This window comes from Salvelinus alpinus, chromosome 36, assembly GCF_045679555.1.
Source record: "Salvelinus alpinus chromosome 36, SLU_Salpinus.1, whole genome shotgun sequence".
NCBI classification, from domain to species: domain Eukaryota; kingdom Metazoa; phylum Chordata; class Actinopteri; order Salmoniformes; family Salmonidae; genus Salvelinus; species Salvelinus alpinus.
In genome coordinates, this window is record NC_092121.1 from 10,286,758 (window position 1) to 10,408,653 (window position 121,896).

The following is a 121,896-nucleotide window of genomic DNA, read 5'->3' on the forward strand; positions in this document are numbered from 1 at the left end:
ACCACCTGTCAAACTTCATATTGCGGTTACAGGAGACCATGAGATAAACACACACACACACACACACACACACACACACACACACACACACACACACACACACACACACACACACACACACACACACACAAGCACCCGCGCACACACACACACACACACATGCACACACACACACGCGCACAAACGTGCCCTAGAGCAGAGCAGAGCTGGGCTTTGTTGTGTGTGTGTGTGTGGTGACCTTGACTTGTGATCTCCCCTGTGTGTTGAGGCTGTTCGGCTGAAGGGAGGAATTTAATCACCTCATACTCTTGTCTCTTAGACAGGTTCACTCTGACATTCAGGGGAAGGACAAGGGATATGCTATAGGAGGGTGTTTTTATAAGTAATAAGCAGGGGTTGGTACCAAAATTATTTTCCAATTGTTTCGTTCTGAACAGAACCAACAAAAAAAAAACATTCCATTCCACTGTTTCCAACCAGCAAAATACAGTTCTGAACCAGTTATATCATTCCTTTCTTTTAATTTTTTAACCTGTGAAATCAACAGTTTTTTACATATAGCTTATCATTAAATTATGATGGACAGACAAGTGTAGCCTATGGCACAAGATGTGACTGACATATAGTAGGCCTATACTATCCTTAACTAGAATTGAAAAGGCTAATCCATTCTTCTCTAGCTAATTAAAAATCTCTCTCCCTATCTTCTGAATCACGATTGTAAAGCCAGGACAGTAGCATGTGGTAACGTCAGTACGGTAGCCCGTGGTAACGTCAGTACGGTAGCCCGTGGTAACGTCAGTACGGAGGCCCGTGGGAACGTCAGTACGGAGGCTCGTGGTAACGTCAGTACGGTAACCCGTAGTAACGTCAGTACAGTAGCCCGTAGTAACGTCAGTACGGTAGCCAGTGGTAGCCAGTGGTAACGTCAGTACGGTAGCCTGTGCTTCGGAGAGGAGAGGGGCAAATAGCCTAAACACGCACACACACTGGCAAAGATTCTCAGCTGGCAGGCAGACACTGGAATAAGTTTTCTGAGTGACCACATGAGGGCTTTGCATAGGACCTTTGTTGAGTTTTTTTGTGGGACAGAAAGAAATGCCTAGAACATTATTAACCGGTTCCCATGCTTTTAAAATAACGGTTCTGTTCCGGAACAGTATGGATTACTTTCGTTCCATGTTCCGTTTCTGTTCCTTGGCAGGTAGCCTAGCGATTAAGAGTGTTGTGCCAGTAACCAAAAGGTTGTTCGTTCAAATCTGCTGTTTTGCCCTTGAGCAAGGCAGTTAACCCCCAACAACAACTGCTCCCCGGGCACTGATGACATAGATATCGATTAAGGCAGCCCCCCACACCTCTATGATTCAGATGATTTGGGTTAAATGCGGAAGACACATTTTGGTTGAATGCGTTCAGTTGTGCAACTGTCTAGGTATCTCCTTTCCCCTAATACATCACATATGCAACGTACAAGTAATACGTCACATAAGTGACTAACTATGTCTTTTTTAGTTGGAACTTAATTAATTATGCTGCAACGCAATCTCCAGATATTACACTGGCAAAACAAGTTGGAATTTGCCACCCATGTTTTGCCCAGCCACTTGTTGATGTGGATCTATTGAGATAAGTGTAGAAAAGGTCCACTTCACCCCTGGCTAGCCTGGCAACCCATGAGTACTCTCTCAGAGGGAGAGAGGTGAGCTGTAGTGGCTGAGAGGAGACGCACAGCAACAGGAATCAAAGGGCCAATCTGCTGCCTTTTCACCATCAACTACAGTACACTACAGATGTAGGATTTTTACTTGATCACACTATTGCCAGAGAACATTCCTGCAACGCAGGAAATGTAAAACTTGTATTTGAATTTTAAAAGGATTTTGAAGTTTGTAATTTCCATTTTGAAATTTAAGACTTGATTTTCCCTTACACAAAAATGTCCATGAATTATAATCCACAAAATAATTCACATTTCTTATTGCTGTAGGATTATTTTCCTGCTGTAGCAAACCAGCTCAAATTAATATCCTACATCTGTATGCCTGGAATCAACTTTCATTCTGTCCAGTTATCCCTCTCTCTAATGTGTTGTGGAATGGCTTGGTTTTTTCCACCTTCCAAGTTGAAGATGCTTATTAGTGGGCTGGGTAAAGTCAGCATTGATGTTGCAAATTGGTATATCGGTACTTAGTATGAAGCATGAAATATGGCTGGTGGACTGTCAATCCGGTGTCTGCTGGCAATCTAAAAAGCTGCTGGGCTAACTGTGATAGAGTTCCTCCGGGCTCCAGTTTCTGGAGCCGGTAACTCTAGAGCGCCACAGATTTGCCTGATGTGTAATTAACGGCAAGGGGACAGCGGATAGAGATGAAATATTGTTGAAATGGAGTCTATATGGGTCTATCAGGGTCAAGCTGAGATGTGTTGGGACTAGCAGGGCTTCAGACACACATTGGACCTGTGCTGTATAGTCTCTCTTCTCTCTGAGGAAAAAGGGGCTGAGCAAGGACAGCAGGGCTCCCAGCAGGCAAGCTGGGAATTTGTGTCATCAACCTGATTTTTGCACACAGGACGAGGAATGAGGGCAGGGGAAATTACATATCACAAAGCCGCAATGGCGTGATTTTTGTGATTTAAGGTGTACAGTGACAATGCATTGCTTAAATGATCATGACACCTGAGGACTGTCATGGTTATTCACAAGACTTATATGTTTGCTATTGTCAAAGGTAGTGTCTTCCCATTGTGGCAGATCTGTTGAAGAGATGAGTTAGTCACTGTGATAAGTTTAGCTTAATGAAACATACCAACCTCCTTGTTAGAGAAGGACTATCACTCTATTGCGTATGATGTGTGACACGTCTCCGTCTTGAGATGATGCTGGTTATTGGTAATAAATGCATGGTTCAGCATGGCTCTGATCTTTATTGCCAATAAAAAGACCACAACCACAATATGGTCATGATGTATTCCCCATGAAGGATGTTGTCGGGTTGAAAGAAATATGAGTTTCAGAACCCAAACAGAATCTTATCTGCCAGGCTTCCATAGTCCTGACTGAAGGGGTTCCAAGTTGGATTTCCATTAGATAACAGATGCTTGTGTCACTTAGTATGTGTAAGCTTTTCAGTTTTTATGGCATATCATAGCTCATGCAAATTGTAATCAGATTTTTGTGAATACCCATAAATATTGGAAAATGAATTACAAGCCCACAATGTTTCAGACATGAAATATGTATTGATGTAAAGTGATAAGGCCTGCTGTTAGTCAATGTGTTGCAGACAGCATTACAACCAAGACTGGAAGCGGAAGGTATTTTCTGTTGTTGCCAACATTAAACCCAAATGGGATGAATGTGGCATGAAATATGGCCCTGAGCGGGAAGAGCAAAATCGACTGGAACTAGTGCTTAAGTTTAATTGCAGACATTTATTGATTTAAATCCGCTCTACAGAATCCATACACAAAAGATTAAAAGTCAAGCATTTAAATGTCCCACAGCATGAGGAGGAGAAAGGAATGCTAAAACATGCAGGGTGGTAAACACAGTGAAATCCCACTGTTTCATAAAGCATTGCTTTCACTGTGTTCAGTAAGAGAGAAGCGAGCCCCACTTTATCAGAGTCTATAAGCCAATCAACATGTATGCTCATCTCACATCATGTCACCAATCGCTCCTTATGGTACAATAGTGATTTGCAATTAAATATTCCAGAAGTGCTGATTGAGAATTATGTGCTGATTGAGGAAAGGTGCTATCTAGAACCTTTAAGGGTTCTTCGGCTGTCCCCATATTATTACCCTTTGAATAACCCTTTTTGTCTCCATGTAGAACCCTTTTGGGTTCCATGTGGAACCCTTTCCACAGAGGGTTCTACATGGAACCCAAAAGGGTTCTTCCTGGAACCAAAAAGGGTTCTCCTATGGGGAGAGGCGAAGAACCCTTTTAGAACCCTTTTTTCTAAGAGTGTAGCTAGGTAACAAACATCTGTCATCTCTTCTCCTTTTCGAACCAATGAATAGCCAGGTTCAAATGTAACTGTAACTCAGCCGTTAAGAGAGAGAGTGAGAAATATAAAGGAACAAAAAGGATTAAATGTTAAAAAGGATAAAAGTCCAATATTTTACAGTTAATGTCCCTGATGTATATTAATGTAATACATAGGATTAAGATGCAAGAGACATGACATATGAATATTTATTTTACCCTCGTCTCTGCCAGCAAGGTTCTATGCATTCTTACTCACTCTCAATCTCTCTTTCCCTGTTCTTGGCTGACTATCTCTCGACACCTTTTAAGTGGCTGTACATTTCTGAGAGTATCCCACCAACACGAGAAGCTAAATTCCCCTCGCTGTGTCTGCTGTGTAGAGACTAGAGAGGGCTAGGCCCGGGCTGAGCATCAGTATGAATGATACATGAAAAGTTATACAGCTGCACCATTGAGAGCATCCTGACTGGTTGCATCACCGCCTGGTATGGCAACTGCTCGGCCTCCAACCGCAAGGCACTACAGAGGGTAGTGCGTACGGCCCAGTACATCACTGGGGCCAAGCTTCCTGCCATCCAGGACCTCTATACCAGGCGGTGTCAGAGGAAGGCCCTACAAATTGCCAAAGACTCCAGCCATCCTATTCATAGACTGATCTCTCTGCTACCTCACGGCAAGCGGTACCGGAGTGCAAAGTCTAGGTCCAAAAGGCTTCATTAACAGTTTCTACCCCCAAGCCATAACACTGCTGAACAGCCATTTGCTGCTACTCTCTGTTTATGATCTATGCATAGTCACTATACCTCTTCCTACATATTACCTCGACTAACTGGTGCCCCTGCACAATGAATCTGTACCGGTACCCCCTGTATATAGCCTCGTTACTGTTATTTTATTGTTGCTCTTTAAGTATTTGGTTTTTTTCTTTTTTACTTCAGTTTATTTTAGTAAATACTTAACACTTATTTGTCTTAAAACGCCATTGTTGGTTAAGAGCTTGTAAGTTTCCGAGCCGGTCATGGGTGCACCTCAGCCACGCTCAAGGTACTAAACGATATCATAACCGCCATCGATAAAAGACATTACTGTGCAGCCGTCTTCATCGACCTGGCCAAGGCTTTCGACTCTGTCAATCACCATATTCTTATCGGCAGACTCAGTAGCCTCGGTTTTTCTAATGACTGCCTTGCCTGGTTCACCAACTACTTTGCAGACAGAGTTCAGTGTGTCAAATCGGAGGGCATGTTGTCCGGTCCTCTGGCAGTCTCTATGGGGGTACCACAGGGTTCAATTCTCGGGCCGACTCTTTTCTCTGTATACATCAATGATGTTGCTCTTGCTGCGGGCGATTCCCTGATCCACCTCTACGCAGACGACACCATTCTATATACTTCCGGCCCTTCCTTGGACACTGTACTATCTAACCTCCAAACGAGCTTCAATGCCATACAACACTCCTTCCGTGGCCTCCAACTGCTCTTAAACGCTAGTAAAACCAAATGCATGCTTTTCAACCGTTCGCTGCCTGCACCCGCACGCCCGACTAGCATCACCACCCTGGACGGTTCCGACCTAGAATATGTGGACATCTATAAGTACCTAGGTGTCTGGCTAGACTGCAAACTCTCCTTCCAGACTCATATCAAACATCTCCAATCCAAAATCAAAGCAAGAATCGGCTTTCTATTCCGCAACAAAGCCTCCTTCACTCACGCCGCCAAACTTACCCTAGTAAAACTGACTATCCTACCGATCCTCGACTTCGGCGATGTCATCTACAAAATAGCTTCCAATACTCTACTCAGCAAACTGGATGCAGTTTATCACAGTGCCATTCGTTTTGTTACTAAAGCACCTTATACGACCCACCACTGCGACCTGTATGCCCTAGTCGGCTGGCCCTCGCTACATGTTCGTCGTCAGACCCACTGGCTCCAGGTCATCTACAAGGCTATGCTAGGTAAAGTGCCGCCTTATCTCAGTTCACTGGTCACGATGGCTACACCCACCCGCAACACGCGCTCCAGCAGGTGTATCTCACTGATCATCCCTAAAGCCAAAACCTCATTTGGACGCCTTTCCTTCCAGTTCTCTGCTGCCTGCGACTGGAACGAATTGCAAAAATCTCTGAAGTTGGAGACTTTTATCTCCCTCAACAACTTTAAAAATATGCTATCCGAGCAGCTAACCGATCGCTGCAGCTGTACATAGTCCATCTGTAAACTACCCACCCAATTTACCTACCTCACCCCCCATACTGCTTTTATTTATTTACTTTTCTGCTCTTTTGCACACCAGTATCTCTTCTTGCACATGATCATCTGATGATTTATCACTCCAGTGTTAATCTGCTAAATTGTAATTATTCGATTTATTGCCTACCTCATGCCTTTTGCACACATTGTATATAGATTCTCTTTTTTTTTTCTACCATGTTATTGACTTGTTTATTGTTTACTCCATGTGTAACTCTGTGTTGTCTGTTCACACTGCTATGCTTTATCTTGGCCAGGTCGCAGTTGCAAATGAGAACTTGTTCTCAACTAGCCTACCTGGTTAAATAAAGGTGAAAAAAAAAATGAAAAAAAATAAAATAAAAGTAAGTGTCACAAGAATTTTCAATCCCAATGATGATAACAATCACTATAGCTTTGACCAATTCACCCTAGGTTGTAAAGCTAGGGTTAATAAGAATTAAGCAAAGTCCCAGATTTCTGCAAAAGGTTGGTTCTTTATTCACGAGAACGTTCTAGTCAACCAAAATTTGAACAGTCTTTATAACCCCCTCTACGCACGCGCACACACACACACACACACACACACACACACACACACACACACACACACACACACACACACACACACACACACACACACACACACACACACACACACACACACACACACACACACACACACACACACACATCACTTTTCTACCAGCCTTGGCAGTTTCTCGCCGTTCTCTCCTCTCCTCCCTAGATTAGAGAGGCCTTGGAAGGGCCCTCCTGTTGTCAGCTTTTTCAGAGTTATTATGTGTAGTCTAACAGCCGCTGTTTTCTCAACAATACATTTCTCCCTCTTAACTTGTCCCACACATGTATTATTGGAATATAGTCTTATAATTCTAATATATTTCACATAGTCTTATACGTTTCAAGGTGGAATTCTTTAGTAATTTCTTTAAACATATAAATCCCCTTATCAGTAAGCATTTCACTGTTGTATTCGGCGCATGTGACAAATAAAATGTGATTTGATGTTGTCTGGTGGGTAGACTGTATGGCTTTACTGGATAACATCTGCTCAATGGTTGTGCTTAGGTATGACACAAAGCAACATGTTTATCTCCTTGGCTACAGTGCAGGGCCCCAGAACACCCATCTGTGAGAGAGAGCACAGAATTGTCATCAAATAATGAGCACAGCATATTTTACATTTACCAGACATTGTTATCCAGACCGACTGAAAGGAGCAATTAGGGTTAAATGTCTTGCTCAATGGTACATCGACAGATGTGGCTCAGGGAATCGAACAGGCAACCTTTCAGTTACTGGTACAAAGCTCTTAACCGCTAGGCTACCTGCCTACCCCTCTGTCCCACTGTTAACCCATAGCCTATGAGAACATTTGCTTTCGGCAACAACTTGATAAGGAAAGGCAATGGAGGTTTATCATCTGGGTTTTTATATTGGCCAACTGTCAAGTTTTAAGGTTCTGCTATAATTGGGTGAGAGCTAACACTACTCTCCGATTTAGTCAAACTGTGGCAATGTAAAGGCCAATATGCCTACAGTATGTGTAGGTGTTGGATACACCGAAACCGAAGCACCATAATGCCCTCAAAGCTCATCACTAAGCTAAGGACCCTGGGACTAAGGGACTAAACACCTCTCTCTGCAACTGGATCCTGGACTTCCGGACGGGCCGCCCCCAGGTGGTACGGGTAGGTAACACCATCCTGAACACGGGTGCCCATCATGGGTGCGTGCTCAGTCTCCTCTTGTACTCCTTGTTCACTCATGACTGCACGGCCAGGCACGACTCCAATACCATCATTAAGTTTGCCGATGACAAAACAGTTGTAGGCCTGATAACCGACAACGACGAGACAGCCTTTGGGGAGGAGGTCGGAGACCTGACCGTGTGGTGCAAGGACAACAACCTCTCTCAACGTGATCAAGACAAAGGAGATGATTGTGGACGACAGGAAAAGGAGGACTGAGCACGCCCTCATTCTCATCGACGGGGCTGTAGTGGAACAGGTTGAGAGCTTCAAGTTGCTTGGCGTCCACATCACCAACAAACAAACATGGTCCAAGCACACCAAGACAGTTGTGAAGAGGGCATGACAAAACCTATTCCCCCTGGCATGTGTCCTCAGATCCTCAAAAAGTTCTACAGCTGCACCATCGAGAGCATCCTGACGGGTTGCATCACTGCCTAGTATGGCAACTGCTCGGCCTCTGACCGCAAGACACTAGAGGGTAGTGCGTACGGCCCAGTACATTCTGCCATCCAGGACCTTCATACCAGGCAGTGTCAGAGGAAGGCCCTAAAAACTGTTGACTGAATTGACTCCAGCCACCCTAGTCATAGACTGTTCTCTCTGCTACTGCACAGCAAGCGGTACTGGAGTGCCAAGTCTAGGTCCAAGAGGTTTCTAAACATCTTCTACCCCCAAGCCATAAGACTCCTGAACATCTAATCAAATGGCTACCCATTTTTCTTAACTGCACTGTTGGTTAAGGGCTTGTAAGTAAGCATTTCACTGTAAGGTCTACATCTGCGTATTTGGCGCATGTGACAAATAAAATTTGATATTCTCTCCAAAGAGACTTGAGAGGTTCATGAGGCGAAACCGTATATTTCATTAATAATGTAAACAACCAGAGATAGAGATAGTTATGGTTGATGACAGGCTTTTTTATCAAGATAAACACATACTTACATGATGTGAATAAAGTATGAAGGATAATATACGCTACACAGATGACCTCTCAGTAACAAGTTACTGTTAATATGTTGTTGTTTACTTCTTACTTGGTAGGCTACTTGTGTAGAACTTGGGGCAACTTACATTTACATGCTGGTAGTCGTTTTTGTATTCAAAAGCATAGAGCATAAATACATAAACTACAGCAGAAGAAAAACATTTCCATTAAGATTTCCTTGTAATCTTTATGGTTTCCTTTTTGGCTTGAGTGACAACACAGTGTTTTCTATAACAGTTTGTATAAAGTGACATACATACAGTTGAAGTCGGAAGTTTACATACACCTTAGCCAAATACATTTAAACTCAGTTTTTCACAATTCATGACGTTTAATCCTAGTAAAAATTCCCTGTTTTAGGTCAGTTAGGATCGCCACTTTATTTTAAGAATGTGAAATGTCAGAATAATAGCAGAGAGAATGATTTATTTCAGCTTTTATTTATTTCATCACATTCCCAGTGGCTCAGAAGTTTACATACACTCAATTAGCATTTGGTTGCATTGCCTTTAAATTGTTTAACTTGGGTCAAACGTTTCAGGTAGCCTTCCACAAGCTTCCCACAATAAGTTGGGTGAATTTTGGCCCATTCCCCCTGACAGAGCTGGTGTAACTGAGTCAGGTCTGTAGGCCTCCTTGCTCGCACACGCTTTTTCAGTTCTACCCACAAATTTTCTATAGGATTGTGGTCAGGGCTTTGTGATGGCCACTCCAATACCTTGACTTTGTTGTCCTTATGCCATTTGCCACAACTTTCGAAGTATGCTTGGGGTCATTGTCCATTTGGAAGACCCATTTGCGACCAAGCTTTAACTTCCTGACTGATGTCTTGAGATGTTGCTTCACTATATCCACATACATTTCCTACCTCATGATGCCATCTATTTTGTGAAGTGCACCAGTCCCTCCTGCAGAAAAGCACCCCCACAACATGATGCTGCCACCCCTGTGCTTAACAGTTCTTCGGCTTGCAAGCCTCCTCCTTTTCCCTCCAAACATAACGATGGTCATTATGGCCAAACAGTTCTATTTTTGTTTCATCAGACCAGAGGACATTTCTCCAAAAAGTACGATCTTCGTCCCCATGTGCAGTTGTGAACTGTAGTCTGGCTTTTTTATGCCGGTTTTGGAGCAGTGGCTTCTTCCTTGCTGAGCGGCCTTTCAGATTATGTCGATATAGGACTCGTTTTACTGTGGATATAGATACATTTGTACCTGTTTCCTCCAGCATCTTCACAAGGTCCTTTGCTGTTGTTCTGGGATTGATTTGCACTTTTCACACCAAAGTACGTTCATCTCTAGGAGACAGAACGCGTTTCCTTCCTGAGCGGTATGACGGCTGCGTGGTCCCATGGTGTTTATACTTGCGTACTATTGTTTGTACAGATGAACGTGGTACCTTCAGGTGTTTGTAAATTGCTCCCAAGGATGAACCAGACTTGTGCAGGTCCACAATTTCCTTTCTGAGGTCTTGGCTGATTTCTTTTGATTTTCCCATGATGTCAAGCAAAGAGGCACTGAGTTTGAAGGTAGGCCTTGAAATACATCCACAGGTACACCTCCAATTGACTCAAATTATGTCAATTAGCCTATCAGAAGCTTCTAAAGCCATGACATCATTTTCGGGAATTTTCCAAGCTGTTTAAAGGCACAGTCAACTTAGTGTATTTAAACTTCTGACCCACTGGAATGTGATACAGTGAATTATAAGTTAAATAATCTGTCTCTAAACAATTGTTGGAAAAATTACTTGTGTCATGCATACAGTAGATGTCCTAACGGACTTGCCAAAACTATAGTTTGTTAACAAGACATTTGTGGAGTGGTTGAAAAACGAGTTATAATGACTCCAACCTAAGTGTATGTAAACTTCCAACTTCAACTGTATTTATAATCTGGATGCCGACATTGCTTTTTCTGATATTGCTCGTTCTGATATTTTTGATATGTTAAAACCTTTTGGATCATGCGTGTATTGTTATTGTATTGTTAGGTATTACTGCACTGTTGGAGTTAGAAACATAAGCATTTCACTGCATCTATGAAAACATCTGCTAATCTATGTATGCAACCAATAAACTTTGATTTGTTTTCAGTGAGAGGTTACTTTGACAGTATTAATATGTTCTGATTTATCACAACTTCCTGCGGGTCACTTCCTCTTGTTCCTCTTTGTTGTGCTGCAGAGAGCCAGCAGCTGCATCTTCATAAAAGTAATGAGAAAATGCCTCTTACTGACAAATGTATTGAAGTACCAATTTACTGGCCAAGCCTGCTGTAGGTTATGTTTAAGATGCAAATGTGTGAGGGGGAGTTAGCGTTTACGACTAGATCATTAACAAGGAGCACATTGAGCATTTGAATGTTGAGTGTCTCTGTTTATGGAGGCTGGATGACAAACTGAACATCTTCTTACAGTCAACGTCCTCCACCTCTGACAGAGAGCTCGATCTTCCCATGACAACATCAACATAATCTGGCTCAGACTGGTTTCAGGTAACAGCATTTAGTGACCTAGTATAGTCCTGTGGGCAGATAGAAACAGGTGGCAGTTATATATACACAAGCCTAAGATCAATGCCAAGCGTCAGCTGGAGTGGTGTTAAGCTCGCCGCCATTGAACTCTGGAGCAGTGGAAACTCGTTCTCTGGAGTGATGAATCCCACTTCCCCATCTGGGTTTGGCAGATGCCAAGAGAACGCTACCTGCCCAAATGCATAGTACCAACTGTCAAGTTTGGTGGAGGAGGAAATATGGTCTGGGGCTGTTTTCATGGTTCGGCCTATGCCCCTTAGTTCCAGTGAAGGGAAATGCACAACATTTTGATCATGTAGTGTATATAATCCACATAATCAACAAACATAAAAGCAGTTGGTTTCAGTTGCCCTGTGACCTAACATAGGTTAACAACAAAAAATGTTGGTTGCAGATAGAATATACTAAATGCTAAAAGCATAGGCTAACAATAGAGCAGTAAAACATCAAAAGTAAGGTTCAAACAGATCATCTGATAAATAAGTAGACTATGAAAGAAATCAAATATGCAGTGAACAAAATGTATATATATATATATGTATAAAATAAGCAAATAAGAACCCACTTTTGGTCAAAAACCAAGAAATGTCTTCAGGTTAATTGTTTGGTGTGTGCATGGTGTGTTGCCCATCTCGGATACCTTATGCCCGCCTGACCTGCCAGCTGATTTGGCGGCCATCTTGCATAGGCCCCCAGCCACTTTGATAGTTGAATTGATTTTATATTGGATAATTAACAACATTTAGTCCCAGATCTGTTTCTGCTGTCTTACCAGTTCCTATTCTCATTGTCACGATTTTAGCAAACAGTGATCTTATGATGGTGTGTTCTCTATCTCCTTTGGTGTATTCATAGTACTGAACCACATTTAGAAACACACAAAGTGTGCAGAATTCAATAACTGAATTGCTCCAGGTAATGGGAAATGGAATCACTTTATTCGGGGTTCCTGTGCCTCCAAAGATTTAACAATCTAGCCCAGGGGTTTTAGACAACCGGGGTCCAATCCGGCCCGTGGTGGTTTGAGTAAAAATATAAATATTTGGGGATTTTTTTGTTGTTATTGAGTGGTGGGACAAACTACTAATATACCAAATGGAAACAGTGTAGTAATGATAATGGACCTACATTCATACAGTTTCTTGACTGTTTCCAGCTCGCTAATAATCACCTAAATGAAAGCTAGACAGTCGGGGAGCATCGGAAATTCCAAAAATATGGATAGAGGAATTTTTGGGCAGATTTTGACAGCGAGGAAATATAACCAATTTTCAGTGCGGACATTCAAACCTCGTTGAAGACTGAATACGGCCCCTGGGGCATGAGTTGACACCGCTACTCTAACCAGTGTGGAATTCTGCTGCTCATATTTAGGGGGAATTCTCCAATTACAGTAGTCATGGGGGAATGGGAAAGACAGAAGTAAAAATATGATTTAGTAACACATTTATTCGTTTGACACGTAATAATAAAGCAACCGAGACAAGGAATTACAAATACATTAGCTCATTCTCCTAAGCCCTGAGAAATATTAGCACAGTCGGAGAATATTCATTTATAAATAAATAATGGTGGAGGAGTTTATGAGGAGGGCATCTGGCTTCATATTTGTATTAGCTGCTGCACTCCTGCAGCAATGTATCATGATAAAAAGGATTCATGGAGGCAATACGGCACAGCAGTTATTCTAAAATATGGTTTTCCATTCCTCTGGAACAACAATGGAGAAGGAGGGTAGAGGTATGAGCCTTGAGACCACGACCAGAGAACTTAGAAATGACATCATTCATTAGGCAATGGTTGATCAAATCAATGGCTGCTTCTTTCTATTCATTTTTCATTAGCCTCAATCCATATTTGCAGTGCAGTGACAGTGGTTGTCAAGGTACATACTGTAGATAAGGATTGTTCTCTTGCTCTACCCTTGCCTTGCATACTAACCTTTCAGTGAAACACTACTATTTTGGTATGTGCTAAATGTTGATTTGTTTACGAGGCAATATTAATGCATCAAGACAGTGCATTTGTTGTGAATCTCAAAGACAGACTTGTCTGCAAATTCACAAAGAAAAAACATCCTCATACAGGTAATATAATGGGCAAAAAAAGCCTCAAACGATGTGACAGAGTGGGAAAGTTGCCAAGCCAACAGCCACATTGGGTGTGCTGTTACGTTATTGTCAGAACATAAACTCTGTTGTCATAAACAAATCTCACACGGAGGCGCTGACCTCGCCTCGTCTCATTGGCAGGTCCAGGTAATTATTATCGCCGTGAGTGAGAGCATCTCACACGGCTGTCAAAGCCGTTGAAACCTGATGTCTGAGCAATTGAAAACCTACTGAGCATCCCATCTGTGGAGATCTGCATCCGCTGAGCTGTGTTATTGAGGGTTATCATACCTGGTTGATCGCTCAGCAGCACAGGCAGCATGCTCACTACCAACACAGCAGGAAGAGAAACATGGAACATCAATCCCACGTTGTGTGTACCCAGCAGCAGAATCAATACAATATACTCACTGTGTATGACTGTCTAAGTTGGTGGTGGTAGTGAACACCAGAAAGAACATCTGAAGTGCTACCTACCGCACCACTTGGTTGCTCCACTAGACTGGGGAGGCCTGGTAGGTATCCGGACAGATCTCCCTGATTGATCACCATACAGCAGACCTGTGTGCAGGAGTAGGTGAGGTGAGCCTTAGTAATACACTGACAAAATACAAACCTGGTCTCAAAACATTTTGTGTTATTCTGTACGTAAATCCAAGACCCTCCATATAGTTTGATATGTTACATTTCGTATAGTATCTATTCATTTGTGGATGTCCATCATCCATTTCGTATGATATGTTACACATTTGCAAAATGTACAATATGTTGTGAATTTGCAAAACACCATAGCAGCACCCACCTGTAGCACGCGCTCCAGCAGGTATATCTCTCTGGTCACCCCCAAAACCAATTCTTCCTTTGGCCGCCTCTCCTTCCAGTTCTCTGCTGCCAATGACTGGAACGAACTACAAAAATCTCTGAAACTGGAAACACTTATCTCCCTCACTAGCTTTAAGCACCAGCTGTCAGAGCAGCTCACAGATTACTGCACCTGTACATAGCCCATCTATAATTTACCCCAAACAACTACCTCTCCCCCTACTGTATTTATTTATTTTGCTCCTTTGCACCCCATTATTTCTATCTCTACTTTGCACATTCTTCCACTGCAAATCTACCATTCCAGTGTTTTACTTGCTATATTGTATTCACTTCGCCACCATGGCCTTTTTTTTGCCTTTACCTCCCTTATCTCACCTCATTTGCTCACATTGTATATAGACTTATTTTTCTACTGTATTGTTGACTGTATGTTTGTTTTACTCCATGTGTAACTCTGTGTTGTTGTATGTGTCGAACTGCTTTGCTTTATCTTGGCCAGGTCGCAATTGTAAATGAGAACTTGTTCTCAACTTGCCTACCTGGTTAAATAAATACAAAATTAAAAACATATGATACGTTACGAATTCCAATTTGTTGTGGCTAATATTAGCTAGCTGGCTAACATTAGCTATGCTAGGGGTTAGAGTTAAGGTTAGGGGTTAGGTAAACTTTTATACAGGAATATCTATCCTGATTGTCTAGTCACTTTTACCCCTACCCACATGTACATATTACCTAAACTATCTTGTACCCTTGCACATTGACTTGATACCGGTACCCCTTGTTATTTATTGAGTTACTATTTTTTATTTGTATTTGTTAATTTTCTTACTTTTTAACTTGGCATTGTTGGGAAAGGGCTCATTAGTAAGCATTTCCTGGAAGACTAGTCTACATCTGATGTATTCGACGCATGTGACAAATAACATTTGATTCGATTTTTTACACATAATTAATGCATACACACGGTTCATTACATTTGAATATATAAGATATGTGCTGGCTGAAATGTAACCGTACTCTTTGAGAAATGTAAATTGAAGTGACATTTGGGATTATTGCAAATTCCTCCAAAGATCATTCTATAATTATGGGGAACCGATTGTGTGTGAACAGATTATTTTCTTTGGCGAGGGTGTTATCTCAAAGAAAACAAACCTCTTGAAAGTAGAACACCATGGCATTGCTATTTGGCCTGTTCATGTGCCAGAAAATCTATATTAAAATCAGTCCCTGGTTTGGATGGTAAAGATAGCAATCAGTAACAAACAGTCTGTCTATGTCTCTACGCTGGGTTAATCTTTGTGTATTTGTTTCTTCAGATAACACCAGAAAGACTTGTGAAGGAAATTGTACCAGGGCGTTATCAAAATGATGTTACATGTTGTTTTTGCTAATGTGGTAGCTATTTTTCAGGTGGTATACAGCTTCTGAGACTAGACGTAGACGTAACATGGTAAACGAGAATCACACTAGACACTCAAGTTAGTATGATATGTTACGTTTGTTATAGTTACATAAGACAGAAGGTTACTTATGGCAAAAACAAAAGGATGGTGGTTGGGTGGGCGTATAACGCGAACGTCTAGCAACCCAAAGGTTGCATGTTCAAATTGCAACATGGACAACTTGAGCTAATTTGAAACTTTGCAATTAGTTACTACTTTTTAGATACTTTGCAGGTACTTAGCATGTTAGCTAACCCTTCTCCTAACCAAAACCGTAACACTTTAACCTAATCATAACCTTAACCCTAAATGTAATCCCTAGCCTAGCTAATGTTAGCCAACTCGCTAAAGTTGGCATTAGTCACCTAGCTAATGTTAGCCACAAAAAATTGGAATTCGTAACGTACAATAATTGCATTTCGTAACATATAATAATTGTAATTCGCAACATATCATATTGATTGTAATTTGTGACATATCATATGAAATAGATGATGGACATCTACAAATGAATTCATACCATAAGTAACATATCATCCTAATTTGAGAATCCCGGATTTTCGTTTACTCTGTTACGTCTACCCGAGTCCAGGTTGGAGGTTTAGATGAGGGCCTCACCATGCTGAGTGCCATTCAGTGGTCATGATTAGGGATATCATATGGCCTTCAGCCAGGGGTTCCAGACCACCACCTGGAATAGTTTTCCACCACACACACACACACACACACACACACACACACACACACACACACACACACACACACACACACACACACACACACACACACACACACACACACACACACACACACACACACACACACACACACACACACAAGCAAGGAGTATGTCAGCCATCAATCTGGGAGCTGTCAGCTGTAACCCGCTGGACCCCGTCTCAGAGAACCAGTCCCTCTCTCCATGGTGACGTTTTCAATGGCCAGTGTCTGTAGCTGTCTTGCTCTGAAAGTCAGCCTGTGAAGGGCTGATTGACTAGTGTTGGGGAAGAGAGGCTAACAAACAAGTAGTGTGAGAAAGTACGAGAGGAGACAGAGAGACTATCCTGACATTGATGTGACAGATTGATGTGGACTAACTCGCAATGACAAGCACTGTTATGGATAGTGGAGATGATGGCGGAAACAAAAAGACTCCTTAGAGAGAAATTACCAGTGTTCAAGACCGAAGAAAAAATGGATTGTACCCAGGGTGGCACATGCTTCCTAAAATCATACATTTTTATTGAAAACTACATTCCCTACAATAGATCATCTCTATAGATCATCTGCTTTTACAATGTTTTACTGTACTTCAGACCAGCTATGAGCAAGACACTTGGGAATCCAATAAAATTGTGGCATGATTGCTACTATTTCTCAGAGTTGTGTGCTGCCCCCCCCTCGACCACCCTACATCACCGAAGATGAGCCAGTAGTGTAGAAGAAAATGTTTATTTTTTATTTCTAACTTGGCTTACCTCTGGGCCCTTAGTAACTGTGCGCCCAGTGCGGTGGCCGTCTTTAATAATCTGTAGCTACAGACAGGTTCATGTTGCTGACCTTTAGCTGAGCTGCCACATGCATATTAAGCCCAGGTTCCTGCACTCCTTCACTACTGCCTCTCTGTCTACGTCTTCCCAGAGCTCTTACCGTGAATTCCAACCTGCTACTCCAGCCCTCAAGAATCAATTACTATCGATTTTCTTACAAAGTTCCCCGCACTCTCTAGGGCAGAGTCAAAATACGGGACAAAGGAGATAAAACCGCATGTGAATTACTAAAGTAACTCACCCTTTACTGTGGGAGACTGATATTATTGAGTGCGAAGAGGAGTACGTTGGTTCCACTCTGCTTCAAAGATAGAATGTGAGTAAATGGCATCCTCTGCTAAGTGTGGGGACATTTTAAATGGCTTGCCTTCTGGAGCTCTGCCAAGCCACAAATCCCTTTTTATGGCATGGTATGACATGGTGTACAGAAATGCAGGGAGATATGCCTGTGCAAAGACAACCAGGAAGGGCTCTTCTTATACTCATCTGGCTTCACTCTGGCATGGTTTTGGCAACCCACACGTTGTTTATTTCAAAATGCTAATGAAACTAGTGTGCCATTTCTCTTCCAGCAATCTCAGCTAGAGGGCAACAAGCACCCTGGGGAGGGCCTCCATTGATCAATATTCAACTCATTTTTCTGAGTTTCAACGTTCGTCCGCCCTTGGATAAAAAAAAACAGCACGACAGATTATTATTTTTTTCAACACAGTGATTCGATTACTGGGCTTTTATTTCGATGGGGTCTGGCACTGGTGGGAGTGGGACTCATTCACAGCACATATTGTTCAAACAACATTTCCATTCACACTTCTATTTTTCTCCCCTGGCGTCACCGTTAAAGAACATCCATCCTGATTCTCTCTCATGCCTACAGCTGGAATCTCAGACACTGACATCAGTTTAAATGCATCCTCACAACCTGGACTGGCTGACAATGGAAGTGCTGGTGGATGTGTTGTGGGGGGAAATTGTGTAATATCTCTACAGGTACTCCCAGTACATGAAAGGGACGTGGTTTTGTGTTCCAGGGGCATGTAGAGCTGCCAGACAGAGGAAAGGAACACAGCGGGGTGGTGGGAGGAGGTTGACAGATAATCTGGCCTGCTAGGCTCAGCCCTAATGGTCTGCAGATTACTTCAACAGAAGCTCTGGCCATGGACTGACATCATTAACTACAGGTTTATACTGGCTGAAAGGTATAGAGGGCTGGCATCTGACTGCCCTGTAGGGAGAAGTCTCAGTGAGCAGAGCTGGTAAGAAAAGAAGAAGGGGGCCAGCCTACATAACTCCAAAGTTTGAGTTAGCGAGGTAACTTTGGTCAACTCTGATAACCTGTCATATGAAAGTGGCTCACCTTTTAGCCAGACATTTCTATGGCAACGCATGCTTCAGAACTAACCTTCTCCAGGGCAGGCTAACTCACTTACCCTGAATGAGATGACTGAGCCGCATGTTGTGCACCAATGAAACCAGATTCCCTCACTCACCATCTCATTCATTTGAGAAAGATGAATTAAATATTATTATTAATTAAAAGTGTTTTGTAAAAATAAATCATTAAAATACCTATCACATTACACATTGAGTGTACATTTTAAAGATCATGCACAGTAAAACGATTCTATGATAAATTATTGGTCACACTTTATTTGGATAGTTCAGATTTTCCATCTGTACGTGCTCTACAGATGACCATAATATCTGTTGATAACCAACCCCTTGCTAAGGTTACAGTTAGGGTTATAAGGATTTGTGTAAAGGTTAAGGTTAGGGTAATAGTTAAGGTTAGGGTTAGTAGATACTTCGTTGAAATGTTACTGGACTATCCAAATAGGAGCGGGATTTTTTTTAATCGTGTGCATTGATTAGCACGCCAAAGCACATCAAAGACAGCATTAACAATACGTAAATAAAATAAACTTCTAGCCTATTTCACATCATAGCCTGCTGAATTTGCAAGATACTGTAACTTATCTTTCATGTTGATTTCGATAAAAATGGTTTGATGGTTTCAGCGTTGTCTCAATAAACAGTTTGGTCTTTGACCAGCCACTTGAGACATGCACGCGCAGTTACAAGCCTGCTAGAGTTAGCGGCAGGCAGACGAGCAATATTCACCGTCATAGTACGAATGAAGCCCGAGCTGGAATGTGAAGCTAACTGAAGCTGACTAGCTTTATAAAAGCCTGAGTAGATCTAGTTTCATTCGTAGTATACCCCTCGGGCGTTTAAATTTGTTGGATGACGTGAAAATAGGTCTTTAGCCACGCCAACGATATGGGTTTTACATCTAAAGAAAGATGCATATGCAGAAAAGAACCCCATAACTACTGTAAAATATGGTGGTGGATCTTTGATGTTATGAGGCTATTTTGCTTCCACTGGTCCTGGGGGTCTTGTTAAGGTCAACCGCATCATGAACTTCACCCAGTACCAAGACATTTTAGCCAAAAACCTGGTTGCCTCTGCCATGAGGCTGAAACTTGGCCGCAAGTGGATCTTCCAGCAAGACAATAACCCCAAGCACATATCAAAATCCACAAATGAATGGTTAATTATTAACCACAAAATCAACATTTTGCAATGGCCATCTCTCCGGACTTGAACCCCATTGAAAACCTGTGGTTTGAATTGAAGAGCGCGAACGAAGGATATGGAAAGATTCTGTATGGAGGAACGGTCTACGATCCCTCCCAATGTGTTTCCAATCTCAAAACATGTTTCAAAAAGGCTCAGTGCCATTATCCTTGGAAGGTGAGGTATTGAAAGGTATGGAAAATAGGGGTGCTAATAATTTTGACCATCTTTTTGAGAAAAAAATATATAATTTGTTAATTAATCTGTAACTGTAATAACTGTGTTATTGACTGTATGTTTGTTTATTCCATGTGTAACTGTGTTGTTGTATGTGTCGAATTGCTATGCTTTATCTTGGCCAGGTCGCAGTTGCAAATGAGAACTTGTTCTCAACTAGCCTACCTGGTTAAATAAAGGTGAAATACATGTATTTTTTATTTTTATAATAATCGCTTTCTCTGAGCAATTGTATTAATATAAAAGTCAATTTCAAAACATTTTGAGCATATAATATAGCTCAGTATGTATTATTTTATAGTATTTTTTGCCCATCTTAATCAAGGGTGCCAATAATTTAGGACCTGACTGGAGATTAACACACACACACACACACACACACACAGTGTAACAATGAACAGAAGAGATGAAGTCATCAAATTATGAACTTCTGAAATCTATTTCAGTAAAAAAAGTGTTTAACTAAGATGCCAAACATTCTCTGAGGAGAGAATATCTGTTAGAAAATATCCTCCCAAGACTCAATAAACATGTAATCGTTCTGCTAAAACACACGTGTTAATGTGTGATGAGATGAAAGCGGTACCATTTTCTGCAATGTGCAAATTGAGAAGACATGCAAAAAACACAGATAAAAACACATTTACAAGCCCCTCAAGCCCTGACACTTCCCTATTCGCTGCTTGCGATAATAAGCTTCAGAAATAGCTGCTCCAGACTTGGAACATAGCACCATCTTGTATCTATAAGAGCATGAGGCATTGACTTGTGATCTCTCACACTCACCACATCCATCCACCACCACCAACACCAACATAATCTTTAATGGAAGGGGGAGGATGGGTGATATGTATATAAAAAAACATCAAATGCTGTTCATGCTGACTGTTGGGTTCTGAGTAACAAAATGCATCGGCTCTGGATTGCTGCAGGAGTGTGGACAATCCTGCCGATCTGGTTGGAAATGTAACTCCTTGCAAACATCAGGCAGTCCTGTAAATATTTAGCAGTCAGCACCCTGCTAAAGGCTCAGGGTTTTCTGACTTAATGGAATCGCACTTTCAAATTAATTGCAGTACATGCATTTGATTTGTCCTAATGCAATGTAAGGTGGGGTCAGGGGTGGAGGAATGAACCAGTTATCACAATGAGAAAAAAAACAATTATGTAAATAATCCCACAATTAAGTAGTAGGCTAATTACATGACAGTCAGTAGAATTATATCAAATAAATTTGACTCGTTTTAGGATACTCAGTTGGACAACTGATGTCAAATCAACTGGCTTTACTGTGCAAAGCAAAAACATTCACAGGAGACAAGCTCCCTCTAGTGGGTCAGTGGACAACATTATTTCATAATACTGGAGATATGTAAAAGATTTGTATTAAAAGCGACCATGTACAATAGAACATATTGCTTTACATATTTTTTTTATTACATTTTACATGTTGTTCTTGCATTGGTAAACCAACATAATGTCTCTCTTTCAAAGAAATGCATTCTTTATAAAATAAAAAATATGAGAAAAAAAAATGCATATTAAAAGTGCATATACGTCATAAACAAAACATACAAATAAATTAACATAAAAGGTTTGATGCAGTCTCATGCACTTTCCCAAACTTATTTCATCATCAAATATTTCCCTGGACTCGTTTTGAACTACTTCCAGAAGACTCCTACTGTACAGATAACCACTAAGATAGCGTTATTGTAGTATTGTAGAAACGTGGGCTGCTGCCTGGTACTATTAGGTAATCAGTATCTAAAAGTCCAGTGTGTCAATCAAGGAGAGAAGAATGAATCAAATTCCATGACTGATTAATGACATGGTCTTTATACTATCTAATTAGCTACCACTATGTCAGATGTCCTAGACCAGGGCTCTCCAACCCTGTTCCTGGAGAGCTACCATCCTGTAGGTTTTCCCTCCAACCCTCATCTAGCACACCTGATTCTAATAATTAGCTGGTTGATAAGCTGAAATCGGGTTGCAACTGGGGTTGAAGCAGAAACCTACATGGAGGTTAGCTCTCCAGGAACAGGGTTGGAGAGCCCTGCCCTAGACACATATTTACTCTAGCAGTCTATGCCACAACAGGTGTCTTTATGGCAACTACAACAAGACCAAAAGTGTTCTTTAAAAAAATGGAAAACACTCCCATTGCTTAATAATGACATTCATCCATTAACTGACATGCCTTTCATACCTAAATCTAACAGTCAACCAGTTCATAGAAAAGTGAAATGAGAGCAGAGAGCACAGGCAACACATGAGATGACTGCGCTACAGAGGGAGTCGGTCTGTAGTTTCTGTAGTGTTAATAATGAAGTCCTTGCTGGTGAACAAGAGGGCAAGGAGAAGACAGATAACCTGCTCTTTAAAAAGAGAGCACCCTTTGAACACGTACTCCAGCATAGTGGAAAACAACATATATTGACACAATGAACATGAATGTAAAAGAAAAAAGGTAGCGACAATCCCTTAAAACAATCATAAGACTAAATCCATTTAGTGTAAACTTAAGTTAGAAAACAACAAGACAAATACAAAATGTTCAGCATCTTAAAGATTTTGGGTTACATCCGTTTCGCAATGTGGTAACATTCTCGCATGTAAAAAATAAAATAAAATAAAAAGTGTAATGAAAACCCTAAAACATACATGTGCAATTAAAGCAATGGAAGTCACTAACCATGCTCTCCATTGCTGGCATTTGGAAGATAGGATATATTGTACATTTACTCTCTGGTTCACATAGCAACAATCTATTGCATAGTTAAGGACATGCATGCGTTAGAGTTATCATGCAATACTGCTTTCCACAGTGTTGAAATGGTTGTTTCCATCGATTGACAACACAGTGGCACAACCATATACTTAAAAGCCAAAAAGGATAATATTGTTGCAGGCAGCTGATTTCACTAATAAAATATATATTCAAAGATGAGGATGGGCCATAAAATAAAGCTTTTCATCACCTAAACGTTGAGCATATTTTTTATGGCCATTTTGTGAAAGATGTGAGAGATGTGGTTAAATGTATTCATAATATGGCAACAGGGGAATGTAACCAAACAGGTTTGGAACCCGGGTCATCAGTGAGACTCAAGATCATGATAAACTAGAGATTAGGCCAAGACATTTAATTTTGGAAGTCAACACAAGCCTTCAGAAGGGTCAACTACAACGCAGGATCATGGAGTTAGCCAGCTAACTTGCAGAAATATTCCGATATCTTTCTACAAAATAAAAAGTTACATTTGAAATGGGTATGCTCTAATTGATTTAATTAACCATAAAATCAATAGTTATTTCTGGTTGCTTATCAAAGTTAGCTGGCTAACTCATGATTCTGCTTTGTAGTATACCCATCAGGTCAAGGCAAAGTAATTCAGTGAACTAGCGCTGCTATTCGTTCAAAAGCCCACCATTTCAACAGTGTTTGTAGCAGCAGCTCACTTAATGACAGCGTAGCCATGGGCAACAATAACAAGTAACAGGTTGTCAAACTGTTGCTGAACCCTTACAGAATCATTAATATGTTAATAGTTCATATGTAACAGTGGGGGTTTCACTTTCAGACAGACTGTAGCTATAGGCAGCAAAATGTCTGCAGTGGGGTTTAATATTAAACTTGGTGCAGTAGATTAGCAATATCAAATCTCAAGACCCTGGAGAAACTGGGTCTCTTACATTGTCAGCAAGCGAAATATGAAATATGACAAAATATGTTAAATGCCATTTCAGTAGAAGGTTATCTGAAGTTTTCAATATGTTACAACCAGACCAGCAAAAATGTTTACCCTGGTATTTTGAATCATAATTAAAGTTATCATATAAGGTAAGGCTGATGAACAGTCTTGAGAACGATTGCATGCACAGTTGAGAACTATTGCACTGAAAGGCTTGGGCATGGTAGATTACCAAATGGGTTACAGCAAGACACAGGGAGAGTTCAGTAACAGGTCAAAGCTACAGCTAGAAAAGCTTTGCAGATATGGGGCTGGCACCAGATCTGACTTAAATGACTCTTCAAACTATCATTCAACTAAGGAGAACATCCCTTGCAGGGCCTGACAGTTGTACAGTTATGTAGGTATGCTTCAAGTAAACAGCAAAGAATAGCAAAACGTTCAGTGCAGTGTGCGTTATTTAGATTGAATTGACTTAATCCGAAGAACGGACAAAGGCAAATATGCACAAATGTTCAACTTAAATGAGCGGTTATGAATTTTATCAGTACTAAACAGCAGCCTCTGGTTGCTATTCCATACATGGCAGAAATGTTCATCTCTCATGAGGTACCACAGGTTGAGAGGTGCTAACAGGACTGGTAACACAGATCAGGGGTAGGCAACTAGATTCAGCCGCGGATGGTTGGGGGGGGGGCGGAACATAATTAGAATAATTTGTACACTGCAAATTGACCACAACTAAGCCCAAAAAACAGATTGTATTTGAGAACAATCATTTCATATCTTGACTACATTGAGACACGATCAAGTCTCTTTTTTTTTTTTTGTCAAGAAAATACTTCCAAAACTAAACACATTTTTTTGACCAAAAACTTAATTCCCAAAATATATACATATATTTGTTTATACTAAAAACCTTGGGTAGTCCCACAACCCCCCCAAAAAAAATCACTTCCTGTCCGGTTTCGCGCCACAGGACGCCTGTTGCCGACCCCTGACATAGATAGTTTTTTTTATATTTCAAAACCTCAGCATTTTAAATATCTCAAACAGTGCCAGTATTGCCCTTTGAACAGCACCAGGTGTAGAAAAGGAGTAATATTTTAGACTACTCCACAAACTATCTTAAGACTAGTGTACACTTACAGCCTTAAATGTCAAGTCCTAGACCCGCTACTTTAGTTTCACGTGACCGTTTTAAACCAAGTAAAAGTAATACATAAAAAATTGACAGTAATAGACTTTTTGTTTACTAAGTTACTGTATAGCGTTGTTCTGGAGAAAAATATTCCATACTGTATTTACAAAGTGCTATCTTAAAACATTCCTATTCAGTTTTGCGTACAGTAGTAGACTAATAACATACTTTGCCGAAGGCAATGATTTGGTTCCATGACAGGATAGAAAGGCGCTTTTGATCATTTACATCTTGCTTATGAAAAGAAAAATACAAGTACATATATATATTATATACTCTCTCAATCTATATATATTTATATCTTAGGCACATGGAAAAAAAATTGCTGCGTACATAAAACAATGAGACTGCTATCGATATATGATGTCATTGAGGCTTCTGTGTTGGGCGTGCAGAAGATTGCATGCTGGCAGAAAGCTTTCTGGAGGACGCCTGCTTCTCAAGAGGCTTTTTCCCATTGGGGGGAGAATTAAGACTGGATTCAGAAGTGGAAGACTTGGATTTGCCTATAACAGGTAACAGAGAGCGTCTGACTGGGGTGGAGGGCTTGGAGGACTCCTTTACCTCAGTGACAACCTCGTTCACATGATGCTCTGAGGCATTGGCCGACCCATCCCCCTCCTGAACGCTCAACCTGGCTGTCCTTTCAGAGGCCTTCTTGGCCAGGATGCTGGTTTTACCCAGATCGGCCGACCGGCGGGACTCTCTCTGGCGCAGGGCGTTCTTGAAGAACGACAGGCCCTTGTCCTCTGACTTGCTGCTGTGCCTAGGGTCCCTGTAGGAAACGCTGGGGGAGCGCAGGCTGGTGACAGAGGAGCTGCTGATGGAACTCCGCAAAAACCTCCTCTCTGGACGGACCCCCTCCGCAGCAGTTTTGGTGGGGGTCCTGGCTGCAGCGTTGCTGCCCCAGCGTGGTCTATCAACCAGAGGGCTTACCAACCCCGAGTCCCGACTGCAGCTCCTCTCCAGCAGCTTCTTCCGACCAGAGGTTGTCTTCTCAAGGCCAGAGGCACTCTTCTTTACAGTGGGGGAGGGGGAAGCGGAGGACTGCGGCGTGGAGATGCGCTGCTTGCGCTGGGGGGTTCCAGCTGCCGAGTCAGGACCCTTGGAAGACAAAGACTCGTTCTTTTTGGACGGGGTCCTGGCGGGCGTAGCGGTGCCGCTGCTGGTGGTCTTGTCTTTAGAGTTGGTCACCTTGGGGCCCTTCACCACAGGGCTGGAAGACATTTGGGATGTAGAGGATTTGGGGGTGGAGGACGAACACTGGCGCTTCTTGGAGTTTTTCTCTGGCTCAGACTTGATGGAACTCTTTTTGGACCCGGCGCTCTCTAACTTCAGGGCAGATCCAGCGGTGCTGCTCTTGCGTTTCTGCTCTTTCGACAGGGGGGCTTGTGTATTTTTGTCCAGGGCTGTTATCTGGTTGTTGTTGTCCGTCAGGTCACTCTTGGAGCTCTTCTTATCGGCCGGCGTGGGGGCCCTGCAGTAGACTTCGTCTAGGATCCTCCTGCCATGGTCCTGGTCGGTGCTGTTCCCCTCCATCATGGCCAAGGGGGCCCTGCCACCAGGGTAGCGCTCGTGCCGGCTGTAGCTTCCGAAGCAAGACGTGGATACCTTGTCATCACAGGCCTCTCCCCTCTCTCCTATCCTCTCCAAAGGGGGAGAGGAACGTGAGTCCAGGGAGAAGCGTGAGGGGGAGTTAGACCTCATATGGAGCTTGGCAGACAGGGACCAGGAGGGCTTCATGCTGTTATCACTGAAGGCCAGAGGACTGGCAATGGATGACCTGGAAGACAAGCTCTGACGCTGGATGCTCCGAACAAAGGGACGGGTCGAAAATCCACCTAAATAGATACAAATAAATGAGTTTACACTAATGCACTAGACTCAATGAAAGGATAATTTAATGCCCCTTTTTCTCAACTGGGCATAGTAACAGATCCTGTAAGGTTAGAAATAATTAGCTTAATGAGGGAGAGAGGAGGGCAAAAGAGCTGAAGATGGAGAAAGAAGACAGAGAAACCCAGTTTATCTCACCGTCATCTTCGCTGCGGTCCCCTGTGGTGAACTCCACCGACTCGCCCAGGGAGGCCAGAGAGGTGCGTCTGGAGGAGGCCCCGGAAGCCAGGCTGGCCGGCCTGCTGCCTTGGAGACGGTTCACCCAGTGGTCACACAGAGATGAGCTGGTGGAGCCTGGCACAGATAGACACGACAATCAACCCCTCAGGTCTCTCAAAGATAACCAAGATGTTGATGCTACTGTCCAACTAAGAGTGTTAAGTGACAGTTTTAATGTCACTTAATGGCATTTCTCCTGTAGAACCACGTAGAACCATCTTAACGAAACATTAGTGTCAGGAAAATCCAACACTCCAAGTCACCACTGACCTGCTACGGAGCTGTTGGCGGACCAGGAGGGGATCGTGTTCCTCCTCTGGTAGAACAAGATGTAGGCCGTCTGCTGACACACATCATCATCAGCGACGGGCTGGACCTCACTGTCGTCAAAGCAGTACCACTGGCCGTCAACAGAGTTCTTACAGTAAGCTGGGAGGTTCGAAGAACAAGAGATTTAGGGTGATGATGAAGAAACTGTTAGAATGTAGTGTTATTTTCCTATCCATCTACCTCCAGTCGGTGACTACTACCTCCTTACTGCTAAACCACCGGTCTTACCTGTGTAGTGGCCTCCATGCATGTTTCCGTGGTGATTGCAGACGGCGTACAGGTCGTACAGGTAGTCGTCAGGGTTACGCCCCAGGCCGTAGGGTCGTCTCCATGGTGACCAGTGAGAGGGCAGGCTCCAGCTGCTCTGGGACCTCTTCACCATGTGAGGAGCCATGTCCATGCCAAGCAGAGGGAACCGCACCATGTTCTGCATCTTCACCCTCCTGTCAGCCTCCTACAGGACACAGCAGTAAACACAGTATCCAGTCAACTGAACTGGCGCTACACCCGCCTCTTAGACAGTGACTGAACATGGACAAGACAGAACAAGCAACACTGACTGAAGGCAAACCAAGAATAGGAACCAGTCGGGCCGCCCAAAGAATGAGAAACTACCGTTACTAAAACAAAACAGGAATGATTGGACACAATTCTCAGTGGGGGAATTGGAGGGGGTGCTGAATGCTATGTTGCTGCTGCAGTACCTGTCTGAACCTCTTGAGGTGCAGAATGAGCACATCAGGCAGGGTCCACAGGCTGAGCTTGATGTGGCCTTGCTGCAGCTGCTTGCAGTGGGGGCAGCGCCAGGCATCATCCGGGGCCAGCTGGAACAGAGACAGCCCACCCATGCGCGCACACACACACACACACACACACACATACATCAAGGAAAAGCTCCCCACCTCAGTGCTTTTAAATCAGTCTCACTCACAGAGGGAGTTCCGGAGTACTCTACTCCATGTTTTCCAGCCTCTGCTAACCACAGTGTATATTCAGAGTCTATCTGGTGTCCGTCCAGACAGAGAGAAGCCATTATAAAAATGCTGTATTTCAAACCTAGCATTAGGGGCAGAATATCCAGCACCCTCAGCATTTCTACCAAATGAAAGGCTATTGGATATTCAGCTGTGGAATAATAAACAAACCCTCTGGTAAGAAGAGAATGTTCCTTTTTCCAAGTCACTTTTCTTGTTTAAATACATACAACAGCATACAAATGCATCGACAGACATTGTGTGTGGCCTTGTGATACCAACACAATGTGTGTGCATGTGGCCTTGTGGTTTCAGCACAATGTGTGTGTGTGTGTGTGTGTGTGTGTGTGTGGTCTTGTGGTACCAGCACAATGTGTGTGTGTGTGTGTGTGTGTGTGTGTGTGTGTGTGTGTGTGTGTGTGTGTGTGTGTGTGTGTGTGTGTGTGTGTGTGTGTGTGTGTGTGTGTGTGGTCTTGTGGTACCAGCACAATGTGGGTGTGTACGTGTGTGGTCTTGTGATACCAACACAATGCGTGTGTGGCCTTGTGGTACCAACAATGTGTGTGTGTGTGTGTGGCCTTGTGGTACCAACACAATGTGTGTGTGGCCTTGTGGTACCAACACAATGTGTGTGTGGCCTTGTGGTACCAACACAATGTGTGTGTGGCCTTGTGGTACCAACACAATGTGTGTGTGGCACCAACACAATGTGTGTGTGGCCTTGTGGTACCAACACAATGTGTGTGTGGCCTTGTGGTACCAACACAATGTGTGTGCGCTCCAGTGTTACCTGCTCCTCTTTGGTGTAGAGCTGGAGGCACTGAGCGAGGGTGCAGGCCTGGGGCTGATGGTGTTGCTCTCTGTGCAGATATACACTCTCAGCATCAGGGATGTACTCTTCCTCAGTGAGCCCAAACAGACTGCATGGAAGGGGAATCACAGTCAGCCAATCAATCACTCAACACACTGCCTCCTATCCTAACAAGCAATACTAAATCTGACACGTCCCAATAAGTGGGTATTGCTTAGGTAGTCTAATACTTAAGGATTTCATTCCTTTATGTTATCCTGTCTCCAAATGTCTAAAGGCACCCGCATGCTTCCCAGCCGAAACAGTTCCTAAGAGTTTGTGCATATATTATGGTGGCATTATGTGATGTTTCTGTTCGTTTTGGAGTTCGGTAAGGGTTTTTTCGGCTGTTCGGGCACATTAGCCCGAACTGAGCCGAAGTCGGTAGGCGAAGTCTACACCCCTTCGCCGGTGATTGGTCAGCAGTAGGGATTCTTCAATAGAGCCTTTGTCATTCAACGAGAGACGGCTTGTTTTCATGCACATTTTTTTATTCAGAAATAAATACTGCACCAGACATCTTAGTTAAATGTAAAATTGCGCGACTATGAACTCCTCTGCAAAAAGGTAAAAATTAATGACACATTTCTTGAGTTATCTTCGATTCATTCTGACTATTTTGTGGAAGTTTATACTAGCTACGGCGTCTCAAAATGGACAAACAGTACTATTGCCGTTTTTTCATATTTATCAAGCAAAGTTATTTTAAGAGAGTATGCAAGCACACTCGTTCGGTTTGCCAAGCCGAGTTCGGCAAGGCGCCCGCCGAACTGAGCATGCAGACTTTTGCATTAAAAAAGCAAAAACAAACATCAAAGTGCCTCGTCTGCTATACTCTCTCGCCCCTGTCTTTAAACAATCTATTTTATTGAATATTTGGTAGCTTTAAGTGATGGGCATTTGAAATTATTTCCCTATTCGAAAATCCGGATAGTCAAAATGCATACATTTTAAAGAAAAACGTAACATGCAACAATTTAAAAGATTTTACAACATTATAGTTCATATAAGGAAATCAGTCAATTTAAATAAATTCATTAGGCCCTAATCTATAATTTCACATGACTGGGCAGGGGCACAGCCAAGGGTGGACCTAGGAGGGCATAGACCCACCCACTTGGGAGCCAGACCCAGCCAATCAGAATGAGTTTGTCCCCGACAAAAGGGCTTTACTAAAGACAAATACTCCTTAGTTTCATCAGCTGTCCAGGTGGCTGGTCTCAGATGATCCAGCAGGTGAAAAAGCCGTATGTGGAGGTCCCGTGCTGGCATGGTTACACGTGGTCTATGGTTGTGAGGCCAGTTGGTCATACTGCCAAATTCTCTAAAACAACGATGGATGCGGCTTATAGCGGAGAAATTAACATTAAACTCTCTGGCAACAGCTCTGGGGGACATTCCTGCAGTCAGTATGCCAATTGCACACTCCCTCAAAACTTGAGACATCTGTGGCATTGTCTTGTGTGACAAAACTGCAAAGTTTAGAGTGGTCTTTTATTTTCCCCGGCACAAGGTGCACCTGTGTAATGATCACACTGTGCACAACATTTGAGAGGAATAAGCTTTTTGTGCACATAGAACATTTCTGGGATCTTTCATTTGAGCTCATTAAACATGGGACCAACAATTGACATATATTTTTTTCCCAAAAGTTATGAGGTCCAAAATGTACCGCTTTGTAGGAATGACCCAGCTAATTTAGTTAGCCAGCGAGCGAGACTAATTATGCCAGCAGTGTCCCCCAAGTCCTTGTCTACAACAACTCCATTCAAATTAAACAACAGCCTACCTGTTGGTTGATCATTGTAGCCTACTTACAATTACCTAACTTAATTTCCTTAAATTGTAATTCCATTTTGCATTGATTAGAAATCTCCAACTTCACTTGGAGTTGGAGTTTGGGGTTTTAAATGGAGCGCACTCATAAAAACTCATTAAAAACTGTTGTTTTATTAAAATGTCTAATGTCATGGTCTATGCTTGTATGTAGCAATGTCACAGATAGATAGGCTATGCCTATTTTAATGAAAAGGCTGTCTAAAATGTAATTATCTATCTATGTATGTATATATAAAAAAAAAATTCAATGAATACCCTCGCAAGTAATCGAATACTAACATCCGTTTGGATATTCTAATAACCGTCCCCATCCCTAGTGGCTTTATAGGAATAATTTATGGTCCTGTATTTCCCTGCAGGATAAATCTCACCACAAACGGACAGAAACATGGCGTTTATCAAAGAGATGCAGAGCACCAGCAATATTGTTATGCAGCGTTCACTCACTAATCCTTGGTCTCTTTGTCCCACTCCACCACTATCTTGACGTGCGGCGGTCCCCCCTGGCCACAGGACTTGTACGCTCTGCCAAGGAAAGATTATGTTGAGGAAAAACGAGAATAAGCCAGTTTCACAACTTAAAACACATATCAAACAACAAGCTGTATTCCTCTTATCTTCAAAACACTAGAAATCTAAGTGAATTTGATTTACATTACCAGTGTGGCTGTCTTTTTGCCTGCTGTACACATATCTATCCAGCTTTTTAGTGTGTGTACTGTGTGACAAACTCCGATTCTATTCAACAAACTTCCATTCTATTCAATTGAATCAGAGTGTGAAGCAGTGTGTGAAGAAACAGATACCAAAACATGTAAAGGCACGCCATTTAACTGTTCTGGTGACATCAGAGCATCTGATCTGGCATTCAAGTGTGATTAGAGGATTACAAGGAGGCAGTGAACTGTAAACAACATTGTGAACTGGTGAGAGGAGGTGGTGTTTCAGTAGGAAGAAAACATTTTGAAAAAAGGGGAGATACTACCTGAACAGAAATTATATTTTTCTGGTGAGAAACATTTTGCTATGTGCCCTACTGAACATGACCCTGGTTGAGAGCTACAGTTGAATGATAATATAAAATATGCCATTTAGCAGACACTTTTATCCTAAACGACTTACCGTCATGCGTGCACACATTTTTTTACATACAGATGTGCTTTCTCATTTTGATCACTGTTGTCGCAGAGAATTTTCATGCACAACAGGAAATGCAAACTTATTGCATTCGAGGTTTAATGAAAAATGTATCAACCCCTACAAAAATGTCCATTAATTAAAATCCACATAATATAGAAAGTGGTCAAATGAAGATATCACATCTGTATTGGTGGTCCCGGGAATCGAACACACTATCATGGAGTTGCAAGCGCCATGCTCCACCAACTGAGCTACAGAGGACCAGGAATAACAAGGAGACTGACCTTTCCACTGTTGGGTGACAGAGAGGCTGCTCCTCTTGGGGCAGGAGGTACGTGATGCCAACCACACCAACCACTCGTAGGCTGAAGGGCCCCACCTGCAGATAATACCAGGACTTTAGTTACTCACTATCCCTATTCCCACCACCTGACTGCTACGTATAGACATGTTGCCACGGCCGTGCTTTTCAAACCAGACCAGCAGCATTCTATCCAATGAGGCAACTTAAATGTCGAACATGCCATTAAATGGGAATCAACTGTTTATTTATTTAGAGTCTAAGACATTGGAGGATAAAAAAATAATAATCAGAAAATCAAAAAAAAAATCAGAAGAAACAAGGTTTTGAAGTGTCTGTTCTAGATCTTTTAAAAAAAAACAGGAAATATACACTACCGTTCAAAAGTTTGGGGTCACTTAGAAATGTCCTTGTTTTTGAAAGAAACCACATTTTTGGTCCATTACAATAACATCAAATTGATCAGAAATACTGTGTAGACATTGTTAATGTTGTAAATGACTATTGTAGCTGGAAACGGCATATTTTTTTATGGAATATCTACATAGGCCCATTATCAGCAACCATCACTCCTGTGTTCCAATGGCACGTTGTGTTAGCTAACAGGAAAAAAGTGTTATGGACAGACAAATCTACGTTTGAGGTGTTCGGATAACAAAGAACATTCGTGACACGCAGAAAAGATGCTGGAGGAGTGCTTGACGCCATCTGTCAAGCATGGTGGAGGCAATGTGATGCTTTGGTGGTGGTAAAGTGGGAGATTTGTACAGGGTAAAAGGGATCTTGAAGAAGGAAGGCTATCACTCCATTTAGCAACGCCATGCCATACCCTGTGAACGGCGCTTAATTGGAGCCAATTTCCTCCTACAACAGGACAATGACCCAAAGCACAGCTCCAAACTATGCTAGAACTACGCACAATTGGCCTAGCGTCGTCCGGATTAGGGAGGGTTTGGCCGGTAGGGATATCCTTGTCTCATCGCGCACTAGCGACTCCTGTGGCGAGCCGGGTGCAGTGCGCGCTAACCAGGTCGCCAGGTGCACGGTATTTCCTCCGACACATTGGTGTGGCTGGCTTCCGGGTTGGACGCGCGCTGTGTTAAGAAGCAGTGCGGCTTGGTTGGGTTGTGTTTCGGAGGACGCGTGGCTTTTGACCTTCGTCTCTCCCGAGCCCGTACGGGAGTTGTAGCGATGAGACAAGATAGTAACTACTAACAATTGGATACTACAAAATTGGGGAGAAAAGGGGGTAAAAATTTAAAAAATGTAAATAAGTAAATAATAAATCATTATGACCTTGACTATATTTCCTATTCATTTTGCAACTAATTTTATGTATGTTTTCATGGAAAACAAGGAAAAGTGACCCTAAGTGACCAAAACTTTTGAACGGTAGTGTAGATATATTTTTTACACATACTTAACCCCTTTTTTGGGTAGGCACAAAAGTCCTTCATACTTCCATTCGTTTTTTAAAACCGGTACACGTTATCTTCAGACGAGTACCGGTTTGAGACACTTGTGGGGGTCATAGAGCAAAACGGAGTTTGTGGGAGTCTTAACTTTGCATAGAGTGGTCATAATAGTTTCTAGGTCAAACTGTTCAGATGCTACAGACGTTTTCGTGAGAAGAACAATTTTTGCGATGTCTCATGGTCTGACAAACACCGCTCTGGCGCCTTTAACCGCAGATGCGGAAGTGCGACACTGGAGGATGCAGTGGATTGAGAAGCATCCAATGCAAAAAAAACATCTCTGGCTTAAACTGACGGATTTTTATGGATTTTTTTGTTTTGTTATTTATCGACTCTAGGGGGTTAAATGCAGTAAAGGACAGTGCCTACTAGTGAAAGCCTGCACAGGTTGTAATTCAGACTCTTTTGCCATATCATAATTTTTTTAGTTGACCTGCATTCTGTGGGGTTGTGTTTCCATTCACTATCCTCCACCCACCTGAATGTAAACTCCTGGCCTGAGCAGGTGATGCATCTTCTCCAGGATCTCCTTCTGCAGGATATCCCAGGTCACAGTGCGATCCATGTACAGTACAAATGGAAGACCAAACCTGGAATAGCGGGAATGATATTCTCCTGTTAACAGACTCCAAGTATACCTTAATATAACATATCATATGACCTGCATGGTGTAACGGTTTCAGAGGACAGTGGAAAACACTGGGCTGTAGTACCCATAGAAATGCAACATTGCAGTCAATATTATTAATATTACATCTCTATAGTACCTCCTCCCTTGGTGACCGGTACAGGCTCGGTTACAGATCAGCAGGACCATCTTGTCGGCCCCTGTGTTCTTATTGGCCGACGGAGTGGCAGGATTCACAGCTCCTTGCATGAAAGACGAAGTCCTGCTCATCTCACTCCCAAACTTTAAGTTGTTCTGGTTCAGGTTGGCAAGCAGACTCCCTGGATTCCAAATCCCAATCGGTCATTGATACTCAGTCAATACTTCAATATACATTATATAAAATGCATGACAAGTACACTACCAAAGAAAAACGTTAATTGAGAAATGCCCAAAACGTATTGAATAATGTGATATCAACAGTAGATGAATAGTGAAGCGGTACCTCTCTTGGTTCGAATGTTCTCTAGTCTGAAGGTCTCAGGCGTCTCAAAGGCAAAAATGGAATCGCTCTCCTGAATGATATCGAGATCGTCGTCGTCATCACAGAAGGAGCGGTGGAAACCATCGTAGTACATCTCCGTCAAAACAAACTGAATCAGAGGCAAGCGGAGAAGGCCAAAACAAATCAATACACTGCTGCCATTTAGTCAACTCTGAAACCTTTTATTCAGATACGATGGTGAAACAGATTAGAGTTAGGCCATGCCCATTTCAGTGAATGAATTACAGAACATAAATAAACGACATCAATATTCTCTACAGTGTATAGGCCTACCTCTTCTGCAAATACAGAACAATGGTAAATATGGAAGGCTACACACTATGATTGAAAACCCCCTCCCTTTCTTCTGGAGTTCTTGCCCTATCCCTCAATCATGTCAACTTGTCTTATTCAGACCAGGATTTCACACACACTAGTGTTCTGCTTAATGTAATCCAATGACAGCACTGTATGAACGTTTCAGCCACATCAAACCCAAGGCATCAGTTCTGTTGTTCTTGGATAAAATGGGCTGTTCCAGTGATCCCTTCATCCTGATTAAAGAGGCTATGATGCACTAGCCTAATACTACTTACGACAACACTGTAAAGCAGCTATTAATACTGAAATGGGCACACCTGCTGGTACAATCAGTCTCGTACCCAGCTCTCGTACCCAGATGAATCATTAAAGGAAAAAGTAGGGTAGTCCTTTACTGTTCTTTTCAGATAACATTCCTTTGAAATCCTTAGTAGCTAGGTAGCACCAGAACATAAAGCAATCAAGTTAACTTCTGTGTGTATGTAACCTAGTAAGACAGAGCTGAGGCTGCTAGGGATAAGAGAGCAGGAAGGGAGCAGCACCTGGTCCAGGGGGATCTTGGTCTCACGTGACACAGCATCTCGGAGTCTGGACACGGTGCTGTTCAGGGGCACGGCCACTCCGATCCTCATACAGTGAGAGTACTTCCCCTGGTAGACCACTGTCACATACAGAGGCCTGGGAAGAGAGAGGAAACATGGGAATGACAGGGATCAAATATTGGCACCATATAAGGAATTACGAAACACCAGATAAAAACCACTGACAAAGGCCAGGAAATAACAGAACGGACAAACTCAACTTTCGCCAAATTAAACACAATTATGTCCAATAATCAACCTCCTAGGAGAGTACACGTTTCCACCTCCTCTAATGCTGCTGCTACAACACTGTCTGGAGACTGCTAATTTGTAATCTGTGAGAGCACGGAGCAGGATTCCTCTGGTGACTGTGTGGATCAGTGCTACTCTAAGCTGACACTAAGAACTCAGCCAGCAGGCACAGCAACGCAGCTCTTTCAGGAGTTCAGTTTGAGATGCCCCACATTCTGGAGAACACTCATTTTTAAGATGGTTGCCATTTCTGAGTTTCTCTGTCATTTGAACTTCAGTTATGCGGGATCTGTCTTCACATCAGCTCAACTATGGCCAGAAACAGTGGCATAACAGGCTTAGCAGAACATTTTTATTCAGAGAAATGAACTAGATGCTTCAGACTAGTGATAACTGATAACCCAAAGTTGAGTAGCAGGATTGTGTTTCTGGGAGGAGATGGAAGAAGTAGTAGTGAAGGCAGAGCGGTGAGTCACTGAGCCTTGGGCTGGAGGACCATTATTCTGTCATCAATCAGATGACAGCTGGAGGACTAATGGGACATCATTTGCCACTGTGTATCTCCTAATTTCACCTCATTCTTCCCATCTTTAATAATGCATGGACAGCAATGAATTTAGTGGCTTAAAAAAGAATCTGCATCGAACAGGCGCTCTCTCCTTGATGTGACAGTACAACGCCATTGTAAAAATAGCATCACTGTATCATGAGGACAAAAAAGGCCATGTATGTCCCAGGTACCTCCGTTTAGGAGCATTATGAATCCTCATCTGAGTGAGCATAAAGGTGGTTTTGACTGCTGGGCACAAATAATGAAACTCAAAATACTTAAAACTATGACAGAGAAGAATCCAACATATTTCTAAAAAGTCATAGGCCTAAATCTTCATGTCAGATTTAAAAGTAAGTCCATTTCCCTTTTTTACTTTAGCCATTTAGTGTTTTCTGGGCATGTAGCCCTTAAATTGACTTTAGAAATAGAATAGTCCCATAATTACTGGCTTGGTTTGGTCTGCAGATATATGCCATTTTGGAGATTTTGGCCCCAAACGACATTCCTTCTTATTTACTTTGCTTCCGCATCCCTGGAAAATTTAAATGAACCACAGTCTCAAGTAGTCTCAAGATGTACATTTCAACCCTTTTCAACAGTCTTGTTCCTCCCATCAGACCCAATGATGGAACACAGCAGAGGTGTGTACTCACCTTGTGTGAGGTAAGAGGATGGGCAGGGAGATGCAAAGGAAAGGATCAAAGGTGTTGCTCTGTTTTTGGCAATGCGGGCAGGTGAGCGACGACCTGTTGGTAAGAAAGGGAACTAACTGTCTCAGAAGTCGTCATGAGGAATAAACAGAATGGAGAATATAAAACTCCTCAGGGGTAAGCATCAAATAAGACCTACCTGTACTGTGCCTGAAATAGCTCTTGCACAAATGAACCGGTTGAGAGCGGAAGAGAAGGCCCCTCCAGGCCCCCATCATCCTCTTCCACTGGTGGCTAATAGGACAAAAGAGTGGATGAGCTCTTACTGCATATTAGACAATTTAGGATATTGAGGCTGTATTCTATTCACTAGGTAAATGAGCATCCAAAGCAGTCTGAAAGACATCGAAAGGATAAGAGACCAAAATACAAACAAAACTGCCTGTGACGCTGCAGTTCCTCTGACTTATCCTCAAGGAACTATGAGCGTTTGACAAGGCAGACTAATCAACAATGCTCTGTGGGGTCTATTCAGGTCACGTCTCTCACTCTGCATGTCTAAAGTCTTCTTCACGCTTTGGTTCGGCTGGCGCCTAAAGGCGATCCGAACGAATGTGCTCGCATACTCCCTTAAAAGACCTTTGCTTGAAAAACGAGAAAGTGACAATAGTACCATTTGTCCATCTTAAGACACCATAGCAAGTATAAACTTCCTCAACATAGTCAGAATTCATCTAAGATCACTCAAGAAATCTGTCATTAATTTTTACATTTTTGCAGAGGAGATCTAAGTCGCACAATTTTACTTTAAGTGAACAAAATTTGGATGAAGACGATTTGTGATGACAAACTCTACATAGAATAATCCCTACTGTTGACCAATCACCAACAAAGGAGCGTAGACTTCGGCTACACATTTTGGCTTTCCTCGAGATATGTCAGCACGAACAGCTGAAAAATCATTGCCTAAGACCAAAACAAAGAAAATATCACCATAATATATGCACGAACTGTTCCAAACTGTTTCAGATGGGAAGCAATCCAGGAAGGGGACACAGAACACCATCACTTCCTGTTCATTCTCCCACAGGAGATGAATCCGTCAGCACACCGTAAAGTAGGGAAGTGAGCTCTCTCTCCTAATTTGTTTGTTCCAGTGCTCTGGAAGATTGATGCCTGATAAGGGGCTCTACGTTCAGAAATGGGTTAGGTCGGTAAATCTGCCCTGTAGGATGCCAGGCCTTTACCCTCGCTCAAATGTTATTCCGTTTGGAATGTCTGAATGAGTCTTCAAAGGACATCACAATTAGCCAGCCACCTCCTGTCACCTCATCCACTCAGACTGCTGACTCACCTCAGGTACAGCTCCATTCACTGCTAGCTCGAGGTCACATCACTAACTGTCTCGTTGTGCTAACCTGGCCACTACCACCGTTCCTGAAGTTGCATTAGTAGGCCCTAACTCTATGATGCGCAAACAAAAGTTTACCTTAATGGAAGGCCTGTTATTGGGATGGTTGTTGAGGTCTTCATGTACCCTGTCCAGAAGCCAGAGCAGAAACTCCTGGGCGTCATGCTGAGCATTGCCTTTATACTGCAAAGCGCTCTTTGAGACGGCATTCTGCAACAAACAGCACAAGCAATTCTGCTTGAAAATTCTGGTGATAGCCTAGTCTCAGAAGTATGATGTAGCCTAAAAGTATTTGACCATTTCAAAGATGTGTAGTATAGGCTGATTTTGCGGGCCAAATGCAGTTCTGTGAAAGAAGTTTGCTTTATGATACATTGTACCAACTTACTTTGAACTCCCTGCTGTGCTGTGGGGTGTATTCAAATGTCCACAGGGCCCGGACCAGTCCAGACAGCTGCTCTGTCACCTCACCTCTGTCATGAGGGCCCTTCCTCCCCAAATGCACACCGTTTGTCTTCGGTTTCTCCTTCTCCTCATCCGTTTCCTCGACTCCCCGGTATTGTTCCAGTGCCAAATACTCAGCAAAGAGTTCAGTGTTACTCAGGCACTGGAGGATGGCATTCATGAAACAAGTGTTACCATGGTTTTTGAGACCAGACACTCCAGGGACCTTCTCTCCGAGGAAACGGTCACTATCATCCAAAGCTGGTGAATTTTTGCCTCCAGTTTTGAATAATGTGAAACCCCCATCGTCTTTGTCACCTTCAATAGAATGCCCATCTGATCCAAAATGGGACAAGGTTGACAGGGTCCTGAGGACTCTGCCCATAAAACTACCCACAGAGCGCACAGAGCCTCGTCTGAAGAGTTTCTTGCTGAAGCTACCAGATTTCTTCTCTTTAGTCATGGCTTTACTAGACATGATTGCCTGACTTGTTGGGCACCCCCTCATGCAATAAATGTCCAAATACAATATTTCCTGTGAGGAATGAGCTGAGCTAGCAAGCAAACTAACTTTCAGCTGTCTCGTGCTACATCTTAATTGGGAAGTCAAGTCACATCTCAACCCATCAACTAGCTAGTAAGCTACCGTTAGCTTGCAGGGATATATTTCCCATATTAGGGGAAACGTTATAGCATTGACTACCATTAAATACGAGTCAACACATTTTCAAAGACAAGTGTTATGTTGATCTAATTGGATAGCTAACCTTAGCGTGTCAGCTAACACAAGAACAGCAACTGTCCATAGCTAGCTAGCTAAATCGACTCGCTAGCTTGTAAACTATCCATTAATCAATTTTAAGTGATTCGATTTAGTAAAATACACAAATTACAATAAGCTGTCGGAATGCATTTGTATATGCTAAACAAGTCAACCTATCCGCTGACGTTCATGCAAATCGCTTCTTGTAGCTAGCTGATTGTTTTTATAGTTAGCATTTGCACATTAGCTGCTAGCCACTGCATAAATGAGTCCCTTGCGCAGAAGTGTCCTTCCATCCCATCCGAAAATAAAAATGCAGTTACCAAGCAGAGACGTTTAATTCCGTGTCCTTGGTTAATTTGAGTGGGACTGTAAAATGTCCTATGCTTTCCAAGCTGAAGTGATCCCCGAAATCCGATTTTCCATTGCAACGGAGTCAGTTTTTCACACTTTCAGTTACAAAAATACGGACACTGCAGGACAGCAGAGAAACAGCTGACGTAACAGAGTCAACGCCAAAATACAACTGGGGGAGAGAGAGGGGTTCCACTGTGCCTTTTTTCCATAAATCAAACGTTTTGTATCAAAGTCTCAAAATGTGTACTATTGAATAATAAAGTAAATGTTTTTTTGTTTTTTTTAATGTAGGCCTATCCATAATCATGCAGTTGACAATTAAGGAAATACTTCCTGATCTATGGACAGTCCAAAAAATATTGATTGTAAGACTGACATAAATAATTGCTTTTTGGGTGGGGGGGATGCAAGTATGAGGGGGTTGGGTCTCCTATAGTACAGGGTGGGGCTCTATGATAATGGGGTTAATGAAATCTGAGAGGTGGTATGTTTCAGTTCCCACTGAGATCCAGTCTGACATCAAGTTGGTCTACTGGTATTTTATTGCACCACAACATACAAAATGCACAACAAATAGGATGTTGGAATCAATCTGTGACTGCCACGTCTTGGCTGAATGGCCTCACCATATAGCCTACATCATACAGTGATGGATTTAGCTTTATTGAATTTTATGTAACCTATCACATACACATATTAGCCTATCAAAATACAACATTTAGCTCCATGATCTACTAAAACGCAAAACACAGAGACATAGTAAAACAATATATATTTTAGATTGATGTTAGAGGAAAGAGAATCAGTCAGATGAGGGAATCAGCAGTCAAGGTCACCAGCATAAAACCAATTGTAATTTGAGTCTTCATTGTGCCCGCCTCATACTCCTTACCCACCAATCAGCATGTCTTATGTCATATAACACAGAACGAAATTAGCCTAATGCAATTTGTCCTTTATATTCTCTTAAATCGAGATGGGAGGGAGAGTCACAGCGAGCTTTGTAATATATAGCCTACTTTCAGACATCAGACACAATGTCAAACATTAAATTATGTAGGCCTAATGGTTCATGCATTTCCCTTATTGTTTTACACTGAACGTAGTACGGGTTTGACACCTACAAATGATGCCGACCTAAAGATGCAAGGATGTGGTGAGTAAACGTGTGTTTTTAATTATAGTCCCATGAGTCACTTTCCTCATCAATATCTTTCTTGGACCTTTAGTTATTATTTTGCTGTAGCTATAACTATTGGGTTGGTGGAACTTAGAAGTAAGGTAAAAGTAGGTAACCTAGATAAAGATCCTAGAGGTACAGATTAATCCATATGCTGCCTCCACATGCCCAGATCATTTAGTTCCCATATGCTCGGGTATGGCTTAATTTCCTGTTCTTTTAAGCTGACCTCAGCACACACAGTGACTAGATACTGTGCATCCCAGCAGCACCTCTCATCATTAGGATATCTATCCAATTACATCTCTCCCAAGTAGCTCAGACTAGAGTGCAAACCATAGACCTTACATAAAAGAAGGGTGTGTAGACCATGCATTTTACTGGCAAACATTGTATGATGATATCATTACATTGATTTCCTTCATTCTATCGTATCCTGGTGTTCAGTGCCTCTGTATTGTAGTACACAGTACATGTTAGAGCAAACTATTTAATGCAACATTTAATGCCAAGAAATAAGCTGCTATTTTCTACAAAATGATATAAGATTCAGCCATGTGACTATTGCCCTCTGCTGTTTGGAGAAAGGAAGTCAGTCACTAAGTAAGATTTAGAAAATAATGAACTATTTCCACTGCAGTGTAGACTACATTTCTTGGAAATTAGCACCCCCACACCCACAGCACATAGAGAAAAATCTCCATAGATTTGAGCGGCGAAGATTAATTTAGCTACAGACAAAACTAATATGACCTACTGTGTGGTTTTATAGAATGGTTTGATTCATTTGATCATTGACGGCAAAATCCATGCCTGTGCACACACTCGCACCAATAGGCTTACTTTTAGGCCTAGATCCATTGTTAAACATGTAGGCCCACACTGCTAAATAATCCCATTATTGCTAGCAAGTGGCCCAGTTATCTGTGATTGAAATGAAGTAAAATGCTCAAAATGTAAGACAAAACATCCACAGGAAAATAATCCACTGGGCACGGATGTCAATTCAAAGTCTATTCCACGTTGGTTCCGTGTATTTCATTGAAATTATGTGGAAACAACATTGATTCCGTCAGTGTGTGCCCAGTGGGTATTGTTTACCAAACTTTTTAGAGCGCCAGTACTGAAGTTGAAATTTATATCACCTGGCACATGCGCAAAACCATGTAATATTTGAGTATAAATGCATCACATGCATGTACTTCTGTGTTGTGCAAGTGCCTTAGGTCATGAGCAAACACATCTTGATTTGGAAGATTGATTTCCATTTTATTTGGTATGGTAAGCCAGACAAAATTAAAGGGTCCTATTTATATAATGAATATGAATTCGGAGGGCAGAAATGATTAAATATTAAAGCATTAGACCTCTCACTAAAGGCGTAAGTCATACAAAAGTTATACTTAAATCCAAACTGGTTCTCTAGCAAATTAGTAAGAATGTCTCACCCCATGTTCAAGAATGGCCTTTTTCCCTTTATTCAGATTACAACATCTCACTTTGTTTTTTGTTTTTTTTATGAAATCATTTCCAAAATATCGCTATTTTTAAAACAAGCCATAGAAAGTTGGTTGCAATTTCAGTTTAATCCACCAGAAAAGACAGAACAAATAATACAACAAATTCAACTCAACTATACTAATTGATAAAAAAACATTACAAAAAAAAAGGTATAATCTTTGTAAATTATATCATAAATAGGACTGGTGGAGTTAAAGTATGTCAAACATGCAGCTAGCAAAAATAAATGGACATTTGAGCTCCGTTAGTAAAAATAAAGAAAAACCCTTGAATTGTTCTAAAACTTTTGACCGGTAGTTGTGGCGGAGGAATCAGAATTAGTTGGGTAACATAGATAAATAAGATGTTTTATTTACATAATATGCTTATGTGAGATACTTGTCATTAGAATGTATCCTTTTGGACTATAGGTGTTGGCAGTTGCACTTTTTTTCTTAGCTGGGGCTCAGTCATTTGGGGCCCAGAGAGGGGAGAGGTCAGGATTGTCTTTTACATGTCTCTGGTGCTATGAAGAATATCAGAAAGGGAAGAGGACAGGATGGAACATTGTCTTCATATGTGAATGTATCTGTTAAACCATGTGAAGGGATGGCGTGATTAAGGAGGAACCAATTACTTGTGTCCACAATGTCTGTGCGCAAGTCACTCCCCTCAGTGAGCTTGTCCAGGAGTGGGGAGAAGAGGGGGTTTACTTGAGATGAGAGTATATAGAGTTGACAATTGAGTTATGCCTTGGATGAGGTAATGTTTTGGTACTATGAAGTACCAGGAACGAGATTAGAACCTCATTTTAGAGACCAAACTGAGCAATAATTTATAGCGAATGCAATCTGGCTAAGGGATACTCCTTTCTCAAGTAAAAGACCCTTTGTGAAGAGTTCCTAAGATCTGTGGTTCGTCATGTAAGTTGAGAGGGGTGTATCTTGGCTATAAAAGATCTTTGTATTCTACTGTAGGGACTCTCAGAATTCATTATAGACACTGAATTGATCTGAGAGTCAAAGGGCTATTGTAAAGCTCATATTATTAAATATGAAGTTTAAGTATAACTCTGACTGGTGTGTGGTTTGTAACTCTCCTCATTTGGTAATATAGGAAATTGCCACGACATAGTGCAGATTGCAAAATAGTTGGGAATAGATTTTCGATGTACCGATTCCATGGCACATGGTTTATAAACTGATATACAAAACAACGCCAGATTCAAAACTTTGAATATTCAATTTAAATAATTATACAAAATTCTTGGAACCAATAGAATGTTATATATAAGGGGGATACAACCTTCCCAGCTCTGCAGATTTTGCTGTGAAGAGACAGAGTCATTTGGTCATATATTTTGGTACTGTAGCTTGTTTTTTGTCACAGTTCCAGGAATGGCTGAAGAATTGCAACATTTACCTGGAGCTAACTCTGCAGATAGCACTACTGGGTGATTTGAAAAGTCACAGTCAATCAATCAATAATATAATAATACTTTTAGCAAAAATGTTTATCTTTAATTTACAATCTGTAGAAACTATGAGAATAGAAATGTTCAGAACTTTTGTGAAGCATCACAGCACAGTTGAAAAATATATGGCAAATAGAAATCCAATATGGATGGGAGGTGTTGAACGGAGCTGAAGGGGGGGACTAATAACAAACTAATATATACTGTGTACGTAAAATGTATATAGGTTCAGAACTTTTGTGAAACAGCTCAGTTAAAAATATATGGCAAATAGAAACTCAAACTGGATGGACATCCGAAATAGATGGGATAGATTGAGGGTAGAGGAAGGACAGGACTAAAAACAAACAGTACCTGCAAAACACCAGTCTCAATGTCAACAGTGAAGAGGCCACTCTGGGATGCTGAGTTCCTCTGTCCAGTGTCTGTGTTCTTTTGCCCATCTTAATCTTTTATTTTTATTGGCCAGTCTGAGATATGTCTTTTCCTTGCAACTCTGCCTATATATATAGTACCAGTCAAAAATTTGGACACACCTACTCATTCAAGGATTTTTCTTTATTTTGACTATTTTCTACATTGCAGAATAATAGTGAAGACATGAAATCTATGAAATAACACATGGAATCATGTAGTAACCAACAAATCAAAATATATTTTAGATTCCTCAAAGTAGCCACCTTTTGCCTTGACGACGGCTTTGCACACGCTTGGCATTCTCTCAACCAGCTTCACCTGGAATGCTTTTCCAACAGTCTTGAAGGAGTTCCCACATACGCTGAGCACTTGTTGGCTGCTTTTCCTTCATTCTGCGGTACAACTCATCCCAAACCATCTCAATTGGGTTGAGGTTGGGTGATTGTGGAAGCCAGGTCATCTGATGCGGCACTCCATCACTATCCTTCTTGGCCAAATAGCCCTTACACAGCCTGGAGGTGTGTTGTGTAATTGTCTTCTTGAAAAACAAATGATAGTCCCACTAAGCGCAAACCAGATGGGATGGCGTATCACTGCAGAATGCTGTCTGATGAGTCCAACATTTGTGACAGACAAGGGATGTTTAAGGTTTTATCTATGTAAATGTGCATGGCGTTGCCTACACAATTGAAAGCACCGCCACGTTTTGTGACTAGTCTTGTTCCTGTTGCAGCTTCTTGGATCTCTGCTCGAGCACATCTGCACTACGAAGCGTGCCCACAGACTTGTCTGATAGTGGTGTGCAGGTCAGCTGTTTGTTTACCCGCCCCCGCCCACAATTGCTAATAACCCATCCCCAACCACCCGACTATATGTGATAAAGGGAAAATCTGAGGCATGCACCTGACCCTAACCCGCAAATATAGAAAATGCCCTGTAGACTACACTTGGTCTCTTTCAGACCATTTTTGTGAACTAAGTGCAGTTCTCTTAATTTATTGTGCAGTGTGAACACTCCAATGGAACTCAGACCCCTCAAAAGATCCCCAGAAGTGAACCGAACTGAGACCATCTCGAGAGGTGGTCTGTTTGGTTCACTGGAATTCCACAGTCTGGTTCCCTTTTTAAGGGCAATGTGAACACAAAGCTCCCAGGTTCACTTGTCATTATTCCCGGACCACACACTCCCCTCAAACTCAACTCGGGACCTCAAAACCAGTTCCACTGCATTTTTTCCATTGTTCCCCTTTAATCAGGGACTGATTTAGACACGGGACACCAGATGGGTGCAATTAATCATCATGTAGGACAGAAAACCAGCAGGCTCTGGACCTCGTAGGGTAAGAGTTACCCCTGCAGTTACTACTGCAGCACTGTTTCCCCTGCCATAACCCCTCACATTGGTGACAACAAAAGAAAGACGATGATAATGTGCTGTTTTTGAATATTGATTAGTGATTGTGAAGGATGCAGGGACGTTACAAAATATATGTGGAGTTTTGTACTGACGCAATGTTTAGATTGTTTGTTTGCAATATGTGATCTTTTGGCTAAGTGAGCTTCAAAAACATTTTATTCCATTGTGGGTTTGAATAGTGTGAAAAGACAACATATTTGGTCACAACATAGGGTACAAAATCAACCCTAGCTCTTAAAGGGGCAGTAGCCTACATTGGGTGTGCAATTTTCAATTACAGCATTATTTACAGCATAATCTGAAGTTATTATGCTAATTATTCTGTTGTCAATAAATGTACATGTTAATATTATCTTCTGACTATAATTATTATGGTTCATCTTTTAAATAAATGCAATCTATTAGCTTCCAAAATGTTGGTAGGTATATCTAGCTGTCCGATAACACCTTCTAGCGGAGGAGGTAGCTGCATCCCAATATGGCGACCAGAGTATAGGCGAGTGAGTGTGTCAAAAGGAAAGTAGTGGGCCTGTGGAAAGGAGTGGGTGTGTCAAAAGCACTCTGCTTTATGTTAGAATAAAGACAGAAAAACTCTGTGGTTAGACGGTTTTAATTGAGCTGTGTTTTTTTTCTTCCGTTTCTTACCACGCAACTACCATACATTGAGATACAGTACCGCGAGAGTTTGGACTTCTGTTTTGAAGCCAGAGGGTGAGTCTGAGTTGTGTTTCACAGATTTTTACAACAAATAATAGTTTTACAACAAATAATTATACATTGTCAGTATTGATGATGGGTGTACAGTTGCTTCATGTGTTGTATGTGTGTGCTTACTGTGACTGTCACCATGATATTGGCTACTAGGTAGCTATTTCCCACGCTATTTCCCATGTATCAAGGTGACATCTAGATGGTTATCAATATTAGTTATTTATTGTGTAGGCTGCTATCCTACTTGAAATAAAATCATGTGAGAGAAAAAAAAATCCACATTGCTCCTGCCGGCGACACAACCATGATAACCAGTAGGAAGCTCTTCAAGTCAGCAGGTAACAAAACCCAGAGCACTGGTCGCCGGCTTACTATCGATTTGTATTGCAGCCCAATCAGCCATGCAAGACATTCTTAAGTGGCAACAAATCTGTCCAATTAGCTGATTGAACCATATCTGTCACGACTTCCGCCGAAGTCGGTCCCTCTCCTTGTTCGGGCGGCGTTCGGCGGTCGACGTCACCGGCTTTCTAGCTACTGCCGATCCACTTTCATTTTCCATTTGTTTTGTCTTTGTTTCACACACCTGTTGTCAATCCCACAATCACTTGTTCATTATTTAACCCTCTGTTCCCCACATGGTTTTTGTGAGTGATTGTTTATTGTAAATTTCGGTCCGTCTGTGTGTGCTCAAGATGTTACTTTGTATATTTGTCTTTTTTGAGTAAAGCACGTTTATTTACTCGTATCTGCTGTTCTGTGCCTGACTCTCTCACCAGCTACACACAGGACTCATTACAATATTGAGCTGCAGATACCTATAACTGTTCTGATGGAATGGCTGGGCCTGCACTTTGTAAAAACCCAGAGTGCATTGAGTGAATGTTGGGAAAAGATCTTGGTTATTTTATAAACATAGCAATGAATACAAAGAGGACTCATTCCTCTTTCAAAGGCAAGGGCAGTGTGAATACAAAGAGAACAGAGTTATTTTGCTTTAAAGAGGCCTGAGATTGGTTATTTTAAAGCGGACCATATGTGAAAACACCCTCACAGATGGCGGAACAATTTTTGGGTCGTGTGCACACAGGCGACTTCTGCTATCAGAATACGAAGATAGCATTGAAAAGACGGGTCTATACGCACAAAAGTCACTTTGTGGTCTGATTGTGTTCAGATCTGGCTGACCACTTCTGGAGGTGGTCAGGGATGCATTGTGTGTGGATTTCTCCTCAGTATGGACACAATCAGGCTACCGAAAGCGCATACAGTGGACGGTGTCATCAACACTCTTCCACAAGTCTCCAGAAAATGTGTGTTTTGGGACCGAGAGGCACTTTTTCATTATAATGTTGGAGGAAATATGTCCCTAGAGTGTGAGGAACGTGTTTGCAGTCCTCATAAATGCTAGCCAGCTAGCTAATATTTAGAAAAACAATTGTTTTGTTTGGCTAGAGCTAACCCGTCTGCAATCCCTTTAGAGTTGCTTGCTAGTTTGCTGGTGAGCTACAGAGGTTAAATGGCTAGGTAGCTACAGTAGTTAGCTACTGCCATCAGTTGTTATTATCATATTTTGCCTATTCAACCGCTTGTAGAATGCATACTGGCATTTGAATATCGTGTGGGAAAAGGGCATCCGGTCACACTGTGGACACGGTTGACACATTAAAATGTCGGTGTAGACACAAGACTTGTTCAGAATTCCATGATCCGAACTCTATCAGAATACTAAAGCTGCATGAATTGTAAGTCTAGACACCACCTTTGACAGGGGGTGATGGATTTTTTGGGGCCTAATTTAGATATGTTCTGCTTATAATTTCTGACATTCTGGTATGCTATTTGTTAGTCACATTGTCTATAATTAGATTATATGTTGCCCTAGAAGACTAAATAAACCCTTGCTTCACCAGAAATGTAATAAATTATAGAATTAATTTTTATTTAACTATGCAAGTCAGTTAAGAACACATTCTTATTTCCAATGACGGTCTAGTGGGTTAACGGCCTTGTTCAGGGGCAGAATGACAGATTTTTACCTTGTCAGCTCAGGGATTCCATCTAGCAACCTTTCGGTTACTGGCCCAAAGCTCTAACCACTAGGCGACCTGCTGATGAACGCTTCAATCTCATTGACATCTCTGATTATTTGGCAGAGCAAAGACATTTGGGGTCAGGGGAGAAAACACAATAACAATTTTTAAAAGATTTTCTGCGCAAAATGTCCAAATGACATCAGTTCGACCAGTTGTAAGGAAACCGAAAGCTGTGAAAAGGACTCAACATGTTTCGAGAAATATTTCAGTGTGGCTTGGATGCATATTTTCTGTAGCCTAGTTGAAATACTATCAGCTTTTATAATGCTGATGAAGATAGCACCTCTACAGATGGTCCCTAACTGTGCATTGCATTCTCTAAAGATGCTTAAAGAAATAACTCATATTTCTCCACTCCTGTTCCAAAGTCAAAATGTAAATTTGGTGTATAATTTTACTGTGGGAAATGCTTAATTCTGCAGGAGTTAATAATAATAAGACTATGTGAGAGGTTACAGACCTACAGTCAGTGTCCAGATTCCAGTTCCCATTTAACCCATCTGAACAGTAGGCTACAGTTCCCTTGAGGTGCCATAGGCCTATTTGAAGTCCCTGTCGTGACTGTCGAATTTATATAGCGCCTCACAATAATCACACATAACTTAGGTGCTGTACTGCTTTCATCCTCTTTTACCACTTCACCAAATCTTTCCCAAACATTTTCTGTCCCTCTATTCTATTTATTGTAAACTCTCCATTTTGCAGCTTTTCTCTTATTGAAATAAACTCAGGCATTCAGTCCTTTTTGCCTGAGTGGATCAACATTAACTTGTTATGCCTGCTCCCAAAAGCGTTTCGCGATTGTAGGCCTTGTAGGCTCCTTGTAGGCTATTTCGTGCATGTAGGCCTAAAGTTAGGCCCTAACGCAACCATCAAACTCATTCAATAGAGGGCCGAGTGCCTGCATGTTTTCACTCCTCCCATGTACTTGATTGATTAAATAAGGTCACTAATTAGTAAGGAACTCCCACCTGGTTGTCTATAGGGCTTAATTGAAAGGAAAAATCTAAAATCTGCAATGCTTTAGGCTTACACACTAATGCCAGAGATCCAAACCTCAATGTGGTCTATAGATATAAATTGCACAATAATTGTACATTTATGGATGTTTTTTATGTATTGTTTCAACAAGCCCTTCATCCACACAATATTTCATGACCCTAAATCTGCCAGCCCTGCGGGTTATGAGTCAACCACGCATCACTAGTGTACAAGAGTACTAGCCGATGCTCGAGAAGTGTGCACCCCTTTTCACTGCAGGTTCTGTCATTTTATTATTTTGTTTTATGAGATTGAAAATGTATACCGGTTTGATTGAGAAAGGCCTGTGAATAGTATGTGATGGTATGATAGTCTGCTTCAACGTTTATTTGAGCTTTCAGCTATTCAAATTTGTTTTAACCAGTTAATTGTTCACGTTCAGCCCTGCTTGTTGAAGTTAGGGTGTTGCCTGGTACAGAGTACCAGCAAAATAAATAGCGGCAGTACGCCATACCGGTAAAGCTTGAGCGCGTCACAATAATTTAATCAAATATGGCATGAAAACTGTAGGCTATTACACCACAATGTATCATTACCGCCTGTCAGTCGCAATAGAAATGAGGGAATGGATTTAAACGTGTGCTATAGGTATTATGCGGTGTGGTTCGAAGTTAACGCTGACATTTTGCCAAGGCAGAGATGACTGTCCAAGACACGCGTGGGCAACAAGACTCATCAATCAATTTGGGCTACAAAAGTAGACCTATTATGACAATCACTGAATTGTCAGACACTTTTTGCTGTTTGTAATATACGTTTCTTTCCATTCTTCAAATGACGGGTGCACAATGAACTGTTTGGATGCTGGGATTATTTTAGTGGACGAATGTGCGCAGGTAGCCTACTTTTTTAAGTCATTTGTTTGACAAATCAGATGAAAACATCATGACTGGTTGTGTTCATACCACATTAAAAGTCAGTACATGTTTACAGTAGAAAATGACCTGTTTTTACTATTCACTAAGCATAGTGGATATAAACCTTTCATAAATTTCAATTTTGTAAATAATCAATTAAAAAGACAAATCTAAAAAGATAAGTGGTTACCCAAACCTTTCTGACTTTCTGGAATAGTTCCAAAACACTCCTCTAAACGGAAAATATTTAAATATAACCCTAGCAAACATCTGAATTGAGATGTTAACCCGTGGTATTTTCCATTGGGGGGAGAACTGCTCTGATGTAGTAGGCCTACATAATCTCAATTTCTATTGAGCATCTGCCCCAGCCTGGTCTCATAGACTAGACGTAACATAGTAAATTTAAATCTGCAATACCCAAATTAGAATGATATTTTACACTTGGTTTGGTTACATAAAACATATGGTTACTTAACGAAAAAACGAAAGTAGGGTGGTTGGTCGGGGTGGATGGATGGGCATGTAACGCGAGTTCAAATGTCATCACGGACAACTTTAGCATTTTAGCTAATGGACAACTTTTCAACGACTTACTACTTTTTATCTACTTTGCAACTACTTAGCATGTTAGCTAACCCTTCCTCTAACCCTAAGCTTAACAGTTTTAGCTAACCCTTAACTTAACCCTTTAACCTATTGTATTTCATAACATATTATATGAAATGGGTGATGGACACCCAAAAATGAATACACACCATACGAAACGTAACATATCTACTATATTGAACAAACATATCAACGCAATATGTAAAGTGTTGGTTTCATGAGCTGAAATAAAAGTTTTCCATATGCACAAAAAGCTTATTTCTTAAACATTTTGTACACAAATTTGTTTACATCCCTGTTAGTGAGCATTTATCCTTTGCCAAGATAATCCATCCACCTGACAAGTGTGGCATATCAAGAAGCTGATTAAACAGTATGAACAGTACACAGGTGCACCTTGTGCTGGGGACAATAAAAGGCCACTTTAAAATGTGCAGTTTTGTCACGCAACACAAACCGGCTCCAATTTTGTTTTACAGAATTTGGCAGTACGTCCAACCGGCCTCACAACCGCAGACCACATATAACTACGCCAGCCCAGGACCACCACATGCAGCTTCTTCACCTGTGGGTTCATCTGAGACCAGCCACCCGGACAGCTGATGAAATTGAGGAGTATTTCTGTCAGTAATAAAGCCCTTTTGTGGGCAAAAACTCATTCTGATTGGCTGGGCCTGGCTCCCAAGTGGGTGGGCCTATCCCTCCCAGGCCCACCCATGGGGGTTCCCCTGCCAAGTCATGTGAAATCCATAGGTTAGGGCCTAATGAATTAGTTTCAATTGACGGCTTTCCTTATATGAACTGTAACGCAGGATAATCGTTGAAATTGTTGCATGTTGCATTTATATTTTTGTTCAGTATAAATGGAGAGTACAGAATATAATGAAATGCTCTGAGACCAGGTCGGTTGCCCAGGGGGTGCCTCAAGGTACATCAGTGGTGGTTGGTGCCGTTTAAGATTAGGGAGGATAATTTATTTATTAGCATGGCCTTACTTCTATTACAGCATATTGGATGACTGTCATTCATATTCCATTCACCAGCTCAATGTAACATCCATAGGTTTAGGCTATAACGTGAACAACTAGCAACCCAAAGGTTGTGAGTTCAAATCTCATCACGGACAACTTTAGCATTTTAGCTGATTAGCAACTTTTTAACTACTTACTACTTTTTATCTACTTTGCAACTACTTAGCATGTTAGCTAACCCTTCTCTAACCCTAAGCTTAACCCTTCCCTTAACCCTAACCCTTTTAGCTAACACTTCCCTTAACCCTTTAACCTAACTCCTAAACTTAAACCTAACCTTAACCCTAAATCCTAACCCCTAGTCTAGCTAACGTTAACACCTAGCTAAAATTCGTAACATATCATATGTTTTGCAAATTTGAGACATATAGTTCATTGAGCAAATTCGTAACATTGTACGTTTATCAAATTCGTAACATATAATACCAATTGTCATTCGTAACATATCATATGAAATTGGTGATGGACATCCACAAATTAATACATACCATACGAAACGAACTGTAACATATCATACTAAATGGAGTGTATCACCAGGTTGGTTGCCTCAAAGTACATCAGTGGTGGTCGGTGCCGTTTATGATTTTGAAGGACAATTTATTTATTTATTAGCATGGCCTTATTTCTATTACAGCATATTGGATGACTCATTCATATCAGACGGGCTCATACATAAAACATTCTCCAGCCTATAGTCTACATCTTTTTTTAAGTAGTGGGACTGCCACTCCTTTTGCATTTATTGAGCTTTTTAAAGGGATACAGTAGTAGCCTACTGTTTTGAAAAGACGGGAAAGATGGAGGAGGTAGCTGATATAAAATTAAATGACATTTTAGCTTGTGATTACCATATCTCGCATTTCCGAGCATCTTTGCAGGAACACGTCATTTCTCAGTACTGCAGCCACAGTGCGAGCCAAACACAAACAAAGATTTACACACACACACACACACACACACACACACACACACACACACACACACACACAATGCCATTTCTAACTCGGTACAAAAAGTGGATTTAATGTCTTTCTGAATATTTCCTTGTCATCTGAGTTGCAAGTGGACAAATACGTTTATAAGATACAGGTCCCTTCCGAAATGAGAATGAAGAAAGTATCGCCAAGTAAAAGGTAAAGTCAAGTTCCACCATCATTGTAAAGCTGTAATTATTTTGTTGCTTTGACAAAGTCATTTCTGAAGACTATTTATTTAGTGATTGCATTTATGTTTGTCCCTCATTTTAAGGTCAACCCTATTATGTGAACTGAACTCTCGTTTTAATATTGTGAAACTATTCCTTTTAAAATATTTTTTTCAAAATAAACATTGAACATCTAATAGTCAAATCATAGAGTTAAACCAGGTGAGCTGTTTCTACTCTTTTTGGCAATTGTCTAGTGTTTTGTGGTGGAAAAGTGAGTGGGTGGAGCATAACACGTCAACCCTGTAACCCATAGATGGACAGGCTAGCCATGAACCGCTCATTAAAAAAAAAATCATTGTGAAGCTTGCATTCAATTGCCACTCCCTGTTTCACACAACAAGCTTCCTTTCCCCCTGTCACAAGTGGATTTATGGCTGATTTAAGAAGAAATCGTCAACCCTGTGACTTTATTTAGCACTTAATAGGCACTTATTTTTGTTTTTTTATTTAACCTCTTGATTTAAGTTGAACATGTTAGAACTTTATGAAGTTGAGAATAAAACTTTTTTTGACCAAGTTACACTTCTCAAAAGGCACCAAATTAGTGGAATGAACCATTAATTCATAAACTGACTTTCCAAACATTGGCCTGCAGACCTTCTTCCTCTGTCAAAATAAAAGTCGCCCACAAGTTAGCGCTTGCTTGCGCACATATGGCGCATGTGCAGGACCTTTTGACATGAGGTGAAACAGAGAGGAAGTGATATGTCAGGCACCTGCAGCAGACCCATGGTTGGAAAGGCCCAGTGCAGTCAAAAGGTTTTATAAATATTTCCACACTATGAGATTGGAATTATACAACATAAAATTATTTCACAAATAATTGTGACGGATCCCAATGGTCACATATCCAGGGCTTGGACAGGAAAAGGAGAGGAGTGTGGGTACGAAGTTAAGTTCAGGGAGGAGGCGAGGGCCTGGTCGATAAAGTTCCCCGCGGCACCGGAATCCACTAGAGCTGTAGAGTCAACACTTGAGGGACAGCCAGCCAGTGAAGTGGGAATCAAAGGGTTTGGCGGAAGACGATGATAATGGAATAGTCAAGCCTACTCTGGGAGGCGGAAGGTCACGGGGCTGCCCTTCTTCTCTAGTGGACCCCGGGTTGTGACGTACCAGACACCACTGAAGCTGGTGCCCCTCCTGGCCGCAATAGGGACAGAGCTCCAGCTGTCTCCGGCGACGCCACTCTGCCACGGAGAGGTGTGTGGCCCCCACCTCTATGGGTTCAGGCTCTGCCTCAAGACAGACAAAGGAGGGAGGTGAGTGGCGAGGTTGACACCGGCGCTCCCGAAGAAGATTATCCAGACCGATGGCCATCCCGATGAGAGCGTCCAAGGGTATGTTGTCATCCTGACATACCAACTCCACCTGGACCTCTTTGCATAGTCCACTGTGGAATAGAGTGTGGAGCTCCAGCTCATTCCATCCGCTGGAGGCTGCCACAGTCTGTAAGGTGAGGGTGTACTACGAAGCGGTCTGAGCACCCTGCTGGAGTTATAAAAGTCGCTCACCTCCCCCTCTGGAGGACGGTCGATGACTGCCCTGAAGAGAGCCATGAACCTCTCATAGGAACTCAGCTCCTCCTCTCCTCTCTCCCAGACGGCTGTAGCCCACTCCAATGCCCATCCGGTCCGCAGGGAAATGACCGTGGCAACCTTGGACCTCTCGTTGGTGGGGGCTCCCGTCTGATAGGCGAAATAGAGGGAGCACTGGAGTAGGAAGCCACAGCATTGTGCTTCTCTGGAAGGGACAGTCGGCATCACTGACCTGGACGGACAACTCGATAGGCTGGGGTGTCGAGGTGGCGGAGAATGCGGAGGACCTCCTTCATGGTCATACCCAGTAGAGCCAACTGGTCGTGGTCTTGGTGGAGTAGATTACCCTGTTCCTCGACCGTCTGGAAGATGATGTAAGTTTCTACCCCTTCAGATATTATGGAAGCAGTAGAAACTTACATCATTCTGTAACGTATACGCAGGGAGTCAGGAAGCAGGTGCAGAAGGTGAGTTTAATAATCATCATCAAGACAAGACAGGACAAGACAGAACAAGACTACTGAACGTAACCAAAACCAATACTGCCTGATGATTGAGGCTACTGAGGGCTATATGAAGGGAGAGTAATCAGGGTGGTGATGAAGTCCAGGTGTGCTTAACAATGGGGAGCAGGTGTGCGCAATGATGGTTGCCAGGTGTGCGCAATGTGGGTTGCCAGGACCGGTGATTAGTAGACCGACGACTTCGAGCACCGGAGGGAGGGAGCCTGTACATTTCCACTATCTGTTTCTCTCGTGTAAGAAGAAGCCATTATTTTTCCTCTTGTTTCTGAGTAACTTGGTCACGCGGCCAAAGACAAAGAGCTTCCGAGAGTGACCAGTTTTTGGTCCATCATGTTCTTTCGTATCTTTCAAGGGCACAGCTGTGTGAAGATATGAAGAGAACAGAGGCTAGCTTGAGCAGCAGCGACAATTCTATCAGCAGAAAGGAGTAACAAAACTGCCGTTGTCACTTGTTTGTACGCTATGTTCCCACCATGATCTCACACACCTGCTAAACTGCCACGTACACAGAGGTTGTATTTTCCTATAAAGGCTGAGACCCAACTCTTGTTTGTTGGGCTCTTAACGCTGCACTGTTGAGTGGATTGTTAACCAGCTCCAGATTTGCAAATCTTATAATAAAAAGTTGTTGTTTTGAAGAATCTGCAGTCTCACTTCCTTTTGATTAGAATTTCCACGACACCTTCCATGGTGACATCACCATGTGGTAAATTATATACCAATACAAAAGAGAGCTCCAAACCTCTGCCAATAGCAGCTCATTTCTCAGACCACCCCCAGACAGTCCTAGCAAAATTCTTGCTTGAGAAATTGCCCTTTGCTAAGAAGCTATTTTTGTTACTATTTGACCATTTTAATTGAAAACAATCACTGTTAGGTACATGATTGTTACCCAGAAAGGATTTGAAATTGAGATAAAAACAGCATTGGACCTATAATATGTTCCTTTGGATATTCTGTCTCAAATTCCACCTTTTATATTATCAAAAAACTCAAATTTGGACTCATCAGACCAAAGGATAGATTTCCACCTGTCTAATGTCATTGTTTGTGTTTCTTGGCAATTCGACCATAAAGGCCTGATTCACGCAGTCTCCTCTGAACAGTTGATGTTAAGATGTGTCTGTTACTTGAACTCTGTGAAGCATTTATTTGGGTTGCAATTTCTGAGGCTGGTAACTCTAATGAACTTATCCTCTGCAGCAGAGGTAACTCTGGGTCTTCCTTTCCTGTGGCGGTCCTCATGAGAGCCAGTTTCATCATAGCACTTGATGGTTTTTACGACTGCACTTAAAGCCACTTTCAAAGTTCTTGAAATTTTCCATATTGAATGACCTTCATGTCTTTGAAGTAATGATGGACTGTTGTTTCTCTTTGCTTATTTGAGCTGTTCTTGCCATAATATGGACTTGGTCATTTACCAAATAGGGCTATCTTCTGTTTACCACCCCTACCTTGTCACAACACAACTGATTGGCTCAAAAGCATTAAGAAGGAAATAAATTCTACACACAAATTAACTTTTAACAAGGCACACCTGTTAATTGAAATGCATTCCAGGAGACTACCTCATGAAGTTGGTTGAGAGAATTCCAAGAGTGTGTAAAGCTGTCATCAAGGCAAAGGGTGGCTACTTTGAAGAATCTCAAATATAAAATATACACTAACACTTTTTTGGTTACTACATGATTCCATGTGTTATTTCATAGTTTTAATGTCTTCACTATTATTCTACAATGTAGAAAATATGAAAAATAAAGAAAAACCCTTGAATGAGTAGGTCTGTCCAAACTTTTGACTGATACTGTAAATATGGAGACTGTTTAGTGCCAAAAATAAATAGTTAAATACATGTACAATTTAATTACAAATGTTTCTTGATCTGTCTTATATCGCTCAGATATACTGTAGGACAGACACTTCAGAACAAACATCCTTTAGATTTTTTTGGGGGGGAGTATCTGTCGTTTCATGTAGTGAATCTGTTATAATAATTTTTTGTATTTACTTTTTAGGGAATCTGTTTCCATGTATCGGCTAATAGTAGTAAGGCCAAAAATAACGTTTCATCAAATATTTTTTTTATATTTTCTTTTATACTTCATAGGTTGTTAAAATTCTAAATCACATAGCAAAATGATCCTTGTTATGACCTTTAAACAATTCCATATAGCTTAGTAGAAATTTGACGAACTGACATGTTGGAAAGGTGGCATCCTATGACGGTGCCACGTTTAAAGTCACTGAGCTCTTCAGTACGGGCCATTCTACTGCCAATATTTGTACATGGAGATTGCATGGATGTGTGCTCGATTTTATACACCTGTCAGCAATGGGTGTGGCTGAAATAACCAAATCCACTCATTTGAAGGGGTGTCCACATACTTTTGCACATATAGTGTATGTCTCAAACTTTGTTCTCACAGATGGATTATGTTGCGAAGCAGAAGCAGGGTTTGGAAGGGACCTCCTACAACGCTCACAGGGTAGCCACAAAACAACCACATCCTCAGTGACACTAGAGCAGATGACGACTTCCAATATATCAGATATGTCATTGTGCACTGAACTTGATCACACAGTCTGTGACACAAATTAATGAATTCATTTGGCTTTAGAACTACTCGAACAATGATGCCATGTGGCATGGTTAGCAGAATCTATCAGAACCAATAAGGTAAGAATACTATTTGAATAGTATTTTTCTGAATAACATTGAAGTACAATATCTTTATTCTATTGTTAGCGTTGTCTACCATTGTTAGATTTCTTTGTGTGGGGTTTGGTGTTTTGTGTTTTTGTAAACACATTTGTAGCTTACATTTCTGGACTTAACCTTTGCTTGACATGAAAGTGATAGTCTTGAATTAAACCGTTCTCCTTCTTCTCGACTCCAATACAATACTATATATTTGTTTCATACACTTCCAGTAATGGTTATTTTACTTCAAATAATGAACTCCAACACAAGGACATATGTGATTTGTTGTTTTTCAGGCTTTCAGGTGCCATTGATGATCTCAGTTCATGAGCAGAACAGACTACTGTCTATTGTTGCCCTCATGGCTGTGAAACAACAGCTAATCAGCTCACTGGTGTTGTGTTACCTGATTCAATATGGTACGTTTAACTTTTTCTCATCTATTATTTGTGCTATATATTGTATGGATTTTCAAGTGATGTATTTTCTCAAACACATATCTAGATAGTTATCTCCTATGAGTAGTAATTGGTTAGATTAGCAGGAAATGTTTTACCACATCAGGGTACCAGCAGAGCCTTATATAGACTATGAGTCTGGGTACCATGGCACTGACATCACACTGACCACATCATCCTTTTCCCCTGCATTTACAGTTGCATGTTTCTGCAATGTCACCTGCACCACAGACTACAGTACATCCCTGAACTGTTCCTGCTCAGGCACAGTGCCCTCATCTCCCTTTCTCCTTGAGGCAGAGTGCAGGTACACACTGTTCTCTTTCACTGCTGTGTTTCTGGCCTTGCACCGATAGATTTAAGAGATCACATTTATATATATTTATGTACTGTAACATTTCAACATATCATTTTAAGATAAACATCTGAATGTTACATAAACCTTTTCAAATTTGTTTTGGTTTTTGTTTACAAAAGCTGTATTTGAATATTATAATCACTCTTCTCTCTTTTCAGAGATTATGAAGAACAAGTGAATGATAGCTGTGAAATAACACCCTCACAAAGCTGGTGTATAATACAACCAGAATATTTTTTCGATATAATATCCGTTGAAACTTATTGCACTGCAAGAGTAAAGCACACAGGAAAAGAAGACGAAATGAAAACAGATGACTCAACTGACTGGAAATTGTATAAATTAGGTAAGTGGAGTAGACCAATGTCTTAGGATGGTTTGTACTTTCCCCTGAACATTGCCTCTGATTCAGTGACAAGATATGGCATGAATAAGAAGTGTTGATCATTAGCAGTAAGGTCATCTTATCAGCCAATTATCAGCCAATTACTGGATTGAGTATGGTGTCTTTAGACCTATTCTGCTGTGACACATTTTTATCAGCAGTTTTGAACTTTGCACAGCTTTGAAACGACAGTGTTGAACAGTCTTTACAATGAGGATTATTGTGTGATGTGGACTGTGTGTCCTGGGTTCTTATGTATCACCCGCATTTGAAAGCTAATATGGTACAAATGATTGAGCTTTGTGCACTTGAATCCATGCCTTTTTCATATAATGGTTCCAACCCAAGCGTCTCTGCCTTTTCTTCAATAGTGAAGCCGCAGCATCCAGTCAATGTACAAGTGACAGAGAACATTGACAGCTACAACGTCACTTGGCAGATGGATGAAAACATTTACCTTGATGAATCCCTCATGTACAGGGTGCGGATTACAACAAATAATAACTATATAAAGGTAAACAAAATATATTTGCTATGTTACATGTTTCCAATAAAATATTACAGTATGTGAAAGACCAGGTCCCTCAAACTGTTAAATATAAGTTTTTCTTTTGACCTACAGGATCCAGTCTATTACCCTGTAAGAGAGGACCAGAGGTACCTAGTGCTAAACAGCCTACAACTGCAACCAGGAACTGAGTATGTGGCAAATGTCCAGGCCTCAGTGAACCCTGTGAGTAACTACCAAGGTCCCTGGAGTGAATGGAGCTCCACCGTAGAGTGGAGGACTACAGGTACATCAATGCAGCAAGTTTAGATTGAACTGATCTGCGTTACATGCTTTTCCTGGATATATTGGATTGGGACATTTTTCAGGTTATAGTAATGTATGAAATGGAGTAAAATGTCTCTCTCTGCACTATGTGTATTTTTACAGAAGAGGATAATAGGTTATGGTGGCAGTGGCCCGTTTTACTGACCATTATCCCCTGTTTGATCCTGTGCTGCCTGTGCTACCTCTTTAAAATGTGAGTATGCCTTATTTACGATCATTCAGGTAACAGTAAGTATTTGCTAAGCATTTTTGATCAGACACCAACTTGTTTCCTCAATGTCTTCAGGTCTGCCAATAAATTAAATGTTCTAGCCTGGTCACTATCATATGTGCTACATCCAACTTCTCTGACTTTCGTCAGATGCCTTGAACAAACACAACAGTTGGCTAAAGCACAAATTGATCAGCAACCAGGCTAGAAATGTTCAGCCTTCTTGGTGTTTTTACAGAAAGCATGAATACACTATACACTTTCCTGGCATAACCTCCCACATACACAGAAACCACAGCTGATGCTCTTTACTTGCTGATACACAATGTAGATACAGGGGTAAGAAGGCACAGGAAGTCAGAGCTGCTTCTACATTATTATTATACCATACCTAACCAACGATAGCACGGTGGTTAGGTTTGCTTCTACATTATTATTAAACCACTTACCCTATAAAACATATTATGACACCTGCATAGATAAAAATTCCATCTTCCCAGAAATTAAAAGTGAAAGAGTATTCGTGAAGACCTGAATAGTTCAGCTTATGTCACTTTCACATAGATTACATTCACATATCATTTCCCTTGTGAAACCAACCTGTTTGTCACTTTGCCTCTACATCTCTTCCCTGCAGATTGTGGCCGAAGAGGCTACACATGATGAACTATTCCCCAAGCCCAGAGGACTTTTTCAAGCCTCTCTACCACACATATGGAGGTGATTTTAAGGTAAAAATACAGGCAAAACAAAAATAACTCATGTGGGACTTGTTCTAAACCTCTCCAGCAGGTGTTGCCTACAGGGGGAACTTCAGCATGGCCAACAATGGGACTTTCCCATAATCAAATCCCGCAATGACTACACATATGAGGGGGGCATTATAATGACTCAGTCTGCAGGGGCTTCAAGGGCTTGTTTTTCAACTCATATGTGGGTAGATGCTCAGTAGACGTTGAGCTTACGTACTACATCAGAGCAGTTCACCCCCCAATGGAAAATACCACAGGTAGAAATCTAAACTCAGATGTTTGCTAGGGTTATATTTAAATATTTTCCGCTTAACGGAGTATTTTATAAATATCCCAGAAAGGTAACCACTTATCTTTTTAGATTAGCCTTTTCTATTTATATTATTTACAAAACAATTGACACTCTTATGAAGGGGTCATATCCACTATGCTTAGTGAATAGTAAAAACATGTCATTTTTAAATGTAAAATGTATTGCCTTTTAATTTGACATGAATACAACCAGTCATGATGTTTTCATCTGATTAATTAACCAGGTTTGTATCCAACGTTTTTATGCGGGTAAAGTACGTCAGATAACATTTTTATGACAGGCCTGATGGAAACGGTAAACTTTCCAAATGTCGACTAAACAAAATATGCTAGACAAGGTGAGATCTTTTTGTGTCCGTAAAATTAATTATGCGAGAAATAAACTTGGAGTCACGCGATGACATGTTGTGCGTTCCTCCCACTATGACTTGTCGGGAAAACATGCAGTTTTAGTTTATTAAACTACAGATTAAATACATTATGATTAACTTCACATGGTGGTAAAAGTGTATTTTTTAAATAATCTCGCTCTTTTGTCCATATAATCTCATCATGTAGGCTATACGTGCGCTGTAGCCAACAGCGCGCAGATAGCGCGGTGAGTAGTTCCCAAACTGTGGGGGAACTCAGTCCGGCTTTCAATTTACTCTTGAAAGCTGTAATAGTAGAATGCACAAGGAATCATTTCGAAAATGGGTAGTGCATCATCAGTTTTCCTCTTGTCAAATCAGTCATTGCATACTTTAGGGAGCTATTTATAACGTGTTATAAATGTCCATATAAACTAGCCCATGTCAGCTAACGTTTTTTTGCTAGGTTTTTTAGCCCATATATTTTGTAGCAATGTTCGAGTTACTCAAATATCACATGCATACATATTAGAAGTGGCAAAATGTATAGAATTGCAAGAAAATTAGCTTTAAAACTGATAAATGCTATCTGCAACACATGACAAAATGTGTAGAATTTCAGGAAATAAAGACGGGTATGAACAGCTTGTGTCATGAACAATGCTTGTGCCCAAAGAAATAGATGTGGGGGGCGCGGGATGTTCCCCAATGCAGGATGGGGTGGGGCACTGAGTGAACCCCTGGGCTAGAGCGCACGTGTCAATACCAGAGAGGGCACACAATATTTACATTTTTGTAATTTAGCAGACACTCTTATCCAGAGTTATTTTCAGGAGCAATTATGGTTAAGTGCGTTACTCAAGGGTACATCGACCGATTTTTCAAGTAGTAGATTTGGCGATTCGAACCAGTAACTTTTCGGTTACTGGCCCAACGCTCTTAACCGCTAGGCACAAATTATCACACAAATTATTTTGTGAGAAAACCATGAGTTGAAAATATTTTTATGTGCACTACACCATCACGCACATCCTTTTATATGTAACAAGTCAATTTGATGGAAACACATCTCTAGCGGGAAAATGCGCATATTTGTTTTATGCGTATTCTTTGATATTCGCATAAAGATCTGTTGCCAATTTCTTCAAAAAGTAGGCTACTTGTGCACGTTTGTCCACAAAAATTATCCCAGAATCCAAGCAGTGCATTTGAAAATGGAAAGAGACATCTGTTAGGCTACAAACACCAAAAAGTGCAATGACATTCAGGGATTGTCATATTAGGTCTACTCTTGTAGCCTGATGAGACTTGCTGCCCACGCGCGTTTCAGTCTCGTCCTCGGCCAGTCATCTCTGCCTTGGCAAAATGTCATTGTTCACATCGAACAACACAGCATTTTGGAGCGTATACCACACGTTTTTAAGTAAATTCGCTCATTTCTATTGCGACGGACAGGCGGCAACGATAAATTGTTGTGTAATAGCCTACAGTTTTCTTGCCATCTTCATTTAAATTATTGTGATGGGCTCATGTTTTACCGGTATGGCGTAATGCCACTATTTATTTTCCTGGTACTCTACCGGACCATGGCGGCTTACTTTCACCCATGACTATAATTATATCCTGATGAAGGAAACAAATGTGTCACCTAGGTGTAAAGTGTACACCCAGTACCGTTTATCATCAGGAGCCTCATTTATCAACTGTGTACATTTCGTACTAAATTATTGCAGACGTGGAGGTTCTAGAATTTGTGTATGCAACAAAATATATGCATGTTTTCATTGATAAATCAGAGCCATATTATATTTGTGAACTCGGGAAGGAGCGCTACAATCTGAAAAACGCCCTTCATTCACTTTTTATGGTAACAAAAATACCACAATTTGCTGTATGATTTGGAAATGTTGTAACTGGGCCATGTCCGTTTCTACAAGAAAGCGCAATAGCACATTTGATAACATTTCTGTGACGGTGTAGGCAGAATGTTTTCACTTCCTAGACATGCCACTATGCAAATCTTATGACATTAGTAACCCTTAGTGCAATCCATATTGCTTTTTTATTATTATTGTATTGTGAAAAGTACAGTGCCTTCAGAAAATATTCACAGGCCTTGACTTTTTCCACATTTTGTTGTGTTACATTCGGGAATTTAAAATTGATTAAATTGAGAGATTTCTATTCACTGGCCTACACACAATAACCCATAATATCAAAGTGGAATTATGTTTCTCGATTCTATTTTTACAAATTAATTCAAAATGAAAAGCTGAAATGTCTTGAGTCAAAAAGTATTCAACCTACTTGTTATGACAAGAATAAATAAGTTCGGGAGTAACGATGTGCTTAACAAGTCACATAATAAGTTGCATGGACTCAGTAGTGTTTAACATGACTTTCGATTGTCTCTGTACCCCAAACATATAATTATTATCTGTAAGGTCCCTCAGTGAGCAGTGAATTTCAAACACAGATATAATCACAAAGACCAGGGAGGTTTTCCTCGCAAAAGGCACCTTTTGTTGGATGGGTAAAAAAAAGGGCAAGCATTAAATATCCCTCTGAGCATGGTGAAGTTATTAATTACACTTTGGGTGGTGTATCAATACACCCAGTCACTACAAAGATACAGGCATCCTTCCTAACTCAGTTGCAGGAGAGGAAGGATACAGCTCAGGGATTTGACCATGAGGCCAATGGCAACTTTAAAACAATTACAGAGTTTAATGGCTGTGATGGGACAAAACTGCGGATGGATCAACAACATTGTATTCTCCACAATACTAACCTAATTGACAGAGTGAAATGAAGGAAGCCTGTACAGAATAAAAATATTCCAAAACATCCATCCTGTTTGCAACAAGGCACTAAAGTAATATTGCAAAAAAATTGGCAAAGCAATTCACTTTTTGTCCTCATTACAAAAGTGTTTTGTTTGGTGCAAATCCAATACAACACATTACTGAGTACCACTCTCCATATTTTCAAGCATAGTGGTGGCTGCATCATGTTATGGGTATGCTTGTAATCATTAAGGACAGGGGAGTTTTTCAGGATTAAAAAAAACGGAATGGAGCTGAGCACAGGCAAAATCTTAGAGGAAAACCTGGTTCAGTCTGCTTTCCACCAGACACTGGGAGATGAATTCACCTTTCAGCAGGACAATAACCTAAAACACAAGGCCAAACCTACACTGGAGTTGCTTACCAAGAAGACACTGAATGTTCCTGAGCGGCCGAGTAAAATTGTTACTTAAATCTACTTGAAAATCTATGGCAAGACCTGAAAATGGTTGTCTAGCAATGACCAATAACCAATTTGACAGAGCTTAAAGAATTTTGAAAATAATAATGGGAAAATGTTGCACAATCCAGGTGTGGATAGACTCACAGCTGTAATCACACAGTTGATAATGAGGCCCCTGGTGATAGAAGCACCTTTGGCGGCAATTGCAGTATTGACTCAGGAGTGTAAATGAGATATTTATGTGTTTAATTTATACTTAAAAAATATATGTATTCTGAAAACGTGTTTTAACCTTTTCATTATTAGGCATTATGTGTAGATGGTTGAGTAAAACATATATTTTATCAATTTTGAATTCAGACTGTCACATCAAAATGTGTAATAAATCAAGGGATATGAATACTTTCTGTTTGTGAAAAAGTATGTTTTATTGGAAACATACAGTGCTATGCCTATAATAAAATTAAGACATTAACCCCTATTGCTCAGCCCCGATATCTATGTACCTCAACCCACTAACCGCCCCCGCACACCTACACCCACTTACCCATACACCACGGCCCTGTTACCCCAATGCCCTTACCCTAAGACCCACATGCCAATATCCTAATATTGATACAATTAAGTCCCGATGCACCTGTATCCTTGCCCTATAAGCCCTATTTCTTACCCCTAGACCACAGTTCCTTTGCCAAAATACCTCATCCCTGTTACCTGCTTATCTCAGCCCTGTTCCCCACTTTGCCTAAGCCTGTATTCCCCAACTATGCCGCTAATCATTTCATAGATCAACTCATAATACAGTGGTATAACACACGTGCCAAAACCCCACTCACTTTAATTCCTACCACAAACTTGCTGCCAAAAAAGATTTGAATAGGCAAATAGACATCCATCCAGACCCATTGCCTGTATGAGCCTTGTGTATCCCTACATCCCATTACTCATAAAAACGAAGTAAATCCATGGGCACACTCAACCCAGTGCCCAAGCCTCAACGTTCATACAAACCAGGTCTACTCTTTTGTTTTTTGTTTTTTGACCACTTTTCTTTTTGTTGTTGTCTTTTTTCTATAGCTGGGGTGGGGCTACAGGTACAATATTCAAATTAATATAATTTAATATTCTGTTCATATCATATTCCCATTCATTATTTCACACATATATTTTCGTGTTGTAACTGTGGGCTGCCACTCTGGAAAAAAAGAAACATAATTTGTATCATATTACAGTTTAAGTAATAATAAATTCAGAATGTACAGGAAAAGAAAACAAAAAATAAGTGGGCCTCCAAAAACTACCCCCACCCTCCCATCTCATTCCCCTGACCCCACCCAGCTAACATGTCTCCATCCCACCTCCAAATACGATTATGATTCAAGCCCATATAAAAAAGGTCAAAGAAACATAGCATAGCAGCATGTAGACTATCTCCTTGCTGACGGCAAATGCATCTGTTTTATCATTAGGCTATGTTTTTATTAGCCAACCATTATTTCAATTCCCTTGTGGCGCACGCAAGAGTCTTTTTTGTGCATACGTACCTTTGATAAATGAGGCTCCTGCTGGTTTCTCAACTACAGTTACATCAATATCCAGTAGGGGGAAGTGATGTCCATGGGAAAATTAAAGCCATGCATTAAAAAAAAAACTTTGAGATAGGCCAACATTGAAAGACTATGTGTAGAGAGAGACATAGATTCTCTGTCTGGAGTCAGTGAACAACCCATGGTGACAAAACAAGTGCCTATTCAGAATGCCATTATCAATTTGTACTGGGCTGGGCTTTGGTGGGGCACAATGTGGACTTGTTCTGAGATCAGTCCGAAAGATTCCTTTTCATATCATCCAGAGTATAACTATTGCGCGCGCACACACACACACACACACACAAAACAAATAGATGATGATAAATCGTTTATGGGTAGATGTAAATAATCTTTGCACATAAAATAATGAAAATGCAAGTATTTGAAAAGAGCGCTGAAATCTTTTACTTCCTCTGTGGCTGCAGAGAGTCTGGCAGAACACCAGTAGCTAAACCACAATCTTGCAAGCTGTCCTTTGAAATTATCTTAAGAAAAATCTCAGAAAAAGACTCAAAGATGTGTCCATGACCAGGGTCGTAAACTAGGTTTGAGTTAAATTGGGGTCAGATAAAAAAATGAAAAAAGTTTAAGCTTATTTACTGCATTTCTATGCAATTAAAAAAACTATTCGGAGAACAGCAAAAATAAGCAAAAATGACCCCAGCCATTATCACCTTGGGTGCTGTAGGTTCATTCACCTCAATCGATCTACAAACACATAGCCTATTAGCAATAGAGTTGTAATGTTATACCCCTGAAAGGGGGGGAAATATGAGAAATTATTCCCACTGACACGTAGCATCAGCGATTGTTCAGTCATTTGTAATGACTCTTTACATACTGTAGATATCGCTTTCCTCAAATTACATACACTGAGTTTGTAAAACATTAGGAACACCTTCCTAATATTGAGTTGCACCCCCTTATGCCCCCAGAACAGCCTCAATTTGTCGGGACTACAAGATGTCAAATGCGTTCCAATGCTTCACAGAGTTGTGTCAAATTGGCTGGATGTCCTTTGGATGGTGGACCATTCTTGATATACACGGGAAACTGTTGACTGTGAAAAACCCAGCGGCATTGCAGTTCTTGACACACTCAAACCAGTGCGCCTGGCACCTACTACCATACCCCGTTCAAAGGCACTTAAATATTTTGTCTTGCCCATTCACCCTCTGAATGGCACACATACACAATCCAAGTCTCAATTGTCACGAGGCTTAAAAATCTTTCTTTAACATGTCTCCTTTCTTTCATCTACACTGATTGAAGAGGATTTAACAGGTGACATCAATAAGGGATCATAGCTTTCACCTGGTCAGTCTGTCATGGAAAGAGCAGGTGTTCCAAATGTTTTGTGCGCTCAGTGGATAGTGTTCACGTTTGTATTCCTAGGCATTACGAATCAAGCTCTGCACAAACAGACATCCAACTGGAGCACACAGACAGTGGTGTAAAGTACTGAAGTACAAATATTTTAAAGTACTACTTAAGTCATTTTTGGGGGCATCTTTACTCTACTATTTATATTTTTGACAACTTTTATTTTTACTCCACTACATTCCGAAAAAAAATAATGTACTTTTTACTCCAGATAGTTTCCCTGACACTCAAAAGTACTCGTTACATTTTGTAAGTTTAGCAGGACAGGAAAATGGTCCAATTCATGCACATATCAAGAGAACATCCCTGGTCATCCCTACTGCCTCTGATCTGGTGGACTCACTAAGCACACATGCTTCATTTGTAAATTATGTCTCAGTGTTGGAGTGTGCCCCCTGGCTATCCAAAAATCAATAAAAAAAACTAGAAAATTGTGCCGTCTGGTTTGTGTAAAATAAGGAATTTAAAACCAAATACTTTTACACTTTTATTCAAGTAGTATTTTACTGGGTGACTTTTACTTTTACTTGAGTCATTTGCTGTTAAGGTATCTTTACTTTTACTCAAGTATTACAATTGGGTAATTTTTCCACCACTGCACACAGATATAATCATATCACATTCACATTAATTATTAGAATATTACTTATGATTCTGTATTAATATCAGTGATGTAGTGGTAAAAAAAAAAAGTGGGTAATGGATAAGATGAACATTCACCACTAAGCGAAAAAGTATGACATTTGTTTAACGGTAATGTTTGCATATTAATGTAGGCCATGTCGAGATGTTCATATTGAAACATATCTTATTTTTAAGTTCCTACCTTGTTTGATAAGAGTAGTACAAATATGGTGCCGAGACCCCAACTTTGGCAACCACTGTACTAACCTCTCTCTCTGCTAGCTTCCCCTCTCTCCTCTGCATTCAGCCTCGATCACCACACCAATGTCTCAGTAGCATACTCTCTGTAAAGCAAAGTTATTATGAGAACTTAGTAGCCTATATGTTGCTCCTGCTGAGGTAGGCTCCGTTTAACGTTAGCTTCTTACCTCATCCTTCAATCTGGCTAAATAATACTAGCCAGAGCACTTCAACGTTGGTTAGTGCTATCCTACCCTAACCTTAATCCTTACCGTAACTATTTTACATTTAAACTATAATGCGTTAGGGACGTCACAAGGATTCCGAATAGCATGGACTCTTCAAAGTTACTGCAATAGAAGCCTCTACCGGCAGCTAGCCACCTGACTGACTGACTATTTACCAGTTGTGCTCTCATTCTCCGAAAGTCGGTTTTTGTTTGTTTGGGGGATGTCTGTAGACACCGCAGGAGTCGCGGCATGGTTTTAAAATCGCCTTTTGTACGGCATCTCGCAAACACCGTCAGAAGCCGAGCAGCATCTCTAGTTTTGCCTACCTACTCAACAGAGCCGACTCCGAGTTTAGGTAGCTCGTTTCACGTCTCAGGCCCCGGCCTGTTCCACGAGAGGGTGGAGTTAACGGTTTGAGAGAGTGGTGAATGCGCTACTAAAAAGGCTAATCCGGGGGACGCAGGTGAACATAACGAACAATTCTTTGGCAAAGAGGCGGGCGCGATTAGAACTCGGTCAGATCAAGAATATAATCGTTTTAATTTTTGTCATTTAGCAGACGCTCTTATCCAGAGCGACTTACAGTAGTGAGTGCATACATTTCAAACTTTTCCCCCCCTCCCCTGCGTACTGGTTCCCCGTGGGAATCGAACCCATAACCCTGATGTTGCAATCGCCATGCTCTATCAACTGAGCTTTGATCAACGCTGGGATGTTGACTTATAATTGAGTTTCTTTATTGTGTACAAACTATATTGTAGCGACCTTAACCCAAAAGGTTTGGACCTATTGGCATATTATTTTTTTATTTAACTAGGCAAGTCAGTTAAAAACAAATTCTTATTTATAATGACAGCCTACCCCCGGCAAACCCTAACAACACTGGGCCAATTGTGCACTGCCCTATGGGAATCAAACTGGAGTCTGTAGTGATACCTCTAGCACTGAGATGCAGTGCCTTAGACCACTGCGCCACTCGGGAGCCCAAATGGTAATGGTTAAGGTGTTGGCTTGACAGTCGCTGGACCTATGTTCGAGTCCAGGTTGGGGCTACACCCCCAAATTTAATACACTGGTGTCAGAAGTGGGATGGAGCAAGGGCGGCCATCAGAAAGCAGTGTACACGTGAGGAATTTAGTATTGAGATGCGTGGAGACACACTCTCCTGAAGGTAATTGGTAATGTAGTGACCTTAACCCAACACCTAGCGACCTCATCAAGAGGTTTGGACCTCTTGGTGTATTAGTTAAGGTGTTGGCTTGACAGTTGCTGGATCTGGGTTTGAGTCCCAGTTAGGGGCTACACCCTGAATTCGCTTCAGTGTCCTCATATGTAATTATGGCCATGTCCACGACAGTCACATCATTTCAAAAGATTTAGCAGGCAGGAAAAAGCTAATGAAAGATAAACCAGAGTTACTGGAACCTGTGAAAACATCCTCTTGCAGCAGCCCACAGATATAAGACACTGATCTTGCACGCACTACAAGAACTGTAGATTGGTATCTTCACTTCTCTGTCACACATGAGACACATTAGATCGTATTCGTGCTCAACCTAATGTAAACCTAAACTAATCCGTTTTTATAAAGGATGTACTTACTCTATGTTCCCCTTTCCCTAAGCAGTATACATTTCTCTGAACTGCACAGATGTCCTGTGAGAAGTTCATAGTCATGAGGAAGTCCACAGGGTTTGGTTATAGTTGAGGAGCATGACATAGCTGTACTATCTATGCTGTCTTATAGCATAAGCTCAATGTCAGTGATGAACGCACATAAAGTCCCTGATCATATAGTATAGAAATGACCTCACAGCAAATTACATTTAGTCAATATATGATAAGCACAGTCAGGTAGATGTTTTTTAAATGCCCTCTTTCTTTAGCCTCCTGACAGCTGTTAGTGGTGCAGTATGCCCACTTACTGCTGTCTTTTCAGATAAAAAAAGTGATTGGATTCTGCAGAATTGCTCTTCACCCAGATAAGGTATTCTTATCTTATTGAAAAAGCTTGTCCATTCATATCTGTGGGTAACATCTTGCTCTAGAAGGGTTCAGAGTTGTACAAAATAACTGCCATCAGTTTCATAAACATTTCTAAATGTTAAAAAATAAAAAAGGTAATTCTTTCTGTGATTGATCTTCATATTGACGACCGATGTTACCATGACCTGCTACCAATAACAGTGATAAGCTCTCATTCAAGCTTTTGCATTCAAGTGTAGCTCAGTTGGTGGAGCATGGCGCTTGCAATTCCAGACGACCAATACGTAAAAATGTAAGCATGCATGACTACGTCGCTTTGGATAAAAGCGTCTGCTAAATGGCATGCTGTATATACAGTATTTATACATACTGTATGAGCCTACAGGGGCAAGGGTTTGTTTCTGGACCGGGCGGGCCTACCTTTCACCTCAAGCGTACCTATTGCTCCTTAATCATCCATTTTATCATTCTTTTTTGCAGAAATGGGTTGGACCTGTCTTCGTCTTCAGTGAGCTGGATCCCTTGGAGAAAAACCCATCTACACAGATGATGACTGAGAAGCAGCTAGACATCCTCGGGCTGTCCAGGCTGAGTGTGGAGGAAGACAGCAGCAGCAGCAGTGGGGACCAGGGCACCTGTCACTCCGCTGGACACATCTCCATCGATACTGTGATGGTGTCTGGGGAGGAAGGAGCTTTGTCAGGGAGTTCTTGGGTGACATACAAGTGCAGCCAAGGTGGGGAAAGCTTCTCCCAATATACTGGAGGCAGCAGAGGAGGTATGGACAGTGAGGCGGAGGGCCCTCTTGGTGCTGGGGCAGAAGAGGAAGGAGGGTTATCTGGGCAGAGTGGAAGACGGGCATCAATGGGCCTGCGTGCTATGAGGTGGCAGCTCCAGCTACAGGCCCGCAACTACCAACCAGAGCAGATTTCATTGGACTCAGAGGACGGCTACCCTCCCTTGGTGCTGGATCTGGACAGTGTGGACACCATTGACAGTGGAGTCTTTGTTGAGTCTGACTGTAGCAGTCCTGTGAACTCTAACTTTGAGTCTGAGAAGCAGATAGACTCTGCTTTACTGAGTGGGGTAGGCAGTTCCCCTTCTGAATATGTCAAACAGTGGGGGACGGGTAACACTATGCAAGAGGACTCAACCAATTCAGGACAGAACAGGACGATGTGATGTCACCACCTCTGTCACTGACAGTGCTCCAGCATATTTGTAAAATTCCTTACTTTCCCTGGCAAAGGTATATTGTTCATATTGTCATCATGTTTTTTTTTTAAAGTGGAGTACGAATGATTTCTTCCAAACATAAAAATGGTTTATCGTAGTAATACAATAATATTGTTTGACAATAGTTGTCATGTTGTGTTATGTGAATAGATGTAGATAAGTCATTTTGGCCTTCCCAGGCCTAGATTTTGGCCTTCATGTAATTAATCATTTTTTACGGCTTCATTTCTCATGCAAATTCCCTGTAGAAAGGGTATTGTTTTTATATAATGTTTGTCATCTAATGTTTCTTACGTTTGTGACAATGGATCCAATTGAGGAGTTTGCATTCATCTTCAATCGCTTGTTAAATCTTTAAAGGAACAATCCACAGTTGCTACATCCATTTTTGACTTATGAATGAATTATATAAACTAATTTATTCTTGAAGAATATAACTTTTAAATGCCTCATGAGCTTAGTTCAACTGTCGTACCCAATCAGAACCCAAAATATAAGCTTGTTTTACTCCAATGTTTGTAAACATTGTAAGTGGAAATAAAAACTGTATAGCCTCAAAATATGCTTAAAATGTTGATATATTGGATGGTCATTCCTTGCATCAACAGCGCTGCCTATGAATTTATGAGTGGTTACATTTCTCCAGGCCCATCCCTCAGCTATTACCAAAACAGAGGCTGGTTGCTTTGTTATTGTTTCAACTAACGATTGCCCATTTAAAGTACAATTTTTTTCTCATATGCATGATGAAGTCCCACAGTGGTCAAAACAATCTTTTTAAGTAATGGGAGCGTTCCAACATTCAGATATTAGTCTCCTTTTTCTGTACGATACAAAAATGCATCAGAACACAGATTTAGGTCTGCTTTAATGCAGTTCTGTCATTGTATGCAAATTAAATAGACCATTTCTCTTTACAATTTTCATTTGCTGATAAGAAATTATAGCTATGTGTGGTAGTAAACAAAAAGCTTGGCAGCGGTAGGCTACATCTGATAAATTGACTCACCACTAGGTATCGAATTGCACTGTTATCACAATGAGTTGAACAACTGTCTAGTTTCCATAAACAATCTTTGAGAAGGGTGAAACAGATTGATTTGACTGCACTGAAGAGTATGATAAAACATATTTTTATATGAATTTCAGGAATATTATAATAAACTATAACTTAGTTCATTCTATTCATGATGCTTGAGTATGACTTATACACCAACACAAAACACCTTTTTTTTATTGCAAGAGTGCAATGTGAAATAGACAATATTAGACATATGTTCATAAAAAATATTATGATGGGTTAATTTGAGCAATTAGATAGTAATCAACTTTGTCACAGAGTGGCATGAAGAAGGCGTGGAGAAGCGAACAGCTTTCATATGATAACAGGATGTGACTTCCTCTCATCACGTTATTATACTGTTATGATGCTTGACTTACTCATTCATTCTCTCTGAGAGATGCCTATCCACAAGAACCACATACAAGGTAGTATGGACCTTTCTCAGAAAGGTTTTCCATTGTGTACTTTCCACATTACGTTAAAATGCATAATTTGCACATTATACATGACTTATGCATGTTTTTCCTGGTTTAGCCCTACAGACTCATGCTAAGATGAAGCTTCTACTGGCACTTTGTGCAGTTTGGAACATCATTCAACTATCAGAGAGCTGTTCTTCTGGAAGTACTGTACAATATTCCATTGTACTGTCCATTTAGTTAATGTTCAGATTCATGTCCAGGAGTATAAGATCCTAACATACAGTGGGGAGAACAAGTATTTGATACACTGCCAATTTTGCAGGTTTTCCTACTTACAAAGCATGTAGAGGTCTGTAATTTTTATCATAGGTACACTTCAACTGTGAGAGACGGAATCTAAAACAAAAATCCAGAAAATCACATTGTATGATTTTTAAGTAATTAATTTGCATTTTATTGCATGACATAAGTATTTGATCACCTACCAACCAGTAAGAATTCCGGCTCTCACAGACCTGTTTGTTTTTCTTTAAGAAGCCCTCCTGTTCTCCACTCATTACCTGTATTAACTGCACCTGTTTGAACTCGTTACCTGTATAAAAGACACCTGTCCACACACTCAATCAAACAGACTCCAACCTCTCCACAATGGCCAAGACAAGAGAGCTGTGTAAGGACATCAGGGATAAAATTGTAGACCTGCACAAGGCTGGGATGGGCTACAGGACAATAGGCAAGCAGCTTGGTGAGAAGGCAGCAACTGTTGGCGCAATTATTAGAAAATGGAATAAGTTCAGGGATCAGCCCAGAACTACACGGCAGGACCTGGTCAATGACCTGAAGAGAGCTGGGACCACCGTTACAAAGAAAATCATTAGTAACACACTACGCCGTCATGGATTAAAATCCTGCAGCGCACGCAAGGTCCCCCTGCTCAAGCCAGCGCATGTCCAGGCCCGTCTGAAGTTTGCCAATGACCATCTGGATGATCCAGAGGAGGAATGGGAGAAGGTCATGTGGTCTGATGAGACAAAAATAGAGCTTTTTGGTCTAAACTCCACTCGCCGTGTTTGGAGGAAGAAGAAGGATGAGTACAACCCCAAGAACACCATCCCAACCGTGAAGCATGGAGGTGGAAACATCATTCTTTGGGGATGCTTTTCTGCAAAGGGGACAGGACGACTGCACCGTATTGAGGGGAGGATGGATGGGGCCATGTATCGCGAGATCTTGGCCAACAACCTCCTTCCCTCAGTAAGAGCATTGAAGATGGGTCGTGGCTGGGTCTTCCAGCATGACAACGACCCGAAACACACAGCCAGGGCAACTAAGGAGTGGCTCCGTAAGAAGCATCTCAAGGTCCTGGAGTGGCCTAGCCAGTCTCCAGACCTGAACCCAAAAGAAAATCTTTGGAGGGAGCTGAAAGTCCGTATTGTCCAGCGACAGCCCCGAAACCTGAAGGATCTGGAGAAGGTCTGTATGGAGGAGTGGGCCAAAATCCATTACATTACATTTACATTTAAGTCATTTAGCAGACGCTCTTATCCAGAGCGACTTACAAATTGGTGCATTCACCTTATGATATCCAGTGGAACAACCACTTTACAATAGTGCATCTAACTCTTTTAAGGGGGGGGGGTTAGAAGGATTACTTTATCCTATCCTAGGTATTCCTTAAAGAGGTGGGGTTTCAGGTGTCTCCGGAAGGTGGTGATTGACTCCGCTGACCTGGCGTCGTGAGGGAGTTTGTTCCACCATTGGGGTGCCAGAGCAGCGAACAGTTTTGACTGGGCTGAGCGGGAACTGTACTTCCTCAGAGGTAGGGAGGCGAGCAGGCCAGAGGTGGATGAACGCAGTGCCCTTGTTTGGGTGTAGGGCCTGATCAGAGCCTGAAGGTACGGAGGTGCCGTTCCCCTCACAGCTCCGTAGGCAAGCACCATGGTCTTGTAGCGGATGCGAGCTTCAACTGGAAGCCAGTGGAGAGAGCGGAGGAGCGGGGTGACGTGAGAGAACTTGGGAAAGTTGAACACCAGACGGGCTGCGGCGTTCTGGATGAGTTGTAGGGGTTTAATGGCACAGGCAGGGAGCCCAGCCAACAGCGAGTTGCAGTAATCCAGACGGGAGATGACAAGTGCCTGGATTAGGACCTGCGCCGCTTCCTGCGTGAGGCAGGGTCGTACTCTGCGAATGTTGTAGAGCATGAACCTACAGGAACGGGTCACCGCCTTGATGTTAGTTGAGAACGACAGGGTGTTGTCCAGGATCACGCCAAGGTTCTTAGCACTCTGGGAGGAGGACACAATGGAGTTGTCAACCGTGATGGCGAGATCATGGAACGGGCAGTCCTTCCCCGGGAGGAAGAGCAGCTCCGTCTTGCCGAGGTTCAGCTTGAGGTGGTGATCCGTCATCCACACTGATATGTCTGCCAGACATGCAGAGATGCGATTCACCACCTGGTTATCAGAGGGGGGAAAGGAGAAGATTAATTGTGTGTCGTCTGCATAGCAATGATAGGAGAGACCATGTGAGGATATGACAGAGCCAAGTGACTTGGTGTATAGCGAGAATAGGAGAGGGCCTAGAACAGAGCCCTGGGGGACACCAGTGGTGAGAGCACGTGGTGCGGAGACAGATTCTCGCCACGCCACCTGGTAGGAGCGACCTGTCAGGTAGGACGCAATCCAAGCGTGGGCCGCGCCGGAGATGCCCAGCTCGGAGAGGGTGGAGAGGAGGATCTGATGGTTCACAGTATCAAAGGCAGCCGATAGGTCTAGAAGGATGAGAGCAGAGGAGAGAGAGTTAGCTTTAGCAGTGCGGAGCGCCTCCGTGACACAGAGAAGAGCAGTCTCAGTTGAATGACTAGTCTTGAAACCTGACTGATTTGGATCAAGAAGGTCATTCTGAGAGAGATAGCAGGAGAGCTGGCCAAGGACGGCACGTTCAAGAGTTTTGGAGAGAAAAGAAAGAAGGGATACTGGTCTGTAGTTGTTGACATCGGAGGGATCGAGTGTAGGTTTTTTCAGAAGGGGTGCAACTCTCGCTCTCTTGAAGACGGAAGGGACGTAGCCAGCGGTCAAGGATGAGTTGATGAGCGAGGTGAGGTAAGGGAGAAGGTCTCCGGAAATGGTCTGGAGAAGAGAGGAGGGGATAGGGTCAAGCGGGCAGGTTGTTGGGCGGCCGGCCGTCACAAGACGCGAGATTTCATCTGGAGAGAGAGGGGAGAAAGAGGTCAAAGCACAGGGTAGGGCAGTGTGAGCAGAACCAGCGGTGTCGTTTGACTTAGCAAACGAGGATCGGATGTCGTCGACCTTCTTTTCAAAATGGTTGACGAAGTCATCAGCAGAGAGGGAGGAGGGGGGAGGAGGGGGAGGAGGATTCAGGAGGGAGGAGAAGGTGGCAAAGAGCTTCCTAGGGTTAGAGGCAGATGCTTGGAATTTAGAGTGGTAGAAATTGGCTTTAGCAGCAGAGACAGAAGAGGAGAATGTAGAGAGGAGGGAGTGAAAGGATGCCAGGTCCGCAGGGAGGCGAGTTTTCCTCCATTTCCGCTCGGCTGCCCGGAGCCCTGTTCTGTGAGCTCGCAATGAGTCGTCGAGCCACGGAGCAGGAGGGGAGGACCGAGCCGGCCTGGAGGATAGGGGACATAGAGAGTCAAAGGATGCAGAAAGGGAGGAGAGGAGGGTTGAGGAGGCAGAATCAGGAGATAGGTTGGAGAAGGTTTGAGCAGAGGGAAGAGATGATAGGATGGAAGAGGAGAGAGTAGCGGGGGAGAGAGAGCGAAGGTTGGGACGGCGCGATACCATCCGAGTAGGGGCAGTGTGGGAAGTGTTGGATGAGAGCGAGAGGGAAAAGGATACAAGGTAGTGGTCGGAGACTTGGAGGGGAGTTGCAATGAGATTAGTGGAAGAACAGCATCTAGTAAAGATGAGGTCAAGCGTATTGCCTGCCTTGTGAGTAGGGGGGGAAGGTGAGAGGGTGAGGTCAAAAGAGGAGAGGAGTGGAAAGAAGGAGGCAGAGAGGAATGAGTCAAAGGTAGACGTGGGGAGGTTAAAGTCACCCAGAACTGTGAGAGGTGAGCCATCCTCAGGAAAGGAACTTATCAGGGCGTCAAGCTCATTGATGAACTCTCCAAGGGAACCTGGAGGGCGATAAATAAATAAATAAATCCCTGCTGCAGTGTGTGCAAACCTGGTCAAGAACTACAGGAAACGTATGATCTCTGTAATTGCAAACAAAGGTTTCTGTACCAAATATTAAGTTCTGCTTTTCTGATGTATCAAATACTTATGTCATGCAATAAAATGCAAATGAATTACTTAAAAATCATACAATGTGATTTTCTGGATTTTTGTTTTAGATTCCGTCTCTCACAGTTGAAGTGTACCTATGATAAAAATTACAGACCTCTACATGCTTTGTAAGTAGGAAAACCTGCAAAATCGGCAGTGTTTCAAATACTTGTTCTCCCCACTGTAGGTGACATGGGTTGTGATAAAAGGGTGTCTTTCTTCACAGAAATGACAGATCGACTCGCCTGTGTATCTGATTATTGGTTTACAATTACCTGTACTTTGAACATCACTGACAAGCCTGCAGATGTCAACAACACCCACTACTGGTTGAATTTCATCTGGCCTGATGAAGCTGGGTGAGCCTTATTGTGTGATGATGATGGATTCTTATGTTATGAATCTCTTGGTTCTGTCCATTGCATGAAGTGGAGAGATGAATAGGCAACATTAAATGAAAAAAATATATATTATGCTGTGGATAAATAATTACTAATCATTTGAATCACAAAAATCATGAACATTTTTCCACAGGAACACATTCAAATGTCCACTGGTGGAGATGGGGGACAGTTTTGGTTGCACATTTGTGGCCGATTTTGATGAGAATGTAAGGTATAACAACGCTTCATTTAATAGCGTGGACTGTTTCAATGTACGTCTTTGTTATAACATTGACTGCCAATCAAACTATGATAACTTGACAGACTTCGAACCATCCAAAAATAGTAAGTTCCCTGTGAAGATTATATTGATTTGCAATTCATGGAAAATTGCATGAAATAATTATGATTGTGCAAAATACATTTTTCTATAGCTGACAAATAAGTGTAATGACTAACTCTCTGTCATCAGTTCAACCAACAGCTCCAAGTCATCTCGCTGTCCAGTGTACTTCAGAGGGTTACAAATGCACTTGGCAGAGTGGATATGAACACCATCCATATATAACAGAGTTCCATTACCAAATCTGCTTCTACAAATACCATGGCGATAAGGGCGAGGTAAAGTGCATTGTAATAAAAGTCATGCTTCAATGTCTTGGTAAAGTCAATGATTGTTTGATAAATTGTTTCCTGGATTTTTTTCTCAGGTGTTTTGTGTGTCCCCTCAAAACACATCTCTGTTAATTGATAGATCTGGACTTAAGCCAGATACCACATATGTTCTGAAAGTGAGATCTGAGCTATATAAGTCCTCTGAATATAAAGGACAGTGGAGTCCGTGGAGTGCATTGGTGCAATTGAGGACTGATGCAAAGGAAGGTGAGAGAGATCTGCTTTGGAGAGTTAAATCATATACCACTCTTACCTATCTCCTCTTTGTTATTGTCCCAAAATATGCTATGGAGAAACCATTTAGGCTACGTTTAGACAGACCAATTAGTGGAAAAAATATCAGAATTTGGCTGCTTCTATAAACACAGCCATTGATGCATATACTATGTTTCTCCTTCAGCAGAACCAACTATGGTCCTTGTCCTCAGCAAATTTGTATTTCCAGTTTGTGTGATTGCTGGAGTTCTGTTGTTTGTATTTTACAACCCCACTATAAGGTAACTGGTCTTCTTCAGAAACCCTTACAAATACTTAAAAATTGTGTCATGAGAGAGCGAGGCTGATTTGGAAGCACACAAACACAAATCATTTATAATAATTTGTGCCATAGAATGAAGATAACAACTTTCTATGATGTGCCAAGCCCAGCCCCTTTTTTCCAACCTCTCTACAAAGATTATAACAAACATTTCCAGGTAAAGTCTACTAATTAATTAATTATTTCCGCAAAGGGGTCCTCATCTTCAAAATGATCCCTGGGATAAAGTTTATATTTTAATATTTTTTTCTCTATAGGACTGGCTTGAGTCAGAGTGCAATCTGATACCAACATACAAAACAGAAGAGTTCCTGACCATCCATACTTTGATTATTGAGGCCAAACCTATAGCAGAGGACCAGGACTGCTCAGCTACAACACCATATCACCTAGCACAAGTTCACACTCCCGATGTTGGTTCCTCGGTGATGGACTGGGTCTGCAGTCACAGTCCAAATGGAAATGGTCCCTTACACCCAGCTGCCCTGCTCTCCCCTAGAGCTCCAGTTTGGAGCAATGGTCACCTCTTTCTCTCAGGACCCTTCGGTCGCCTGCGAGGGGGACTCTGGATGCGAGGACATAACACTCAGCCCTGACAGCAGCTTGCCTAATAGTCCTGTAACAAGTCAGCCAGAATCCACCTGTACTGATTACTGTATCCTACACAAAACCTCGAAAGGTTTTATCCCCACTGTTGTGCCCAAAGAGGTCTCTACTCATCCCTTGAAGAGTTATTGCATAGAGAGACCAGGTAAGGAGGAAACCTGTGCAACTGAGTGAAGTTACCAAATGTTACATCATATGCCAATAGGACACAGACGGCCTACCTCTTGGGTTGTGAAAATTTACTGAACAAGGGGTGTTATAGTCTTTATAATTGCCTAAATGACATAATGTTGTCTTACGATCATTTGCAGTTTCTTATTTGTAATTCTGATGTAGAATTGTGTATACTATACTGTAATGAAATGTGTTTTGTCTGTTTGAAATCATGTAGATTTTTAAATTACTATGTCAATTGTGTGATAGCTTAAATAGCTATTTTGGACCAGTTCATTTCATAATTTGTCTGCACTGATGGCACCACTAGAGCCATTGATCCTTCGGTATGTGAGTTAACCACCAGAGGATGCTGCGACTCAACACTTGCTACTATCTATAGGGGAAATCGGCGAGGTGCAGTTTCTTGGATGACAATTTCAGCTATATGTAATATTTTGAAAGTAGTTTAATAATCCTGTAATTACTATGTCCTTTAATTTGTCTTGTATTACATACTTGTTCGCTATTGTAAATAAAATAATACATTGGTATGGTTTATATGTATCGTTTTCTATTTCGCAAAACAGTGGACGAGTAAACTATAGTTATCAGTAGAGGCAATTGCAACAATATATATGTATAGCCCACCAATGGTCTTAAACTTGTTTCATCTTTCATTCTTTGTGCAATTTCAAAACATACGCGTGTGCTACAAATGAACGAGAGTAAAATGTGTTGTTGTGATATGACGTCACGTTTCAGAAATTAACTCAGTACGTAGCTAGCTTGCTTGAGGACTTCCATCCATGTCAGCAAGCAACCACTGGCCAGATAGTGAGTATCTGCCTGTGTTGCATTAACTGTCAGTTAGTTGTGGGAATGGTGAAAGTCAGGCAATGGTGACCTTATACTACTAACGTTACCTAGGCAGCTTAGCGTTGTGCGGGTAAGATTCACTTTCATGTTCGGTGTTGGGTCTAACACAGTCAGCAGCTAGCACTGGTACTAGCTAACGTTAGCTATATTGCTACCTTAGCACATCCGTGTGTGCAGATGTCTTCTTAAATTTGGCTTGCAAAGATGTCTAATTTATATTGATTGACAGACCAACACTTTTCAAACTGTGGCAGCCCTAGCCGACTAAACTCAACGATGATGGAGTTGATCTTCGTCTAGTTGTGGGCGGACTGGAGTTCCGAGGTCATTTTTTATTTTTATTTTTTAATACTACGGATTTCAGCACCCAAAGAATAGTCCGCATTTACAAATGATATTGTCCTGTGTACATGCGGGCTATTCTTTGGGTGCTGAAATCCGTATTTTTTTTTTTTAAATAAAAACGTTATTTTATGTGACGTCGGAGCTGCAGTCTGCCCACGCTAACGTTAGTCGGGGCTCAAATAGATCATAAATCGTTGAGTTTAGTCGGCTAAATCTGGCTAAGCCTATGCTTCTGCAGCCATCTCTTTACATTACTGTAATGTTACATCTAGAAGGATTGTTAATTTAACATAGCAATAATGTTGGTTTTGGTTATCTGCTAGGGTATTACCACCGAACTGTGCCATACAGGTCAGACCTCTTGACAGAGGATGTAGGCCAGGGTTCCCCAACTGGCGGCCAGTTATTTGCCCCCCTCCCAGTTTTCTGAGCAATGAAAAACTTTTTTTAAATGTTTTTATTTTTTAATTATTGGACATGAAAGACTGTTAAAACAAAAGCAAATCAGCGCCAAGTTATTTTAATTTAAGAAATCTGTTCCAAAGTTTTCCCACGCATAATAGCAAGATACACTGTATTTGATCGTATACAAATGTCAATGTTTGGGCTTCTTGCGGTCAATTTTTAGTCTACAAATTGTTTGTAATTATGTCTCGGCCCTCTGACCAACCGCACAAGAAAGAAAACAGCCCGCTACTGAATCTAGTTTCCTGATGGACACCAATTACCCACACACATACAGAAGGCTACAGTCCTCCTGAGAGCTGTAATATTATAGGGTCATAGAGTACCACAGTCATTATACCCATAAAACCTAGCGGTCAAACAGAGAAACGGTTCCAATTGTTTTTCCACCATTCATTCTTCCCATAGGTGATTTTAGAAACACTTAAAATAAGGTCTTTGTTGACGTTTTGCGTGACGTTTTGATAACCGTGTCGATCTCTCTAGGTCTAGGACAAGGTGACTTTTATCAATATATTCGCCTGGATTAACCCCCCAAAATTGAAATGCTAATTAGCTGCTAATGTGGCTATCATAAAGAACTATAAATGCCATGATGATCTGAGCGAGACTGTCGAATAAAGGCGAAGTTAAGAATCTCTGGATTACCTATCTAATGTTAGTTAAATGTAGTAATGAATAAATTGGCTACATTTCTTTAAATTGACAATTCTGTGAACTGTCTTGTGCAAGTTTTAAATTGACCTGTTAGCAAAGGTGTCAGCTAGAGATGACGTGTAGGACCTTTCAGGGATTTGTTTTGCTGCTAATTAGCATTTTTTAATATGAGAGTAAATAGAGCCAAAAATACACTACCGTTCAAAAGTTTGGGGTCACTTAGTAATGTCCTTGTTTTCCATGAAAACATACATGAAATTAGTTGCAAAATGAATAGGAACTATAGTCAAGACGTTGACAAGGTTATAAATAATGATTTTGAATTGAAATGATAATTGTATCCTTCAAACTTTGCTTTCATCAAAGAATCCTCCATTTGCAGCAATTACAGCCTTGCAAAATTTGGCATTCTAGTTGTCAATTTGTTGAGATAATCTGAAGAGATTTCACCCCATGCTTCCTGAAGCACCTCCCACAAGTTGGATTGGCTTGATGGGCACTTCTTACGTACCATACGGTCAAGCTGCTCCCACAACAGCTCAATAGGGTTGGGATCTGGTGACTGTGCTGACCGCTCCATTATAGACAGAATACCAGCTGACTGATTCCTCCCTAAATAGTTCTTGCATAGTTTGGAGCTGTGCTTTGGGTCATTGTCCTGCTGTAGGAGGAAATTGGCTACAATTAAGTGCCGTCCACAGGGTATGGCATGGCGTTGCTAAATGGAGTGATAGCCTTCCTTCTTCAAGATCCCTTTTACCCTGTACAAATCTCCCACTTTACCATCACCAAAGCACCCCCAGACCATCACATTGCATCCACCATGCTTGACAGATGGCGTCAAGCACTCCTCCAGCATCTTTTCATTTTTTCTGCGTCTCACAAATGTTCTTTGATCCGAACACCTAAAACTTAGATTAGTCTGTCCGTAACACTTTTTTCCAATCTTCCTCTGCCCAGTGTCTGTGTTCTTTTGCCCATCTTAATATTTTCTTTTTATTGGCCAGTCTGAGATATGGCTTTTTCTTTGCAACTCTGCCTAGAAGGCCAGCATCCCAGAGTCGCCTCTTCACTGTTGATGTTGAGACTGGTGTTTTACGGATACTATTTAATGAAGCTGCCAGTTGAGGACTTGTGAGGTGTCTGTTTCTCAAACTAGACACTCTAATGTACTTGTCCTCTTGCTTAGTTGTGCACCAGGGCCTCGCCTCCCACTCCTCTTTCTATTCTGGTTAGGGCCAGTTTGTGCTGTTCTGTGAAGGGAGTAGTACAAAGCGTTGTACGAGATCTTCAGTTTCTTGGCAATTTCTCGCATGGAATAGCCTTAATTTCTCAGAACAAGAATAGACTGACGAGTTTCAGAAGAAAGTTATTTGTTTCTGGCCATTTTGAGCATGTAATCGAACCCACAATGCTGATGCTCCAGATACTCAAGTAGTCTAAAGAAGGCCAGATTTATTGCTTCTTTAAAAGAACAACAGTTTTCAGCTGTGTTAACATAATTGCAAAAGGGTTTTCTAATGATCAATTAGCCTTTTTAAAATGATAAACTTGGATTAGCTAACACAATGTGCCATTGGAACACAGGAGTGATGGTTGCTGATAATAGGCCTCTGTACGCCTATGTAGATATTCCATAAAAAACCTGCCGTTTCCAGCGACAATAGTAATTTACATCATTAACAATGTCTACATTGTATTTCTGATCAATTTGATGTTATTTTAATGGACAATTTTCAAAATTCAAAAGGCACTCGCACATCTGAGAAATCTAAATTGCAGGTGCATGGCAACAATTAAACAAGATGAAGGAAAAAGGAAACCGCACACTGCTCTTGATAGTATCACCGATATTAAATATGCTTACGTATCGGCCTCACGGCCTTCAACAATTTTCAAAAACAAGGACATTTCTAAGTGACTTTTATGGGTATTATGACACCTCCACTGTGGGGTTCTATGGATAAGCTTGAACACAAACATTTAAGGAAGCTCTCTTTCTCACCTAGGCAAGACGTGTCACAACAGGAAACCACAATGATCTTAATCTGTTCATAAAATAATGTTGTTTAAAAATACAGATTCATGACCTTGTGTTTAAGTTTCCTAGAACACAGGTAATGTACTTTTATTGGCTAGTTTACTGCTTTGGAGGTTAGAGTAGGCTATGATTTCCTGTCTCTAGGACAGATGGCTTTGATTGTCCCAGTTAATTATTAACTTTTTTGTTTTTATAGTCAGAGCTGTTTTCTTCTAAATTGTACATTTCTATGTTCAAAGGGACATACCCTTCTGGTTTCTGTGGTTTATAGTTTTGTCATGGTGTTGTTGGAGCACTGCCTTCTGTGGCAGGTGTCTGTAGTGGAAAGTACCCTACACCAGGGATTATCAACTAGATTCAGTCACAGGCTGTGTTTTTGTTTTTTTCTTGAGTGGATGGTCACAAATAATTTGTGCACTAGATTCTACTCTGCTGAAATAGTATGTGCATTACAGTATTTGCATTCTAAAGATATAATTCACAGGTAAGACCAATTTCACTATGTATTATTAGGTTTGACATAAACATGAATTTATTTAATATTTTTGTATCTTTGAATAACTTTTAATGGAAGTTTTATGTTCCTTGTTTAGAAATTGTGGGCTCTATTTTCGGCTGGCGCTAAGGAGTTGCAAGTGTCAAAGCATGTTAGTAAGTGTTCGTTTGCAATTTCGTCATGTAAAAACTGGCGCACAATTGATTTATTTATCCAGTCAGTCAATAAATAATATAATAATACGTAGGAAAGGTTTTCATCTTTGGCTCACAATCTGTAGATACTATACTATTAGAAAGGTTCAAAATGTATGTAAAACATCACAGCACAATTGAAAAATATATGGCACATGGAAACCAAACGAGTGGTCTATGGTGATAGGTGGGATGGGCTGAGCGTGGCTGAGGGGTGGGATTAAAGAGTTTATTTTCAGTAATGTATTATTGTTATGTGATTATTTGTAGACTAAAAATGTACCGCAAGAAGCCCAAACATTGAAATGATTATGTTTTATTCAAATATACAGTACCAGTCAAAAGTTTGGTCACACCTACTCATTCAAGGTTTTGTCTTTATTTTTACTATTTTCTACATTGTAGAATAATAGTGAAGACATCAAATCTATGAAATAATGCATAAGGGATCATGTAGTAACCAAAAAAGTGTTAAACAAATATAATAAATATAATTTTTGAGATTCTTCAAAGTAAGCCACCCTTTGCCTTGATGACAGCTTTGGACACGCTTGGTGTTCTCTCAACCAGCTTCACCTGGAATACTTTTCCAACAATCTTGAAGGAGTCCCCACATATCCTGAGCACTTGTTGGCTGCTTTTCATTCACTCTGTGGTCCAACTTGTCCCAAACCATCTCATTTTGGTTGAGGTCGGGTGATTGTGGAGGCCAGGTCATCTGATGCAACACTCCATCACTCTCCTTCTTGGTCAAATAGCCCTTACAAATCCTGGAGGTGTGTTAGGTCATTTTCCTGTTTAAAAACAAATGATAGTCCCACTAAGCGCAAACCAGATGGGATGGCATATCGCTGCAGAATGCTGTAGTAGCCATGCTGGTTAAGTGTGCCTTGAATTCTAAATAAATCAGTGAGGGACAGTTCACCAGCAAAGCACCATCACACCTCCTCCTCCATGCTCCACAGTGGGAACCACACATGTGAAGATCATCCATTCACCTACTCTGCGTCTCACAAAGACACGGCAGTTGGAACCAAAAATCTCAAATTTGGACTCATCAGACCAAAGGACAGATTTCTACCGGTCTAATGTTCATTGCTTGTGTTTCTTGGCCCAAGCAAGTCTTCTTCTTATTGGTGTCCTTCAGTAGGGGTTTCTTTGTAGCAATTCGACCATGAAGGCCTAATTCACGCAGTCTCCTCTGAACAGTCGATGTTGAGATGTGTCTGTTACTTGAACTCTGAGAAGCATTTATTTGGCTTGCAATCTGAGGTGCAGTTAACTCTAATGAACTTATCCTCTGCAGCAGAGGTAACTCTGGGTCTTTCTTTCCTGTGGCGGTCCTCATGAGAGCCATTTTCATCATAGAGCTTGATGGGGTTTTTTTTTTTAAGTTCTTGAAATGTTCCGCATTGACTGACCTTCATGTCTTAAAGTAATGATGGACTGTAATTTCTCTTTGCTTATTTGAGCTGTTCTTGATATAATATGAACTTGTTCTTTTACCAAATAGGGCTATCTTCTGTATACCACCCCTACCTTGTCACAACACAACTGATTGGCTCAAATGCATTAAGAAGGAAAGAAATTCCAGAAATGAACTTTTAACAAGGCACACCTGTTAATTGAAATGAATTCCAGGTGACTATCTCATGAAGCTGGTTGAGAGATTGTCAAGAGTGTGCAAAGCTGTCATCAAGGCAAAGGGTGGCTACTTTGAAAAATATAAATTTGTTTAACACGTTTTTGGTTACTACATGATTCCATATGTGTTATTTCCACAAATAACACAAATAACCGGGCTCCCGAGTGGCACAGCGGTCTAAGGTACTGCATCTCAGTGCTTGAGGCGTCACTACAGACACCCTGGTTCGATTCCAGGCTGTATCACGGTGTAGGCCGTCATTGTAAATAAACATTTGTTCTTAACTGACTTGCCTAGTTAAATAAAGGTTAAATTGTAAAACATTTAAATAAACATTTCATACTTGACTATTATTCTACAATGTAGAAAATAGTATAAATAAAGAAACTCTTGAATGAGTAGGTGTGCCCAAACTTTTGACTGGTACTGTATATTTCAATAAAACGTTATCATTTCAAACATTGCTTACATTTTGTATATGATCAAATATACAGTATCTCTATTATGGGGGGGAATACTTTGGAACAGTTTTCCAAAATTAAAAATCACTTGGAGCTGATTTGCTGTTATTAGTCTTTTATGTCCAACAATTAAATATATATATTTTGGGGGGGGGGGTTGCTCAGTAAACTTGGGGGGGCAAATAAAATGAAATGCAGGCCAAATTCGGCCCGTGGGCCGCCAGTTGGGGAACCCTGCCCTACACAAAACTGGATAGGTGCTGCTAGGGCTGGGCGCCATGCTGCTTGTGTTTCTATTGTTTTGATGGTTGCTTCTCTCAATGGACTCATTCACCAGTGTCTCTAAACCTTGTGTTTTCTGTTGTAGCTTAAGTCGACGATCACTTAGTCTAATAAAAGTAATTAATGAAAGGTACTTGCTACCATAATTTCATGATTGTCCCAGGACAATATTCTATAAGATAAACAACAGCTATTAATGTTTAAAAAATACATACAGTGGGGAGAACAAGTATTTGATACACTGCCGATTTTGCAGGTTTTCCTACTTACAAAGCATGTAGAGGTCTGTAATTTTTATCATAGGTACACTTCAACTGTGAGAGACGGAATCTAAAACAAAAATCCAGAAAATCACATTGTATGATTTTTAAGTAATTCATTTGCATTTTATTGCATGACATAAGTATTTGATCACCTACCAACCAGTAAGAATTCCGGCTCTCACAGACCTGTTAGTTTTTCTTTAAGAAGCCCTCCTGTTCTCCACTCATTACCTGTATTAACTGCACCTGTTTGAACTCGTTACCTGTATAAAAGACACCTGTCCACACACTCAATCAAACAGACTCCAACCTCTCCACAATGGCCAAGCCCAGAGAGCTGTGTAAGGACATCAGGGATAAAATTGTAGACCTGCACAAGGCTGGGATGGGCTACAGGACAATAGGCAAGCAGCTTGGTGAGAAGGCAACAACTGTTGGCGCAATTATTAGAAAATAGAAGAAAATAGAAGAAGTTCAAGATGATGGTCAATCACCCTCGGTCTGGGGCTCCATGCAAGATCTCACCTCGTGGGGCATCAATGATCATGAGGAAGGTGAGGGATCAGCCCAGAACTACACGGCAGGACCTGGTCAATGACCTGAAGAGAGCTGGGACCACAGTCTCAAAGAAAACCATTAGTAACACACTACGCCGTCATGGATTAAAATCCTGCAGCGCACACAAGGTCCCCCTGCTCAAGCAGGCGCATGTCCAGGCCCGTCTGAAGTTTGCCAATGACCATCTGGATGATCCAGAGGAGGAATGGGAGAAGGTCATGTGGTCTGATGATTCAAAAATAGAGCTTTTTGGTCTAAACTCCACTCGCCGTGTTTGGAGGAAGAAGAAGGATGAGTACAACCCCAAGAACACCATCCCAACCGTGAAGCATGGAGGTGGAAACATCATTCTTTGGGGATGCTTTTCTGCAAAGGGGACAGGACGACTGCACCGTATTGAGGGGAGGATGGATGGGGCCATGTATTGCGAGATCTTAGCCAACAACCTCCTTCCCTCAGTAAGAGCATTGATGATGGGTCGTGGCTGGGTCTTCCAGCATGACAACGACCCGAAACACACAGCCAGGGCAACTAAGGAGTGGCTCCGTAAGAAGTATCTCAAGGTCCTGGAGTGGCCTAGCCAGTCTCCAGACCTGAACCCAATAGAAAATCTTTGGAGGGAGCTGAAAGTCCGTATTGCCCAGCGACAGCCCCGAAACCTGAAGGATCTGGAGAAGGTCTGTATGGAGGAGTGGGCCAAAATCCCTGCTGCAGTGTGTGCAAACCTGGTCAAGAACTACAGGAAACGTATGATCTCTGTAATTGCAAACAAAGGATTCTGTACCAAATATTAAGTTCTGCTTTTCTGATGTATCAAATACTTATGTCATGCAATAAAATGCTAATTAATTACTTAAAAATCATACAATGTGATTTTCGGGATTTTTGTTTTAGATTCCGTCTCTCACAGTTGAAGTGTACCTATGATAAAAATTACAGACCTCTACATGCTTTGTAAGTAGGAAAATCGGCAAAATCGGCAGTGTATCAAATACTTGTTCTCCCCACTGTATATATTTAACCTTTATTTAACTAGGCAAGTCAGTTAAGAACAAATTCTTATTTAAAATGACAGCCTAGGAACAGTGCCTTGTTCAGGGGCAGAACGACAGATTTTTACCTTGTCAGCTCGGGGATTCGATCTAGCAACCTTTCGGTTACTGGCCCAATGCTCTAACCACTAGGCTGCCTGCCGCCCCATGCTATGTTGTTGTCTTAGGTCTCTCATTATATAGTGTTGTGTTGTCTCTTGTCGTGATGTGTATTTTGTCCTATATTTTTATTTAATATATTTTAAATCACAGCCCCCGTCCCCGCAGGAGGCCTTTTGCCTTCTGGTAGGCCGTCATTGTAAATAAGAATTTGTTCTTAACTGACTTGCCTAGTTAAATAAAGGTTAAATAAAAAAGCATGGCAGCAACACATGACAACACAGCATGGTAGCAACACAACATGACAACAATGTGGTAGCAAAACAACATGGCAGCAGCACAATATGGTAGCAGCACAAAACAGGGTACAAACATTCTTGGGCACAGACAACAGCACAAAGGGGAAGATGGTAGAGACAAAAATAGATCACGCAAAGTAGCCACAACTGTCAGTAAGAGTGTCCATATTGAGTCTTTGAATGAAGAGATTGAGATAAAACTGTCCAGTTTGAGTGTTTGTTGCAGCTCGTTCCAGTTGCTAGCTGCAGCGAACTGAAAAGAGGAGCGACCCAGGGATGTGTGTGCTTTGGGGATCTTTGACAGAATGTGGAGGATGAGGGCTGCAGTAGATATCTCAGATATTAAAGACCCTTTCTCTCTTGGAGTCTTACTTGAATAATGAAATGGTAATTATAAGGAATTGGAACAACACCTGTAGTCATGTGTGAAAAAAAACATAAACAAGAACCCTCCCTGTGCGGAAGCAGCACGCCTAGTTTATCAGCTGTGGGTTACTCACTGTATGGTGGTTTTCTTTGTGTGTGTGTGTGTGTGTGTGTGTGTGTGTGTGTGTGTGTGTGTGTGTGTGTGTGTGTGTGTGTGTGTGTGTGTGTGTGTGTGTGTGTGTGTGTGTGTGTGTGAGAGAGGGGAGGGAAAGTGTGGTGTAGCTTCGTTTTTTTTGTTATGTGACTGTTGTTGTTCTGTCTCTGTACATCCTTTAAGGTATGATGCCGTACCTATTCTGTCCAGCATCATCCTGTATTCCTCCCCTCCACCTTCTATGGTAAGAATCACCTGGACATCAGTTTGTTCCTCCACCTAAGAATGGAGGGCCCTCAAGCCTCCCCAAAGCTTGGAAAGCAGCCAGAGGACTTCAAATTTGGTCGAATTCTAGGAGAAGGCTCCTATTCAACAGTAAGTCCTCATACATTTTCTATGGTGTTGTATTTTGTGTGTGGGGCTTACAGATTACAGTTGCAGTCATATTAATTACTTTTTATTTTCTATTGTTGGTAAAGGGTTGATGGATTGTTAAAAAAAAATCTTTGTTGATTGCAAACTTGTTTCAGGTTGTGCTGGCAACAGAACAGGCCACAGGGAAGGAATATGCTAGTAAGACACTACCAATATGTTTTCTCTGTTGCATGATGCTGATGATTCTCAAGTGGCGTTCAAGTGACTGTCCTGGATTCTGCTTATAACTTAAATGCATTTGTGCTGAACAATAATGCTCTTTGAAGTGAGGAAACTGGAATTTGATTCAGTCATAAACACAGAGTGAAGCATATCGGTTTGAATTGTGTTTCAGTGAAGATTCTGGAGAAGATGCACATCCGGAAGGAGAACAAGGCACATTGCGTGACACGAGAGAGGGATATCATGTCAAGCTTAGACCATCCATTTATCGTCAAGCTCTACTTCACATTTCAAGATGTGAAAAGGTTGTGTATCCTTTGAAATAATCAGAACATGGGCTACTTCAAGACTTCTACATAATAATATCTGGTCTCATCTATTTTGTGATCTTAGTACCATTATCCTTAACTGCCTCCTGTTAGATTTTGGCATAAGCTATGCAAGAAATGGGGAATTACTGAAATACATTCGCAAAATAGGTTCATTCGATGAGGCGTGCACTAGATTCTACTCTGCTGAAATAGTATGCGCATTACAGTATTTGCATTCTAAAGGCATAATTCACAGGTAAGACCAATTTCACTATGTATTATTAAGTTTGACATAAACATGAATTTATTTGATATTTTTGTATAATTTTTTATGGAAGTTTTATAATGTTCCTTGATTAGAAATTGTGGGTTCTATTTTCAGCTGCCGCTAAGGAGGCGCAAGTGTCAAACGCACGTTAGTTTGCAATTTCGTCATGTAAAAACTGGCACACTGCCGTTTTCCAGACCTAATGCCAGGTTCTGCAATTTACCTGTCTAACATCAGCTCGCTTGCGCTGAGTAAACATTTGAGGTTTTTGCCCTCTGCTTTTTCATTATTCACAATTCACATACTTGCATACTATATAAAAAAAATTGAGAATCTGCCTAGCACATATGTAACGATACAATCGACAGGAGCCTAGTATTTTGTATAGACGTGCAAATGTTAGGGGTAAAGCCACTTGAATTGAAAATATACTGCACATCCTAAAACATACACACATATGCCTACCTGGGTACTTAATTTCACTTGTTCAAGTATCGATCCCCAGCTCCAAAGAGCGCCTCTCATCTGGTTACCAAAGACGCACTCCTCCAAACATATTTCAATGATTCAGTCCTATGCAGTGCAATGATTCAGTCCTATGTCCTATGCAGTATCAACGGTAGGCCTAAGCTATATTTCGCTTATTGAGGACGTGCCTCACACATACAATACAATTTACAGGAGCCTAGTATTTTTTTTATTAAGGAAAAGTTTGAAGCATAAAGACATATAAGCTAGGCTAGGCTCACTGTTGACTTCCAACAATGTTGACTTCCAACACTCCAAACATAGGCTACAGTAACGAGTCTGCTCAATAGCCTATGTTATTTAATAAACTTTAGTCTCAATCCAAAAGGGACCAGGACGAAAGAATATGCTGTGCCTCCAGCCAAATTGGAAATGATGACAATGCAAAGACTATCAATAACTAACAGAACTTGAGACAAACGCATGCAGTATTAAGCCATGGAACGCATTGATTGGCCAGTGAGTGGCCAAGCCCTCGTCACACCTACAACTTGTTCATTCATCAAAACCCAGCCCTTTTGCGCCACTGCCAGCTATTTTAGTTATAATTCCGGCTGTGAAAATAGCAAAAAATATTTCTGACACACCCCTGAACCTATAGTGCTATCGCCAGCGCTTAGATTTACCACTGCGTTAGGTTTGTTAAAATGTCATGATATGAATTTTATTTGAATTTTTTATTTGATTTAAATGGTGTGGCTTTTTCTTTACAGGGACCTCAAACCAGAGAATATTTTACTGAATGAGGACATGCACATTCAAATAACAGACTTTGGAACTGCAAAACAACTCTCATCAGATAGTACACAAAGTAATTTAACACATATTGCTTTGTCTTTGTGTAATTTTCCTCCAGTTTGTTGATAGACTAAAAGTACAGTACATTGGTTTGTTTACCCCTTATCGTATTGCGGTTAACTTATCTATCTATACCTCTCTAAAGGCTAACAGAAAAGTGTTTTTGTTATTTATAGGGACATGCACAATGGTCTCTGTGGACTTCATAGATATGGAAGCAAATTGCTAGTTATACAGTGCTCAGAATATCATTTTAATAGGTATGAGTCAATAGTGCCATTTTAAGCATAATTGACTCAAGACATCTTCAGTGAAGGTACCAAATGTGTCATGTGAATAATTTGTCCATACTTATAGTTCATATGATTGTTTTCTTTTGCAGACAGAGCAAATTCCTTTGTTGGAACAGCTGAGTATGTTTCTCCAGAGCTACTGACTCAGAAATCTGCCTGCAAAAGGTAGTTTGACTCGAATTCATTCAGTACCCTGATTTGAATCCAATATTCAAGTTATCCGTGTAGTTCTCTGTTACTGTATCACTTCTAGTCTCGCTTGCCATGCTTTATGCAGCTGGGAACAAGACTTGGGTATTTCTGGCCATGTTTACATCACTATGATAAAACCCAACACTGAAAGAAGTTAACTGAATCTGTCATGTTTTCTGGTGTCTTTTAGCTCTGACCTTTGGGGTTTAGGCTGTATCATCTACCAGTTGGTAGCAGGATTACCGCCATTTAGAGCTGGGTAAGTTGCGTATCATACATTATTATTTTCCTTTTATTCAGGTAAAATATTTGCGAAGCGTCATTGTCAGGGGCTTTGCAGAAGCGCACTTTGTGATTTGGTAAAAGATTTAGTCTATTTGTTATCGCTGTCTAAAAACACTGTGTGAAATAACAGGAAGTTATGGCTGTGTTGTTTATGACTTGTTTGTGTATTGAGTGCCTGGAGGCTTGAAGAAACCCCAGTCACTCTGTCACATGGCAGCAGCTTCATGGTTCAACTATAAACTAACACATTTACCTCAAAGCACTTTCAAAGCCAAGTACAGTGACAGTTGTGTATACTGTATGCATCTGCCACTTCCAGGCAATCAAGCCCCAAAGAAGACATCAATATGACACAAGTTCTAAAATGTGCCTTGCACTCTCATATGATCTTCTGTCTGTCCATGTGGTTGATGATGTTATTTGCTCACCAGGAATGACTACCTGAAATTCCAGAAGATTATTAAACTGGAGTATGAATTTCCTGATAAGTTCTTTCCTAATGCGAAGGATCTAGTGGAACAGCTTCTAGTGAGTCTAATCATATGAATTATTAAAATAAATTCGGATGTTGTTCCATACTAAGACCCAATGAGTGTCATTATTAACTAAGCATTGCTTTATTTTTGTGGTAGTGCTTGGATCCCTCCAACCGATTAGGTTGTGAGGAGATGGGTGGGTACAACCCTCTCAGAGCCCATTTTTTCTTTGAGGCCGTCACATGGGAGAACCTTCACCTACAGACACCCCCCAAACTCACCCCCTACCTGCCAGCCATGGCTGAGGATGATGAGGACTATTATGGAAACGTAGGTTTTTCCCTCTTGACATATTATGATTAAAGGTTGACACAAATCCTCGTTGACATATTGTTTCCTCAATATGTCAAATTGGCTTGTCCTTGTTTTGTAATCTGTAAACTCCCTGATCATGATGTGGTTCCATCCACAGTATGATGACCTCCTCAGCCAGTTCAGCAACATGCAGGTTGTCCAGTCCAGCTCCATTCAACCACTGTTTGTGGCCAACCCCAGTCCCATCCCCAACTCCAACCCCGCACAAAGGCCCAACAGCAACATCGAGCAGTACATTCATGACCTGGACAACAACTCCTTTGAGCTGGACCTGCAGTTTTCCACTGAGGTGAAGCGGCTACTGCTTGAGAAGCAGACAAGCAGAAACCCCTGGTAGGCCTGCAGCGATGTCCTTGCGAGCAAAACATGTTTTTGTGGACAGAGTGTCAGAAGACTGATTAACTGTCAATATTATCTTACCATAATATTGACACATACTGTAGTTGATGATCTCTTGCTCATCTGTTGGGATTCCTATGTTTACTTACAATATTTACACAATTCTATGTTTGATATCTTGTAAACATGAAGCACTTTACCTAAAGACAATACAACGCCAACAATAACATGATATACTGTGAACTGTATCAAGAAAGATTTGGGGAATTAACTTTTTTATGTATTAAGGAATCAGTTCGTGGAGAATAATTTGATCCTCAAGATGGGACCAGTGGACAAAAGGAAGGTAAGGATTTATGTCATCCTAAATTACTGTACAGTAATGTTCTATTTTTCAGTTTGAAGGGGAGGAGTGAATGTCTTGATACTGTACTCTTCCAACACTAAAGCAACATACTGCCCTCCTCTGGCAGTTGTTTGCAATTGCTGCCAGGAATCAATTTGGGACATCTTGAACCATACTGACTTTACCTACGGGCAAGGGATTTATTTTTTATGTCTGAGAATCGTTCTCTGCTTTTACAGGGGCTGTTTGCACGTCGGCGCCAGCTATTGTTGACTGAGGGACCACACCTTTACTATGTGGACCCAGTTAACAAGGTTTTGAAAGGAGAGATCCCCTGGTCCCCCGCACTGCGCCCAGAGGCCAAGAACTTCAAGACCTTCTTTGTTCATACAGTAATGAATTAGTCTATTGCAATTAATAGCTCACCCTTAGCTAACAAAACTCACTTTATAAAACTATCAGTAACAGTGACCTATCCTCCTCTTTGCAGCCTAACAGAACATACTATCTGATGGATCCGTGCGGGAATGCTGACAAATGGTGCAACAAAATTCAAGAAGTGTGGCAAAAGATCTATAACACGCATTTTAACTCATGCATGTAGGTTGGGTACACTATCTTTTGAAGACAGGTCTTACCCTGTAATGACAGGAGACAGAGAATGAAGGCGTTAATTCATAAATGATGGAAAACACCTAGCTGTAATGTAGCTTACAAGTCGGTTTCCGTATTACTCCACACATTTAATTTCTTGTAGGGCAGCAGGTTCAGGGCATGTTCCATTGTAATCCAGAATTTGATACATTCAGCTGGATCTAAAGCCATTCTGGTATAGAAAGGACCTATTATTCAAGGAAGTAGAATGGCTATTGCAACTATTCTAACTGATGATTTCTTAGGCTTGGATGGCCTCATGTCTGACATGGTGGCCTTGGTACTCTTAAGCTATTTGTCTTCTATAGCAGAGAATAAACTTTGGTCAAACCACATGGGCTGGTTCTGCTTTAAAAATTAGGAGTTGACTTGGATGTTGGTTGAACAGTTCATCAAAAGTGCAAAGGAGGATGTTGTAGCCTGTTTTTGACTGTTCTCATATCTGGGAGAAGTTGATTGTAAATGTTAGACAGATATTTTGTTAGTCTATTCTACCGACCACTGCTGTGATGTACAAAATGGGATGCAAGTAAAGTGTAAGATGTATATTTTGTATTTGTTTTAGGCTTCTATCCTTTGCTGATTCATTCTCATGTTATCCAAACAGTTCAAATGTGGTAATCATTTGGATAATGTCCCAACTCCATGTTTACATAATTTAAATGTAAATCAGTTGAATGTAAATAGTTGATAATGGTAAATTATGATATTTTGCTACCTTTCGTTGTAATCTATATTTTATTTATGGATGGTGACATGGTTATGTTTTACATAAATATATGTGGGCCTGGCCTATTTTGTTGTGTGCAAGTTTCAAATTGTTAATTGGAAGAATGCAGCATATATATATATATAAAGGTGGCTTGGTAATAAAAGCATGTGGGATTTTGGCAAACGTCCTGTGTTTATTTATACTTAGCTTGGGTGAAGGCTCAGTATGATTATTTGGGGACCAAACCTTTTTTGAAGTCATGGAGTTCCAACTGCAAAAATGATTATTATGAGAAGGATGCAGGGAGTGGGGGGATGGGTAGCACTAGCTTCAGTAGCCACAAAGTTATAAACCCCGCCCATTTCTACAATTTATTATCTTCAAATGTTATTTTAAAGTTAAGCTTAACTTTAACCACACTGCTAAACGTATGCCTGACCCTAACCTTAAATGAAGACCAAAAAATAAAACATTTGTAGCCAATTTTGACTGTGGAATCTGACGGATGTATAATAAAAAACTGTGGAAACCGGTGGGTGGGGGTTGTCAAACTTGGATTACCGTACTTCATGACTATGCCTGGCCCAGTTTCCCGGCCCGCTTCAACTCAGTTCCTGTAACTTTAGCTAGGGACGCATCCAGGTTAGAGGCACTGGGATGGCGGAGAAGAGCCCTGACTTAAGCGGCTCAGTTGACCAGTGTCCCGCCCTGTCTCCGGAACAGAGAATGCAATCACCTGGGATCGGGGCATCCAAATGGGTCCGTCTGAATGTCGGTGGGACATACTTTCTCACTACGAGGCAAACGTTGTGCCGAGACTCAAAATCGTTCCTGTACCGTCTGTGCCAGGCCGACCCCGACCTCGACTCTGACAAGGTACGGATATCTGTCTAGCTAGCTAACGTTACTAGCTAGTTGGCTAATGTTAACTAGCTAACCTCTGTCTGTTTTACACATCATGTGAATGTTCTAACGTTAATTTACGTTACCTAGTTAGCATATCCAGACCGATGTACTAACTAGTTAGCTAGTTATTTTAGTTGTTTAGCCAGGAAGTAAGCCAAACGGATAGCTAATTTAGATGGTCAACGTTAGCTACTAATGTCGTTACTAGTACAGGCTAGTTAGTTCAGCTGACCAACGTTAACTCTCAAAGAACTTGACTAACTAGCTAAATAACGTTAACGTTAGTTTGTTTTCCTGTTTTTAATCTGGATAATCCTCCTGACTACAGATCTACAGTAACGTTAGTTAACTAACAAATATTAATTTGGAAGACAGCACGTTTCTACTCGTACTAAGATAGATAACATTCGTGGAAGTTATATAGTACAGTACTAGTATCTGTCATCTCGCTAACAGGCAAGTTAGTTATCCAGCCAACCACAAACTGTTACTGTAGCTATCTAGCTGGTGAATATCAGAATAACGCCTACACGCAAATGGACCATAGAATACATTGTTGACAAAACCAACAAGTTGTGTGTATATATATATATTTGTGTAAATAATTGGGCTTATAATATACAATTGTGCAAATGAGCCCAATCTGGAGAAGGAGCGTTGCCCTTGTAAGAGAAAGTATGATAATCCACAAGTTGAACGTGTTTACCATCCTGATTTCCAACCCTCAAAGGTCACCATGCATCATTTAACAGGAGGATGACATTTAAAAGCTGGCAAAAGACCTTACAAGACAAGTTTGCTCGGTCATACAGATACAGATGCAGTTGCAATGAGTCTTGGGCTCTGAAAGATTCACAGTATCCCAGCAGAATAGTTTCATCCCAAAGTTATCTAGGATATTTACGAAACTATGCTGATTAGCATTCCTCATTTGAATTTGAGGTGAAAGTCTCCAATATCTGTAATGTTCATGTGCCCAATGTAATGTGGTAAGGAGATGTATCTCTGCCCTCTGTATTGATTCTTGCTAATGATGGTGTGTGTGAAGGCTGAAGCAAGGCCGCTGTGGTGATTCTTCAGGGATAATGAGACCTGCTAAATGTCAGTTACCCCATGTTGGTGCTGCTCCAAGCTCTGGACACAGAGCTGTTGTATCCATGGATTGGCTATTTTCTTATTATGCGATTGCACAGTTCTGTTTCGATGTTTGTCACTGTACAAAAATCGTCAATGGTATCTCCCCTGATTTGTTATCGATTGTCTGCTTTTCTCATTGTTATCGATTGTCTGCTTTTCTCATTGTTATCGACTTCTCTTTCTTCAGGATGAAACGGGTGCCTATTTGATAGACCGGGACCCAACGTACTTTGGTCCAGTGCTCAACTACCTGAGGCATGGGAAACTGGTGCTCAATAGAGGCCTTGCAGAGGAAGGTATGATGATAATGTCTTGGATATTCTGGGATATGCTGAGACATGTCTGAAGAGTTGTGCCATTCTGTCATCTTTGTTGCCGTTTCTTTTTCGCTCCAACACGTCACACGCTAACAATCACACTTATTACATTTAACACCACAGCAGTTCTCATTAGCATACATAGTTGTTTTCAATGATTGGGGTTTTAATAACTGGTTAAATACATTCTGTTCCCCTCAAGGTGTACTGGAAGAGGCTGAATTCTACAATATCCCTTCTTTGATCAGGCTAATTAAAGACAAAATCAGGGAGAGGGACTGCAAAACAGTTCAGGTGTGTGGGCTTGACTAAAATTGACATTGCTATCTGGGTGGTTTCCTTCTTCCCTGAGACTGTCCTGTTGTAATCACTAATACAGAGCTCTAGATATTAAAGGGGGCCTCTAACTACTGGCCATAGGCACATCCGTGGCAAGCTCCCTCCCAAGGATCACCTCTGTTTACATGGTCTATTACTGCAATGACTCTGGGCACAAGCTCTGCTTAAGCTACTGGGATTTCCAGGTCTTGTTGATGTATTGGCATTAGTCCAGAGTCTCCTTACCCTTGCCAGGTAGATGAGGTCAGGAATTGGCACATACTGGCTATGCTTTGCTCTGGGGGGATGGGTGATTCGTATGTAGCCTATTGAGAGCACTTGCTGCTCTGTTGCATGTGAATTAACATAGCCTCTTTCTCTCCACAGCTCCCTATAAAACATGTCTACAGAGTATTGCAGTGCCAAGAAGAGGAGCTAACACAAATGGTTTCCACCATGTCAGATGGTTGGAAGTTTGAGCAGGTAATTATCTTGAAAGGAAGAGATTGGGGAGTGTTCTGCCTCCTATTTTTAGAAATGTTCCTTTCGGCTGCACTTTGACCTTTGTTGGTTGATTTACTGTCCACGGATGATGCTGAGTTCAGTGTATAACATAAATACTATAATTGTCTTCATTTGTAGTCCTTGTGAAATACAACCTTGCAGCATAATTTGGTTACATAGCTGTTATTGTGGTACTGTATTTATTTTTGTGAAAGTCTGAATTGTCTGACCTTCTGCGAAAGGAGCTATGGTTGTCTGGTTCAAATAGACACTGGTTTCTGTCAGAGGCCAGGTTGCTAGACTTAGATTTTGTCTGATGTTTATGGAACAGCAGATAAAGGGGATGTTTCTGTTCATTCAGGAGGACACCCTGTACTAGGTGCATTTCTGTTACTAGCCCCCTCTAGACTTGCAGGGTGTTAGGGTCTTCCCCTCAGAGAGAACTCATGAGTGGGCTCAGGCTGCTACTCACGTTTCCTTTTTTGGGAGCCAGCAAAGTGACAGAATGTTAGGCATTCTGCTTGTGGCAGCTTTGTGAAAATGGGAACCTACTGTATAGTGTAGTCTGTTTATTTGAATTAGCTACCACCTTTACGACAGATTTCACCCTGTGGTCTAATCCAAGGGATACTAAACATTCATGAGCAATGTAACAGCTCAAAGTGCTCAGGTGTCCTAGATAAAAGTCAGTGTTTGTTACTTTGACATTTAAAAAAAAAAAAAAAAAGATCCATAAAGTAGAATAGAAATTGTCTACTGTAATCTGTTACATTGTTTTGACTGTGCCTGGCAAGCTGTTGGAAATATTAGATTTCCCATGTGTGAATGCTTCCTGTAGTCCCTTAGAAACATTTCCCTTCTCATTGGTTCCCCCCCTTTTTTTCTCCCTCAGTTGGTCAGTATTGGCTCCTCATATAACTATGGAAACGAAGACCAGGCAGAGTTCCTGTGTGTTGTCTCTAAGGAGCTACATAACCAGTCATACGGCACAAGCAGTGAACCAAGTGAAAAGGCCAAGGTGAGTATCCCAGCACTGCAACAAAAACGTCTTTCATCAACGTCCTCACCATTGTTACAACCATGTATTGTGAGTTACACCAAGTTTGGTATACATGTTGTCTCACATGGCTTTGTCTAACATAAATGCACGCATAATTTTTTTATTGGTCATGGATGCTGCAATTCCTTTCTCTGCATGCTGCATTTCCTGCAGAGGACAAGTACAAAGATTGAAAGAAACATTTTGCCAATGAATGTATCTACCTTTGAATGTAAGGGGACAATGGGTGAGATTTTGCTTAGACCCCTGCCATTGTGGCCTTAAACCTTTCTCCAAGAGCCCCTTCATCCCTATGAGCCCATTACCTAGAGAGCATCCCGCTAATCATTATCTAGACAAGAGTAATGCCTCGATAATGATTTAAACTACTTTAATATTTAATGAACTCCTGTCACTAGCTTCTGCAGTTCATGGAATTCTCCATTGCCTTAGTCTCCCCGCTTTCCAGTCTCCTGGTAAAAAAAATCCGTTCCTCAAAAAAAACGAACATTTTAGGCTTCTTCCTGCCTGTTAAATGCTAACTCATAGTACTTTTTGTCAAAGGTTTTTTGGAACATATGTTTAGTATGAAATAGGCCTAAACATCTTATTTTGCTCTGACCATTTTCTTTTGCAGATTCTTCAAGAACAAGGCTCTCGAATGTGAAGAGGCTGTTCAGTTCTTAGGATTGCGTCCTGCTATGATGTCCAGATATAAAGACACAAACTACATCACATTCTGAGGAGCGTTATGGCACGCTGAAGAAGCTGGCTAACTGCAGTCTATACATTGTACACACCATTTTTCTTTCAGACATCAAATCAAAATGTGCAATCGATAGCATTACTTGGTTTTGGGGCCTACATAGTAAAACTGGACTGTAGATTTTCACACAGAGAGAAGGGCCTTATCACTTATCATATTGTCCACAGCATTTAAACTTGGTCCATCATTTACTCAGGGTCTCTAATAGTGTTTTGGAAGATGCATTAGGTGTGCACTGTCTGGTGGGACATTATTTCAAACATCTGTGCGTACTACATTATGCCAGTCCTTCACATACAAAAATCAAACCTCTGAGAAATTAATTGGAAAGCATGTTTTAAAAGTTAAATATTTAAGACTATTTATATGGAGTTGTATAGATTCATACTGTCTTGTTAGAGGCGAAGACTGTATTGACAGTTTATTTATTTTTTACATATCTTTAAACCAATTATTTATGTCCCCTTCCAAATATCCCTTCAACCTGCACATGATCAGTTTTCTGGAAGGAGGACATTCTTATTACTACTTCTACCAGGGTTCTTGTATGATAATGAGGTTGAAGTGATGTTAGGGAATGCCAGATGTTAAAGGACTAAAACTTGTCTTCCATCCCTGGACTCTGGCGTGTTTTAGTTGGGTTACCTGTTAGGCAGCCACTATGGAACTGGAACACATTGTTATATTTTAGAGGACATTATACCTAGAGCCATTTGATAGGCACATTTTTTTTCACATTGACATATGACATTGACTGTTATTGGCTGGTGTTGCAAAGGGCCTGTTTTCCATTTTACGTGAGAAAGAAAAGCATTTTTGTCTCTTGCATGAATTAGTGCATATCTGCTTGTTTGTGTGTGTATACACAATCCTTACGCTTCTGCGGTTTGACTATATTGAGCTTTGACAGGGCTGTATACCAAGCAAAATTACACCAAACTGGCAGTTTTCAATCATACAAGTTCTAAGATAAAATGCTTTGGTCATGTACTGATGAAAAGATTGGATATTATAATCGGTAGTCATTACCATGGTTCAATTTGTAGATGGTTGAGCTACTTATTGAATACATTAACATTGTCAGTATATGAAAACATTTCTTTTGGAAAATGTTGCCTTTGTTCAATGACCAAATCAATGTCTGAATTTCAACTTTAATCTGAATTTCTTTTGTCAGGGATAAGGAAATTCGGTAGTCTACATGCATATCTATGAGGAGTTGTACGTAGAGAAAGTATAATAATATTCAGATGTGTTATCAGTGTATGCTATTTCTTCCTAACACACACAGGGCTTTAACTAGTGGAATACAAGCTATAATCTCTGTAAAGGTCAATTGGACCCCTCCTGTTGCCTGATCAAGGTAAAGTTTACATGTCTAGTGTTTTATAATCCGGATCTTACTTACCTTGCCATTTTGACACAATGCTCTAATTTGGCTGGTTTAAACATCTGTATATTACTATGTTTACATATCCCAGATACCCAGGTAGTTGCTGTCAGCCATTTATCTAGTACACAGACGGATAGTTTTCCAACATTTTCCGTGGGCAGTTTTTCTTGGTCACTGAGTTGTCTTGTGGTGATAAGTGCCTCTTTTGCCTCTGAGGCTTCACAGTGCATGTGAAATCTGTTGTAGTGATGCCCATAACCACAAGGGCTCACTGTTTGTATCCACCCTGCAGTGACAGTGAAGACATTCTGAACAGTGTGGGCCATGTGTGTCTAGTGTGGTGTCCTTTGACTGCAGATTCTTAAACACAGAAGGGGGTGTCAGCCATTGCATGCTTGGCCTGATACACCTTCCACCATGCCCTCAGCTCTGTAGGACACCACTTCACTCCACTGTGACACTTCAGCTCCTGTTTGACCGTTATTTTCTAGAATGCTTATCAAGACACGTGATCCCTCTGAGGCTGCTATGGGTTTCTAAAGGGACATTGTTCCAGTTTTCCGTTAAATGTATTTTTAAAATGAACAGAGGCAGACAATTGTTATTTGCTCCATTTGATCACTGCTGTTCCTATATATTAGTATCAAGTCTTTTATATTTTTTATGCTTACTGTGTATACATACTATATTATATACATGTAATAGCATGTTTTGACTGGGGATAATGGAAATTATGGTGATGCTAGACCTGGTGGATTTAATCAATAAATGGTAATGAATTCAACTCTTGTATTGTATTTCAACAAACTGTTGCAGAGCCATAGAGAAATACTAACCACATGGCTCTGTCATCAATATGTTAGATGTACTGTATAGAGCAAGGGTGCACTTGAAAGGAAATATGTTAATAACTAAACATCTTTAGACACTGGTAGGCCATCATTGCAAATAAGATTTTTGTTCTTAACTGACTTACCTAGTTAGAGAAATATCAAATGACAGACTCAAGTTTGGTCCATCACAGAGTTAAATCATATTGAAATACTGTTCAAACACAAAGCTCCATTCAGTAGTGCACAAACAGTACAGTATGAAGATGGGCAGAAACTGTTACTCATAGAGCCCCAAAGTGGAGGTGTCATAATACCTATAAAACCTAGCGGTTAAACAGATAAATGGTTCCAATCGTTTTTTCCAATATTAATTTTTCCTATAGGGAAATTTAGAAACAATTCAAATAAAGGCTGTGTTTTGAAAAGGCTTACCCTGGTGTGATGTTCTGATAACCATGTAAATCTCTCTCAGATAAGGTGACTTTTATCAGTATATTCAGCTTGATTTTCTCTCCGATCTGACAAAAATGCTAATTAGCATTAAAGTAGACATCATGCAAGACTACAAATCCCAGCAAGCTCCTGCACGTCATCTCTAGCTAACAGGTATTGTGTCCATTTAAAACTTGCACAAGACCGTTCACAGAATTGTCCATTTAAAAAAATGTTGCCAATTTAATCATTACTACATTTAGCTAACATTAGATAGATAATCCAGAGATTCTTACCTTTGCTTCGATTCGGCAGTCTTGTCCAGATCGTCATGGCATTTGCAGTTCTTTATGACAGCCACATTAGTTAGCGTTTCATTTTTGGGGGGTAATATATTGATAAAAGTAACCTTGTCCTAGAGAGATTTACACTGTTATCAAAATGTCATGCCAGGGTAAGCCTACATGAAACACAGGCCTTAGTTTAAGTATTTCTAAAATCCCCTATGGGATAGATGAATCGTGGAAAAACAATTGTAACCATTTCTCTGTTTGACCACTAGGCTTTATGGGTATTACTCATACTTTATTTATTTAACAAGGCAAGTCAGTTAAGAACAAATTCTTATTTACAATGACGGCCTATCCCGGCCAAACCCTAACTCGGACGACGCTGGGCCAATTGTGCGCCGCCTTATGGGACTCCCAATCATGGCCGGTTATGTCCCTGGACCCGAACCAGGGTCTGTAGTGACACCTCTAGCACAGATGCAGTGCCTTAGACCACTGTGCCACTCGGGTGGTACTCTATAGAAATCCCCTATCACACTTGTAGGCAATGTCATCGGGTCTAATGGTCCAGACTGTGCATATACATGCTGTCAAAGGCACTCCTTCAATATCAAGTTGTTTTTTGTGTAAATTAACTTGTCAGTTTGTCACTTTCACGAGGTTGGAGTAAAAACATGTTCCACTACTTAAGACATTGGCTCGAATCTAGGTTTTACATTTTCTCGAAATCTGAAGGCACAACTAAGGAAGAATGTTTCACTTTTCTCATTGACTTCTCAAACCCCAAACCCTGGTCTGGTCTGATTGGTCTGTTTCGTAATCGTTCCCGGAAGTCTCGCGATGTTGCGCCTCTGGGTTTAGAAACTCTGTGGCACAACATTGTAGAACGTTCAGATAGAAAAACATCGAGGAACTCTGGCCAATCAATCTAACACTAAAGTTTCAGTAGCCTACGATGCACCAAAGATGTTCTAGTTCCGTTCTGGTTGCACCCTCCTAAACACGATCCAGGTTTTGTGAACAAACCTTGTTTGTGAAGGGATCATCTGTATGTGTTAGAAACGAAGTAGTGTGATTATTGTCATCATAATGTTTAGCAGCTACTATAACGCTTATTAATGCATCATTATCTATTTCCACACAGAATGAAATATTTAAGTAGGAAAATACTCTCGATTCCCCAAAATATTGTCATAAACTAAGATTTTGCACACAGTCCTAGCCAGAAGATTCCAACCCTACTATTACACTTTTTTACAGTGAGCTGCACTGGGGATGGAAAGCTATCATGGTTAAATTAAGACAGCTGAGCCAGAGTAAGATATGGGTCAGAAAACGTACGTCAATGCAGACATGGGGTATAGAGAGAAATATTAATGGTGTCTTTTTGTAGGCATTAACTCCGCCGTGGTCTGTTGGACAAAGCCTATTAGGAATATAAATGGCGTTTTTGTGGGGGTTTTGGATGAACGGCAAAAATAAGGTCTGTGGTAAACACAAGCTTAGGAGATCTTATATATTTTGTTCTATGAGATAATCTTCATAAGCTAACGTCACATTTTGTAAATGTTTAATTAAGAATTTATGTTATAAAAAAAGCACAAAGGCTTCATAATTCATAAAAGTCATGTTAACGGACTGCTATTATCGTATAGAACAAAACGTATCAGATCTCCTAAGCCAGTGTTCACCTCAGACCTTATTTTCTGTGTTTATTCCAAGACCCTAAACTTTCCCTACTTATTTTTGAGTGGCGCAGTGGTCTAAGACACTGCATCTCAGTGCAAGAGGCATCACTGCAGTACCTGGTTCGAATCCAGGCTGCGTCACATCCGGCCGTGATTGGGAGTCCAATAAGGCAGTGCACAAGTGGCCCAGCGTCGTCCGGGTTTGGTCAGGATAGACCGTCATTGTAACTAATTTCCGTGTTTTAGGACTACAAGCTGGTGAGCTCTACTAGCACTGAACTCCAAATGTTACCTTTATCCAAACTGATACATCGAGAAGATGGAAATACTGTTATTTTTTGTTGAAAAACTGCCCTTTTTTGTCCTCATGCTAACTAGCAGTAGCTACTGCAGCCATTTTGAGATGACTGTGCAATCAATTATTTTGTTGTTCAAAATTCCATAATGGCTGCTGTAACTACTTCTAGTTAGCATGAGGTTGAAAAAAGGCAGCTTTTTTAAAAAGAAAACCAAGAGTATTTTAATCTTCTGGTTGTATCAGTTTGGATGAAGATCAAATTTGGAATACAGTAACATATCCCATTTCTGTATTAAGGTATGTTTTCTGACCCATATCTCGCGCCAACTCTGCAGTGTCTTAAATGAACTATGACGGCGTTCCGACCCCAGTGCAGCTCAGTGTAAACAAGCATAATGGTAGGGTCGAAATCTTTTGGCTACACTCAGTCCCTAACTTTGGATGTACTGTCTCTTTAAATGCATAGCTGTCCAATGCTTTGCCTGAAAGTCATGATTAGAATCTCTAAATTATCATATAATTTGTACCAACATACACCGTACCTTGCATTTTCTGCAAAATATAATACATTCATCGTATTAGTTGTGTCACCACATAGTTCACATAATATTCAACGTTTCATGTTTTTGTCTTGTTTGTTCTTGTTAAATAGCTGACTCATAATAATTTGGGATGGTAGCAAATTTAATTACAACCACTCTTAATAAGCAACACCTTGTAGAGAACTAATTGTGATATTAAGTCATTGGCGCTAATTGTCTTCAGGCACTAGCAAGTAATCAGGTCCTATTTAGCCTAGGCTAAATTTCACTTTTTTTTTTCAGGAGGGAAACTTCACTAGCCTAGCTAGATTTGTCTCGAGTTAGATTTAAAAAAAATTGGGCTACCCCAGTGTTCTTTTATAAATATAGATAGTGATTTTTATCACACTGAAGGTAAGTCTTTGTCGCCTACTGAGAATGTTTTGTTTTTTATCCGTAGTCGGTGTAAGTTGTTTTTTGGGGGTTTGGGGTTTATGAAGCTAACGCCAGAAGGCTTGCTACTATTAGCTAGGCTAAAGTAGTTGGTTAGCTAACTACGCTATTCAGATGGAAGACTGAAACACCTGCATTTACGTTAATCTTAAACCTCACGTGTTCTTTTATCTCGGCTGGATATGTATTTAAATGGGGGAAGGCATCCTAAACTCAATTTCTATGTAACTAACCTAGCCTCGAAATGTGACTGCTGCGCACTCTGTTGCACACTTGTTTAGCGGCTTTTCGTGCCAGCATTGCGCAGAGTTGCATATTCGCTTTGGACAACAGAAAGACTGCAATTGTAACTACTGCTGTACAAGTTATCCAATCAACATATACTTTGTGGCATGTGTGTGTCATCAAAAGCTGCTATAGCGAACATGCTAGTTTGCTACATTTGCTGTTCCTTTGTGCCATTCCGTTGAGTGATAACCTAAACATCCAACAGATATCTCGGTTGTGAGAATGTTTAATTCCTATAACTTGATGCCAAAGTTTCTCTTGTCATTATATTTTAGGTCTCACTCTTGTCAGCATATTGATAGTGGCACATTCAAAAAATGAGTTGCGTTAGTCTGGTATGAAGCTTCAATACTATAGCCACAGATGGCACAAGGAGACAGATATTACTGGATTCTTAAATATGAAGCATCGCTTGGCTTTTAATCTCTCTACCAAATATGGTAGTGAGAGGAAGCCCACTGGCGCGCAGTGGGAGAAGATGGAACGAAATCGATTTTTGCCTATATTCTGCACATTTTCTCATCGATGAAACATTTCATCTCAAGTCTTCTTTTCCCAAAACTAGAATCTGTTTGAACAGAGTGGACTAAGATCGGTAGACTTTAGCCTTTGCCAAAGTTTATAAAATCGCACTGTTTAGGAGTGCAAAATCGAATTGAGTTATTGCACACACAGTTGAGTAGGCGTTCCGTAACGGAACTATTCAGATATCTGCTAGAACTGACCAATAGGATCTCGCTAGCTTGGCTCTGCCCACCATCTTGCTTGGTCTGCCCACTATGACTCATCTGTTCCCATTGGATTTGACAATGTGGTCCATCTTGGTTGAGTTAAAATATTTGCTATAGCTTTTCTACACCAGGGCCCCCAGCTACCTACAATAACCAGGCTTCCCAGATAATGTGAAGGAAAATATTTTCACCAGTGTATCTACCAGATTATTCCGTTTTTGTTTGGTCTTTAGATTGTTTAATGCAAGCAATGCTTACATTACACTGAGAGAAAAAAGGGCTCAAAGTGTTCTTCGGCTGTCCCCATAGGGGAACCCTTTGAGGTTCCACGTTCTTCCTGGATCCAAAATGGTTTCTGCAAAGGGATTTCCTATGGGGACATTTGAAGAACCAGATTGCGCCTTTCCTAAGAGTGTAGGAGAACTTAGAGCCTACCTGAATGGAAGTCAGTTGTACCTTTTACTACACACATGAGCAACAAGCTGCATTACAATGATGTTGAAAACAATATGAAAGACTGAGTTCATATTGAACACATTTAGGCTAGGTGTCTGGTTGTGCCCCTTGGAACCTGTGGATGTGACCTAGTTGAAGTGGTTGCAGCATTGTGAGCTTTCTGAGCACCACATTTGGCTGTGCTGTTATCCAGAGACTAGTAACATGAATTGATCAAGTGCCAGAGAAACGAAAACCAACTGATCTGTGGGCCGAACTTGTGCAATACATCTGCATTGTTTATTTCAATAGAACTGTACACCACTGTTGATCTCTTGTTTTTGATTTAGGGAGTCGTCATGTCTGGTATAGCCTTAAGTCGTCTTGCACAAGAAAGGAAGGCCTGGAGGAAAGACCATCCTTTTGTGAGTATCAAGGGACTTGGGTGGAAGCCATTTTCATGTCAACAGTGCCTTTTGTGTAGAAGCCTAGCTGGTTCTTTAAGGCATGTGTCATTTTGGAAGACCTGCTTGTGGAAATGTGTTTTCTGTATAGTCTATTCCACATGTTTTACACTATGCCAAGCATAGCTGTACTGCCCTGGCCTGGTTGAGTAAACTGTATTGATCCCAAGTGGGAAAATGGATTTGTCACCAGCATAACTCTTACAGGGGGACAATACAAACACAGGCATAGGCCTACATCTGAACACGTACTCCATAACTGAGGACTGATGTCTGTTGGAATGAATAAAATAGCCTACGTTACAGGTGACTGAGCAGTTAACAGGGCAGCGCTGCCAACTAAACACATTGAGTTACGCATCCATAGAGGGTCGGGGGCTAAGGTTTGATTCTGGGCAGGGCTGTAGTTGGCAATTTAATGGAGCTAGACATTTAACGTGTTGAACAATATCGCTTCCCTCTCCCTAGGGGTTTGTTGCTGTCCCAACAAAAAACCCAGATGGAACAATGAACTTAATGAATTGGGAGTGTGCCATCCCGGGAAAGAAAGGGGTAAGAGTCTCTCTGGAGTGAGAGCAGAACTTTCTCTGTATATGTATTGTAGGTACCACTATGTTCAGACTGGAGGAAGCAATCACTCCTGTGCAGCCTAATAAGTTGGCACTGTATGGTGTTTTTAATCTGGACAGCAGATTGTTTTAATACAACTAAGCAGGGTATTAATTGGTTGTAGGAAATATTAAATGCACTGAGGTGCCTGTACTAACATCTGTATAGCTGCTGGATGACCGACGAACCAATGTTAATTGATTACCACAGTTGTGCGACATTCTCATTGCTTCACTATGAATAACTACAGTTACTGAAGGAGTGTTGACCAATTTGCTATATTTCTCTCCACAGACCCCATGGGAGGGGGGCTTGTTTAAACTCCGAATGCTCTTCAAGGATGACTATCCTTCTTCACCTCCCAAGTGTACGTTTTCTCTTTTTAAAAGTCCAATGCAGCTGTTATCTGTATAATTTCTGGGTAACGGTTAAATATGAATGATGCGTCTTGCCATAGAGATCCAGCATTTACAATATTACACTGATTAGCCAGATGGTGGCCCTATAACAAGAAAATGCAAACTTTCAAAGATCATACCCCTCACCCCGTTTGACATAGTCATGAAATTCGCCACATGGGTCCCTCACAAGGAACCAATTTGCCTCTGGGACCCATAAGGTCTGCCATCGAGAAATTTGTGATATACCTAAGATGCTACTCTTATGGCACTGAATGACTTATCTCCATAACTTGATATGGCATCTATGGCCAAAGGTCTCAACACAATATTTTTCATACTAGTACCTAAAACATGGCCACTATTGGTGGCGCAACGGCCTAAGGCACTGCATCTCAGTGCAAGAGTCGTCACAAACAGTCCCTGGTTCGAATCCAGGCTGTATCGCATCCGGCCGGGATTGGGGTCCCATAGGGCGCCGCATAATTGGCCCAGCGTTGGTTGGGGTAGGATGTCATTGTAAATAAGAATTTTTTTCTTAACTGACTTGCCGTAAAAATTACGTGGATGTGGTCTGGCACATATGTCAGTCAAGCATGTTCATAGTGTAACAAAATTTGGTAAGCATGTTGCAAACACTCAATACTTAACATATGCAAGAGCATTCATATTGACCACATGGTGGCTCTAACGGGCACATGTTTTTATCGCTGTCTGTGACTCAGTGATGAAATTTGGCACACATGCTCAGGGAAATGAGTCTAGCTAACCCGCACAATATCTGACACCACGGGACCCATTTGACACAACTTGGTTGAGTGATGCGTCTTGATAAATGGATCTGTCACTTACAAAATTGGTGATTGCCCCAAGGGGGCGCTGCATTATAAGTGGGGGATGACATGTTTACTCTTGCCTTGTTGGCCATTTTAATTGAAAACAAACAAAAATAGCTTCTGTGAAGAGCAATTTCTCAAGAGAATTTTGCTAGGACTGGTGGTGTGAGTGGGTAGGGGGAAAACAGAAAACCAGCTGTTTGAACTCTCCTTATTGGTCTATTAACACATTTACCAGGCAGGCTGAAACTACATCCCACCAAAACAGGCTGAAATTTCAGTGTCTTTTCAAACCGCTCTTATACTAAAAGGGCGTTATCATAATGTTCAGTATTATTCCAACCTCAGTGTGGATAGAGGGAGATATCTATTGAAAATCACGGTGTTTAATGAACTGCAAATAAGTGCCATCTGGAATTTTCTCCATATTGTGCTAATAATGATATTTTCTCCGCTCTTGGCAGGCAAATTTGAGCCCCCTTTGTTCCATCCAAATGTATATCCCTCTGGTACAGTCTGTCTATCGATTTTAGAGGAGGACAAAGACTGGAGGCCAGCAATCACTATCAAACAAGTAAGAGCTTTCGTCCAAGACCCCTTCTCTGGTTGTAGCTTTTTCTTTGCCTATAACCCTAGAATAGTAATATACACTCCCCTCTGTATTTGGACAGTGAAGCTAATATAAAAAATTTGCCTGTATACTCCAGCATTTTGGATTTGAGAAAATGTTTCATATGATGCGACGGTACAGAATGTCACATTTTAATTGAGTGTATTTTTTATACAGATCTGTTTTAAACATTTAGAAATGAAAGCACTCTGTATCTAGTCCCCCTTTCCAAAAATAGAGAAAGATACAGAAATTCTAGAAAAGTATTAATAAATGCACAATGAGTAATGTTTACTTGGCTATATACATTGGGTACCAGTAGAGCCGATGTGCAGGGGTACGAGGTAATTGCCGTAGATAGTGCATTCACCTGGACTTTGTCCATTTTGTTACGTTACAGCCTTAATCTAAAATGGATTTTAAAAAATCAGTAATTTCAACATAATACCACATAATGACGAAGCACAACAGGTTTTTAGTAATGTTTGCAAATTTGTACAAAAACAATACCTTATTTACGTAAGTATTCAGACCCTTAGCTATGATACTTGAAGTTGCGCTCCGGTGCATCCTGTTTCCTTGAGCTGTTTCCACAACTTGGAGTCCACCTGTAATAAATTCAATTGATTGGACATGATTTGGAAATGCACACAACTGTCTCCAGTGCATGTCAGATCAAAAACCAATCCGAGGTAGGAATTTACCATAGAGCGCCGAGACAAGATTCTCGCACAAATCTAGGGAAGGGTACCAAAAAATGTGTAGCGTTGAAGGTTCATTCTTAAATGAAAGGTGTTTGGAACCACTAAGACGTTTCTTAGAGTTTGCCAAACTGCGCAATCGGGGGAGAAGGGTCTTTGTCAGGGAAGTGCCCAAAAACCTGATGGTCACTCTGTCAGAGTTCCTCTCCTCTGTGTCCCTCTGGAAGGTTCTCCCATCTCTGCAGCACTCCACCAATCAGGCCTTTATGGTATAGTGGCCAAGCCACGGAAGCCACTCCTCAGTAAAAGGCACATGACAGCCCGCTTGGAGTTTGCCAAAAGCCATCTAAAGACTCAGACCATGAAAAACAAGATTATCTGGGCTGATAAAACTTGCCACCATCCCTACAGTGAAGCATTGTGATGGTGGCAGCATCATGCTGTGGGGATGTTTTTCAGCGACAGGGTCTGGGAGACTAGTTAGGATTGAGGCAAAGATGAACAGTGAAAGTACAGAGATCCTTGATGATAACCTGAGCCAGAGTGCTCAGGACCTCAGACAGGGGCGGAGGTTCACTTTCCAACAGGACAATGATCCTAAGCACGCAACCAAGACGAGGCATGAGTGGCTTCGGGACAAGTCTCAGAATGTCCTTGAGTGGCCCAGCCAGAGCCCGATCGAACATCTCTGGAGAGACGTGAAAATGGCTGAGCAGCGACCCTCCCCATCCATCTTGACAGAGCTTGAGAGAATCTTCAGAGAAGAATGGGAGAAACTCCCCAAATACAGGTGTGCCAAGCTTGCATGTCATACCCAAGAAGACTCGAGGCTGTAATCACTGCCAAAGGTGCTTCAACAAAGTTTAATAGTTGAAAATAAATTTGCAAAATTTCTAAACCTGTTTTTGCTTTGTCATTAAACGGTATTGTATGTACCTTGGGGGGGACTATTTGATACATTTTAGATTAAGGCTGTAAAATGACCAGGAACTTGACGCTCTCAACCTGCTCCACTACAGACCCGTCGAGGTGAATGGGGGCGTGCTTGGCCCTCATTTCCTGTAGTCCACGATCAGCTCCTTTGTCTTGCTGACGTTAAGGGGGAGGTTGTTGTCCTGGCACTACACTGCCAGGTCTCTGAACTCCTATAGGCCTGATCACATACAATGGTTTGCCATTTGTCAGCAAATCTAAGGATGGATTAGAGTTGTGCGCTGAGGGGCCCCTGTTTTGACGTCAGCGTGACTGTTTTCTACCCCTACCACTTAGGGGCGGCCTGTAAGTGAGTCCAGGATCCAGTTGCAGAGGGAGGTATTCAGTCCCAGGGATATCGGTTTAATGATGAGCTTGGAGGGCACTGTTGAATGCTGAGCTGTAGTCAATGAACAGTGTTCTCACAAACTCAGCAAAAAAGAAACGTCATCACTGTCAAATGTTAAGTTTGCTGAAAATAATCAGGTCTAAATATTTGTATGAACATAAGATTCAACAACAGACCTAAACTGAACAAGTCCCAGTCATGTGACTAACAGAAATGGAATAATGTTCCCCTGAACAATGGGGGGGGGGGGGGGGGGGTCAAAATCAAAAGTAAATCAATATCTGGTGTGGCCACCAGCATTAAGTACTGCAGTGCATCTCCTCATGGACTGCACCAGATGTGCCAGTTCTTGCTGTGAGATGTTACCCCACTCTTCCACCAAGGCACCTGCAAGTTCCCGGACATTTCTGGGGGGGAATGGCCCTAGCCCTCATCCTCCGATCCAACAGGTCCCCAGATGTGCTCAATGGAATTGAGATCCGGGCTCTTCGCTGGCCATGGCAGAACACTGACATTCCTGTCTTGCAGGATATCACACATCGAACGAGCAGTATGGCTGGTGGCATTGTCATGCTGGAGGGTCATCTCAGGCTGAGCCTGCAGGAAGGTTACCACATGAGGGAGGAGGATGTCTTCTCTGTAACGCACAGCGTTGATTGCCTGCAATGATGACAAACTCAGTCCGATGATGCTGTGACACACGCCCCAGACCATGTTGGACCCTCCACCTCCAAATCGATCCCGCGCCAGAGTACTGGCCTCGGTGTAATGCTCATTCCTTTGACGATAAACGCGAATCCGACCATCACCCCTGGTGAGACAAAACCGTGACTCGTCAGTGAAGAGCACTTTTTGCCATTCCTGTCTGGTCCAGCAACGGTGTGTTTGTGCCCATAGGTGACGTTGTTGCCGGTGATGTCTGGTGAGGACCTGCCTTACAACAGGCCTACAAGCCCTTAGTCCATCCTCTCTCAGCCTATTGCAGACAGTCTGAGCACTGATTGAAGGATTGTGCATTCCTGGTGTAACTCGGGCAGTTGTTGCCATCCTGTAAATGTCCCGCAGGTGTGATATACCAATTATGTGCAGATGTTACACGTGGTCTGCCACTGCGAGTACGATCAGCTGGCCGTCCTGTCGCCCTGCAACGCTGTCTTAGGCGTCTCACAGTACGGACATTGCAATTTATTGCCCTGGCCACATCTGCAGTCCTCATGCCTCCTTGCAGCATGCCTAAGGCACGTTCACGCAGATGAGCAGGGACACTGGGCATCTTTCTTTTGGTGTTTTGATTCAGTGCAAAGGCATCTTTAGTGTTCTAAGTTTCCTTAACTGTGACCTCAATTGCCTACCGTCTGTAAGCTGTTAGTGTCTTAACGACCGTTCCACAGGTGCATGTTCATTAATTGTTTATGGTTCATTGAACAAGCATGGGAAACGGTGTTTAAAACCTGTACAATGATCTGTGGAGTTAATTTGTAAAAATCCAAATATCTTTGTAAGACAGGGTCCCAGAAAAGGGGACGTTTTCTTTTTTTGCTGAGTTTGTGTTCCTCTTGTCCAGGTGGGAGAAGGCCGTGTGGAGCGCAATGGAGTGCCTCATCCGTGGATCTTTTGGGGTGGTATGAGTTGGTTTGGGTCCAGGCTGTCTGGATGATGGTGTTGTGAGCTATAACCAGCCTTTTAAAGCGTTTCATGGCTACAGAGGAGTGCTACGGGGTGATTGTCATTTGGAGTGGTTACCTTTTTTGTTCTTGGTCACAAGGATATGGTGGTCTGCTTGAAACATGTAGGTGTTACAGACTGGGTCAGGGAGGTTGATAATGTCCATTTAAACACTTGCCAGCTGTTCAGCGCATGCCCTGAGTATGCGTCCTGGTAATCCGTCTGGCCCTACGGCTTTGTAAATGTTAATGTGTTTAAAGGTCTTCCTCACAATGGCTACGGAGAGCGTGATCAGCTGGTGCTCTCATCCATGTTTCAGTGTTGCTTGCCTCAAAGCGAGCATGGAATGCATTTATCTCATCTGGTAGGCTTGAGTTGCTGGGCAGCTTGCGGCTGGGTTTTCCTTTGTAATCTGATAGTTTGCAAGCCCTGCCTCAAGCGACGAGCCTCAGAGCTAGTGTTATAGGATTTGGTCTTAGTCCTGTATTGACACTGACTGATGGTTCGTCGGAGGTGTTAAGCTTCTCACCTCTCCACAGAAGGGTCATATTAGTGTAGCCCAAACTGTTTGTCTGCTACAGACAGAAGTTGGCAGATCGGCTGTACCGACTTCAGAGGAGCCCCAAGACTTGGTGCAAAATGGAGAACGCCACCGTGTTTGTGAGGGTCATAGTTTTTAGGCCAAACCATTTGGATGCGACAGACTATTTTGTGAGAAGACCGATTTCTGGTATGTCTCATGGTCTGACAAACACTGCTCTAGCGCTCACCACAAATGTGGAAGTGCGACATCAGCGGATGCGGTGGATAAACAATCTCTAGCTTCAACTACAGATTTTATGGTCTTTATTTTTTAAATAAATGTAATTCGTTTTCTGTGAGTGCACTGACATCGATTAGGGAGTTAAGGGTAGGAAGCATGACTTTTCTCATCCAAGTGTGGAAAGAGTAACTTAGTTGTAGTCTAGAGCTGGTTACTTATAACTGAAAACATAGCTTTTGCGTTTAATTCCTGGATGTCTTCGGAATACCACGAACGGCGTATGGAGGACAGCTGCTACCTAGCCATTTCCATCTGGGTAACGTTATCTACTACCCAATAGCTATAGGAGGACAGGCTCATTTGTAATGGCTGGAATGAAAAATGTAACGTAATCAAACGTGTGGTGTCCATATGTTTGATACCGTTCCATTAATTCCAGTCCCGTCATTACAATGAGCCTGTCCTCCTATAGCTCCTCCCACCAGCATCTGGTTGATACCTACTGGCAGTGCTAATGTGTTAGCAGGCTATTAGTGCTAACAATAGCGGGCTAGTTGGCTTGCAAGCTAATTTGTAGCTTTACATTCATAAAGTGTTTGCTTGTAAGTTGGCAGAAAATGTAATTGAAACCAGTAGTCATGAGTGATATCAATTGTGGCTTTGTAATGCATTTAGAATTCCGATCAGTTTTATGTAATAACTCAATACAGAAGTAAGGGAATTTTGATGCATATTCCAATACAAATCCATAGGTTACATGTGGTTACGTTTATGCTACCTACCCATTTAACCTGATCTGGGTTTCAACTCTATGAAAATGCCCTTTGTTACAAATTTAACTAGAACAATGCACATCCACTGATGTCAAACTTCTGGTATCAGGCAGTATAGCAAATTAACACAGGTCTCAAGCTGACCTGCTAGTGAGTAGATCTTAGTACATCTTTATTTAAAGTCTAGCCAACTTGTAACTTTGGTTGTTAACAAGGCAGAACAGTTGAATTTTATGTATACACCTGTCTGTCTTAACTGTTTGAACAGCCTGTTTAGATGTTGAAATCAAGTGGCCTACCTGGATAAGATGCTTATTTCTCAGAATGAGAATGGGATGCCAATTCCTTATATAGATGTCTTTGTAATGTTCATTGCACATTTATAAGACTAGACAGCTAGCACAAGTCTGGCTAAAATTCTGCTAGTGGAATGTGATGCTGCACGTGACAACCTGATTATTTAATTTTCCACAATCCTATTCGTTGACACTCCTGCTCTGTTCTACATTTTGGGAGTTGAGACATAAGGTTATCGTTACAAAGGATAAGTTCTCTATTACAGTAAAATGGTTTCGATGTATTTCGGTGACCACATAATTTTTTATTGTGTTTTTTGGGACAAAATGCAAATGGCGAGTTCAAACTGCTTGTCAGAGATGAAGAGGACCTTTCTGTCTTGTGATTGGCGGGGGAGAGGTTTGGTGTCTGCAAGTGGGAAGGCGCACAGGAGACGAAGACCCTAAAGACAAACGCTCATAAATGTATTCTTGCAATAGACATTTGGAACATGGTGCTTAAACATAAATTTGATATGTTGCCCAGCCCTAATGTACATCCCGGTCACTGGGGACGATGTCATCGCTGTACTTATTAATGAAGCCGGTGACCGATGTGGTAAACTACTCGCTGCCATCGGATGAATCCCAGCACTTTATCAGTCTGCGCTAGCAAAACGGTCTTGTAGCCTAGCATCCGCTTCATCGAACCACTTCTATATTGGGCATGTCACTGGTACTTCTTGAATATTTGCTTGTAAGCAGGAATCAGGAGGATGAAGTTGTGGTCAGATTTGCCAAATGGAGGTCGAGGGAGAGCTTTGTATGCTTATCCATGTAGAGAGTAAAGTTGAGAGTTTTTGCCTCTAGTTGCTCAGGTGACATGCTGGTAGAAATTGTCATGGATTTCAGTTTCCCTGCATTAAAATCCCGAGGCACTAGGAGCGCTGCTTCTGGATGAGTTCTTGGTTGCTTATGACCCTATACAGATCGTTGAGCATCGGTTTGTGGAGGTAAATAGACAGCAAAGAAAAATATAGATGACCACCCTCTTGGTAAATAGTATGTAGTGTATCAAAGTAGTCAGGTTTAGTATTTTGGCCTATATTCCTTGCACACACTGATAACATCAAGTTTGTGACTAACTCGTTTGATTAGTTTGCAGTTTGTTTTTGTTTTGACAAATAGGAACTGAATGGTGATTTGATGACTGGAGTAATTTTATCTAGGAGTGTAGAGGTTTTTGAACACTTGTAAATGAATCCCGAGAATGCCATGATTTAAGAAGTCATGAATGATTCCAGTCAGGCTACAACAAAACATGATACCTTCTCACCATTACCAATAACAGGAGATTAGCATTTTTCAGAGGTATGATCTTTGTGCCTCTAACCTCACTAACCATAATTCACTAATACATTTTGAAACAGTAAAACGGATGTAGGAAAATATCCTTAAATAAAAGGTGACATTCTGTACTGTCACCTCATTGGGCTCCTGAGTGGCGCAGCGGTCTTAGGCACTGCATCTCAGTGCTAGAGATGTCACTACAGACACCCTGGTTCAAATCCAGGCTGTATCACAACCAGCTCTGATTGGGAGTCCCATAGGGTGGCTCACAATTGTCCCAGCATCGTCTGGGTTTGGCCAGTGTAGGCAGTCATTGTAAATAAGAATTGTTCATAACGGTCTTGCCTACTTAAATAAATGTTTTTAACTGATCTCAAATCCAAAATGCTGGGCTATAGAGACTAACATGTTAGCTTTACTGTCCAAATGTGTATGGAGTGGCTACATTTAGATGAGATCTTTGCTTCAGTGTGGATGAGAACTGTACTCGTGTATACAGGTGACTTCTGACTGCACTGTAAACGGCTTTGCTGCAGAGGGCAGCATGGCTTCATAGTGGTTACTTATTAGGTGAAATTGATTTGAAGCCATGGAAGGTTGCTTACACAAATTGCCATTTATACTTTGTTTTCATCCACAGATATTGTTAGGAATCCAAGAGCTCCTAAATGAACCAAATATCCAGGATCCTGCACAAGCTGAGGCGTATACAATTTACTGGTGGGTCTGAGCCAGTAGATATTTTAATAAAGTGAAAGGTTTGTCAAATGTCAGTCGGAATAGGATATACACAGCTGCTGGCAAAATCTTCTCATTAGCTTGTGGCTATCCTGGCCAATGGTTTGTCTAGCTGTTTGCCAACATTGTTGCAAGGCTGTTAGTTGATACTTGATATTTCCAGGAAATATCCCATTCCTCGTAACATGCCTCCATCTCTTTCATTTCAGCCAAAACAGAGTGGAATATGAAAAAAGGGTTCGAGCACAAGCCAAAAAGTTTTCTCCATAAAGCTTCAAGACTACGCAAGATTGAAATTGGTTTGCTGAGGATTTTGTCTCTGCCCCCTTTTTGTCTGCCTCCAATGTCCATTGCGCACCTATTTCCTGCTGGACTGTTTTAAAACTGAATGTGTGCCATTTCTGTCCATCACCCACATACTGATGCACCCCTTTGCTTTTTTTGACTCGGAAGTCCTGGATTTGAAGGTGGACGATGCCGCCACCACAAAGGATTTTCCGTACTCCAACTGTGGTATTTCTTTCTCAAGAGCTCACGCTCGTCAGAAAAGACTGTATGAAATGGGAGTCACTTCTGTTGATTTTTATTAATGTATTCGATGTTAGAATTATTTTGCCTACGTTCTGATAAAGATATAGAAAAACAGGCTTCAATGAATCCATTCAAAGGTAGTTTAGTGTATCTGCATCAGACTGTTAAGTTGTTTTGGTCCAAATATTTAGATTTAAATAAAAATGTTTGTACCAAGTTAGTGTTAATACATGTAGATGGACTCAGTTCCATCTTTCCCAATGCATTGTGTTGCCAGTTGAATGCTTGTTACTCTCGAAGGTTGACTTTGGGTAAAAGTAACGGCTTTAGACGGTGTACCTGATCAAATCACAATCTTTCAAGGTCATTTAATGCTTAAACAAATGCTTGAATAAGCGCTTTGGCTATAGTGTCATTTATCAATTGCCTCTGTCCAAAAAACAAATTCTGTGAAATGACAATACATACTGGATGAGTTACTGGCTCATTGAACCAGCTACAGTTGAAGTCGGCAGTGTACATAAACAAAACACAGAGCCTAAACCGGCTGTGCGCGTGCTCCATCGTGCATGAATTTTTTTGTCCCCCAATACACCAAACGCGATCACGACACGCAGGTTAAAATATCAAAACAACCTCTGAACCAATTACATTAATTTGGGAACAGGTCAAAAAGCATTAAACATTTATGGCAATTTAGTTAACTTGCACTTGCTAGCTAATTTGTCCTTGGATATAAACATTGAGTTATTTTACCTGAAATGCACAAGGTCCTCTAC

At 41.3% G+C, this 121,896-nt stretch overlaps 4 protein-coding genes and 1 pseudogene across 5 annotated transcripts; 4 read left to right on the forward strand and 1 right to left on the reverse strand.

Moving 5' to 3' along the window:
- Nucleotides 1-21,689: 21,689 nt before the first annotated feature.
- On the reverse strand, nt 21,690-40,824 carry LOC139564872 (ubiquitin carboxyl-terminal hydrolase 31-like). Its single transcript, XM_071384709.1, has 16 exons — nt 39,505-40,824; nt 39,195-39,326; nt 37,905-37,999; nt 37,709-37,801; nt 36,212-36,347; nt 35,310-35,457; nt 34,965-35,145; nt 34,676-34,787; nt 32,706-32,800; nt 31,729-31,806; nt 29,383-29,512; nt 28,323-28,442; nt 27,847-28,072; nt 27,559-27,717; nt 27,208-27,363; nt 21,690-27,014 (listed from the first exon to the last, which is right to left on the reverse strand). The coding sequence occupies exons 1-16, from the start codon at nt 40,066-40,068 to the stop codon at nt 25,540-25,542; spliced, it is 3,900 nt and encodes a 1,299-aa protein (XP_071240810.1). The 5' UTR covers nt 40,069-40,824; the 3' UTR covers nt 21,690-25,539.
- Nucleotides 40,825-58,647: 17,823 nt separating this feature from the next.
- On the forward strand, nt 58,648-74,362 carry LOC139565221 (interleukin-21 receptor-like). Its single transcript, XM_071385392.1, has 9 exons — nt 58,648-58,956; nt 59,277-59,399; nt 59,637-59,745; nt 59,955-60,142; nt 60,553-60,695; nt 60,804-60,975; nt 61,119-61,209; nt 61,865-61,958; nt 72,423-74,362. Exons 2-9 carry the CDS (start codon nt 59,294-59,296, stop codon nt 73,122-73,124), a joined length of 1,605 nt encoding a protein of 534 aa, XP_071241493.1. The 5' UTR covers nt 58,648-58,956; nt 59,277-59,293; the 3' UTR covers nt 73,125-74,362.
- Nucleotides 74,363-86,321: 11,959 nt separating this feature from the next.
- On the forward strand, nt 86,322-97,917 carry LOC139565459 (3-phosphoinositide-dependent protein kinase 1-like; annotated as a pseudogene).
- A 257-nt stretch (nt 97,918-98,174) lies between these two features.
- Nucleotides 98,175-104,898, forward strand: LOC139565460 (BTB/POZ domain-containing protein KCTD5-like). The gene is made up of 6 exons (XM_071385827.1): nt 98,175-98,610; nt 99,965-100,073; nt 100,297-100,388; nt 100,800-100,895; nt 101,809-101,934; nt 102,593-104,898. The coding sequence occupies exons 1-6, from the start codon at nt 98,392-98,394 to the stop codon at nt 102,620-102,622; spliced, it is 672 nt and encodes a 223-aa protein (XP_071241928.1). The 5' UTR covers nt 98,175-98,391; the 3' UTR covers nt 102,623-104,898.
- A 3,556-nt stretch (nt 104,899-108,454) lies between these two features.
- Nucleotides 108,455-121,514, forward strand: LOC139565457 (SUMO-conjugating enzyme UBC9-B). 2 transcript variants are annotated; one of them, XM_071385820.1, is made up of 7 exons: nt 108,455-108,590; nt 110,434-110,508; nt 111,016-111,099; nt 111,451-111,523; nt 112,855-112,964; nt 120,489-120,568; nt 120,796-121,514. In XM_071385820.1, the coding sequence occupies exons 2-7, from the start codon at nt 110,443-110,445 to the stop codon at nt 120,854-120,856; spliced, it is 474 nt and encodes a 157-aa protein (XP_071241921.1). In that variant the 5' UTR covers nt 108,455-108,590; nt 110,434-110,442; the 3' UTR covers nt 120,857-121,514. The 2 variants fall into 2 exon arrangements, with proteins under 2 accessions (XP_071241921.1, XP_071241923.1); XM_071385822.1 differs by having other exon boundaries at nt 112,906-112,964.
- Nucleotides 121,515-121,896: the final 382 nt, after the last annotated feature.

Coding starts and splice junctions, on each gene's coding strand:
- LOC139565221 (XM_071385392.1), top strand. CDS start 59,294: ATGATCTCAGTTCATGAGCAGAACAGACTACTGTCTATTGTTGCCCTC. Junction 59,400..59,636: donor GTGTTACCTGATTCAATATG/GTACGTTTAACT, acceptor CTGCATTTACAG/TTGCATGTTTCTGCAATGTC. Junction 61,210..61,864: donor CTGTGCTACCTCTTTAAAAT/GTGAGTATGCCT, acceptor TCTTCCCTGCAG/ATTGTGGCCGAAGAGGCTAC.
- LOC139565460 (XM_071385827.1), top strand. CDS start 98,392: ATGGCGGAGAAGAGCCCTGACTTAAGCGGCTCAGTTGACCAGTGTCCC. Junction 100,074..100,296: donor TAGAGGCCTTGCAGAGGAAG/GTATGATGATAA, acceptor GTTCCCCTCAAG/GTGTACTGGAAGAGGCTGAA. Junction 101,935..102,592: donor AACCAAGTGAAAAGGCCAAG/GTGAGTATCCCA, acceptor TTTCTTTTGCAG/ATTCTTCAAGAACAAGGCTC.
- LOC139565457 (XM_071385820.1), top strand. CDS start 110,443: ATGTCTGGTATAGCCTTAAGTCGTCTTGCACAAGAAAGGAAGGCCTGG. Junction 111,524..112,854: donor TCCTTCTTCACCTCCCAAGT/GTACGTTTTCTC, acceptor CGCTCTTGGCAG/GCAAATTTGAGCCCCCTTTG. Junction 120,569..120,795: donor GAGGCGTATACAATTTACTG/GTGGGTCTGAGC, acceptor CTTTCATTTCAG/CCAAAACAGAGTGGAATATG.
- LOC139564872 (XM_071384709.1), bottom strand. CDS start 40,068: ATGAGGGGGTGCCCAACAAGTCAGGCAATCATGTCTAGTAAAGCCATG. Junction 37,802..37,904: donor CTATTTCAGGCACAGTACAG/GTAGGTCTTATT, acceptor TCTTACCAACAG/GTCGTCGCTCACCTGCCCGC. Junction 27,364..27,558: donor CGCCAACAGCTCCGTAGCAG/GTCAGTGGTGAC, acceptor TATCTGTGCCAG/GCTCCACCAGCTCATCTCTG.